The following is a 144,179-nucleotide window of genomic DNA, read 5'->3' as shown; positions in this document are numbered from 1 at the left end:
CCGCCCACAAGATGGGTATAGGGTGCATAATATAAGAACTAAACTAACTCCATTGATAGGGTTAGAGATTTGTTAAACATATAGTTCAGGGATTTATTGAACAATCAACCACATAAGGTGATTGTAGTGTTTTTAAAATGCTAGGCTAAGCTACATACGTAAATACATAAATACACAGATTTACGTATGCCCTACATAAAGTGTTCGATGTGTCTTTTACATAGTGTCATTAACGTGCATTTACAAAGGTGAAATTGAATTCTGAACACATACATACACATATATTTGTCTCTTTTACTCTGACAAGGTGAGATAACTGATAGAGAAACTAGTGTGCAATTAAGCACTTAATCACTGAAGGTGATTAAGGTGCTTTCACAAGCTCAGGTTATAGAGTTACATCACATACATTCATTGTATAATTGATACCAGGGCCGGATGAAGTGTTTGCTAGGGTGCTTAAAGAATGCAAAGAGGAGCTTTGTGACCCACTGTCAACCATATTTAATAAATCAATAGAGTCAGGCAGAGTGCCAGAGTTTTGGAAAGTTGCTAATGTGATACCAGTTTTTAAGAAAGGAGATAGATCACTTGCGTCTAACTATCGACCAATTAGCCTAACGTCTATTGTGGGAAAGTTACTCGAATCTATAATAGCAAATAAAATTCGTCTTCATCTTGAAAAACATAAATTAATAATTGAGTCGCAACATGGTTTTATAAATGGCCGTTCATGTTTAACAAATTTGTTATCTTTTTATTCTAGCATTGTTGAGGCAGTTGATAGTGGTAAGGATTGCGATGTTGTATACCTTGACTTTAGCAAAGCTTTTGATACAGTACCACATGAAAGACTGATTAAAAAAATAGAGTCTCATGGTATTGGGGGTGCTATATTAAGCTGGATTAGGGCATGGCTATACCAAAGGAAACAGAGAGTTAGTATAAATGGAATCAAGTCAGAGTGGGAAAATGTTGTAAGTGGAGTGCCTCAAGGCTCTGTCCTGGGACCTCTGTTGTTTATAATATATATAAATGATTTAGATTCAGGTTTGAGTAGCAACATTTGCAAATTTGCCGATGATACGAAAATCGGTAGGGAAATTAATTCGGAGGAGGACTCACTATCACTTCAAGTTGATCTAGATAGGGTTTTGAAATGGTCAAAGGATTGGCAGATGCAGTTTAATGCTGATAAATGTAAAGTTCTGAGGTTAGGTAATGATGATAGAGTTACAAGATACGAGCTAGATGGTGTTGTGATTGCGAAGTCGGATTGCGAAAGGGATCTGGGAGTTATGATTAGTAAGAATTTAAAACAAAAGGATCAATGCATAAATGTTCGTAATAAGGCAAATCGGACACTTGGATTTATTAATCGCAGCGTTAGTAACAAGACACCTGGTGTGGTTCTCAAGCTATATCTTGCTCTAGTTAGGCCCCATTTAGATTATGCAGTTCAGTTTTGGTCGCCATATTATAGAATGGATATAAATTCACTTGAACGTGTCCAGCGTAGGATGACTAAGTTAATTCCCCAAATTAGAAATCTTTCATATGAAGAAAGATTAACAAAGCTTAAGTTGCATTCACTGGAAAGGCGAAGAGTTAGGGGTGACATGATAGAGGTTTACAAGTGGATGAATGGACATAACCGGGGGGATATTAATAGGGTATTAAAAGTATCAACACAGGACAGAACACGAAACAATGGATATAAATTGGATAAGTTTAGATTTAGGAAAGACTTGGGTAAATACTGGTTCAGTAACAGGGTTGTTGATTTGTGGAACCAATTGCCGCGTAACATTGTGGAGGTGGGGTCCCTCGATTGTTTCAAGCACGGGTTGGACAAGTATATGAGTGGGATTGGGTGGTTATAGAATAGGAGCTGCCTCGTATGGGCCAATAGGCCTTCTGCAGTTACCTTTGTTCTTATGTTCTTATGTTCTTATGATACGTTACATCGTCAATCTAGGGTACAAGTTCAATATATCATCAAGTGTTCCAGTACTCAAATAGTAATTACACAGTTTAGCATAGCGCTTCATTCATGTATGTAAGAGAGAAGATTGTTCAAATATATTACATGCACATCCGGTACATCGTCCACCTTCTTCTACAGAACCGTCGGTATAGCACTGATACACATCGTTACCCATACTCTGAGTACTTTCAGTGATGCTTCACAGTGTTAACTGTTTTAATAATGTAGAGTGTACATTATCTTTCTTGGGTGCATTTACAAAATCAACTGCTAGATCCAAGTTATCCCATGGAGTAATTGGTTGATTAATCGTTAATTGAGTTGGGTACATATTTAATATTTTGATGGAGTTGGCTACCTTGTAGAACCAAAATGCATTCACGCCGAAAACTGTGCTAATAGACAAAATTATGGTAGAGATATGGGTCTATAATTATCTGAGTGTGCTTTGGGGATGGGAACAATGACACTGTCCAATCATCAGGTAATACTCCTTCACTTAAACTCATTCTGTACAACACTAAAAGTGGATTACCTGGTACTTGTGAGACTAATCTCAGTAAACTGTAAGTAATACCGTCCTCTTCAGGAGCAGTTGACTTATTTGATTGTGCTACACAGCCTTCCCGGCTTGGTGCCTTCTTTGGTAATTACTTATCAAAGGCAGCTCCATACGAGGAGCTGCCTCGTATGGGCCAATAAGTCTTTTGCAGTTACCTTCATTCTTATGTTCTTACTTACATTTACTGATCTTTATCATCATCATCATCATTTACAGAAAGAAATTAACATAAAAAGTAGTCATTTTAATACACAAAACAGAAGTAGATATTATGTAAATTATGATGCAGGATAGGATCACTATTAAGAACTTAATTATAAACCACAATATGTTTATATATATATCCTACTCACACTCATCCTAGCACAGTAATTTATTGTGCAACCCATACCCATCCTGTTACCAATAGTTTGTGCAACCCATGCTCATCCTGTTACCTTTAGTTTATTGTGAAACCCATACTCATCCTATGAATGGTAATTTATTATGCACCTCATACTCATCCTGTGAGTCATAGGACATTGTGGAACCCTTTCTCATCGTGTGAATCTTTGTTTACTTTGCTTTCCATACTCTGCTCTCCGATAGTTTCTTGTGCAACCCATACCCATGATGTGAGTGGTAGTTTATTGTGTACCCTATACTCATCCTGTGAGTATAGGGTACACAATGAGTTCATTTGTACTCCATACTCATCAAGAAGTGTATTTTACCAGCATTGTAATATAAATTAAGAATAAAGGCATAATCTTATTATGTACCCATAATAAAAATAAGAGCCATCACACTATAATTTTCATGACAAACGGCCTAGACTCCACTTCCGCCTTCGACAAGCTGCTGCCGGAGGTGGGTATAGTTTATTGTACACTCCCGCACCCCCAGTCCTGGGAAGAGGGGCATTCGAATGTGGACATATGAACCATTACCCCCAACCCTTCCCTCTTAATAATAATTGAAACACTACACTACACACTATATGTTCATTTAATATTTCAAGTATAAGACTCAAGATATATTTAGGATTTAACGATTTAACATTGTCTCAATCATACCTTTATTGCACTTTATCATCATTATTTACAGAAAGAAATTAACATAAAAATGTAGTTAATTTTAACATACAAAACCGAATTTGAACATTGTTAATTTTGATGCAGGATCACTATTAATAAGAAACTTAATTATAAACCACAATATGTTGTATATCATCAGAAATTTGGAAACATAATATATATATATATATATATATATATATATATATATATATATATATATATATATATATATATATATATATATATATATATATATATATATATATATATATATATATATATATATATATATAAATGGAAATTTAGCACATTTAAATAATGTTATTAAGCTTAAGAATAAATTACATAAAATTAACATAGTAAAATGACTGGGATACAGATGGATCAGTAATCACATTACAAGTCCAATTATTTCCTAACTGAAGTCTGTAACGCACTATCATGTCATATTTCATAATACAAATTAGGTAAGAGATATGCAATATCAACACAAAATCGTCAGCTACTATTTCCAAAACACATTTATTATATAGCATTAAACTGCTCTTTCACTTCGGGGGCGCTTACGCTGATATGGTTTTTTGGCAATTCCAAATGTTTTTGGGATTGAAAAAATTTTGTTTTTGTCATACATTTTAGTATTTTCATTATAAGGTTTTCTTGATATAAAGCACCATAAGTAATCTCTCTTTTCATCTTTAGTTTTTTGGTCCCAAACTTCCTTAGGAACCAGGTACTTATCTAAATTGGATGATATTATATAATTGCCTTCTCCGTGTAATGCTCTCCTCAGATCTAGCATTTGGAGCGTTGAAACATTGCAAATTTTTTCAATTAATTCTGGCAGTTTTTGGGGTTTCCAATCATAGTCAGTTTCAGGATATGGTTTAGTGACTCACAATTGTTATTAGTCCATAACGTGTCCATTTTGGCTTTTGCGTGAGGTACACACACATAATTCCATAAAGAAGATTTCAAACGACTATCAAAATAATCTTTGAACTTTGGGTATTTGTAAAAGTAAAATATGAGATTGTTGATTCCCCTTTCAAACTGATCCTCACAAACACTTCTAACTAACCCATTTGTACCAAATATTTTCTTTTGGATACGAATCCTATCGGTGTTCGTGCATCCAATATTATCCGTTAAATAGTGGCGAACATTTTCTTTCAGATGGTTACTACACAATAACAATGTTGCCTTCGGAAAACAACACATAAGTGCCTTTCTTAACGCGATTTCCTGATCACTACCAATCATTACATTCGAGTTGTTAATACAGTTATCGAGTGGTGATTATTATTAACGTGGTGATTTATATAGTCTGTAAACAAGTACTATATCTATAAAATATAAAACTTATTTTAATTATCCTGCACTTCAAGAGACCACAAGCATTCTTACTCTCATTTATTTTTGTAGCAGAAATGTTTTGTCTATATTTATTTTATGGAAATTAGTGGTGTTTGAGCAAGCTAATCAACGTCAAAAATGTTTACGTTGTTGTTCTTCATCTGTAGTACTGAGCTCTACACATATGGGTAGCTTTGCCGCAGGCTGTTTACTGCTCTGAGAAATAAACATAAATCATCATGCCTGGAGCCCGCGGTGCCCGGCGCCTTGCTGTGGGAAGTCAGAGATGTTTATGATTCTGGTCTAGGAATACCGTGGGATTTCACCAAAATGTGTTGTATACAATGAAATGATTATACATTGCTATGTTGTGAACATTGTATACAGTACCTCAAGATATAAATCCCAAACCACTTAACTAGCTACCAGATACCTAATTAATTCCCTACTCTCTGTAAATGTCTTCCTGGTGTGTGTGTGTGTGTGTGTGTGTGTGTGTGTGTGTGTGTGTGTGTGTGTGTGTGTGTGTGTGTGTGTGTGTGTGTGTGTGTGTGTGTGTGCGTGTGTGTGTGCGTGCGTGTGTGTGTGTGTGTGTGTGTGCGTGTGTGTGTGTGCGTGTGTGTGTGTGCGCGCGTGTGTGTGTGTGTGTGTGTGTGTGTGTGTGTGTGTGTGTGTGTGTGTGTGTGTGTGTGTGTGTGTGTGTGTGTGTGTGTGTGTGTGTGTGTATACACCCACATATGTGTTGTATGTGGATGCTGAAGTTCAGTCTCTTGTCTATGTATAGGTCAAGGAACTTTCCATAATCATTATTGCTAATGTTAACATTGTGTATCTGAAGTTGAATTTGGTTTCAGGATTTACTTTCGAACAAAAATAGTAGTTGGTCTTTTTTATGTTTGATGTGAGTTTGTTAGTTTACATCCATGAGTGGACTTTTTAAATCTATTATTTTCATTATTATATAGTGCGTTTGGGTTGGGGTCTGAATAGAGGAAGGTAGCATCGTCAGCACTTATGTTTACACTTATTGGAAGTATCTAAGTATCAACTAAAGTATCTTCACACTTGACTTAAACTTTAGTAGCTATTTTCTGGACCATTCCTCAAGTTTCGGAGGTCAACGAAGATGGAATTCACATGAAATGGCTTATGTTACCATCACTAATAATGTTGTGTTTTCTGTCTAGCTTCAGACACGGTTATGTTACAATTGTGTCTTAAAGAGTTGCGCGCAATTAAGCATGATAGAAATCACTTACAATTAATGCAGGATGGTAGAAAATCACTTACAATTAATGCATCAAGTTTGGAGACTTGAATTGAAATTGAAATTGAAATAAGTTTATTGAGGTAAAATACACACAAATGGATGAGGTAGCTCAAGCTATTCTCACCCCGTTCAGTATATCGTGTTAATACATACATAGACACACACACTTGTACACATTTTAGTGTAACAAGCAAGGCAAATAGTTCTGTCTGATGGGTAGAGGCAACTGCACTTGCAGCTGCACCCGTGTGGCGGTGTAGGAAACCATCAATGTATATGATTTGAGAGAGAGAGAGAGAGAGAGAATGATCTGTGGACAGAGCATCAATATGGCGTAAGGTATTGGGCTTTGCCTCAAGATGAAGCATAATAAAGAACCCGAATATCAGGAGAAAAAATTACATTAAAAACTGTCCACATGATACATATATATAATCATGTTTTAAACATTTTAATTGTATTATTTGCATATATATATATAATTAGGAAGTAATGTTTATCTGGGTAAGTTGTCAGCTTTTATGAACTAATAGCTAGTGCGGCTTGTATATGGGGTACATCCGGTCTCTTACCCTCGACTGCGGCGGTAACTTTATGGTCAGGAAGCCAAAAATATTTATAGTTCAAGTTCAAGTATGTTTATTGAGACAAGAAAAAAATACATCTCAAAGGGATAGAGTAACTTAGGCTATTTCTACCCCCTCTACTTCAAGTCCCTCAAGGGGCGCACAAATTCAGTAAGTACAAATAGACAATTAACATTACAAGAATCCCATTTAACATTGCAGGTTAATATAGTAAGTACAGCATACAATTGTTACACTCTTGGGGCAAAAGTTTTGTAGCTCCTAAGTATACTGTCTATCATACCATTATCACACATACAAACAATTTGATGTGGTACATTACTTATTTCCTTATTTCTATAGTTATCAATAAGTTGACACTATAATACATAATGTTCTAAGGTGTGGGCGTGCGGCATACTACATAATTTACACTCCTTATCTTTTTCACTGACATCAACTCCGTATTGCCAGATATATTTGTATCCTAATCTTAATCTCATGTAAACTGAATCCTTCCAAGTTGACTTTCCTTTATCATAGGTGAAGGACGAGTTTGTATTTATTACTGAATAATTCTTAAGTGTGTTACTACTATCCACTATTGCCATTCTTTTTATCATTTCTTCATCTTCATTTCCTCTTATTATTCCTCTTACATCTGTCTTCATTCTGAAATAAAAACCTTTGACGTTACTTTGCATATATGTACATTAATTATAAAATTGATTGGCTTGTGTGCAGGCCTTCACACTCCCTGAGCGAGCCATCAAGTAACTATAAAAAGGCATATATCTTCACTTTCACTTCAGTTATATTTATACCAAAGTATTAACATGCAGCTTATATGTCTTTCTGATGACATAAAAAACTTCGTTTTTTATAATATATAGATTCAATTAACATTGATTTTCAAAAGGTCATAGTTCCCATCGAAAGGGAGAGCGTCGGCCAAGAAGCCTTGTTTAAAATATGAATATTTTTCCTCTCTAATAAGGTATAATCTCTGTGATGCATTAACACAAACTATTTTATATCTGCCTTTCTGATAACATATATAAATATAATCTTTATTTGTGAATATTTGTTAATTAAGCAATATATCAGAGAGCGTGTAGGGTTCGGTGTTCTATGAACGAAAAGGACTGGAGTAGTTTAAATAGCGAACGCATACCAACGAATAACGCTAGTATCTATATAACAAATTTATTGTCATGTGGAATTGATTTAACTTCCAGACACTTTTTTTTAATAAATATTAAATATTTTGTGGCTGTTTATGAAAAATATTATTATAAATACACATTCTACTTGTTAATATTACCAATTAAATTTGCGACAATTTGAGCCATGAAATACGACGACTGGATCACTGTGTACAGGAGGCTGTTATGGCAGCAAACACTCTCCAGGCGACCATATATCTTGGATAAGTCGCTCCACACAATTGTCGCTTGGACCGTCGACTTCCTATGGCGTCACCTCTCACATATTTACGTCTCATTTCGTTATGAAATTAGATTATTTCAGAGAAAAAATAGGTTTGATCATGTTCTACGTGTAGCACCAACATTATAGTAAGTAAATATACCATATTTCTTCATTACTTACGTAATGCTAATACGTTTTGGGTAGTTTTGGCCTGATTTGGGATGATTGGGGTAATTCTATGGACCCCTAATATGTGAGTCTTCATATTTCCAAGCCGACTGAATCTCTTCCCACACTCTGGACACTTATGAGGTTTGTCACCAGAATGCACTAATATGTGAGTCTTCATATTTCCAAGCTGACTGAATCTCTTCCCACACTCTGGACACTGGTGAGTTTTCATCTTGTTAATGATATGTGCAGTTTGTGTGAAGGTTTTCTCCACCGGATGACAGCACGAGTTGTGATATTGGGAGACGGGTCACGGTGGAGCCTTAATGTTGACGGTTAGGCAAGTCTTGAGTGTTGTGTCTTAGAGTTAGACTTGATGTGAGCACTTGGCGGTCAATGGTGGTGCTTTTTCTTTATGATAGCTGCACTTTGTGTGAAGACTTTATGCTCATGTCTGGACACATAGGTAGTTGTTGCTAAAATGGTGTCGGACGCTTACATTCTCATCACTTAAGCGTTCCAATATTTGTTTTGGGTCCTCGCCTTATTTTTTATATTTCTTTCTCTCTATATAACTGGTTTTCTACATTTACCACATGTTTATCCTCGTTTTTTCCAATCAGATATTTTTCTTTCAATTATTTCTCTAAATATAGTAGCACATGATTAAATACTTTTTTAATAGTTCTAACAAGACACTCTGTACATTGACAACATCGCACACTAATATTTTTACCACTTCGGACACCGCTTTGGACGTTTCGCATATGTGTACGTGTTCCATATTAAAACAACAATATAATGCTATTAACAAATAAAATCTTCTATTAAACAGGCATATAGTTATTAAATGAAGTTTAGTGATGTAATAGACATAATCCGGAGTTAGTAATGACGCCGCCGGCCAGCGTAAACACAACACACCCCGATTGCCCACAAACACGATACAACGCACAAAACACAACACTTCTGTCAGTTTTTTTTTTTTGAGATATATACAAGAATTGTTACATTCTTGTACAGCCACTAGTACGCGTAGCGTTTCGGGCAGGTCCCTGGAATACGATCCCCGCCGCGAAGAATCGTTTTTTCATCCAAGTACACATTTTACTGTTGCGTTAAACAGAGGCTACAGCTAAGGATTTGCACCCAGTAAATCCTCCCCAGCCAGGATACGAACCCATGACATAGCGCTCGCGGAACGCAAGGCGAGTATCTTGTAACGGTTCTATTGTTACGTAAAGTATGGTGACAAATAAACACAGACACTAAGATACTATATATATATTTGGTCGAATATACAGAAGTACACAGGTGATATGTTGGTGTGAGTTGAGCGCACTGAGCGTTGGTACAGTATCTCGCAAGTGTCTGCTCTAGACCACACTTGAAAGTAGACTCTGGTTTAATGTTTGCTATCCTGCTGCTTATATGTCCGGGCAACTCCTCACCGTATTGCCCGGGCAACGCCTCACCTCATTCATCTCCAAAGGTTGACAGGAATATTAACAATGCATTTGGAGCGAGTATATTATTGGATAATCTACTCGCTACAGAACTCCCCCTCCCAGGGGATGAAAGGAAAAATACTTGATCAAGGAACTTAGCTGGTCAGTGAATTGTACGCCCTGCTCGCGTTACATAACCATCAAAGTTAACTTCCTCCTCTTCGCTGATGTCATCTAACTGGGGTCGTAGGGTGGGAGATCGCACAGGATCGTCCGTCGTCGTAGGATCAGGTTGTGGTGCGGCTGGTAACTGGGGTTGTAGGGTGGGAGGTCGTACAGGATCGTCGGTTGTCGTAGGTGGCGGTGCTGCTGGTAACTGTGGTTGAAAAGTGAACTTCGTAGTCGGCGGATGTGTCTCTGGATTTAGCAGTGTTGAGACGAAGCCTGGAGCAGAGCAGAGAGCTGAGTGAGGCCGGAGTCGTGGAGCTCTATGTGGGAGAGCGTGGCGGCTCGATTGAGAATTGTGAGTGTCTAAACTCGGGGAGCGAGAGCGTGGCGGCTCGATGCGGTCGTAGTCTGCTGTCTGCTCTGTGTCGAAGCTGTAGCGTCTTGGGTTGATTAGGACTGTACACGCCGAGTACTACATTGTTGACTGTGGAAATTGTAGTCTGGTACCAAAAGATGTAGGCAGTGTGTGGACAAGCTCGGTGTAGCAGGAGAGAAGAATGTGCATAATTGTTGCGTCCTTGGGTCGCTGGTGGAGCATTTAGATCCGGGGTGGATGGGCTCGGGCACCAGGACATTAGGAGGTAATGTAGGCACGTAGTTAGGACAACGAGGTAATCACATCTAGAGCTGAATTGTCCTGAAGGCGACGAAGTGTCGGAAACGCAAGCTGTAAGTCCTTTACTGCGCAAAGGGCTTGAGTCGGCAGAGTATCAAAATGCAGTGAACGTGTAGATGAATCTGACGAAAGAGCAGCTTTCGTGGGCGCCCCTGTAGAACAAGCAGTGCCCTGGCAGCGACGGAGAGTCGGCAGGGCAGGCTGTAGATCCCACATTATGTAGTTACTGATGAAGCTGCCAGATGAGTGAGTAGTGATCGTGGAGCAGCAAGCCGTAGTAGATGAAAATGCAGAGATGATCGCGATGAAAATCATAGCTGTCGCAAGGGTGTTGGCAACGTTCCACGACAGGTGGCTGCGGTCCACAGCAAGCAGCAGCAGTGGAGGTCCAGTGAGAGTCCATGTTGTAGTCCATCGTGGCTGGGTATCGTCGAAACTCTCTGGGGTCACCAATGTAACGGTTCTATTGTTACGTAAAGTATGGTGACAAATAAACACAGACACTAAGATACTATATATATATTTGGTCGAATATACAGAAGTACACAGGTGATACGTTGGTGTGAGTTGAGCGCACTGAGCGTTGGTACAGTATCTCGCAAGTGTCTGCTCTAGACCACACTTGAAAGTAGACTCTGGTTTAATGTTTGCTATCCTGCTGCTTATATGCCCGGGCAACTCCTCACCGTATTGCCCGGGCAACGCCTCACCTCATTCATCTCCAAAGGTTGACAGGAATATTAACAATGCATTTGGAGCGAGTATATTATTGGATAATCTACTCGCTACAGTCTTACCACTACACCACGGAGACTGGTTAAGTTTTTGGATAAACTCCTTTTATATTTATTATGTGATAGTTATACTTGTATAAAATGATAACTATTATAGGTAAGCGCCTAATATTTAATATTAATTAATAAAAAAGAAGTCAGAAGCCACACACCTGTCTGTAGATGTCTTTTGTGTAAAAGTATTTTGGGCGCTCATGTACTTGTGCGCTAGCTGGCGTTCACAATTGTTCTCGCCCACAAGCATTTATTTATTTATTTATTTATTTATTTATTTATTTATTTATTTATTTATTTATTTATTTATTTATTTATTTATTTATTCATTCATTTATTTATTTATTTATATATATACAAGAAGGTACATTGGGTTTGTGAGAATACATTGGATAGTACAGTATTTACACTCTTGTAAAGCCACTAGTACGCGCAGCGTTTCGGGCAGGTCCTTAATCTAGCAGATAATTTTAAGTAGGTAATTTCTATCAGAATTGATAAATGATAAAGATACATTGCAAGAGAAAAATGAGATGAGAGAGCTTAGTAAGTATATTAAAGCACATTGTTATATTAAAGCTCTGGTTGATTACATTGACAGCTTGATTAGTAATTTAAACAAGATTAATAGACACCATACAGCAGATTGACAGCGCATATAAGACAGCAATGATCACAATGGTGAAGATGTTCAAATTGGGAACATAAAGGTTGGGAGATTGGGTAGCAATAGATACAGTGCAATTTTAAGGCAAAAAGTGAAAAACTATGAAGATGAAATTAGGTACTTTTTAGTATTGATTTTGAATGATGTAAAAAGTTGGACAGATTTCAATTCAATAGGGAGTGAGTTCCATAAACTGAGTCCCTTTATTTGCATAGAGTGTTTACACAGATTAAGTTTAACTCTGGGATATCAAAGAGATATTTATTTCTGGTGTGGTGATAATGGGTCCTATTACATCTGTTCAGGAAGAGTTTCAGAGCAGGATTTGCATTTAAGAACAGGGTTTTGTAAATGTAGTTGACACAAGAGAATTTATGGAGTGAGATTATGTTTAGCATGTTTAGGGAGTTAAACAAGGGAGCTGAGTGTTGTCTGAAAGCAGAATTTGATATTATTCTGATAGCAGATTTTTGCTGGGTGATGATGGACTTGAGGTGGTTTGCAGTGGTTGAACCCCATGCACAGATACCATAGTTGAGATAGGGATAGATTAGTGCATAATATGGAGAGATGAGAGCAGAGCTAGGTACATAATATCTGATTTTGGAGAGTATACCAACTGTTTTAGAGACTTTCTTAGTTATGTGTTGTATGTGGGTACTGAAGTTGAGTCTCTTGTCTAGGAATAGGCCAAGAAACTTGACATCATTTTTATTGCTAATGTTTACATTGTCTATCTGAAGCTGAATTGCATTTGTACATTTGCTTCCAAATAGGATGTAGTAGGTCTTTTCTATGTTAAGTGTTAGTTTGTTGGTTGACATCCATAAGTGGACTTTTTTTAGTTCATTATTAACAACATCATTTAGTGTATGTGGGTTGGGGTTGGAGTAGATGAGGGTAGTATCATCAGCAAACAAAATAGGTTTCAGAATGTTAGAGACATTAGGCAGATCATTGATGTATATAAGAAATAGAAGAGGTCCCAAGATGCTGCCCTGTGGCACTCCAACGGTTATTGGTAGAATGGGAGAGGTTATATTATTGATGGCTACACATTGGTGTCTATCACTAAGATAGGATTGGATATAATCCAGTGCATGGCCTCGGATTCCATAATGATGGAGTTTACATAAGAGTTAATCATGATTAACAATATCAAAGGCCTTTGCAGGTCAATGAAGAGTCCAATCGGAATAGTATCATTGGTACTCTTTTGAGAGCGGAAGCCAAACTGACAGGGGCTAAGAATGTCGAATTTTACGAGATAGGAGTAGAGCTGTTTGTAGATAATTTTTTCAAATATTTTTGATAGTATGGGTAGGTTCGATATTGGTCTATAGTTATTTATGTCTGATGGATTACCTCCTTTATGAACTGGCGTTACTCTTGCTTTTTTAAGGATATCAGGGAAGGTATGACATTCAAGGGATTTGTTGAACAGCAGAGCTATAGGTGGCGCAAGGGCATGGGAGGCGCTCTTGTATACAATGGATGGGATTTCACTGATGTTCACAGCTTTGGTTTTTAGTTTGCATTAGTTTTAAGTTTTTGGTTTGCATTAGAATTAAACAAACGAATTTAAATAAATAAATAAATAAATAAATAAATAAATAAATAAATAAATAAATAAATAAATAAATAAATGTTTATTTAGGTAAGGTACATACATACAAGAGATTTTACAAAGAACGATGGATTTTTAGATAGGGCTAGTACATACAATGCCTAAAGCCAATATTACGCAAAGCGTTTCGGGCATGAAAAACTTAAATGACTAAAGCTTTATACTAATTGAGCATAAAGAATAAAATGAGTTGAGAACAAATAAAAAAAGAGATAAAAAGGGGGGAACATGGCTGAAAAAGCAGCACAAATACAATTAGGTCGACAAACAGCGTCGTTTAAAAAAAAACAGACATGGGTTGACAATAGAGGGGTAAGGTAGGTTACAAGGAATTTATTAGGTATAGCTTCGTTTTTATCTATTAAGGCAGCGTCTGGGATGCTCCCGGACGCAGGTTCGAATCCTCGTCACGGCCCTTGTGGATTTGTTCATTTGATGCATCACGTTAATGTGTTCTCTGTGTGTGAAGAAAACATATTGTATACCCACAAGTATTGTGAAATTAAACATATTAGAAATGTGCGCTTTCTCTTTTCTTTCTTTTCCATTTAACTACACTGAGCCACAGCAATGCGTGGCAGGTAGTAGTAGTAGTAGTAGTAGTAGGCATCCTGTGTAAAAACAGGTACCTGATGTCAGGTACCTGTTTTTACAAAGGTACCTGATGTCAGACATCTGTAGGAGCTGAAGGAGGCATTTGAGCAGAGTTCCGTGCTGCGTTTCACTTACGAGATGGAAAAGGATGGGAAGCTGCCCTTTCTAGATGTAACAGTCATGGAAAAGAGCGGAGGTTTCCACACTGCAGTCTACACTAAGGAAACGAACATAAGAATGTGCCTAAATGCCAACAGCGACTGCCCAGACAGGTACAAGAGGAGTGTTGTTAACGCATATGTCGACCGTGCTCTCAGCCACAGCTCAGAATGGAAGCAAGTCGACGAAGAACTCTGTAGGGTAAGGCAGGTCCTAGTCAACAATGGCTTCTCCAATGGTTTCGTCGAAGACATCATAAGAAGGAAAGTGAAACGCCATGCAACCTCTGAAAAGACAACTAACACAACACCTATACCCCCTATCAGACTATTTTACAGGAACTTCTTTTCCACAATTCATAAAACGGAGGAAAGGGTCCTGAAAGATATTGTTAATAGAAACGTTATCCCTACAGCCAAAAGTCAGAGGATACAACTGACGATTTACTATAAAACCAGAAAAACGGCCAGCCTACTCATGAGAAACTCTCCAGACACAAAACAGAACGCTTTAAAAGAGACTAACGTCGTCAATGCTTTCAAATGCCCTCTTGGGGACTGTAAGCTCCAAAAAACCCAGTATATAGGCAAGACAACAACATCTCTTTCTAGGCATTTAACGATGCATAAGCAACAGGGCTCCATTAAGGAACATATAAACTCTTCCCACAACCAAACCATCGCCAGAGAAATCCTAGTAAACAACACAGAAATCATCGATAGATACAGCGATAGCAGGCGGCTTGACGTTTGCGAGGCACTACACATCAAGAAGTCAACACCAGCAATCAACAGCCAATTAATGCACAACTATATTCTACCCACCTCAAGACTCCGCTCCAATATAGAAGCATCAAGAAATATGGACCAATAGGCTTTCTACAAACACTTCTATTCAATACCCATTGTTTCGTGTTCTGTCTTGTGTTGATGAAATTAATACCCTATTAATGCCACCTCACCCCATCCACCTCACTCAAATGTAGATATATATATATATATATATATATATATATATATATATATATATATATATATATATATATATATATATATATATATATATATATATATATATATATATATATATTTGTAACAAAATTTGTAACAAATTAGATGGCAAATTCCTTGGCATTCTCATTGACCACAAGCTGAATTTCCAGGGACACATTCTAAATATATCAAAAAAAGTTTCAAAAACTGTGGGCATTCTTTCTAAGATCAGATATTATGTACCACGCCCTGCTCTGGTGACTCTCTATTACTCCCTTATCTATCCTTATCTCAACTATGGTATTTGTGCTTGGGGTTCTACTACCCAAAATCACTTACGTCCTCTAATTACCCAACACAAAGCCGCTATTAGAACAATATCCAACTCTGGCCCCAGACATCACTCGGTACCCCTACTCAAATCTCTTAATATGTTAGATATTAAGTCACTGCACATTCTCTCATGTGTATTATACATATATAAAACGCTAAACTATAATGCCAATCCTGATCTTAAAAGCTTCATAGAAGGTTGTAACAGAACCCATGAGCACCACACCAGAAATAAATACAGTTTTGATATTCCTAGAGTACGTCTTAATCAAACTAGAAATGCTCTGCAAATCAAGGGGCCCAGAATGTGGAATGACCTTCCCAACCATGTTAAAGACTGTACCTCTCTCAACCAGTTTAAGATAAAAACTAAACACTACCTAATAAATTCCCTGTAATCTACCTCACTCCTCTATTGTCAACCCATGTCTGTTATTTTCTTTTTATTTTCTTTTTTTTTTCTTTTTTTTTTAATCAACACTGTTTGTCAACCTATTGTATTTGTGCTGCTTTTTCAGTCATGTTCCCCCTTTTTTTTTATCTTTATTTGTATTTGTTCTCAACATCTTTTATTCTTTATGCTCAATTAGTATTAAGTTCTTGATATTAATGTTTTTCTTGCCCGAAACGCATTGCGTAATAGTGGCTTTAGGCATTGTATGTACTAGCTCTATCTATATATCAATCCATTAATGTAACATCACTTGTATGTATATACCTTACCTGAATAAACATCTGAATCTGAATCTGAATCTGATATATATATATATATATATATATATATATATATACATACATATATATATATATATATATATATATATATATATATATATATATATATATATATATATATATATATATATATATGTATGTATGTATGTATGTATATATATATATATATATATAAGCCTATACTTGCATAAACCACAAGTGAAGATAAATAATCTTTGGACAACACCCACCAGTGGGACTCGAACCCAGAAAGCACAACTACCTTCCAGTAGCTGGCATAACTAGTATGCTTTAACCCACTACGCCATCAGACCTTACAAAAGAAGTAGATAGTTCGAGATATATATATCTCAAACATCTCCACCTCCCGAAGGCACCAGATGAGTGAGGGGTCAGTCTGCATTTTTCGTCAAGCCACTGTCAATGTGAGAGAATTCGAAAAATGCAGACTGACCCCTCACTCATCTTGGCCTTCGGGAGGTGGAGATGTTTGAGATATATATATCTCGAACTATCTACTTCTTTTGTAAGGTCTGATGGCGTAGTGGGTTAAAGCATACTAGTTATGCCAGCTACTGGAAGGTAGTTGTGCTTTCTGGGTTCGAGTCCCACTGGTGGGTGTTGTCCAAAGATCTTCACTTGTGGTTTATGCAAGTATAGGCTTATAAGCTGGACACGAGTTCTCTCACATTGACAGTGGCTTGACGAAAAATGCAGACTGACCCCTCACTCATCTGGTGCCTTCGGGAGGTGGAGATGTTTGAGATATATATATATCTCGAACTATCTACTTCTTTTGTAAGGTCTGATGGCGTAGTGGGTTAAAGCATACTAGTTATGCCAGCTACTGGAAGGTAGTTGTGCTTTCTGGGTTCGAGTCCCACTGGTGGGTGTTGTCCAAAGATTATTTATCTTCACTTGTGGTTTATGCAAGTATAGGCTTATAAGCTGGACACGAGTTCTCTCACATTGACAGTGGCTTGACGAAAAATGCAGACTGACCCCTCACTCATCTGGTGCCTTCGGGAGGTGGAGATGTTTGAGATATATATATATCTCGAACTATCTACTTCTTTTGTAAGGTCTGATGGCGTAGTGGGTTAAAGCATACTAGTTATGCCAGCTACTGGAAGGTAGTTGTGCTTTCTGGGTTCGAGTCCCACTGGTGGGTGTTGTCCAAAGATTATTTATCTTCACTTGTGGTTTATGCAAGTATAGGCTTATAAGCTGGACACGAGTTCTCTCACATTGACAGTGGCTTGACGAAAAATGCAGACTGACCCCTCACTCATCTGGTGCCTTCGGGAGGTGGAGATGTTTGAGATATATATATATCTCGAACTATCTACTTCTTTTGTAAGGTCTGATGGCGTAGTGGGTTAAAGCATACTAGTTATGCCAGCTACTGGAAGGTAGTTGTGCTTTCTGGGTTCGAGTCCCACTGGTGGGTGTTGTCCAAAGATTATTTATCTTCACTTGTGGTTTATGCAAGTATAGGCTTATAAGCTGGACACGAGTTCTCTCACATTGACAGTGGCTTGACGAAAAATGCAGACTGACCCCTCACTCATCTGGTGCCTTCGGGAGGTGGAGATGTTTGAGATATATATATCTCGAACTATCTACTTCTTTTGTAAGGTCTGATGGCGTAGTGGGTTAAAGCATACTAGTTATGCCAGCTACTGGAAGGTAGTTGTGCTTTCTGGGTTCGAGTCCCACTGGTGGGTGTTGTCCAAAGATTATTTATCTTCACTTGTGGTTTATGCAAGTATAGGCTTATAAGCTGGACACGAGTTCTCTCACATTGACAGTGGCTTGACGAAAAATGCAGACTGACCCCTCACTCATCTGGTGCCTTCGGGAGGTGGAGATGTTTGAGATATATATATATCTCGAACTATCTACTTCTTTTGTAAGGTCTGATGGCGTAGTGGGTTAAAGCATACTAGTTATGCCAGCTACTGGAAGGTAGTTGTGCTTTCTGGGTTCGAGTCCCACTGGTGGGTGTTGTCCAAAGATTATTTATCTTCACTTGTGGTTTATGCAAGTATAGGCTTATAAGCTGGACACGAGTTCTCTCACATTGACAGTGGCTTGACGAAAAATGCAGACTGACCCCTCACTCATCTGGTGCCTTCGGGAGGTGGAGATGTTTGAGATATATATATCTCGAACTATCTACTTCTTTTGTAAGGTCTGATGGCGTAGTGGGTTAAAGCATACTAGTTATGCCAGCTACTGGAAGGTAGTTGTGCTTTCTGGGTTCGAGTCCCACTGGTGGGTGTTGTCCAAAGATTATTTATCTTCACTTGTGGTTTATGCAAGTATAGGCTTATAAGCTGGACACGAGTTCTCTCACATTGACAGTGGCTTGACGAAAAATGCAGACTGACCCCTCACTCATCTGGTGCCTTCGGGAGGTGGAGATGTTTGAGATATATATATCTCGAACTATCTACTTCTTTTGTAAGGTCTGATGGCGTAGTGGGTTAAAGCATACTAGTTATGCCAGCTACTGGAAGGTAGTTGTGCTTTCTGGGTTCGAGTCCCACTGGTGGGTGTTGTCCAAAGATTATTTATCTTCACTTGTGGTTTATGCAAGTATAGGCTTATAAGCTGGACACGAGTTCTCTCACATTGACAGTGGCTTGACGAAAAATGCAGACTGACCCCTCACTCATCTGGTGCCTTCGGGAGGTGGAGATGTTTGAGATATATATATCTCGAACTATCTACTTCTTTTGTAAGGTCTGATGGCGTAGTGGGTTAAAGCATACTAGTTATGCCAGCTACTGGAAGGTAGTTGTGCTTTCTGGGTTCGAGTCCCACTGGTGGGTGTTGTCCAAAGATTATTTATCTTCACTTGTGGTTTATGCAAGTATAGGCTTATAAGCTGGACACGAGTTCTCTCACATTGACAGTGGCTTGACGAAAAATGCAGACTGACCCCTCACTCATCTGGTGCCTTCGGGAGGTGGAGATGTTTGAGATATATATATATCTCGAACAATCTACTTCTTTTGTAAGGTCTGATGGCGTAGTGGGTTAAAGCATACTAGTTATGCCAGCTACTGGAAGGTAGTTGTGCTTTCTGGGTTCGAGTCCCACTGGTGGGTGTTGTCCAAAGATTATTTATCTTCACTTGTGGTTTATGCAAGTATAGGCTTATAAGCTGGACACGAGTTCTCTCACATTGACAGTGGCTTGACGAAAAATGCAGACTGACCCCTCACTCATCTGGTGCCTTCGGGAGGTGGAGATGTTTGAGATATATATATATCTCGAACTATCTACTTCTTTTGTAAGGTCTGATGGCGTAGTGGGTTAAAGCATACTAGTTATGCCAGCTACTGGAAGGTAGTTGTGCTTTCTGGGTTCGAGTCCCACTGGTGGGTGTTGTCCAAAGATTATTTATCTTCACTTGTGGTTTATGCAAGTATAGGCTTATAAGCTTGACACGAGTTCTCTCACATTGACAGTGGCTTGACGAAAAATGCAGACTGACCCCTCACTCATCTGGTGCCTTCGGGAGGTGGAGATGTTTGAGATATATATATCTCGAACTATCTACTTCTTTTGTAAGGTCTGATGGCGTAGTGGGTTAAAGCATACTAGTTATGCCAGCTACTGGAAGGTAGTTGTGCTTTCTGGGTTCGAGTCCCACTGGTGGGTGTTGTCCAAAGATTATTTATCTTCACTTGTGGTTTATGCAAGTATAGGCTTATAAGCTGGACACGAGTTCTCTCACATTGACAGTGGCTTGACGAAAAATGCAGACTGACCCCTCACTCATCTGGTGCCTTCGGGAGGTGGAGATGTTTGAGATATATATATCTCGAACTATCTACTTCTTTTGTAAGGTCTGATGGCGTAGTGGGTTAAATCATACTAGTTATGCCAGCTACTGGAAGGTAGTTGTGCTTTCTGGGTTCGAGTCCCACTGGTGGGTGTTGTCCAAAGATTATTTATCTTCACTTGTGGTTTATGCAAGTATAGGCTTATAAGCTGGACACGAGTTCTCTCACATTGACAGTGGCTTGACGAAAAATGCAGACTGACCCCTCACTCATCTGGTGCCTTCGGGAGGTGGAGATGTTTGAGATATATATATCTCGAACTATCTACTTCTTTTGTAAGGTCTGATGGCGTAGTGGGTTAAAGCATACTAGTTATGCCAGCTACTGGAAGGTAGTTGTGCTTTCTGGGTTCGAGTCCCACTGGTGGGTGTTGTCCAAAGATTATTTATCTTCACTTGTGGTTTATGCAAGTATAGGCTTATAAGCTGGACACGAGTTCTCTCACATTGACAGTGGCTTGACGAAAAATGCAGACTGACCCCTCACTCATCTGGTGCCTTCGGGAGGTGGAGATGTTTGAGATATATATATCTCGAACTATCTACTTCTTTTGTAAGGTCTGATGGCGTAGTGGGTTAAAGCATACTAGTTATGCCAGCTACTGGAAGGTAGTTGTGCTTTCTGGGTTCGAGTCCCACTGGTGGGTGTTGTCCAAAGATTATTTATCTTCACTTGTGGTTTATGCAAGTATAGGCTTATAAGCTGGACACGAGTTCTCTCACATTGACAGTGGCTTGACGAAAAATGCAGACTGACCCCTCACTCATCTGGTGCCTTCGGGAGGTGGAGATGTTTGAGATATATATATCTCGAACTATCTACTTCTTTTGTAAGGTCTGATGGCGTAGTGGGTTAAAGCATACTAGTTATGCCAGCTACTGGAAGGTAGTTGTGCTTTCTGGGTTCGAGTCCCACTGGTGGGTGTTGTCCAAAGATTATTTATCTTCACTTGTGGTTTATGCAAGTATAGGCTTATAAGCTGGACACGAGTTCTCTCACATTGACAGTGGCTTGACGAAAAATGCAGACTGACCCCTCACTCATCTGGTGCCTTCGGGAGGTGGAGATGTTTGAGATATATATATATCTCGAACTATCTACTTCTTTTGTAAGGTCTGATGGCGTAGTGGGTTAAAGCATACTAGTTATGCCAGCTACTGGAAGGTAGTTGTGCTTTCTGGGTTCGAGTCCCACTGGTGGGTGTTGTCCAAAGATTATTTATCTTCACTTGTGGTTTATGCAAGTATAGGCTTATAAGCTGGACACGAGTTCTCTCACATTGACAGTGGCTTGACGAAAAATGCAGACTGACCCCTCACTCATCTGGTGCCTTCGGGAGGTGGAGATGTTTGAGATATATATATCTCGAACTATCTACTTCTTTTGTAAGGTCTGATGGCGTAGTGGGTTAAAGCATACTAGTTATGCCAGCTACTGGAAGGTAGTTGTGCTTTCTGGGTTCGAGTCCCACTGGTGGGTGTTGTCCAAAGATTATTTATCTTCACTTGTGGTTTATGCAAGTATAGGCTTATAAGCTGGACACGAGTTCTCTCACATTGACAGTGGCTTGACGAAAAATGCAGACTGACCCCTCACTCATCTGGTGCCTTCGGGAGGTGGAGATGTTTGAGATATATATATCTCGAACTATCTACTTCTTTTGTAAGGTCTGATGGCGTAGTGGGTTAAAGCATACTAGTTATGCCAGCTACTGGAAGGTAGTTGTGCTTTCTGGGTTCGAGTCCCACTGGTGGGTGTTGTCCAAAGATTATTTATCTTCACTTGTGGTTTATGCAAGTATAGGCTTATAAGCTGGACACGAGTTCTCTCACATTGACAGTGGCTTGACGAAAAATGCAGACTGACCCCTCACTCATCTGGTGCCTTCGGGAGGTGGAGATGTTTGAGATATATATATCTCGAACTATCTACTTCTTTTGTAAGGTCTGATGGCGTAGTGGGTTAAAGCATACTAGTTATGCCAGCTACTGGAAGGTAGTTGTGCTTTCTGGGTTCGAGTCCCACTGGTGGGTGTTGTCCAAAGATTATTTATCTTCACTTGTGGTTTATGCAAGTATAGGCTTATAAGCTGGACACGAGTTCTCTCACATTGACAGTGGCTTGACGAAAAATGCAGACTGACCCCTCACTCATCTGGTGCCTTCGGGAGGTGGAGATGTTTGAGATATATATATCTCGAACTATCTACTTCTTTTGTAAGGTCTGATGGCGTAGTGGGTTAAAGCATACTAGTTATGCCAGCTACTGGAAGGTAGTTGTGCTTTCTGGGTTCGAGTCCCACTGGTGGGTGTTGTCCAAAGATTATTTATCTTCACTTGTGGTTTATGCAAGTATAGGCTTATAAGCTGGACACGAGTTCTCTCACATTGACAGTGGCTTGACGAAAAATGCAGACTGACCCCTCACTCATCTGGTGCCTTCGGGAGGTGGAGATGTTTGAGATATATATATCTCGAACTATCTACTTCTTTTGTAAGGTCTGATGGCGTAGTGGGTTAAAGCATACTAGTTATGCCAGCTACTGGAAGGTAGTTGTGCTTTCTGGGTTCGAGTCCCACTGGTGGGTGTTGTCCAAAGATTATTTATCTTCACTTGTGGTTTATGCAAGTATAGGCTTATAAGCTGGACACGAGTTCTCTCACATTGACAGTGGCTTGACGAAAAATGCAGACTGACCCCTCACTCATCTGGTGCCTTCGGGAGGTGGAGATGTTTGAGATATATATATATCTCGAACTATCTACTTCTTTTGTAAGGTCTGATGGCGTAGTGGGTTAAAGCATACTAGTTATGCCAGCTACTGGAAGGTAGTTGTGCTTTCTGGGTTCGAGTCCCACTGGTGGGTGTTGTCCAAAGATTATTTATCTTCACTTGTGGTTTATGCAAGTATAGGCTTATAAGCTGGACACGAGTTCTCTCACATTGACAGTGGCTTGACGAAAAATGCAGACTGACCCCTCACTCATCTGGTGCCTTCGGGAGGTGGAGATGTTTGAGATATATATATCTCGAACTATCTACTTCTTTTGTAAGGTCTGATGGCGTAGTGGGTTAAAGCATACTAGTTATGCCAGCTACTGGAAGGTAGTTGTGCTTTCTGGGTTCGAGTCCCACTGGTGGGTGTTGTCCAAAGATTATTTATCTTCACTTGTGGTTTATGCAAGTATAGGCTTATAAGCTGGACACGAGTTCTCTCACATTGACAGTGGCTTGACGAAAAATGCAGACTGACCCCTCACTCATCTGGTGCCTTCGGGAGGTGGAGATGTTTGAGATATATATATCTCGAACTATCTACTTCTTTTGTAAGGTCTGATGGCGTAGTGGGTTAAAGCATACTAGTTATGCCAGCTACTGGAAGGTAGTTGTGCTTTCTGGGTTCGAGTCCCACTGGTGGGTGTTGTCCAAAGATTATTTATCTTCACTTGTGGTTTATGCAAGTATAGGCTTATAAGCTGGACACGAGTTCTCTCACATTGACAGTGGCTTGACGAAAAATGCAGACTGACCCCTCACTCATCTGGTGCCTTCGGGAGGTGGAGATGTTTGAGATATATATATCTCGAACTATCTACTTCTTTTGTAAGGTCTGATGGCGTAGTGGGTTAAAGCATACTAGTTATGCCAGCTACTGGAAGGTAGTTGTGCTTTCTGGGTTCGAGTCCCACTGGTGGGTGTTGTCCAAAGATTATTTATCTTCACTTGTGGTTTAGGCAAGTATAGGCTTATAAGCTGGACACGAGTTCTCTCACATTGACAGTGGCTTGACGAAAAATGCAGACTGACCCCTCACTCATCTGGTGCCTTCGGGAGGTGGAGATGTTTGAGATATATATATCTCGAACTATCTACTTCTTTTGTAAGGTCTGATGGCGTAGTGGGTTAAAGCATACTAGTTATGCCAGCTACTGGAAGGTAGTTGTGCTTTCTGGGTTCGAGTCCCACTGGTGGGTGTTGTCCAAAGATTATTTATCTTCACTTGTGGTTTATGCAAGTATAGGCTTATAAGCTGGACACGAGTTCTCTCACATTGACAGTGGCTTGACGAAAAATGCAGACTGACCCCTCACTCATCTGGTGCCTTCGGGAGGTGGAGATGTTTGAGATATATATATCTCGAACTATCTACTACCATTACCTTCCAGGGCCCTTCTTCAACTGCAACACTTGCAGTGCAAATCTCCAATCCCTGGGATCTCTTCACGATGTTCAAGGGAGCCATCATCTGTCGGGTCGTACACTGGTCCTTACTGAGAACCCACACGAGAACAAAAAATACCGCTAAGAAACATGGGGCCAATTGAGGGATAAGCTTCCCGAGCCTGTCATGTCCATAACCGGCTATATCCACTAGCCTGGTTTGGACCAAAGAGGGCACTAGACCTTTAGAACACACCTCACATACCTCTGACGTCTGGGGAATCTCTGGCCGGTTCAATGAACGCCGTACCTTGCCATACCGCAAGTACTCATCTGCCTTCGCTCCAGACTCGTTAGTATCCGTGGGTGCCTGCACACAAGGCCTCTCTTCTAGCTCAGGTACTTCTGCCATCGTAACCACACGTTCCTTGTCGAGAGAAGAATCAGGAGACTCTGCTAGAACTCTGTCGATCTGCGGGTGAGAGGACAAATTAAACCTGTTTGAATCCGGGTCTGCCTTTACCTGGATATTACCATTGCCTGTTACCTCAGACCGTGCTGTTCCGGTAGACTCGTCCGCAACCTTGGGAAGATTGATGCTCCAATCTGTCACCAAGTCGTTGGCTAGTACCACGTCAATCCCAGCCACAGGGAGGGTATCGACTACTGCCAACGCACATGTGCCGCTGAAGTAAGGCGAGTCGAGATGTACCGTCACTAAGGGGGCGATGTACTGCGTCCTTGGAAACCCAACCAGGACAACCTTTTGTCTCCCATCCACACTTACTCCCTCGGGTAACGAGCTCTTCACGATCAGGGACTGGGCTGCTCCACTATCTCTGAGCACTACAACTGATCTACCAGTATGATCACTCGATACATACCCGCCTGAAGTGTGAGGGGAAAACAATCTGGGTTCTTCCTGCGTCGTCGTCGACTGGCTTCCTGCTGGTGGTGTTACACAGCTCATCATCATCACTTCCCTACGTGCGCCACCACCTCTTCTGCCTCAGCACATAGCAGCTACATGCCCTTTCTGCCCACAAGTCCAGCACACCATATTCCTCCTCGGGCTCCGGTGTTTCGGACTGCTAGGACTTGTTCTTCGAGGGCTACTTGGGGGCGTCTTCTTAGCACTTTGTGGGATGGGTCGTTCCTCTTCGTCATGAGATCTGTCAAACCGGCGTTGGTAATGCCTTGGGACATACTTAGCAGAAGGCCTGTGCGTCAGGATGTATTCCTCGGCCATGGTGGCTGCCGCACTCAAGGTCTCCACCTGCTGCTCTTCTAAGTATGTCTTGAGGTCTCCAGACAAACAATCCTTGAAGTCCTCTAGCAGTATAAGCTGCTCGAGGTCTTCTTTGGTCTCCACCTTCCGAGAGGCACACCACTCCTGAAAAAGTCGCTCCTTGATGGTGGCGAATTCGGTGAAAGTGTGCTCTGAGGTCTTCTTCAGGTTTCGGAACTTCTGCCTGTATGCCTCAGGTACCAATTGGTACTCCATGAGCACAACCTTCTTCACCCTGTCGTAATCGCCGGAGTCGTCAAGGGATAACGTAGAGTAGGCGATTTGGGCCTTCCCAGTCAAGACTGACTGTATCATGATGGCCCAATTCTCCCTTGGCCACTCCAAAGAGGCAGCGACTTTCTCGAAGGCTGCAAAGAACTTCGAAACTTCCCTCTCATTGAATTTGGGGACCATTTTGATGTTTCTTACCGGATCGAAACCGCTGGTGTCCGTTGTTGGCCTCTGACCACCGCCTAATCGCAATACTTCTAGTTCATGTTGTCTCTGTCTTTCTTTTTCTTCTCTTTCTCGTTCTTCTCTCTCTCGTCTCTCTTCTCTTTCTCGTTCTTCTCTTTCTCGTTTCTCTTCTCTTTCTCGTTTCTCTTCTCTTTCTCGTTCTTCTCTCTCTCTTTCTCGTTCTAATTCTAAACGCCTCATCGCCAATTCTTCATCTTTCATCTCCATTTCTTTATTTTTCATCTCCACTTCTTTATCTTTTAATTCTCGTTCTAATTCTAACTTCTTCCATTCAATCTCTCGATTAATTTCCAAGGCGCGCATTTTGACAGTTAGCAAGCTTATATTCAGCTCACCTGCATCACTGCCAATGTCACTGCCTTTGTCTTCCTTTTCAGCGGAAGCGACTTCTTCATTTTCCTTAGTACCTAGTGCCTCACTTTCTTGCTTTTCTTCGGCCTTCAAATGCTGGTGAACCTTGGATAAGATCTCCACACGGGAATCACTGGCACGGATCTTTATCTCCAAGTAGGCACTAACTAGCACTAGTTCTGGTTTGCTCAGATACTTTAATCTGGCAAGACAGTCCTCTCTATTCAGAAAAGCCTGAACATCGTCCAGATCATCGATGGTAGCCTTTTTTGCCATTGTCACAGATGGAACACTTAGCACTTAACACACTGCTTACACGTTAGCACTTCACGCACCGAGCACTCTTCTACGCCAATATTGCACTTTATCGCACCTGGCGCCTCACTTGCCAATATTGCACGTAATTACTTCGGGCACCGCACTACCCAATATTGCACTGAATCACAGCGAACACTTTGCTCTACAGTATTGCACTGAATCACTGAGCACCGCACTATACGATATTGCACTTAATTGCTTAATCACAGCGAGCACCGCACTGCACAATATCGCACTTAGTCACTCTTGAGCACCGCACAGGATGTATAACATCACACACAGGGGGAATTATATACAGGGATTACGCCACTTCACCACCCCTGTCAAACATACTTAACAAGGGGACGGATCCCGCTGGGGATGCCAATTATGTTACGGCCCTCTCGGGACGCAACGGGGTTCTTACTCTGATGTTGTTAGAGGAAGTTGTATCCGACTCCAAGCCAGTAGTGGCTTTCAAGGAATGAGATCCGTGACGCAATAAACTTAACAGGGGAAGAGAAAGAAAGTTAAGAACTTAAGACTATAATTTTCACCATCACCAAATAAATAATATATAAAATAGTGCACAGGGGGAGGGGTATTAACACTGTACAAGGGAATTGTCTTCGTACTGAAGAATCGCACAATCGTCTTCTCCTGAAGACTCTGGTTAAACTCTCTCGGTGCTGAGTCCTCGGTGCTTTCGTGGCCACACAACGAATCCTCTGAGAAGTTGAGCCTACCCTGGCCACAGGTCAGCCAAAACACAGGTCCACTGGGGGCACCGCCGTGGAGGCCGTCAACCACACGTCCAGCTGGTCTGCTGGCAGGTTCCGGATCAGCAAGGCTGGTCAGGCCACTCCACGAACGATATAAGGGGAACGCCCTAGACAGGAGCCTCGTGTGACACCACAAATCGCTCTCCTGTCCTCAATACCCCAGTGGATGATCGTCTCCAACAGTCGGTCCCGGGTAATCCTTCTACTGCCACTCCACTGGCAGGGTAACACACCACAGTGTTCTTCCGGGGGGACGACTTCACAACTGCTGCAGCAAAGCACAAGGTATGGAGACGGCTGCCTTGGGTAGACTGACTCAACTTCCCTCACAGCAGTCCCAGGTCGACTCTGTAAGCAGACACGTCATCAATAACTGGGACACACTAAGGCACCTCACTTACAGGCTCAGACACAAACGCCCACCTATCCACTCCATAGATGGCGCTGGTGTCTGAGCACCACCTCACCAGAGGTCAGCAGCGGCTGTGTTGAGCGCTGAACCAGACTGGAAACTGGCCCTTGTGGCCAGTACTCGCCGTCCTCACCAGGTGTCGTCGTCCGTTTGGAGGGGGTTTCGGGAGCTGACCCACAGATGGCGCGGTCGTCACTGCTCCGGGCTCGGACGCTGGATCCGGGTTCATAACAACCTCCTCATCCACAAACTTGATGATGACACGGTGAGCAGTGACCAGCTCAACACCATATATGTCCCGAACTGGGACTCGAAGCATGTCACTCAATACCACGTCCACCAGCGGGTAACCAGCACGGCCAGTAAATTCCAATCCGATGGAGTTTAACCGCACGACAGCGGAAATAGGGCCGCCCATCGCTAAACACGCCACGTCCCTACCACCAGGAACAGCAGGGAGGGTAAAGACACCCACACCCCCTGCTGGCAAAAACGGCAACTACCCCAAACTACCGGAGCTGTCAAGCGACACGTCTTCACTCAACGGCAGCTCAGTAGCCACTCTTTTGATTTTAAACTAGTAAGTTTTGACGTGACTGGTTTATTCACTAGAGTACCTGTTGATGATTTGTTAGAATACCTACGTGAGGAACTGCCTAAATAAATTTGAGCTTGCAGACCAATAATGTGTTGGAACTTATCAAATTATGTATAAAAGACAATTATTTCAGTTTCAATGGAAAAATTTTCAAACAAACATTTGGAATGGCTATGGGCAATCCCCTTTCCCCAGTTTTGAGCAATTTGTATATGAAGTTCTTCGAAACAAAAATCTTATCCAGGATTATCCCCTCTAATGTAGTCTGGTTTAGGTATGTCGACGATATTTTGTGCTTATGGCCGAGTGACCAAGACCAAATTGTTTTTCTTAATGAACTTAATTCTTTGGTACCTTCAATAAAATTCACATGTGAAAATGAGAAGAATGGTACTCTTCCGTTTTTGGACATTATGATTCATAGAATCAATAGAAAGTTTAAATTTAATGTGTATAGAAATCCAACCAACGTGGAGTCGTTTGTTCATTATTATTCGAATCATCATAGTAAAGTTAAACAGGCAGTATATTCAGGAGCGTTTCTTCGAGCTTTGAGGGTATGCAGCCCTGAGTTTTTTGATGAAGAGATAGCTAAAATATATGAAATTGGGAAGAGTTTACAGTACCCTAAGATGTTTTTGGATTGTTCGTTTGGGAAAGCTAAACGTACGTTTTATAATAATGTCTCCAGAGCGAAGCCAGAAAATAGAAACTCATTGGTGGTACCTTAGGCGATGGGATTTGAGAAACTTTCCCCAGTTTTTAAGAACCTTAATATCAATTTGGTGTTCACTAATAATACGATCAAGTCTAATTTAATAAAAAAACTCCCCTGGTACAGCAGGTTGTGTGTATTCCATTCCCTGCAATGATTGTGAGTCTGTGTACCTTGGACAAACTGGAAAATCCTTACAATTACGTATGTCCCAACATGCTTATAATATAAGAACTGCCCAAACGTCTAATGCTTTGTATCTACATACAAGTTTGTGTGATCACAAACTTGTATGTATTAATTGGGATGGGGCGAAAAGTATTGTCAATTGCAATGGCTTTGTGGAACGGAATTTAGTTGAGTCTGCCCTAATTCGTCAATGTCCAAATCTTCTCAATGTTAGTACTGGTATGTTCAAACTTGACCCAGTTTTAAGTTACAATATTACACAACAGTTTAAGAAAAAACGCAGAATGGGAGGCTTACAATGTCTCATTACAATTTTATATTTATTTATTGTGTGTTCATGAGGCTTTTCTTTAATCTTTTATCCTTGTTCTCTGACGTCTTAATCCTCTTTGACCATTCTAAGCTAAGCTATTCCTGTTTCTGGTAATTCTTTTCCTAGAGATGGGTTGGTCATGTTCGAGGTGTTGGCCTGAATCCTCTCTCTCTTTCTCTAGTCAGTCTGGTGTTGAAAACGGTTTTAACAGGCCGAAACGTTCATCTCTCTTCCCCATTTCTTTGTGGTTTTCCCGCATACAAATGATCAGTGTTTAGTAATCGTCAATTGCATCAATGGCACCTAGGAGCCAGAACGCAATTCTCTGCCTACTATGCAAGGCCCGATTTGCCTAATAAGCCAAGTTTTCATAAATTATTTTTCGACTACCTAACCTACCTAACCTAACCAAACCAAACTTTTTCGGCTACCTAACCTATCCTAACCTATAAAGATAGGTTAGGTAGGGTTGGTTAGGTTCAATCATATATCTACGTTAATTTTAACTCCAATAAAAAAAATTGACCTTATTCATAATGAAATGGGTAGCTTTATCATTTCATAAGAAAAAATTTAGAGAAAATATATTAATTCAGGAAAACTTGGCTTATTAGGCAAATCGGGCCTTGCATAGCAGGCTGAGAAGTGCGTTCTGGCTACTAGGTACGACATATATATATATATATATATATATATATATATATATATATATATATATATATATATATATATATATATATATGTCGTACCTAATAGCCAGAACGCACTTCTCTGCCTACTATGCAAGGCTTGATTTGCCTAATAAGCCAAGTTTTCATGAATTAATTGTTTTTCGTCTACCTAACCTACCTAACCTAACCTAACGTTTTCGGCTACCTAACCTACCCTAACCTATAAAGATAGGTTAGGTTAGGTTAGGTAGGGTTGGTTAGGTTCGGTCATATATCTACGTTAATTTTACCTCCAATAAAAAAAAATTGACCTCATACTTAATGAAATGGGTAGCTTTATCATTTCATAAGTAAAAAATTAGAGAAAATATATTAATTCAGTAAAACTTGGCTTATTAGGCAAATCGGGCCCTGCATAGTAGGCCGAGAAGTGCGTTCTGGCTACTAGGTACGACATATATATATATATATATATATATATATATATATATATATATATATATATATATATATATATATATATATATATATATATATATATATATATATATATATATATATATATATATATATATATATATATATATATATATATATATATATAACTGAAAACTCACACCTCAGAAGTGACTCGAACCCATACTCCCAGGAGCCACGCAACTGGTATGTACAAGACGCCTTAATCCACTTGACCATCACGACCGGACATAATGAGGTGATAGCCGAGGCTATTTGAACCACCCCACCGCCGGCACTCGGATAGTAATCTTGGGCATAGCATTTTACCAAATCACCTCATTCTTTGGGGCACACGTGAGGAACACAAATGCGAACAAGCCTGAATGGTCCCCAGGACAATATGCAACTGAAAACTCACACCTCAGAAGTGACTCGAACCCATACTCCCAGGAGCCACGCAACTGGTATGTACAAGACGCCTTAATCCACTTGACCATCACGACCGGACATAATGAGGTGATAGCCGAGGCTATTTGAACCACCCCACCGCCGGCACTCGGATAGTAATCTTGGGCATAGCATTTTACCAAATCACCTCATTCTTTGGGGCACACGTGAGGAACACAAATGCGAACAAGCCTGAATGGTCCCCAGGACAATATGCAACTGAAAACTCACACCTCAGAAGTGACTCGAACCCATACTCCCAGGAGCCACGCAACTGGTATGTACAAGACGCCTTAATCCACTTGACCATCACGACCGGACATAATGAGGTGATAGCCGAGGCTATTTGAACCACCCCACCGCCGGCACTCGGATAGTAATCTTGGGCATAGCATTTTACCAAATCACCTCATTCTTTGGGGCACACGTGAGGAACACAAATGCGAACAAGCCTGAATGGTCCCCAGGACAATATGCAACTGAAAACTCACACCTCAGAAGTGACTCGAACCCATACTCCCAGGAGCCACGCAACTGGTATGTACAAGACGCTTTAATCCACTTGACCATCACGACCGGACATAATGAGGTGATAGCCGAGGCTATTTGAACCACCCCACCGCCGGCACTCGGATAGTAATCTTGGGCATAGCATTTTACCAAATCACCTCATTCTTTGGGGCACACGTGAGGAACACAAATGCGAACAAGCCTGAATGGTCCCCAGGACAATATGCAACTGAAAACTCACACCTCAGAAGTGACTCGAACCCACACTCCCAGGAGCCACGCAACTGGTATGTACAAGACGCCTTAATCCACTTGACCATCACGACCGGACATAATGAGGTGATAGCCGAGGCTATTTGAACCACCCCACCGCCGGCACTCGGATAGTAATCTTGGGCATAGCATTTTACCAAATCACCTCATTCTTTGGGGCACACGTGAGGAACACAAATGCGAACAAGCCTGAATGGTCCCCAGGACAATATGCAACTGAAAACTCACACCTCAGAAGTGACTCGAACCCATACTCCCAGGAGCCACGCAACTGGTATGTACAAGACGCCTTAATCCACTTGACCATCACGACCGGACATAATGAGGTGATAGCCGAGGCTATTTGAACCACCCCACCGCCGGCACTCGGATAGTAATCTTGGGCATAGCATTTTACCAAATCACCTCATTCTTTGGGGCACACGTGAGGAACACAAATGCGAACAAGCCTGAATGGTCCCCAGGACAATATGCAACTGAAAACTCACACCTCAGAAGTGACTCGAACCCATACTCCCAGGAGTCAGGCTTGTTCGCATTTGTGTTCCTCACGTGTGCCCCAAAGAATGAGGTGATTTGGTAAAATGCTATGCCCAAGATTACTATCCGAGTGCCGGCGGTGGGGTGGTTCAAATAGCCTCGGCTATCACCTCATTATGTCCGGTCGTGATGGTCAAGTGGATTAAGGCGTCTTGTACATACCAGTTGCGTGGCTCCTGGGAGTATGGGTTCGAGTCACTTCTGAGGTGTGAGTTTTCAGTTGCATATTGTCCTGGGGACCATTCAGGCTTGTTCGCATTTGTGTTCCTCACGTGTGCCCCAAAGATTGAGGTGATTTGGTAAAATGCTATGCCCAAGATTACTATCCGAGTGCCGGCGGTGGGGTGGTTCAAATAGCCTCGGCTATCACCTCATTATGTCCGGTCGTGATGGTCAAGTGGATTAAGGCGTCTTGTACATACCAGTTGCGTGGCTCCTGGGAGTATGGGTTCGAGTCACTTCTGAGGTGTGAGTTTTCAGTTGCATATTGTCCTGGGGACCATTCAGGCTTGTTCGCATTTGTGTTCCTCACGTGTGCCCCAAAGAATGAGGTGATTTGGTAAAATGCTATGCCCAAGATTACTATCCGAGTGCCGGCGGTGGGGTGGTTCAAATAGCCTCGGCTATCACCTCATTATGTCCGGTCGTGATGGTCAAGTGGATTAAGGCGTCTTGTACATACCAGTTGCGTGGCTCCTGGGAGTATGGGTTCGAGTCACTTCTGAGGTGTGAGTTTTCAGTTGCATATTGTCCTGGGGACCATTCAGGCTTGTTCGCATATATATATATATATATATATATATATATATATATATATATATATATATATATATATATATTATTAAATATGACCGAAAAAGTAAGATTAATAATTCTAACACGAATTTTCTCAATCTTTCGTACATTTCTTTTCACTGTTGGAGGTAAATCATAAATCAATTCTCCAAAATTCATTTTTATTTCTAGTCTGACGCGACACGAGCGCGTTTCGTAAAACTTATTACATTTTCAAAGACTTTAGTTTACAAATACACAACTGAATATAACTTACGCATCTCCGATTTTGTTTTTATATCTACATTTGAGAGAGGTGGATGGGGTGAGGTGGCATTAATAGGGTATTAATTTCATCAACACAAGACAGAACAAGAGGTGGCATTAATAGGGTATTAATTTCATCAACACAAGACAGAACACGAAACAATGGGTATTGAATAGAAGTGATTGTAGAAAGCCTATTGGTCCATATTTCTTGATGCTTCTATATTGGAGCGGAGTCTTGAGGTGGGTAGAATATAGTTGTGCATTAATTGGCTGTTGATTGCTTGTGTTGACTTCTTGATGTGTAGTGCCTCGCAAACGTCAAGCCGCCTGCTATCGCTGTATCTATCGATGATTTCTGTGTTGTTTACTAGGATTTCTCTGGCGATGGTTTGGTTGTGGGAAGAGATTATATGTTCCTTAATGGAGCCCTGTTGCTTATGCATCGTTAAACGCCTAGAAAGAGATGTTGTTGTCTTGCCTATATACTGGGGTTTTTGGAGCTTACAGTCCCCAAGAGGGCATTTGAAGGCATAGACGACGTTAGTCTCTTTTTTAAAGCGTTCTGTTTTGTGTCGAGAGTTTCTCATGAGTAGGCTGGCCGTTTTTCTGGTTTTATAGTAAATCGTCAGTTGTATCCTCTGATTTTTGTCTGTAGGGATAACGTTTCTATTAACAATATCTTTCAGGACCCTTTCCTCTGTTTTATGAGCTGTGGAAAAGAAGTTCCTGTAAAATAGTCTAATAGGGGGTATAGGTGCTGTGTTAGTTGTCTCTTCAGAGGTTGCATGGCGTTTCACTTTCCTTCTTATGATGTCTTCGACGAAACCATTGGAGAAGCCGTTGTTGACTAGGACCTGCCTTACCCTACAGAGTTCTTCGTCGACTTGCTTCCATTCTGAGCTGTGGCTGAGAGCACGGTCGACATAAGCGTTAACGACACTCCTCTTGTACCTGTCTGGGGAGTCACTGTTGGCATTGAGGCACATTCCTATGTTTGTTTCCTTGGTGTAGACTGCAGTGTGGAAACCTCCGCTCCTTTCCATAACTGTTACATCTAGATGTAACAGTTATGTTACATCTAGATGTAGATCTAGATGTAGATTATGTTACATCTAGATCTGTTACATCTAGATCTGTTACATCTAGATCTAGATGAGGATGGGAAGGGCAGCTTCCCATCCTTCTCCATCTTGTAAATAAAACACAACACAGAATCCCGCTCAAATGCCTTTTTCAGCTGCTGCAGATGTCTAACATCAGGTACCTGAGTAAAAATGTCGTCAACATACCTGCAGTATATGGCCGATTTCAAGTTCATGTAGACTAAGACCTTTTGTTCCATGGTACCCATGTAGAAGTTCGCAAACAGGAGATACAATTGACGATTTACTAGAAAACTAAAAAAACGGCCAACCTACTCATGAGAAACTCTGCAGACACAAAAACTGGGGACTGTAACCCTCTAAGAACTCAGTATATAGGCAAGACAACAACATCTCTTTCCAGGCGATTAACGATGCATAAGCAACAGGGCCCTATTAAGGAACATATTATCTCTTCCCACAGCCAGACCATCTCCAAAGAAGTCTTAACAAAAAACACAGAAATCATCGATAGATACAGCGATAGCAGGCGGCTTGATATCTGCGAGGCACTACACATCAAGAAGTCAACACCAGCAATCAACAGCCAATTAATGCACAACTATATTCTACCCACTTCAAGACTCCGACCAATATGGAAGCATCAAGAAATATGGGTCAATAGGCCCTTTGCAGTTACTTCCATTCTTCCCTTTAACTTACCAATATTATACACATTGTTTCGTGTTCTGTCTTGTGTTGAAAGTTCGTTTTCACCTCATCCAAAACTGTTATAACATATCACCTCACCCAAATGCAGGCATATAAAATGAAAGCTGTTTAAATTCTAGCACAGTAGAACTCTGTTTAGTGTTTGCAGGTTATTTTTGTGTGTGTGTAAACTAAAGTCTTTGAAAATGTAATAAGTTATTACGAAACGCGTTCAAGTGTCGCGTCAGAATATATATATATATACATAAATATATATATATATATATATATATATATATATATATATATATATATATATATATATATATATATATATATATATGTCGTACCTAGTAGCCAGAACATACTTTTCAGCCTACTATGCAAGGCCCGATTTGCCTAATAAGCCAAGTTTTCCTGAATTATTATATTTTCTCTAATTTTATTCTTATGAAATGATAAAGGATAAAGACCTCATACATTTCATTATGTATGAGGTCAATTTTTTTTATTGGAGTTAAAATTAACGTAGATATATGACCAAACCTAACCAACCCTACCTAACCTAACCTAACCTATCTTTATAGGTTAGGTTAGGTTAGGTAGCCGAGAAAGTTAGGTTAGGTTAGGTTAGGTTAGGTAGGTTAGGTCGTCGAAAAAACATTAATTCATGAAAACTTGGCTTATTAGGCATATCGGGCCTTGCATAGTAGGCTGAGAAGTGCGTTCTGGCTACTAGGTACGACATATATATATATATATATATATATATATATATATATATATATATATATATATATATATATATATATATATATATATATAAAGTTATCTAATAAATAATAAGTTAATCTAACAAATAAAGTTAGATAAATATACACATATACCAATAGAATAGGGGTAGTAGGAGAAGAAAATATTAAAGTGTTCCGTGAGGATCCACAAGGTCTTCTCTGAGTACTCTTTATTTTCTTCTCCGAGGCTATGGGTCCCTGCACTGCACCAGAGGTAAATATATATATATATATATATATATATATATATATATATATATATATATATATATATATATATATATATATATATATATATATATATATATATATATATATATATATATATAAACTGAAAACTCCACACCCATGGAGTGACTCGAACCCAGACAGCCAGGAGCTCTATGCAACTAACGTACATGGTACCTTAACCACTTGACCAACTGTGACCGTACAAAAGACGTTGGTAGCCTAGGCTATATCCCCAACGCCCCAACGGCACTAGGTGGTAAGCTTGGGCATAGTTATTTCATTGAATCACCTTACTTTGAGGGGCCACGTGAGCAACACAAAAGTGAACAAGCTTAAATGGTCCCCAAGCCAATATGCAACAAAAAACTCCACACCCCAGAAGTGATTCGAACCCAGACAGCCAGGAGCACTATGCATCTGGCGTACATGATATCATAACCACTTGTCCAATCGTAACCATACACCGAATTTTGTAGAAATTTCAAGCATAGAAAGCATATATAGCTAACACGAAGGACTCCTTCTTGATGAGACTCGCCAGCTAAATTTTTTGTTTATAATAAAATCGATTGTCTATGTTGTGTCGTAAAGAAAAATTGAGTTATATACAGTCAATGTAAAGCTACGATTGGTCGAGAGCGTCCCTTGCACGACGAAGTTTGCTGACGAAGATTTTCTTACTTAAATGCCTACCTGAATACTGACGTAGCCACTATGAAGATGCTAAATAAGAACGTTTGTAAGTACGTACGTAACTGCTTCGTGAATCTGGCTCCTGGTTACGGAAGGGTTCGTAGCTTGGCACCAGGCATGCGGGGATAGTCTTAACTCCCACCCGGATCATGGTGGGGTGCTCCTGACCCTAGAGTAGGGTAAGTCCTAACCTTTACCGGAGCATAGTGTGGTGCTGTGGCCCAGGGCGAAGTAAGTCTTAACCACTGCCTGGAGCATGCTATGATGCCCCTGGCCCCAGGGCGGGGTAAGCCTTAACCCACTGGCAGGAGTATGTGTAGTGCTCCTGGCCCAGGATGGGGTAAGACATAACCTAATCTCGGAGCATGGTATGGTGCTCCTGGTCCAGGGCGGGGCAAGTCTTAACCCCTGCCCGGAGCATGGTGTGGTGCTCCTGGCCCAGGGCGGGGTAAGTCTTATCCCCCGCCCGGAGCATGATGTGGTGCTCATGGCCCCAGGCAGGGAAAGTCTTAACCCCCACCCGGAGCATGGTGTGGTGCTCCTGGCCTGTGACGGACTTCTGCGCCATCTATGATCCAGGTTCCGAATTAAATAGTTGAACCTCCCATTAATATCAGTTTCCCATCTTCTAGTCTGCTGTTCTGGTAGGTGATGAGTTACTGGTGACAGAGAGGGCTAGTGGAGCGCTGTGGACTTCACTGTTGGGGTGTGCTAGCCAGAGAGGGCTAGTGGAGCGCTGTGGACTTCACTGTTAGGGTGTGCTAGCCAGAGGGCTAGTGGAGCGCCGTGGACTTCACTGTAAGTTTACTAGTCAGAAGAATAGTGGAGCTCTGAGGACTTGACCGTTTGGGTGTGCTAACCAGAGGGCTAGTAGAGCTCTGGAAGACTTCACTGTTTGAGCGTACTAGCGAGTAGGCTAGTGGGGCGCTTGAAGACATCGCTATAACTGCAGCTAGTGGGCTAGGGGCTAGTGTTGCGCTGAAGACCTCGCCAGAGGAATGTAAATAGTATCCGTCATCTTCGCAGCTAGCTAGCGTGAGAGATAACGATGCTGTGGATAATCACTAGTAGTGAATTGTATATAGTTGTGGTGGGAGATAATAAGAACGGTTAATTTTAAATGCAATATAATTTCTTACCTTAAAGATTACACAACATTTCCACAATGGGATCTCTGACCTTGAGAATGATCGTAGAGTTTATAAGAACCCGGTTACGGAAGGGTTCGTAACATGGCCCCAGGGCCGGGGAAGTCTTAACCCCTGCCCGGTGCATGGTGTGGTGCTGTGGTCCAGGGTGAGGTAAATCTTAACCACCTCCCGGAGCATTGTGTGGTGTTCCTGGCCCAGGGAGGGATAAGTCTTAACCCCCTGTTGGAAATCCTACACACATGTTAACATACTATAGTTAGCCATTTCCGAATATAAGGAAAATGGGAGATTCAGTGTCATCACAATAGACCCATATTCACAACACGTATATATTAAACTCCATTTATTCTTTTAAACTAAAGTCTAGTATTTAAACCTAATAAAACAGTATTCGCTAGTACATTATAATTAGCAATAAAAATACACTACAGACTTTCTTGCTATTGTTACATAAACCTAGTCCTTAAGACAGAGGAGGAACCAACAGAGTATTGGAACGCAACCTCAGGGAAGGAGGCTGGCAGTCACGCTCTGGCTCAGACACACAAACAAAACAAAGATGGCTCCTCACGACAAGCACAACTTGTCAATGGATCCACAACGATCCGACCAACCCTCAATAACAAAGAGAAGAGCAGCTTAGTTCCCGACTCCCATTACATCTTTTATTGGTAGTGATCACTATTAAATATAGGATAGGTAGTTGGTTAAGCTGCAGACGAAGCCCCACAACAAAGTGAGTAGTGTTTTACTCAGCACTACACACACACAAATAATTCATGTCAAACCTGTACTTTATATGTTAATGGAATCGTTATTAATCCCATTCTTTGGTAGGTAAGTTTGTGAGTTGAAGATAATGAGGTGAGCTGGGCAACATAACTTGTGATGTTCTTGCTTACCCTAGCTGTTCCACAGACGCCACCTGAGTGCCAGCCCCCATTTTACAACTGGACCACATGTAGCCACACTCTAACAGCTATCACACTGCCTAATCAGGCCATACCTACATCATGGCTAAGATCTCACATTTGTACTAACCCATGTTTACTATAAGATTGAGTAGTACTAACCATACTGTAGATTAATTACCACCATATATGGCATAATTTATATTATAATAAGGTAAATGTTTATAGCTTATTATATGACCACCCAATTGTTGTATAAGGTGTAAACGTCCCTCCAACTATGTGCAGGTAAATTCTGGCGGCTGAATCAAATATACAGTCCACTTAGAATCATAATCATCAATATTGAAGTGATAAAAAATATTTAATAAATGTTCACAAAGAATAAAAACAAATAATTGCTTGTTAGGATTATCCAACACCCCCACCCAGAGCACGGAGGGGTGCTCCTGGCCCAGGACGGGGTAACAACGACGACAACAACAAGCACTTCACTCTCGCAACACAACAACAACATCACTATAACAACACATCATCAACAAGAACATCAACAAGGGAACATCAACCACAACAACAACAACAACAAGAGCCAGCATGACAACATTTGAGTGAATTCCCATGAACAAAACAGGAAAATTTTTCCGAGATATTATCTTACACATCACCTCAGGTGGTGTTGTTGACCCTTGTGGACGCCTGCTGGTAGATACTGGGGGAGGGTGGGGAGGGCCGGCGGTGGGGAGGGCCGGCGGTGGGGAGGGTCGGCGGTGGGGAGGGTCGGCGGTGGGGGTGGGGGGGAGGGGGTAAACGAGAATACCGGCGGTGGAGAGGAGAGAGGGTGGAGAGGAGACAGGGTGGAGAGGAGACAGGGTGGAGAGGAGACAGGGTGGAGAGGAGACAGGGTGGAGAGGAGACAGGGTGGGGAGGAGACAGGGTGGAGAGGAGACAGGGTGGAGAGGAGACAGGGTGGAGAGGAGACAGGGTGGAGAGGAGACACAGAGGGAGGAGACAGGGTGGAGAGGAGACAGGGTGGAGAGGAGACAGGGTGGGGAGGAGACAGGGTGGGGAGGAGACAGGGTGGGGAGGAGACAGGGTGGGGAGGAGACAGGGTGGAGAGGAGACAGGGTGGAGAGGAGACAGGGTGGAGAGGAGACAGGGTGGAGAGGAGACAGGGTGGAGAGGAGAGAAGGTGAGATGAGACAGGGGTGGGAGGAGACAGGGGTGGGAGGAGACAAGGGTGGGAGGAGACAGGGGTGGGAGGAGACAGGGTGGGAGGAGACAGGGTGGGAGGAGTCTGGGTGGGAGATGTATATAAGAAATGCTGCCTAGTTTTTGGCCAAACCATCGTCAGCTGTTGCCTGCTGCTGCTGCTGCTGTCGGTCTCTGCTGCTGCTGCTGTCTGCTGCTTCTGCTGCTGCTGATGCTGTTGTCTGCTTGTCTTGTTCTCTCGTCGCTTCAGTTGTGAGGTAATTATACATGGCTTGTACACGATCAGTGGCCGGAGTATTTGGCCATATTCTCCCGCCCACCATATTCCACCACCACCATATTCTACCACCACCATATTCTACCACCACCATATTCCACCACCACCATATTCTACCACCACCATATTCTACCACCACCATATTCTACCACTACCATATTCCACCACCACCATATTCCACCACCACCATATTCCACCACCACCATATTCCACCACCACCATATTCTACCACTACCATATTCTACCACCACCATATTCCACCCCCATCATTTTCTACCACCATATTCTCCCGCCCACCATATTCCACCACCACCATATTCTACCACCACCATATTCTACCACCACCATATTCTACCACCATTATATTCTACCACCACCATATTCTACCACCACAATATTCTACACCCACAATATTCTACCACCACCATATTCTACCACCACCATATTCTACCACCACCATATTCTACCACCACCATATTCTACCACCACAATATTCTACACCCACAATATTCTACCACCACCGTATTCTACCACTACCATATTCTGCCACCACAATATTCTACCACCACAATATTCTACCACCACCATATTCTACCACCACCATATTCTACCACCACCATATTCTACCACCACCATATTCTACCACCATAATATTCTTCACCCACAATATTCTTCCACCATTATAATCTACCACCACCATATTTTACCACCACTGTATTCTACCACCACTGTATTCTACCACCACTGTATTCTACCACCACTGTATTCTACCACCACTGTATTCTACCACCACTGTATTCTGCCACCACAATATTCTACCACCACAATATTCTACCACCACAATATTCTACACCCACAATATTCTACCACCACAATATTCTACCACCACAATATTCTACCACCACCATATTCTACCACCACCATATTCTACCACCACCATATTCTACCACCACCATATTCTACCACCATAATATTCTTCACCCACAATATTCTACCACCATTATAATCTACCACCACCATATTCCACCCCCACCATATTCTACCACCACCATATTCTACCACCACAATATTCTACCACCACCATATTCTACCACCACCATATTCTACCACCATAATATTCTTCACCCACAATGTTCTACCACCATTATAATCTACCACCACCATATTCTGCCACCACCATATTCTACCACCACCATATTCTACCACCACAATATTCTACCACCACCATATTCTACCACCATAATATTCTTCACCCACAATATTCTACCACCATTATAATCTACCACCACCATATTCCACCCCCACCATAATCTACACCAACAATATTCTACCACCACAATATTCTACCACCACCATATTCTACCACCACCATATTCTACCACCATAATATTCTTCACCCACAATATTCTACCACCATTATAATCTACCACCACCATATTCTGCCACCACCATAGTCTACCACCACAATATTCTGCCACCACCATATTCTGCCACCACCATATTCAACCACCACCATATTCTACCACCACCATATTCTACCACCACCATATTCTACCACCACCATATTCTACCACCACCATATTCTACCACCACCATATTCTACCACCACCATATTCTACCACCACCATATTCTACCACCACCATATTCTACCACCACCATATTCTACCACCACCATAGTCTGCCACCACAATATTCTACCACCACCATATTCTACCACCACCATATTTTACCACCACCATATTCTACCACCACAATATTCTGCCACCACCATATTCTACCACCACCATATTCTACCACCACCATATTCTACCACCACCATATTCTACCACCACCATATTCTACCACCACAATATTCTACCACCACAATATTCTACCACCACCATATTCTACCACCACCATATTCTACCACCACCATATTCTACCGCCACCATATTCTACACCCACAATATTCTCCCACCACCATATTCTACCACCACCATATTCTACCACCACCATATTCTACCACCACCATATTCTACCACCACCATATTATTGGGAGCAGCGCCAAGTATTAAGTTGAACAGGAAATAGAGTTTAAAAATAATCAGCGCTGCAGGCTGTGGAGGCCAGGCTGTGGAGGCCAGGCTGTGGAGGCCAGGCTGGGGACGCCAGGATGGGGAAGCCAGGCTGTGGAGGCCAGGCTGTGGAGGCCAGGCTGTGGAGGCCAGGCTGGGGAGGCCAGGCTGGGGTGAACAGGCTGGGGACGCCAGGCTGTGGAGGCCAAGCTGGGGAGGCCAGGCTGGGGAGGCCAGGCTGGGGAGGCCAGGCTGGGGAGGCCAGGCTGGGGAGGAGAGGTTGGGGAGGCCAGGCTGGGGAGGCCAGGCTGGGGAGGCCAGGCTGGGGAGGCCAGGCTGGGGAGGACAGGCTGGGGAGGCCAGGCTGGGGAATCCAGGCTGGGGAGGCCAGGCTGGGGAGGCCAGGCTGGGGAGGCCAGGCTGGGGAGGACAGGCTGGGGAGGCCAGGCTGGGGAGGCCAGGCTGGGGAGGACAGGCTGGGGAGGACAGGCTGGGGAGGCCAGGCTGGGGAGGACAGGCTGGGGAGGAGAGGCTGTGGAGGCCAGGCTGGGGAGGCGAGGCTGGGGAGGAGAGGCTGGGGAGGCCAGGCTGGGGAGGCCAGGCTGGGGAAGCCAGGCTGGGGAGGCGAGGCTGGGGAGGCGAGGCTGGGGAGGCGAGGCTGGGGAGGCGAGGCTGGGGAGGACAGGCTGGGGAGGACAGGCTGGGGAGGACAGGCTGGGGAGGACAGGCTGGGGAGGAGAGGCTGTGGAGGCCAGGCTGTGGAGGCCAGGCTGGGGAGGCCAGGCTGGGGAGGCCAGGCTGGGGAGGCCAGGCTGGGGAGGCCAGGCTGGGGAAGCCAGGCTGGGGAGGCCAGGCTGGGGAGGCCAGGCTGGGGAGGCCAGGCTGGGGAGGCGAGGCTGGGGAGGCGAGGCTGGGGAGGACAGGCTGGGGAGGACAGGCTGGGGAGGACAGGCTGGGGAGGACAGGCTGTGGAGGCCAGTCTGGGGAGGCGAGGCTGGGGAGGAGAGGCTGGGGAGGCCAGGCTGGGGAGGCCAGGCTGGGGAGGACAGGCTGGGGAGGCCAGGCTGGGGAGGCCAGGCTGGGGAGGACAGGCTGGGGAGGCCAGGCTGGGGAGGCCAGGCTGGGGAGGACAGGCTGGGGAGGCCAGGCTGGGGAGGACAGGCTGGGGAGGACAGGCTGGGGAGGCCAGGCTGGGGAGGACAGGCTGGGGAGGAGAGGCTGTGCAGGCCAGGCTGGGGAGGCGAGGCTGGGGAGGCGAGGCTGGGGAGGAGAGGCTGGGGAGGCCAGGCTGGGGAGGCCAGGCTGGGGAGGCCAGGCTGGGGAGGAGAGGCTGGGGAGGCCAGGCGTGGGAGGCCAGGCTGGGGAGGCCAGGCTGGGGAGGACAGGCTGGGGAGGAGAGGCTGGGGAGGCCAGGCTGGGGAGGCCAGGCTGGGGAGGCGAGGCTGGGGAGGCCCCGTCAAGAAAAGGAAGGAGGGAATTAGATTCCCATTCAACCTTGAAATGGATGGAAGGAGCCAGATTGTTACGAGAGGAGAGAAAAGGCTGGAAAAGACTAAGGTCATGAGGCCATGAAGCAAAATGTTATCAACATAGCGAAGCCAGAGAGAGGGACGAGTATCAATAGAAGGAAGAAGAACAGTTTCAAAGTGTTCCACGTAGAGATTGGCAAGATCAGGGCAAAGAGAGGAACCCATATATGGTGTGTGTGTGTGAGTGTGTGTGTGTGTGTGTGTGAGTAGTGGGTGTGTGTGTGTGAGTAGTGGGTGAGTGTGTGGGTGGCTGTGGTAGGTACTTACCTAGTTGTGCTTGCAGGGGTTGAGCTCTGGCTCTTTTGTCTCGTGTCTCAACTGTCAGTCAACTAATGTACAGGTTCCTGAGTCTACGGAGCTCTATCATATCTACACTTGAAACTGTTTATATGGAGCCTCCACCATATCACTTCCTAATGCATTCCATTTGTCAACTACTCCGACACTGAAACAATTCTTTCTAATGTCTCTTTGGCTCATTTGGGCACTCAATTTCCACCTGTGTCCCCTAGTGCGTGTGCCTCTTGTGTTAAATAGTCTTTCTTTATCTACCCAATCAATTCCATTGAGAATCTTGTATGTGATGATCATGTCCCCCCCTAACTCTTCTGTCTCCCAGTGACGTGAGGTTCAATTCTCTCTAGGTGAGGTGAGGTCTGTCCTTGTAGCTTATACCCCCTCAGTTCGGGTACTTGTTTGGTGGCAAACCTTTGAACCTTTTCCAGTTTTGTCTTATCCTTGACTAGATATGAACTCCATGCTGGAGCCGCATACTCCAGGATTGTCTGACCTATGTGGTATACAAAGTTCTGAATGATTCCTAACACAAGTTTCTAAAGGCCGCTCTTATGTTAGCCAACATGGCATATGCCACTGATGTTATCCTCTTGATATGGGCTTCAGGGGACAGGTCTGGCGTGATATCAACCCCCAAGTCTTTCGCTCTCTCTATGACTCTTGAAGAATTTTATCTCCCAAATGATAACTTGTATCTGGTTTCCTGCTCCTTTCACCTATCTTCATTACATTATATTTGCTTGGGTTAAACTCTAACAACAATTTGTTTGACCATTCCTTCAGTTTGTCCAGGTCTTCTTGAAGCCTCAAGCCATTCTCCTCTGTCCTAATACTTCTCATAATTTTGGCGTCGTCAGAAAACATTGATGGGAATGAGTCTATACCCTTTGGGAGATCATTTACGTATATCAGAAACAGGATTGGTCCGAGTACAGAGCCCTGGGGACTCCACTGGTGACTTCACGCCAATCTGAGGTCTCACCGCTCACTGTATCTCTCTTCTTCCTATTACTTAGGTACTCCCTTATCCACTGGAGCGCCCTACCAGTTACTCCTGCCTGTTTCTCCAGCTTATGCATCAACCTCTTTTGGGGCACTGTGTCAGAGGCTTTCCGGCAGTCAAAGAAAATGCAGTCCGCCCATCCTTCTCTTTTTTGCTTAATCTTTGTCAACTGATCATAGAATTCTATTAAGCCTGTAAGGCAAGATTTACCCTCTCTGAACCCCTGTTGATGGGTTCTCACAAAGTCCCTTCTCTCCAGATGTGTTACTAGGTTTTTTCTCACGATCTTTTTTATCATCTTGCAATATATTCAAGTTAAGGACACTGGCCTGTAGTTCAGTGCCTCTTGTCTGTCACCCTTTTTAAATATTGGGACTACATTAGCCGTCTTCCATATTTCTGATAGGTGTCTCGTTTCCTGTGACCTACTATACACTATGACAAGTGGCAAGCAAGTAGCAATCTATGGCAAGTAGCAAGCAAAGGGCTTCTGCACACTCTTTCAATATCCATGGTGAGATTCCACATGCGACAAGAGCCTTTCTCACGCTCAGATCCAACAGATGCCTCTTGACCTCATCTCTTGTAATTCCGAACCCTTCTAAGGCCGCCCGGTTTACTGCACCTCTCCTAGAGCTGTGACCTCACCTCGTTCTATAGTGAGGACCTCCTGGAACCTCTTGTTGAGTTCTTCACACACCTTTTTGTTATTTTATGTGTACCTGTCCTCACCCGTTTAATCACCTGTTCCTTCACTGTTGTTTTCCTCCTGATGTGACTGTGGAGTATCTTTGGTTCGATCTGGGCTTTATTAGCTATATAATTTTCAAACTTTTTCTCAGCTTCTCTTCTCGCAGTAACGTTCCCGGTTCTCTGGTATCTCTCTGCCTTCTGTTGTTCTGTTATTTCGGAAATTCCTACATGCCCTTTTGTTCAGTTCCTTTGCTTCCATATATAGCCTATTAAACTATGGTTTATTTTTTTGCTTTTCGGTTTTTCCTTTTGGTGAGGGACAAACCTGTTTACTGCCTCCTGACACTTTTGGGTAGCACAGTCCATCATGTCTTGTACAGACTTAATTCTGAGTTCTGTGTCCCTTAGTATATCTCTTAGGAATTTTCTCATCTCATAATTTCCCTTTCGGTACGGCAGCCATTTTATTTCCTATTTTTTTTTTTTTTGGGGGGGGGGGGGAGGGCAGATAAATCCTAGCTCTACCAAGTATTCATATATTAATACACTGTGATCACTCATTCCCAAGGATGCTTCCAATTTAACTTCCCTTATATCCGTCTCATTTAGAGTAAATATCAGATCAAGCATGGCTGGTTCATCCTCTCCTCTCATTCTTGTCGGTCCCTTGATGTGTTGGCTTAGAAAGTTTCTTGTTGCCACGTCCAGCAGCTTAGCTCTCCATGTGTCTGGTCTTCCATGTGGGTCTCTGTTCTGTCAATCTATCTTCCCATGGTTGAAGTCTCCCTTGATTAGTAGTCTGGATACGTTCCTGATAGCGACAGAAGCTGCTCTCTCTATTATATTAATAGTGGCCATGTAGTTTCTACCATATTCCTGTCTGGGTCTTCTGTCGTTTGGTGGGGGGTTATATATGACTACTACTATAATTTTTGTTCCTCCAATTGCTATGGTACCTGTTATGCAGTCACTGAAATCTTCACAGCCCTGAATAACCATCTCCTCAAAACTTCAGTATTTTCTTATCAGCGGAGCTACACCACCTCCTCCTCCTCTTCCTTCTCTCTCTTTCCTCACTACATAGTAGTCCTGTGGTAACACTGCATTTGTTATGGTTTTCATCAGCTTTTCTTCTGTGAGTGCTATTATGTCTGGGTTTTCTTCTAGTGCCCATTCTCCAAGTTCGCTTGTTTTATTTGTAATCCCATATATGTCAGTGTACATTGCCTTGAAGCTCACTTCTGTTCATTCTCATGTTCCATTCTTGGTGAGCGTTCTGCTAATGGAGGAAGCTGTTCCATTGGTGTGAGGATTTATGAGGTGGTTAACAGGGTCTCAGAGGATACTGGGTGAGGGATGGGGGGTCAAGGGAAGGTGGGATAGGGAGGGAATGGGGTATGGAGGGAGAGGGGATATAGAGGATATGGAGTGAGGGGGAGGGGTGATAGGGAGGGTATGGGATGAAGGGGAAGCGGGGACAGGGAGGGGGACATGGTTGGAATGGGGTAGGGGTGACAGGGTCAGTTCGGGGTGAGAGGTCTCACATCACGGGTATTTGAGCTGGTTGTGGATTTTAAAACCCAAAAATGATCTCTGGTCATTGCACCAGACTGTTACTTGCATACAGGTGGACAGCGTTCTCAATCACTCCCCGACAGAAATAAACAGCCAACCTCGGCAGCCACTCTCCCGCTACCGTCGGTTGACCAGCAATGGACACTTAGGTGCTTGTAATTTACCTAGGAGAGTACTCTGTATGCATCTTGATCTTGGGGAGGGGTTCAGCGTCACCTACTTAGCGGTGTGGCTCCCAACCTGGCCTCGTTGTCTTGTGTACACACACCCTACTCGAGCTGTCGTGACTCCCCACTCTCTCCTTGTTTGGAATGATCTCCTAAATACCCCTTTTGTGAATTAGTGTCTACTATCACCCTATCTGCAGCCATGACCATCTTTCTTTCTCTCCCTTTCTGGGAAACCTCACCAGCACAAGGGCAAAAGCCACCTAACATTTATTATACAAAGAAAACGTACATAATTCATGACATATAAAATTGAACATCACCATACAACGGTCTAAGCTGCTACAACCCAGTAGCGCTCCAAATCATATCCTGGCTTCACCAGCTCTCCATAGCAAGTGGCTGCACAACTCTGGGCTTTCCACTTACTACTCCCTCACTGTTTGAGGCGGAAATCCTGTGACAACATTACCGTATCCACAACTCTAAAATTATATGAAACTCTGTTTGAGGCTGAAATACCTGAAACATCTATATAAGTACCCCCATCAAAAGAAGAAATCAATCTCTCGCCTTACTCTGCGTCTTACATGCCAATACGCACTCAAGCACTCCCTTATACAATCATGTGTCCACAATGGACCTCTGTTCTTCTCTTAGAGGCACTTTAATCAATGCATATATCTGGGTCCTCCAAAACATCAGGAAAGACACTTCTGCAGTTCTCCCAGTCTACTGCAAAACGAAGTCCTGCTCCAACATCAGTGATGCTTCTCCACTGATTCTATAAGGAAACGTGTAGCTTCCCTACACTGCTTGAAGTCAACTCCTCACTATGGAGTTCTGCTCTACCACAGAGTTCAGCATACACTTCTTCTCCGACCTCGAAGTTCCTCCATTAACTTCTTTTCCAACCTCGAAGTTCCTCCAATCACTTCTTCCCAAACATACCTGCAATCCTATTACCATGCCAAGAAAAATGTTTACCTGATAAAACATAAGTAATAAACCTATATCTTAGTACTAAAACTTGCCCTCTGACAACGCTTCGCGCTGTCCAACCGTGATGGGTGCTCCCCCATCCTGGTCGGATCCAAGTTGGAAACATGTCTTGACATGCCACGGAGTTTCCCTCCGGCCATGTCACTGGGGGTCGTTGCTCCTCAGTTGTTCACCAGACACGGGAGTGTGAGGGGTGCATCGCTCCTCCCGCCAGCATGTCCACTCAACTCCAACACCCTATATTTGCTAACTGGCTCAATAAAATTACCACCCAACATATATACATATGTTCACTATGATCGTTGGGCACATGATCAAACACTGATAGCTAATCTAACAACTGATTAAACAGGCTTAATGCAGGGATCTATGACGCAGGGTGCTCACTCCCTGGTGCTCAACATGACGCTCACACAGGCCGCCCACAAAAATCGCTATAAGACTGCTTCACAAGGCTTCTTCTAGTCCTGACTTGAGTACATTGAGTCGCCCAGCAGGCTCCACAACAGAAACGCCTGCTTACTTCCTTCGTCTTGAAGGAGCACACATAATTACAATTCCACAAAGGTCTAACTCCTGTTCTAACTCTTCTAACTCTTACCAATGCTCACTTCCAGGTCGCCTCTAATTTATCCAAATCACAGAGAAATGGTGTACTGTGTCCCCAACAGCTTCCTCACACTTGCGAGCAAGTAGCCTTCACTCCACCACTATCACAGGGAACTATTTTCTTCCTCCTTTCAGGAGATCAACAAAGTACAACCATCACTGACAACTGCTGTAGCTCAGGTGAGGTCACAGCGTCCTGCTAGCTTCATGTCATGTCACCAAAGTATCGACATCTCATTTCATGTTACTTATTATCAGATGCTCATCCTCTGCTAGTATTTTTAAATTATTCACTGGCATTTTTTTTCTTTTTTCTTTCTCTGACTTCTTAATCTCAGGTCCGGAAAGCAGAATAACTCTACTTGGGTAGACTTGCTCCACCATGCTACATGGGGTTATAATCGGGGGGAAGGGAGAGTTGACTGAGCATTTGAGTGGGGGCAGGGAGAGTGAGGGTAGGGAGGGTTTCTGTGTGGCAGAGGGTAGTGGTATTGCCCTCCCTCTGGTGTTGCTGGGATGCTGGTTGTGGGTTCCCCCCTTGCCTCTGCGAATATTGTGTTGGGGGCTGTGATTTCCTGGTTTTCTCCTCACACCCTGCACTTCATCCTTGCTTCTGTTGCCATGGCTCTCTCCTCCCTCGACCTGTCCCTCTGGAGGAATACTTATTTGTATTCTCCCACATAGTGTGGATGGCTCTTCCTTTCTAGAATATCCTCCTTCATGGTCTTGTTTGCAAACACTATCTTTATTAGGCAGTCTCTGTCCTTGTTGCACCAGCCCAACCTGAAAAACCTTCTCAATGTTTACTATTCAATTTTTTTCCTATGGGAGCCTTCCTGTTACACACACAAATCATAATAGTGTGATGCATAAAATGGACAAATCCACAAGGGCTGTGGTGAGGGTTTGCACCTACATCTCAGCAGATCTCAGATGCTGCCTTAATCGACTAGGCCATGACATGGTCAAAAGAATTGCAACCGGGAGTTCATTTTCCTTTTCATGGATCCTGCAGTCTCTCCACGACACAAACCCAGGGTTTTACACAATTCCCCCATGCACTCGGGCTCTGTCAGATCCTCTCAGACATAGGCTCGAACCCTCATAACGGCCCTTGTGGATTTGTTCACGAGCCTTCCTGTTCTCTGATGCTCAGAGCTACCACTGATCTTTTTCTTTCTAGCAGCTGACTGGTGCACCCTGCTGCTTCCTGCGAGGTAGCTGCTTGTGTGGCTACCTCCCTCACTGTGGCCATTGCTTCTGAGCTCTTTCCCAGAATTTCAGCAAATGTTTCACGTACAGAGGCATTCCTTTCAGATGAACCATTTCCATCATCCCTTTGGGTGATTATCTGAGGTTCAGTCTCCATATTGTTCTCACTGAGGGTTTTTATCTCCTTCTTTGCTGGGTCAACTCACTTTGCAGGTTGTTTATTTTATACTTCATTTCATGCATCTCCTTCCTGATTTCCTCCCAAACTTGGGAGAACATTTCCTTCATTAAGTCAATTTGACTTTTCCCAGTGCTCTTGATGTGTGTACTTACCTAGTTACTCACCTAGTTGTGTTTGTGAGGGGTTGAGCTCTGGCTCTTTGGTCCCGCTTCTCAACCATTAATTATCTGATGTACAGATTGCTGAGCCTACTGAGCGTCATCTTATCTACATTTGAAGCTGTATTTGGAGTCAGCCTCCACCACATCACTGCCTAATGTGCATTCCACCAGTTAACTACTCTGACACTGAAAAAGTTCTTTCTAATGTCCCTGTGGTTCATTTGGGTACTTAATCTCCACATATGTTCCCTTGTTCCTGTACCACCCATGTTAAAAAATTTATCCTTATCTACTCTGTCAATTCCTCAGAGAATTTTATCAGTAGTGATCATGTCTCCCCTTACTCTTCTGCCTTCCAGTGTCACCGTGTGTGTGTGTGTGTGTGTGTGTGTGTGTGTGTGTGTGTGTGTGTGTGTGTGTGTGTGTGTGTGTGTACTCACCTAGTTGTGTTTGCGGGGGTTGAGCTCTGGCTCTTTGGTCCCGCCTCTCAACCGTCAATCAACAGGTGTACAGATTCCTAAGCCTATCGGGCTCTGTCATATCTACACTTGAAACTGTGTATGGAGTCAGCCTCCACCACATCACCCCCTAATGCATTCCATTTGTCAACCACTCTGACACTAAAAAAGTTCTTTCTAATATCTCTGTGGCTCATTTGGGCACTCAGTTTCCACCTGTGTCCCCTTGTGCGTGTTCCCCTTGTGTTAAATAGACTGTCTTTATCTACCCTATCAATTCCCTTCAGAATCTTGAATATGGTGATCATGTCCCCCCTAACTCTTCTGTCTTCCAGCGAAGTGAGGTTTAATTCCCGTAGTCTCTCCTCGTAGCTCATACCTCTCAGCTCGGGTACTAGTCTGGTGGCAAACCTTTGAACCTTTTCCAGTTTAGTCTTATCCTTGACTAGATATGGACTCCATGCTGGGGCTGCATACTCCAGGATTGGCCTGACATATGTGGTATACAAAGTTCTGAATGATTCTTTACACAAGTTTCTGAATGCCGTTCGTATGTTGGCCAGCCTGGCATATGCCGCTGATGTTATCCGCTTGATATGTGCTTGATATGTGTGTGTGTGTGTGTGTGTGTGTGTGTGTGTGCAGTGGGTGAGTGTCTATAGTGGGTGAATGTATAGTGCCTCACCACCACACATCACCAACACCCATCACCAATCACCATTACCCATCACCACCGCCCATCACCACCACCCCCCACCACCACCCATCACCACCACCCATCACCACCACCCATCACCACCACCCCTCACCAACACCCATCACCAACACCCATCATCACTACGAAGCCTCATCAACACCGCCTATCACCCATTACCACCACCAATCATAACCACCACCCATCACCATCATTCATCACCACCATCACTCACCACCACCCCGCTCCCCCCCCCACCCTCCATCACCACCACCCATCACCAACAAAACTATTACACCACAACTCTCCTCACACGACTGCGAGCTTCTACTTATATAAATATTTAATTCATTACGATATTGGTATTTGTAATATAATGAAGTAGTTATCAGTGTTGGTGGAGCGCCGCTGCTACAGTCCTCTTCCCCACAGTATGAGGAAGCTGAGGTGTGCAGCAGTGTTGGTGGTGACGCTGGTGAGTGTGGTGAGGCCTCAGTGTATCTCCAACAATGACAAGCTGGTGGTGACCTCCCCACCTGACCTGGCCCACATCACCCCCTTCAGCTTGGACCTCTTCAAGCAGCTCTATCCACCCACCGCCACAGGAAACTTTTTCTTCTCGCCCTACAGCGTGTGGACCGCCCTGGTCCTGGCCTACTTTGGGTCTGCTGGCAGGACTCGTCAGCAGCTGCAGGACACCCTTCGTCTCAGAGACCCTTCAACCACTCTGGCTACCTACAGGGCCCTCGACCGTCTGTGAGTCCACTCACATTCCTTACTTGTCATCTTAATTATTATATGTATAATTGAATATTTGAGTCCTCTTTAACTTGTTATTTATGAGCGTTTATAAACGCATGTATTATATATAATAATTAAGATGCCCCTACAGAACCGCAGAGAGACAGAGCAACACGAGTGACTATGTGATAGACTTGGCCAACAAAGTGTATGTGAAGAGCGGCTTCCCTCTTCGGGACTGCATCAGAGATGTCCTTAAGAAAGAGGTGGAGAACATCGACTTCTCACAGGTCAGTCTATTTCTGCATATCACCTTCTGTCTATATTTATTTGTGAAATATTATAATTCACATGAAGCCTCCTGGTCTCGTTACCAGTGTGACAGCAGGGTAGAGTACTTCAAGAGTCCCTCAAGTCCTCGTTACCAGTGTGACAGCAGGGTAGAGCACTTCAGGAGTATCTCCTAGCCTCGTCAACAGTGTGACAACAGGGTAGAGTACTTCAGGAGTATCTCCTAGCCTCGTCAACAGTGTGACAGCAGGGTAGAGAACTTCTAGAGTGCAGACGAGGAGTCACAATAACGTGACTGAAATATGTTGACGAAACCCACACACTAGAAAGTGAAGGGACGACGACGTTTCGGCCCGTCCTGTACGGGCGCCAGAGAGCTGAGTGGATAGCGCTTCGGATTCATAGTCCTGAGGTTCCGGGTTCGATCCCCGATGGAGGCGGAGACAAATGGGCAAAAAGTTTCTTTCATCCTGATGCCCCTGTTACCTAGCAGTAAATAGGTACCTGGGCCCGTACCTGCTGGGTACGGGCCCAGGTACCCGCAGGGCCCCCATGCCCCCAGAAACAGCCTGTAGCAGCCCAGCTGCTACGGGCTGCTTCCTGGGGGGTATGTAACAAAAAGGAGGCCTGGTTGAGGACCGGGCCGCGGGGACGCTAAGCCCTGAAATCATCTCAAGATATCCTAGATATACCATTCTCAAGTCGATTGTGATGAGAGAAGGAGGCGAAGGCAATAAATTGGCAAGAGAGAGATAAGGAGAAGGAAATCATAGAGGAGGAAAAAGCAAGGCAAAAGGTACGAAAGGTAAAGTATAATAAAGGAATAAGAATAATTCTTAAAAAATAAAGGAATAAGAAATAATTCTTAAAAAATAAAGGAATAACAAATAATTAAAATATAATAAAGGAATAAAAAAAAGGATCGTTAGAGAAAACAAGGAAAAAAAAGAAAGAAGCAAACTAAGATAAATGTAAGGGTAAGCCTACATTAGGTCACGCTTGTTAGAAAGTTTAGAGCAGTTGAGTATATACTGTGAAAGGTGAGAGTCAACAGCAATAAAACCAGGACTCAAGTTCATGTTGGTTATGTTGTGTATCAGAGCCGATTCAACACGACGGCGTCTGTGTAGAGGCAGGAAAGATTATTTTGAAGGAAGACCAGTCAATGGAATGATTAGAATCCCAAACATGACAGAAGAGAGCATTGTTTGTGTCTGCAGACTTAACACTTCTTTGTGTTCTTTAAGTCTGTCATTAAGTGTACGGCCAGTTTCACCAAAGTATTGGAGAGGACAAGACGAACAGGAAATAGATTAGACACCAGCGGCATTAGAAGCAGGAGGAGCAGTGTGAACTAGATTGCTGCGAAGTGCGTTAGTTTGTCGAAAGGTGAGTTTTATGTCAAGAGGACGAAAGGTATTAGTAAACGTTTTGAGTTCAGATATGAAGGGAAGGCAGAGCACAGTCCTACTAGAGTTGGAAGCAGGTTTAGCATGAAAGAAATTTCGATTAGCTTGAGAGTAAGCACAGTATATAAAATACAAAGGGTAACCAAGGCGAGAGAATGATTTGTAGATAAAGGCAATTTCAGAATCAAGAAACTGAGGGTCGCTGATGCGTAGAGCGCGGAGGAAGAGAGAGACGAGGACACTTTTCTTAACAGAAGGAGGATGGTAGGAAAAGAAGTGAATGTACATGCCGCTATGCAGTGGTTTGCTGTAGACAGAGAAAGAGAACCCGGACACAGAGCTGTGAACGTGAACGTCAAGAAAAGGAAGGAGGGAATTAGATTCTTATTCAACTTTGATATGGATGGAAGGAGCCTGATTGTTAAGAGAGGAGAGGAAAGGCTGGAAAAGACTAAGGTCATGAGGTCATAAAGAAAAATGTCATCAACATAGCGAAGCCAGAGAGAGAGACGAGTATCAATAGAAGGAAGAAGTAAAAGAACAGTCTCGAAGTATTCCATGTAGAAATTGGCAAGAACAGGGGAGAGAGGGGAACCGATAGCGACACCTAGTTTGAGTGTAATATTTACCGTTGAAAGAGAAGGAGAGTCAATACAGAGTCTAATGAGTTTAAGGAAAACGTCAGTGGGAAGCGGGAGAGGAAGAAGGACCCCAGTAGCCTTCTGTCTAAGGAAAGAGAGAACGTCATCGAGGGGAACATTAGTGAACAGAGAGTCGACATCATGACTAAGCATCTTACAGGATGGCTACAGGCGCAGTCTTTCTATTAAGCCCTGAGAGTGACGAAGGTGGGGAGGGAAAAAAGTGCCAAGGTAAGGCGTCAGGGTTTTAGCGAGCCAGTAGGCAAGAGGATAGCCGACAGAGCCCCGTGAATAAATGATTGGACGAAGAGGAACACCAGGTTTATGAGTCTTAGATAGACCCTAAAAATAAGGAAGAGAAGGGCAGATGACACAAAAACGTTTATTGAGATCGAAGTCAGGAGGACAAAGACTAGAGAGCTGTCTTAGTTTGCGGTTAAAGGAAGCTTTAAGGCGATCCAAAGGGTTAGAAGTTTAGTGGGCATAAGTGCGGGAGTCAGAGAGCAGGACATCTGCTTTCTGGAGGTAGTCCTCACGGTCAAGGACAACCACCGAATTGCCTTTGTCGGAAGGAAGGATAAGAATAGGATTGTTAGATTTCAGGGAGGAAAAGGCAAGCTGGAAGCGACGAGGAAGGTGGTGATTTTTAGAAAACAAGCTGTCAAGTGGTGCCTCGTCACCTTTGTGACAGTAGGGTAGGGTTCTGCCAGAGTCTCTCAAGACCTCGTTACCAGTGTGACAGCAGGATAGAGTACTTCAAGAGTATCTCCTGGCCTCGATACCAGTGTGACAACAGGATAGAGTACTTCAAGAGTATCTCCTGGCCTCGTTACCAGTGTGACAGCAGGATAGAGTACTTCAAGAGTATCTCCTGGCCTCGATACCAGTGTGACAGCAGAATAGAGTACTTCTAAAATATCTCCTAAACTCGTCACCAGTGTGAGAGCAGGGTAGGATGCTTGATGGTGGGGGATGGTAGGGTGATGAGTGTGAGGGGGTGGGTAGGGTGATGCGGGTGAAGGGATGAGGGGACGGTAGAGTGTTGGGTGTGAGGGGTGGGAGGGTAGGGTGAGGGGGGGGAGGGGATGAGGGGACGGTAGGGTGTTGGATGTGAGGGGTGGGAGGGTAGGGTGAGGGGGGGGGAGGGGATGAGGGGACGGTAGGTTGTTGGGTGTGAGGGGTGGGAGGGTAGGGTGAGGGGGGGGAGGGGATGAGGGGACGGTAGGGTGTTGGGTGTGAGGGGTGGGAGGGTAGGGTGAGGGGTGGGAGGGTAGGGTGAGGGGGGGAGGGGATGAGGGGGACGGTAGGGTGTTGGGTTTGAGGGGGGGGAGGGTAGAGTGAGGGGGGAGGGGGAGGGTAGGATGATGAGGGTGCGGGAAAGGTAGGGCGATGAAGGTGACAGGGCAGGGTAGGGTGTTGGGTGTGATGGGGGAGGGGAGGATAGGGAGATAGTGTGAGATGGGGAGGGTAGGGTGGTAGTGTGAGGGGTAGGGTAGGGTTGTGGTGTGAGGCGGGAGGGTAGGGTGATTGTGTGAGGGTGAGGGTTGAGTGGTGGATGTGAGGGGGGGGAGGAGGGGAGGGTAGGGTGATGGTGTAAGGGGGAAGAGTAGGGTGATTGTGTGAGGGTGAGGGTAGGGTGATGGTGTGAGGGGAAGGGTGATGTTGTGAGGGGGAGGGTAGGTTGATCGGGGTGAGGGGAAAGGTAGGGTGATGGTGTGAGGGGGAGGGGAGGGTGATGTTGTGAGGGGGAGAGGGTAGGGTGATGGTGTGAGGGGGAAGGTAGGGTGATGGTGTGAGGGGGAGGGGAGGGTGATATTGTGAGGGGGAGAGGGTAGGGTGATGGTAAGAGGGGGGGTAGGGTGATTGTGTGAGGGGAAGGGTAGGTTGATGGGGGTGAGGGGGGAGGGTAGGGTGATGGTATGAGGGGGAGGGTAGGGTGATGGTATGAGGGGGGAGGGTAGGGTGATGGTATGAGGAGGGATGGTAGGGTGATGGTATGAGGGGGGAGGGTAGGGTGATGGTATGAGGAGGGATGGTAGGGTGATGGTATGAGGGGGAGGGTAGGGTAATGGTATGAGGGGGAGGGTAGGGTGATATTGTGAGGGGGAGAGGGTAGGGTGATGGTAAGAGGGGGGGTAGGGTGATTGTGTGAGGGGAAGGGTAGGTTGATGGGGGTGAGGGGGGAGGGTAGGGTGATGGTATGAGGGGGGAGGGTAGGGTGATGGTATGAGGGGGAGGGTAGGGTGATGGTATGAGGGGGGAGGGTAGGGTGATGGTATGAGGGGGGAGGGTAGGGTGATGGTATGAGGAGGGATGGTAGGGTGATGGTATGAGGGGGAGGGTAGGGTAATGGTATGAGGAGGAGGGTAGGGTTATGGTGATGGTCGTGTATCATCACCCCACCCGATGGTTGGGGAGACAAGGGTGATGACACACGACACCATGTTATGGTGTCTTGTGCACCATCACTAAGGTCTTGTCTGAACACCTGAGCTGTGGTCACCACCATGTTATGGTGTCTTGTGCACTATCACTAAGGTCTTGTCTGAACACCTGAGCTGTAGTCACCACCATGTTATGGTGTCTTGTGCACTATCACTAAGGACTTGTCTGAACACCTGAGCTGTGGTCACCACCATGTTATGGTGTCTTGTGCACTATCACTAAGGTCTTGTCTGAACACCTGAGCTGTGGTCACCATCATGTTATGGTGTCTTGTGCACTATCACTAAGGTCTTGTCTGAACACCTGAGCCGTGGTCACCACCATGTTATGGTGTCTTGTGCACTATCACTAAGGTCTTGTCTGAACACCTGAGCTGTGGTCACCACCATGTTATGGTGTCTTGTGCACCATCACTAAGGTCTTGTCTGAACACCTGAGCTGTGGTCACCACCATGTTATGGTGTCTTGTGCACCATCACTAAGGTCTTGTCTGAACACCTGAGCTGTGGTCACCACCATGTTATGGTGTCTTGTGCACTATCACTAAGGTCTTGTCTGAACACCTGAGCTGTGGTCACCACCATGTTATGGTGTCTTGTGCACCATCACTAAGGTCTTGTCTGAACACCTGAGCTGTGGTCACCACCATATTATGGTGTCTTGTGTACCATCACTAAGGTCTTGTCTGAACACCTGAGCTGTGGTCACCACCATGTTATGGTGTCTTGTGCACTATCACTAAGGTCTTGTCTGAACACCTGAGCTGTGGTCACCACCATGTTATGGTGTCTTGTGCACTATCACTAAGGTCTTGTCTGAACACCTGAGCTGTGGTCACCACCATGTTATGGTGTCTTGTGCACCATCACTAAGGTCTTGTCTGAACACCTGAGCTGTGGTGACCACCATGTTATGGTGTCTTGTGCACTATCACTAAGGTCTTGTCTGAACACCTGAGCTTAGATTCTCTACAACAGTTAACTTCCAGTCCTCTGAAATTGGATTCAGAAAACTTTTTTCTTAAAATCCAAAGAACTTCTTTATGTTACTTCTCTAACTCTCTCCCTTGAAAGGTCGGTAGAAACTATTGTCAGCTTATAATGTGATGGATTGAAGAGTCACGTAAAGGCACTGAGCTTAATCTTATCGTTATTTTGACAGGCGGATAAAGCAGCTGCGACAATCAACCAGTTTGTGAACAAAACAACGCGAGGCAAGATCCCAACTGTGGTGACAGAGAGCGACGTGGCACCGACACTGATGGCGTTGGTCAACGCCGTCTACTTCAAAGGTTTCTGGTTGAATCAATTCAACCTAACCCAAACAACCAAGCAGAAGTTCTTCACCACCCCGAGCCAACACAGCCTTGTTGACATGATGACCCAACTTGGAAAATTCAGATTTGGTAAGGTTATATATACATATGCATATGTAAATGCATATGTATATATATATATATATATATATATATATATATATATATATATATATATATGTATATATATATATATATGTATATATATATATATATGTCGTACCTAGTAGCCAGAACGCACTTCTATGCCTACTATTCAAGGCCCGATTTGCCTAATAAGCCAAGTTTTCATGAATTAACAGTTTTTCGACTACCTAACCTACCTAACCTAACCTAACTTTTTTCGGCTACCTAACCTAACCAAACCTATTAAGATAAGTTAGGTTAGGTTAGGTAGGGTTGGTTAGGTTCGGTCATATATCTACGTTATTTTTAACTCCAATAAAAAAGAATTTACCTCATTCGTAATGAAATGGGTAGCTCTATCATTTCATTAGAAAAAAATTAGAGAAAATATATTAATTCAGGAAAACTTGGCTTATTTGGCAAATCGGGCCTTGCATAGTAGGCTGAGAAGTGAGTTCTGGCTACTAGGTACGACATATATATATATATATTTATATATATATATATATATATATATATATATATATATATATATATATATATATATATATATATATATATATATATGTATATATATATATATGTATTGGTGTATACTGGCAGCAGGTTTTCTTTCAAACATGTTTCATTGAATATGACCGCATATTCTGTATTTATTATTTTCTGGTTTAGGGCTTCTATCCCTCTAACTATTTTCTTAGCATCAGGGCTTAATTGAAATAGGAGTTCTCCAAAACTCATTTTCGTACTTTTAAGGTGAAGAAAAGAAGTGATTTACTATAGAGTGTATTACACTTATTTGTATAATTTGCACGACGTTTCGAACCTCCATGGTTCATTCTCAAGTGAACAGATCTTACAATACTAGTTGATTTTATACCCGCATTAGGTCAGGTGATAATACAATGAAGGTGAAAACATGGGGGGATACATAAGGGATAAACATAGGGGCTGCAGAAGGCTTATTGGCCCATACGAGGCATCTCCTATCTAAACACAAAGATTAATCCAGTGTAATTGGCCTGTTATGTTGGACATTGTCTTCTGTGTTGTACATGCTTCTTCTCGAAGCATGTACAAAGGAAGCCTTTTTCATCAGTCCACAAGGAGACATGTATTTACAAATAGACGGAGTAGCAATGGGCTCCCCCTTAGGAGTTTTATTTGCTAATTTTTATATGGGAACCATCGAAGATAGGGTCTTCAGTAGCAGACAAAAACCAACTGTATACTGCCGTTATGTAGATGACATATTCGTAATAGTAAAAGACTCGGATGAACTAATTGACCTAAAAAGACACCTAGAGAGAGAGTCAGTACTCCGATTTACACATGAAAATAGTGAAAATAACAGTCTGCCATTCTTGGATGTACTAATAACAAAAACAGGAACCTCTTTAAGCACCAACGTATATACCAAGCCCACCAACATAGGATTATGCCTGAACGGTAGAAGTGAGTGCCCCCAAAGATACAAAGCCAGTGTTCTCAATGCTTATATTCGTCGAGCGCTTACCCACTGCTCTGAATGGAGCAACGTGAGTAGAGAGTTTGAAAGAGTAACTCAGGTATTGGTGAACAACGGATATAGCAACGCGGAAATAAACGCTGCTATAAGAAGATACTTGGACCGTTGGTATAATTCAGAACCTAGAACAGAAACCACAACACCCCCAATAAAATTATATTACAAATCAACCATGCACAGTGAACATATAAAAGAGGAAAGAATAATGAAAGAAATAATCCGTAAAGGAGTAAAAAGCACTACTCCTAACCAAAACATAAACCTGATAATATTCTACAAAACCAAGAAGACTTCCGAACTCCTTATCAAAAACAGCCCGAAGCCGACGGAGAACCCTCTACAGCAGTCAAGCGTTGTATACATGTACACTTGCCCCCACGAAGGATGTAACCTTCAATGTAAGTACATAGGTATGACGTCGACCAAGCTGACGAGGCGTTTGACATGCCATCTTCAATCTGGTGCCCCTAGGAATCACATGAGACAAGCCCATGACATTACTCTAACAAGAGAAATGTTGAACAAGAATACTTGCATAATAGACAAAACCCAAGATTCAAGAAGATTACAAATTCTTGAGGCAATTCACATAAGAATAGAGCGACCTACCATGAACACCCAAATCACGGAACTATTTACTCTACCCACCATGAGAGTAAGGACAAGACAAGAACATATCGATGCCAACACAGAAGACAATGTCCAACATAACAGGCCAATTACACTGGATTAATCTTAGTGTTTAGATAGGAGATGCCTCGTATGGGCCAATAAGCCTTCTGCAGCCCCTATGTTTATCCCTTATGTATCCCCCCATGTTTTCACCTTCATTGTATTATCACCTGACCTAATGCGGGTATAAAATCAACTAGTATTGTAAGATCTGTTCACTTGAGAATGAACCATGGAGGTTCGAAACGTCGTGCAAATTATACAAATAAGTGTAATACACTCTATAGTAAATCACTTCTTTTCTTCACCTTAAAAGTACGAAAATGAGTTTTGGAGAACTCCTATTTCAATTAAGCCCTGATGCTAAGAAAATAGTTAGAGGGATAGAAGCCCTAAACCAGAAAATAATAAATACAGAATATGCGGTCATATTCAATGAAATATATATGTATATATATATATATATATATATATATATATATATATATATATATATATATATATATATATATATATATATGTATTTATATATGTATATATATATAATTGTGAGGGTACCACCTCTGGTGCCAATGTGGGGACCCATAGCCTCGGAGAAGAAAATAAAAAGTATTCAGAGGAGACCTTGTGGTCTCCTTGTGGTCACTGAACACTAATATTATCTTCTCCTACCACCCCCATTCTTTTGTATGTACACATATATATTTGCTTTATTTGAACCTTGTTACAAAAAAGAAGGTACATATAGGTTACAAAGATGGTTATCATAGGTTGTCGAGTTCCTCCAGCTCCTCAGATGGCGGGCAGGAACCCTGGATGCAGTGCGCATTTCCCCTCTGTATCGCCAAGCTGAGGCGCTGGAAAAGAAAGCTGGCAGCTCTAGGGTCCCTTGTTGTTTCAATGAGCCTAGAACCCAGTTCCTTCAAAAAACTGGTAGCACTTTTACCCTAGGCGCCGAGTGTCTCAGAAGCAATGGGGACAAAATTGTAGTGGTGATCCAGTTACTATATTTACGGGATTTGGCTGCTTCCCTGTGGGTGGCAGCGCCACCTGGTTGTGCAACACTGAGGTTAATGTAGGTGTTAGCCAGAGTTGATACGCACGTGTAGTCCCATGCCAACTGCTTGCCATTCTTCCAGGGGTTCACTGTGATACCATCCGGGCGACCAATAAGAGCATCAGAGTTACGGGGCGTTAGGTAACGGGGCTCTCTTTCAGCTGGGCATCCAGCTGTGGTGAGGCTCCTCTTGATGATGTCGTTAACTTCACTGTGCCTCGAGTGCCATGCCCCTGTGCTTTGGCAGAGTAGGCCACGGTGACCGTACCTATCAGCCACCACCTCGCCGCAAATACACCTATATCTGGTGTGGATTGGGGCAGCAAGGCGGAGGGCCACAGCAATTCGGAGGGCTGAATTGTGCTCAAATAAATACATATATATATATATATATATATATATATATAATATATATATATATATATATATATATATATATATAATGTATATATATATATACATATATATATATATATATATATATATATATATATATATATATATATATATATATATATATATATATATATATATATATATATATAATATTTAGACAGTCCTGAGAGTAAACACTGGTTACAGTGGACTGTGGTTGCAGTAGACTAGTGTGACAGCCCTGAGAGTGAACACTGGTTACAGTGGACTGTGGTTGTAGGAGACAAGTGTGACAGTCCTGAGAGTGAACACTGGTTACAGTGGTCTGTGGTTGCAGGAGTCTCGAGTGAGCTGGGAGCGAAAGTGTTAGAGATGCCGTACAAGGGAAAGGCGGCGTCCATGTTGGTGTTGCTGCCTGACAACACCCCCGGCGGCGCCCCTGGCAAGACCTCCACGCCCCTGGACGCCATGCTGCGGCGCCTCTCCCACGACACCCTCCGCCACGCCCTCACCAACCTGGAAGAGGTGGAAGTAGATCTTCACTTCCCAAGGTTCAAACTGGAGCAGACAATCACTGAGGAACTTAAGGCGGTGAGTAGTCAGGATGTTTTACTTGCATCTCTATATAAATGTTGTCAGTGTTAAGGTAAACATTTATGGAATGTGAGTGTGAGTGTGACACAGACAAGGAGATGACACATTGTGTTTAGCAACGCAGACTCCTGAGGCGATAGTACTTTAAGTAACGTTTTGGTCGAGAGAACTAATGAGCAGCATTACACCAGGCTGTCTACTCTTAATTTAAGGAGTAAATAACAAATATAAGTAAAACCAAACCATAATTTTTATAGGCCTAATATTGCATATATATGTATGTATATATATATATATATATATATATATATATATATATATATATATATATATATATATATATATATATATATATATATATATATATATATGTACTGTATTAGGCCTAGGATTGCTGGTGGAGGTTAATATTGGTAAGGTCTTATACTAAGACATGAGCTGTCTTACCAGTAAGGGTTGAGGGGCCACAGGGCTATCAACACTACAGACCAGGCTTCGCGGGGCGGGTCTCGTCGACACTTAAAATACTTACCAAATTGTAAAGCTGTTTATCCAGACAATTCCTTCAAAAGGTCAGATGTAAGACAAACAAGGAGCAACGGGTTCAAGCTCAATAAGTCACATTGTGGAACACAAAACTGGAGATGCTTTTTGACCCTCAGGTAATAAATCCACGGAACCGCTTACCCGCCGAAGCCGTAAATCCCAAAACTCTTTTGAACTTTAAAATCCAGTTTGAAAAATCACCAGGACAATTGTGGGTTCCTTTGACAAGTCACCGGCTTCCTGTCCTCGTCGAGGCCACGAGAGTTTAGTGTTCCTCAAGTTAATTCAGGTAAAGTTAAGTTGCGGGTAAAGAAGTTTTAGGTGTGTCCAACTTCAATAATACAAAATTAACTTTCTGGTGGTCTATCACTACATATTGATACTTCCTGGTGGTCCAGCACTACTTATTGGTACTTCCTGGAGGTCTATAGTAGTAGGATTGACAGCTTAGCAATAATTTTTTATTTATTTATTTTTTTTTGGAAGATCATATCTGCGGACCATGGTATTGAGCGAACTCCCAAAAAATTCTCGTTGCCGACCACCAGATTGAATGAACTCCCAAAAGTCAGTGCTGCTGACCACTGTATTTAGCGAACTCCCAAAAAGTCATCGCTCTGTCACATAGTTTCAGGCTGATTTTTTTCAGAGTTCAATTTGAGACCAAATTTTTTCAAAGTCCATTTAAAGACCGAAATTTGTCAGCGACTAGTTTATGGCTGATTTTTTTCAGTTTTAATCCTCGCTGCAGTCTTAAAAGAGTTCTTACGGATATAATTAAACTCTACAGACTTGAGCAGATATTTCTTAAAAGTTCATCAGAAGTTAGTTCTTGGACCCGATTCTATATATTTATAAGTGTAGTTTTGCTATTAACCAATCAATTTCCCTGAAATTTAAAACATAATTATTTTAGACAGAAAATAATAAAATATATCATAATTCAACCCATCCTCTTGTTTAGACTGTAGTTATTGTAGCTATGTACACCATAGTATAAATATTGACGTGCTAAGCAATTATATAGTAGAATTTGGTACTATTCATTATATAGTTATAATAAAATTAAGCAATTTTTTAAAAATATTCCTGTGCGTAGTATAGCACACATATGTACTATATTAGGCCTCAGTTAGCGTGTATTAGTCCTAGGAATGTTTGATAAGGTGAGTTTAGGTTGTCTTAGCAACATAGATACAAAAACCTTTTCCGGTTCGTCCAAATTCAATAGAACAGATTTCTACTTTAGGTTTGCGTTGTAAGTCGATATATGTACTATGGTGCTCATCGTTACTATAAGTACTACTAAAACAGGAAGAGGGGCTGCATAATTAGACTGGAAAGATGTTTTGGCCAAGCTGATGGAACGAAGCTTTAATGTTAAAACATTAACATATTCTCTGTCACGAGTGTACAGGATTAAAAGACTCTGAGTCATCCTGACCCAAAACCTAACTTGTAATACATGTTACCTCAACATAGATGATATGAATAAAAGCCTAATAAATATTAAGAATACCTATAGAGACACTGACATATTTTACATGATCATACTATATTTACAATGACATACTTTACATGATCATAGTATACTTGTCGGAAAACCGATACCATTTACTAACTTTTAATACTTTATGCAGATAATATTGCTGCCTTTTTTGTAATAAACAAATTAACTCATAGAAGATGTAGCACAGATTATTTTCTTCAGTAGAAAACGGGGAATATAATTGCCACATGTCGCTATTAGTTTTACCCCCAAATAATGGGAAACATTCTTAATACATCAGTCTTTGGACTGTAAACATCATAAAAATATTTCCATTTAATCAACTTAATTATCAGTACCAAAATAGAGTAAATATGGGCCCTCTAAGCCTCGTGAAGACATCTAGACAAAACAGAGAAGGCATCAGTGGGAGAAGGCCACAGTGAATCACCATTTAAATCTAACAAGTCTCACCAGGGCAAATCGAGCTCCAATAAATTTTCCCTTGGAAAACTGTGTTATGGGTTGTAAAGTGCTCCCATTATCAACACGATCTTTGTCTACAGATCAGGGAGGTGTCCTTACCTGAAACCCATTTATTATCTTTACATTCCTGGCCAGTTATAAATAAAATAAATAAATAAATGTTTATTTAGGTAAGGTACATACATACAAGAAATATTTACAAAGATTGGTTGACTTATAGGTAGAGCTAGTACATACAATGCCTAAAGCCACTATTACGCAAAGCGTTTCGGGCATGAAAAACTTAAATGACAAGCTTAATACTAATTGAACACTTTATGTTAGGTAGATATAGGGTGGGTCGGTTAGAACACTAGTCGAGACAAAATAGGGTGAGCAATATTCTCAGATCTTTATTTAAAAAATTATAATAGTTCCCTGATATAACTGTCATATTAGGTTACTGCTATTATTTGTGAGTGCCCTATGACAGGTGTAATTGAAGAAGAAGAAGCACAGTTAACAACTACTTGGCACAACCAGTACATGTGTTGATGCCAGCCTCAACCACGAGGAGTGTTCATCCATATCCATATCTGCTTGTCTAGGTATCATCCATAAAGATAAGGCCTCCCACATTTAGTTACTAAAATATATAGTCGAATACTGTATTAAATGCACACTTTACATGACTATACTATACTTACACTGACATACTCTACATGACCATACTATACTTACACTGACACTTTACATGACCATATTATACTTAAACTGACACTGTACATGATCATACTATAGTTACACTGACACTGTACATGACCATACTATAGCTACACTGACACACTTTACATGACCATACTATACTTACACTGACACTGTACATGATCATACTATAGTTACACTGACACTGTACATGACCATACTATACTTACACTGACACACTTTACAAGACCATATTATAGTTACACTGACACACTTTACATGACCATACTATACTTACACTGACACTTTACATGACCATACTATACTTACACTGACACTTTACATGACCATACTATACTTACACTGACACTTTACATGATCATACTATAGTTACACTGACACACTTTACATGATCATACTATAGTTAAACTGACATTTTACATGTTCATACTATACTTACACTGACACACTTTACAGGACCATACTAAACTTACACTTACACTGTAAAGTGTAAGAATTTGGGTGTTCTCATGTCGGAAGACCTTACCTTTACAATAAATCACAATAAAGTAGCTGTCACAACTGCAAGAAAAATGACAGGTTGGGTAACAAGAACCTTTCACACTAGAGGTGCTATACCGATGATGATACTTTACAAGTCGTTAGTGCTCTCTAGAGTGAAGTACTTTTGCACAATGACAGCCCCTTTCAAACCTGGAGAAATTACTGACCTGGAGAGCATGCAGAGATTATTTACTGCTATAATCCACTCAGTAATACATCTAAACAATTGGGACCGACTAAAGAGCCTAAATCTGTATTCTCTTGAGCGCAGGCGGGTGAGATACATAATAATTTACACGTGGAAAATAGTAGAGGGGCTGGTCCCAAACCTGCACACAAAAATAACACCACATAAGACCAGGAGGCATGGCAGGATGTGCAGAATACTCCCGTTGAAGAGCAGAGGTGCAACAAATACTCTGAGGCAGAACTCAATCAACATCTGAGGCCCGAGACTGTTCAACACGCTTCCACTACACATAAGGGGCATAACTGACCGACCCTCACAGTGTTCAAGAGAGAACTAGATAAGCACCTCCAAAGAATACCTGGTCAACCAGACTGTGACTCATACGTCAGGCTGCGAGCAGCCGCGTCCAACAGACACTTTACATGACCATATTATACTTACACAGACATTTTACATGAGCATACTATACTTACATTGACATTCCATCTTTTAACTACCCGGACACTGGAAAAATTTCTTTCTAACGTCCCTGTGGCTCATTTGGGTACTCAGTCTCCATCTGTGTCCCCTTATTCGCGTACCACCCATGTTAAACAGTTTATCCTTATCTACCCTGTCAATTCCCCTGAGGATTTTGTAGGTTGTGATCATGTCTCCTTTTACTCCTCTGTCTTCCAGTGTCGTGAGGTGCATTTCCCGCAGCCTTTCCTCGTGACTCATGCCTCTTAGTTTTGGGACTAGTCTCGTGGCATACCTCTGAACTTTTTACAGCTTCGTCTTGTGCTTGTCAAGGTACGGGCTCCATACTGGGGCCGCATATACCAGGATTGGTCTTACATATGTGGTACACAAGATTCTGAATGATTCCTTACACAGGTTCCTGAAGGCTGTTCGAATGTTAGCCAGCCTCGCATATGCCGCAGACGTAATTCTTTTTATGTGGGCTTCAGGAGACAGGTTTTGTGTGATATCAACTCCTAGATCTTTCTCTCTGTCCGTTTCACGAAGCACTTTATCTCCTATTATGTATCCTGTGTCTGGCCTCCTGTTTCCACCGCCTAGTTGCATTACTTTGCATTTACTCGGGTTGAACTTTAGCAGCCATTTGTTGGAGAGTTCATTCAGTCTGTGTTGGTCATCTTGTAGTCTCCTACTATCATCCTCTGTTTCAATTCTCCTCATAATTTTTGCATCGTCAGCAAACATTGAGAGAAACGATTCTATACCCTCTGGGAGATCATTTACATATATCAGAAACAGTATAGGTCCATGGACTGACTCCTGCGGGACTCCACGTGTGACGTCTCGCCAATCTTAGACTTCGCCCCTCACAGTGACTCGTTGTCTTCTGTTGCTTAGGTACTCCCTTATCCAATGGAGTACCTTCCCTTTCACTCCAGCCTGCCTCTCCAGCTTTTTCACCAGCCTCTTGTGTGTCACTGTGTCAAAGGCATTCTGGCAATCCAAAAATATGCAGTCTGCCCACCCTTCTCTTTATTGCCTTATTTTTGTTTCCAGGTCGTAGAATTCCATTAACCCTGTGAGGTAGGACTTGCGATCCCTGAAACCATGTTGATGCTGTGTTACAAAGTTCTTTCGCTCCAGATGTTCCACTAGCTTTCTTCACGCATTCTTCCCCATCAGCATCCATGGTATGCAGGTTAGGGACACTGGCCTGTAGTTCAGTGCCTCCTGTCTATCCCCTTTCTTGTATATCGGGACTACATTAGCTGCTTTCACAATTTATGACAGTTCCCCCTGTTGCCAGTGATTTGCTATATACCATAGAGAGTGGCAGGCACAATGCTTCTGCTCCTTCCTTTAGTATCCAAGGGGAGATTCCATCTGGGCCTATAGCCTTTGTCACATCCATCTCTAGTAAACACTTCCTTACTTACCCACTGGTAATCTCAAACTTTTTCAGTGGTTCCTGGTTAACTATTCCCTCTCTTATCTCTGGAATTTCTCCTTACTCTAAAGTGAAGACCTCCTGGAATTTCTTATGTGTACATTCTTATGTGCACAATTTCTTATGTGTGCATATGTGTACATTGTTTGTGTGTGTGTGTGTGTGTGTGTGTGTGTGTGTGTGTGTGTGTGTGTGTGTGTGTGTGTGTGTGTGTGTGTGTGTGTGAGTGTGTGTGTGTGTGTGTGTGTACTCACTTATTTGCATTCTTTGAGTACATATAGGTGAGGGGTGTACAAATTTGAGTTTTTGGCTCTTCGGTCCCGACTCTCAACTGTATATCAACTGGTGTACAGATTCCTGAGCCTACTTGGCTCTATCATATCTGCATTTGAAACTGTGTATGGAGTCAGCCTCCACCACATCACTTCCTAGTGCATTCCATTTACTAACTTCCCTGACACTGAAAAAGTTCTTCCTAATGTCTCTGTGGCTCATTTGGGTACTCGCTTCAACTGTGTCTCCTTGAGCGTGTACCACCCATGTTAAATAATGCATCATTGTCAACCCTTTTTCTTCCCCTGAAAATTTTGTATGTTGGTGATCATGTCTCTCCAAACTGTCCTGTCTTCCAGCGACGTGAGGTGCAGTTCGTGATCTATCTGGTACAGCAAAGCTTGTGTATCTAACAGCACTGGAAACGTATCTAGGGGTACCGTAGAAGCATGCATGTATTTGATACACTAGAATGCTCCTATAGTAGACGCAATTGAAATATAAATGGAAAATCAAAACAAATGTACATTAATGTAATTATATATATATATATATATATATATATATAATATGTATATGTATATATATATGTATATATATATATATATATATGTATATATATATATATATATATATATATATATATATATATATATATATATATATATATATATATATATATGTCGTACCTAATAGCCAGAACGCACTTCTCAGCCTACTATGCAAGGCCCGATTTGCCTAATAAGCCAAATTTTCCTGAATTAATATATTTTCTCTAATTTTTTATTTATGAAATGATAAAGCTACCCATTTCATTATATATGAGGTCAATTTTTTTTTATTGGAGTTAAAATTAACATAGATATATGACCAAACCTAACCAACCCTACCTAACCTAACCTATCTTTATAGGTTAGGTTAGGTTAGGTTAGGTTAGGTTAGGTGACAGAAAAAGTTACCCTTCTGACATGTTCTTAGTGTTCACTACGCTTCCTATCTTCCTGACAGGCCCTAGAAGCTCTGGGGATCGAAGACCTGTTCTCGATCCGCAGTGATCTCACCAACTATGTCCGGGGAACCAACCTGAGTGTGAAGACCGTCATCCACAAGGCCGTGGTGGAGGTGAACGAGGAAGGCTCCGAGGCTGCTGCTTCCACACTCATCTTTATCGATCGGGGCCCTCAACCCAGAGTGTTCAGGTGTGACCGCCCCTTCGTCTTCTTCATCAGGGACAACCACACTAACACCATACTCTTCATGGGCGTCTACAGGAAGCCCTAACACCATACTCTTCATGGGCGTCTACAGGAAGCCCTAACACCATACTCTTCATGGGCGTCTACAGGAAGCCCTAACACCATACACTTCATGGGCGTCTACAGGAAGCCCTAACACCATACACTTCATGGGCGTCTACAGGAAGCCCTAACACCAAACTCTTCATGGGCGTCTACAGGAAGCCCTTGCACCATACTCTTTCTGGGGGTGTCTACAGGAAGCCTTAACTCGATACACTTCATGGGCGTCTACAGGAAGCCCTAACACCAAACTCTTCACGGGCGTCTACAGGAAGCCCTTGCACCATACTCTTTCTGGGGGTGTCTACAGGAAGCCCTAACTCGATACTCTTCCTGGTTGTCTACAGGAAGCCCTAACTTCAGAGACCTTAACTTTGATGTCAAGGAATTATGAACACCTCGCAAACTTAAGTTTCAGACGCGTATATGTTGCTTGAAGAAGTGAAGGATGACGTCTCTTCACAGCAACCGTCATAGACAACACATATATACACACACACACATGTATATACCTGTCTCACACATATTACTTACATTCACATTCTCGTAGGTGTATACTTTCTCTTTTTCTCATAATACATATATGCACATGTATACCTCCTCTTTCTACTACAACACTTACTTGTGTCAACACTTTCAAGTGTCAACACTCACTTATGTGAACTCTAGTTAGTGTAAACACTAGTTGTGACAAACATTAGTTAGTGTAAACACTAGCTGTGATAAAAACTAGCTGTGATAATCTCTAGTTAGTGTAAACACTAGTTGGTGCAAACACTAGTTAATGTAAACTCTAGTTAGTGTAAACACTAGCTGTGATAAACACTAGTTAGTGTAAACACTAGCTGTGATAAACACTAGTTAGTGAAAACACTAGCTGTGATAAACACTAGTGAAAACACTAATTGTGATAAACACTAGTTAGTGTAAACATTAGTTGTGACAAACATTAGTTAGTGTAAACAATAGCTGTGATAAACACTAGTTAGTGTAAACACTAGCTGTGATAACCTCTAGTTAGTGTAAACACTAGCTGTGATAAACACTAGTTAGTGTAAACAATAGCTCGAGTAAACACTCGTATGTGTAACAGTTAACCGCTGGAGAAGTTCATCTTAGTAAACGCTCACTTACTGTTGTCCTCGAGTTTCATGTTTAATAAAGTATTGTCACAAGTTATTGTTCGTATCTATATCATCTATACTATAAGAGATAATGTTTGTCTATTCAAAGTTGGCGGCAACAAGGTTGAGGCTACCGTCACCCAAATTAAATAACCCTCGCCCCGCGCTTGTTGAGCGATCTACCCTGGGTTTCTATCATGGCCGGGGAGGATTGACTGGGCGCCAGTCCTTAACTGTTGCTTCTGTTCACCCAGCAGTGAATGGGTACCTGGTTGTTAAACGACTTGGTGGGTCGTACTCCAGGGAACATTGGATTAAGGACCTGCCCGAAACGCTATGGTTGCTGGTGGCTGTACAATAGTAAAAGAACTCTTCTATATATAAATAAATAAGGATGAAATGATTGGTAGAAGGATGGATAGATGAATAAATAGATTTTTAAATGGATGGATAGATAGGTGGACAGACAGTTGGATAGATAGGTGGTAAATAGGCCGTTAGGTAGACGGACAGAAAGATCGATAGCTAGATGGATACACAGATGAGTGGATTGATAGATGAATAGATGTATAGATGATGGATGGATTGATAAATGTATAGATGGATGGATTGGTAGATGAATATATATAGTTAAGTATAGGTAGATGGATAGATAGATATATGGACAAATGGGAGACAGACAGACCCGGACAACGCTGGGTACCAACCTTATCTATACTAGAAGATACATTGTCTGTCGTCAAGTATGAGGCCAGACGTTTGGGGTCAGGTTCACCCAAATTGGCAGAGACAATGGTCTGGGGTTTGGGATGAACATAGGCTTGTCGGGGTCGCCATAATTAAGAAGAGAACAGCGATCCTGGGTCACATTTAGACCCCCACGACGATTCTTGGCACTGGCTGCCAGCTAACTCTGTAAATAGTTTGAAAATAATCAATTCAAATCAATTATTTTTACTTATTTTAGAAATATGCATCATTATTCACTGATTTTGGAAATATTTATTGAATATTTCTAATGTTCATTTAGAAATAAGTAATTCATTTCAGTAAGTAATTATCAAAAGATGGCAACAAGCTGAGGAGACAATGTAGCATCATCAAATGCTGGATATTCAAAAGGGGCTAAATATTACTTAGGATGCCAATACAAGAACAAAAGTGCATAAGGCAAATGATATCAAATGTGTCGGATTCACCAAGGATGCTATATAGGGACAGGTGACCGCGAGGGACAGTTGAGAAGCAAGAGGAAAGCACGTCCAGGAGGACAAGACATTCAACAAGGATAACCATGTCCATGACAGGAACAATGCAGTTTGGACAATAAGGAGCAGGGCGGCGCTTCTTTAAGTGCCCGTGAGTTAAACGTGTATGACCAATATGTAACCTTGCCAAAGCCGTTTCCCACCTCCGGTTACGGAAGTAGGAGGAAGGCCATGGCGGACACACTACCCTTAAGAGCACGCAGTTTGTTACCAGTAACAGAAGACCAACGACCCTGCCAACGGGCAAGGATTGAGAAATGAATAACTGGGTAGAAGTCAGAATAAGGAGCACCTTTACGGGAGATGGGACAATTGTGGATAGCTTCCTTAGTGGCAGCATCCACACGCTCATTTAAGGACACACCAATATGGCTGGGAACCTAGCAAAACTCCAGTCTTAAGATAGGTTAGGTTAGATTAGGTAGGGTTGGTTAGGTTCGGTCATATATCTACGGTAGTTTTAACTCAAATTTAAAAATAATTCATTCATATAAAATAAAATGGATAGCTTTATAATTTCATAAGAAAAAATATTGAAAAATATTTAAATTCAGGAAAACTTGGCTTACTAGGCAAATCGGGCCTAGAAGTAGGCGGAGTTCGACGTTCTGGCTATATATATATATATATATATATATATATATATATATATATATATATATATATATATAAATATATATATATATATATATATATATATATATATATATATATATATATATATATATGTATATATATATATATATATATATATGTATATATATATATATATATATATATGTATATATATATATATATATATATATGTATATATATATATATATATATATATATATATATATATATATATATATATATATATATATATATATATATATATATATATATATGTCGTACCTAGTAGCCAGAACGCACTACTCAGCCTACTATTCAAGGCCTGATTTGCCTAATAAGCCAAGTTTTCTTGAATTAATATATTTTCTCTAATCTTTTTCTTATGAAATGATAAAACTACCCATTTCATAATGTATGACGTCAATTTTTTTTTATTTTAGTTAAAATTAACGTAGATATAAGACCGAACCTAACCAACCCTACCTAACCTAACCTAACCTATCTTTATAGGTTAGGTTAGGTTAGGTAGCCAAAAAAGTTAGGTTAGGTTAGGTTAGGTAGGTTAGGTAGTCGAAAAACAATTATTTCATTAAAACTTGGCTTATTAGGCAAATCGGGCCTTGCATAGTAGGCTGAGAAGTGAGTTCTGGCTACTAGGTACGACATATATATATATATGTATATATATATATATATGTCGTACCTAATAGCCAGAACGCACTTCTCAGCCTACTATTCAAGGCCCGATTTGCCTAATAAGCCAAGTTTTCATGAATTAATGTTTTTTCATCTACCTAACCTACCTAACCTAACCTAACCTAGCTTTTTTTGGCTACCTAACCTAACCTTACCTATAAATATAGGTTAGGTTAGGTTAGGTAGGGTTGGTTAGGTTCGGTCATATATCTACGTTAATTTTAACTCCAATAAAAAGAAATTGACCTCATACATAGATAAAAGGATTGCTTTATCATTTCATAAGAAAAAAATTATAGTAAATATATTAATTCAGGAAAACTTGGCTTATTAGGCAAATCGGGCCTTGAATAGTAGGCTGAGAAGTGAGTTCTGGCTACTAGGTACGACATATATATATATATATATATATGTCGTACCTAGTAGCCAGAACTCACTTTTCAGCCTACAATGCAAGGCCCGATTTGCCTAATAAGCCAAGTTTTCATGAATTAATATATTTTCTCTAATTTTTTTCTTATGAAATGATAAAGCAACCCATTTCATTGTGTAAGAGGTCAATTTTTTTTTATTGGAGTTAAAATTAACGTAGATATATGACCGAACCTAACCAACCCTACCTAACCTAACCTAACCTATCTTTATAGGCTAGGTTAGGTTAGGTAGCCGAAAAAGTTAGGTTAGGTTAGGTTAGGTAGGTTAGGTAGTCGAAAAGCAATTAATTCATGAAAACTTAGCTTATTAGGCAAATCGGGCCTTGCATAGTAGGCTCAGAAGTGAGTTCTGGCTACTAGGTACGACATATATATATATATATATATATATATGTGTATAATATATATATATATATATATATATATATATATATATATATATATATATATATATATATGTGTGTATAATATATATATATATATATATATATATATATATATATATGTATATATATATATATATATATATATATATATATATATATATATGTATATATATATATATATATATATATATATATATATGTGTATATTATATATATATATATATATATATATATATATATATATATGTATATATATATATATATATATATATATGTATATATATATATATATATATATATATATATATATATATATATATATATGTATATATATATATATATATATATATATATATATATATATATATATATATATATATATATATATATATATATATATATATATATATATATATATACATATGGGGAAGAGAGAATAACTTTTCGGCCTGTTGAAGCTGTTGTCAACACCAGACTTACTAGAGAAAGAGAGAGAGGATACACGCCAACACCAGGAACCTGACCAACCCATCTCTAGGGAAAGAATTACCAGAAACAAGAATAGCTAAGCTTAGAATGGTGAAAGAGGATTAAGCTGTCAGAGAATAAGGATGAAAGATTAAAGAAAAGCCTCATGAACACACAATAAATGAATATAAAATTGTAATGAGACATTGTAAGCCTCCCTTTCAGAGTTTTTTCTTAAACTGTTGTGTAATATTGTAACTTAAAACTGGGTCAAGTTTGTACATACCAGTACTAACATTGAGAAGATTTGGACATTGACGAATTAGGGCAGACTCAACTAAATTCCTTTCCACAAAGCCATTGCAATTGGCAATGCTTTTCGCCCCATCTCAATTAATAGTGTGATCACACAAAATTGTATGTAGATACAAAGCATTAGACGTTTGGGCAGTTCTTATATTATAAGCATGTTGGGACATACGTAATTGTAAGGATTTTCCTGTTTTTCCAAGGTACACAGACACACAATCATTACAGGGAATCGAATACACACAACCTGCTGTCCCAGGGGAGTTTTTTTTTTATTAAATTACACTTGATCATATTTTTAGTGAACACCAAATTGATATTAAGGTTCTTAAAAACTGGGGAAAGTTTCTCAAATCCCATCGCATAATGTACCACCAATGAGTTTCTATTTTCTGGCTTCGCTTTGGAGACATTATTATAAAACGTACGTTTAGCTTTCCTAAACGAACAATCCAAAAACATCTTAGCGTACTGTAAACTCTTCCCAATTTCATATATTTTAGCTATCTCTTCATCAAAAAACTCAGGGCTGCATACCCTCAAAGCTCGAAGAAACATTCCTCAATATACTGCCTGTTTAACTTTACTATGATGATTCGAATAATAATGAACAAACGACTCCACGTTGGTAGGATTTCTATACACATTAAATTTGAACCTTCTATTGACTCTATGAATCATAATGTCCAAAAACGGAAGAGTACCATTCTTCTCATTTTCACATGTGAATTTTATTGAAGGTACCAAAGAATTAAGTTCATTAAGAAAAACAATTTGGTTTTGGTCACTCGGCCATAAACACAAAATATCGTCGACATACCTAAACCAGACTACATTAGAGGGGATAATCCTGGATAAGATTTTTGTTTCGAAGAACTTCATAAACAAATTGCTCAAAACTGGGGAAAGGGGATTGCCCATAGCCATTCCAAATGTTTGTTTGAAATTTTTTCCATTGAAACTGAAATAATTGTCTTTTATACATAATTTGATAAGTTCCAACACATTATTGGTCTGCAAGCTCAAATTATATTTAGGCAGTTCCTCACGTAGGTATTCTAACAAATCATCAACAGGTACTCTAGTGAATAAACCAGTCACGTAAAAACTTACTAGTTTAAAATCAAAAGAGTTGCTACTGAGCTGCCGTTGAGTGAAGACGTGTCGCTTGACAGCTCCGGTAGTTTGGGGTAGTTGCCGTTTTTGCCAGCAGGGGGTGTGGGTGTCTTTACCCTCCCTGCTGTTCCTGGTGGTAGGGACGTGGCGTGTTTTGCGATGGGCGGCCCTATTTCCGCTGTCGTGCGGTTAAACTCCATCGGATTGGAGTTTACTGGCCGTGCTGGTTACCCGCTGGTGGACGTAGTATTGAGTGACATGCTTCGAGTCTTAGTTCGGGACGTATATGGTGTTGAGCTGGTCACTGCTCACCGTGTCATCAAGTTTGTGGATGAGGAGGTGTACTGTGCTTTTCTACGGAGGTACGAGGGACGTACTTTGCAGCTGCAGGAAAGCTCTGGGTCTGTGACCATTTCGGACCGTAGTGGTGCTGTGACGTATGCCAGTGTTCATGGCGCCCCATGGAGTTTCCCGAGACTCTCCCCTGGCGATTCTTCCAGAGGTACGGCTCCGTCATCAGTGTACGGATGAACTCACTTTCGTCTGACACGTATTCGGGTGTGAGGACCAACATTCGGACCCTCGGGATGCGACTGAGGTCGGACATTCCGTCCTCTGTCCGGCTGTTGGGTTACTACGTGCAGGTGTTTTATGCCTGACAACCCCGTACTTGCTTCCAGTGTGGCTTGTTGGGGCATCAGGCTGCCGGGTGTACTGCTGATCCGGTCGCTCCCGTGAACTTGTTCCGTGAAGAGGATTTCCCGCCGCTCCCCTGGAGGAGGACTCTGGGGGTGAGGAGGTGAGCATCCCGTTCGCTGCAGAGGCTCCCCCGGCGTCGCCCGACGTTCCCCCGGTTGTTGCAGACCCTCCCCCGGATGTTGCGGTGCCGTCGGATGTTCCTCCTGACCATGTCTCTGGCCCTGCCGCTCCCGTGGCAGGGCCACGGGAGCGGCACGGCCAGGGCAGGGCCAACACGGGAAGCGGTGTTGTTTCCTGTCTGGACGGTAGAGCGACGGTCTCGCTTCATGCAGGTCGGCGTTCAATCCCCGACCGTCCAAGTGGTTGGGCACCATTCCTTCCCCCCCTTCCCATCCCAAATCCTTATCTTGACCCCTTCCAAGTGCTATATAGTCGTAATGACTTGGCGCTTTCCCCCCCTGATAGTTCCCTTCCCTTCGTGTGGACCTTCCTGGTAATCCCTGTGTAGCATCGCCGTCTGCTTCCTCGTCTTCGGTTGCGGGACCTGGCTCTGCGTCCGTACCTCGAGTCCGTGCTGTGCTGGGTGCTGAGGTGGCTGCGGGACCTCCTGCTGTGTTTCTCCTGTGGTCGAGGCTGCTGCCGTTCTGCGTCGGGCGTCGGTTCGTCCGGCTAGTGATGCCCGTGCTTCTGGATCTGCTTCCGGATCTGCTTCCGGCTCTGACGATATCCGGCCGAAGCCAAACGTTCCAGGCGTTCGTCTACTGCCTGGGCTAATGTTGGGGACTTCAGTGACTGTGGGTCTTCAGGTGTTGACGGCGCGGCTCCGGATGAGTCGTTGTCTCCACGGTTGGTGGTGGCGGAGGTACATGTGCCTGCTGGGGCTGGTGCCTGTGTCTCGGGTGTTCCTCCTGTTCCTTCCCTGCCCGGGGGCTCTCCGCAGTGGGGTGTGGTGTCTTCCGGTGCCGGGGGTGGTGAGGATGCTGGTGCTGGGCGTGGCCTGGTGGTGACTTTGAGAAAGGATGCGCGCCGCCTTGGTTCCCTGCAGTCGTCTGGTGGTGTGCCCGTGGCCGCTGGTGCCCCTGTGGTGGTGCCCTCTGTCCGGCCCTGTACTGTGGAGGACCTGGAGGCCTGGGTTGCCGAGTTCCTGCTGTCTGAGAAGCCGGAGGACTTTTCTGATGAGCGGGTTCCAGGTGTATGGGATAGGGTGGCGGTTACTCGCGTCTGGAGGGACACCATATGGGTTTCCTGTGTGCGGTTGTTTGATGCCGGGGTTCCAGTTCAAATGGCGCCCCTGGTGGTGGGTCAAGCCTCTTGGGGGAGGTGGCTGATTTGGGAGGCGTTTAATGTGCGGTATCCCCAGGTCATGTTCCTGGGCAAATATGTAAGCTGATTTTACTATGACATGTATCTTATCTTTCTGCATTGCTCACATGTGTTTTTATTCTTAGCTTGCTGTGTGCTGTGAGATTTTCTTGTTTTGTTTCATGATGTCCTTTATGTTGTGTTTTGTTCTCGGTCCTTCAGGTCGATGCGTGTTTGTTGTTGTGTATGTACCTATGTTTATTTTCTGTTTGCATGGGTTGCTTGTTTATTATTGTTGTTTATTTTGACCTCGCTCTTTGTTTGTTGCAGGGCGGTTGGTTTGGTGTGGGTGTTTTTCTTCGTCTTGTTTCTGTGCTGTACGTTTGCACTGGTGTTTTAATTATTACTTTACATGTTGTACTTGTTTATTATTTTGTTTTGTTTGTTGTGTATTGTGCTTGTCCTGTTATGTTTTCTGTTATGCATCTTGATGTTTGTTTTGTTTTATGATGTTTTCTTTTGAAATGTTACTGTACTTGCTTGTTTGACAATTGTTTTCTATTTTGTGTCTTCATGTCTGATGTGTTTTCCCTGCATTTATCGTGTTTGTATTTTGTTGTCCTGAGCTGTCGGCCATCTGGCCGGTGGTCTATTGTTTTGTTTTCTTATTTTATGTTTTCTGTGTTTTTTTCTCGTTTTTATTGTATTTAAATCGCATGCTTTGCATGTAAAAAAAAAAAAGTAAAAAAAAAAAGTTTAAAATCAAATTTCAAATTTAGTGTGGATAGCTTATTAATTAAGTCTACATTGTTAGTTATGTGCGAGTTAGAAAGAGTACCAACGATAGGGGACAAAACTTTAACCAACCACTTAGAAAGTTTATAAGCCGCCGAACCAATTGAACTAATAATCGGTCTAACTGGATTATAAGGTTTATGGGTTTTTATAAGACCATACATATAACGTAGAGAGGGAGATCAACTTGTTAGCCTAGAAATCAACTCTTTATCACCTTTGCACATAGTTTTGAGAGTTTTGTTAAAATGTGCGATCACTTTTTCAGTAGGATCTCTGTTAACCAATAGGTAAGTATCCCTATCTTCCAAATGTAATTCCATTTTTCGAACATAGTCATCCTTATTCATAATAACTACTGCATTTGACTTATCAGCCTTGGTAATATGTAATGAATGATCTTTTTTGAGAATTTTGAACGCATGAATAAATCGACTTGGACAGTTAGGTACAGAATTGTTAAGTAAAACACCATACATCATACCTTTGCACACATTAATATCTTCAACTGAGACATCACTATACTTTTCGAGATTACAGAAACCTTTGGCAATATCTACAAAATTAACTGTCCCGTTAGTCGTGGCAAAGCTCAGGCAATATCCTAATGCAGTAATCGTGTTGTTATCAAGTTGTCTATCCGAGAGGTTGATGACAAAATCACGGTTGGAGTGTTTACTCCAGTTACTTTGTTGAATAAGTCTTTTCAATTTTAAATCCAGTTTAGTACTCACCTTTCTGTAGGTAGACCTCAAAGTAGTGTAACAATAATCTATCAAACAGCGGTTCCATTCAGGCGGAATGGCTTGGAGAAAGGCATACTTACAGTTATCCACCACTTTAAAATATTCACGAACTTCTAATTTAAGTAAATCGATGTTTTTCATAAGCACTATGCGGGGAATCTCATCAAACGGCCGATCTAATAATTAAGAACGCTGTTGGGTAATAATGAACGGGGTAGCACTTGTTCACTGAGCCATTTTCGAAGAAAACGGTAGCGAAGTTTTAAGGAATCAGATTTCACTAAAGCAGAACGAAGTTTAGTAACAAAAGGCTTAAGAGAAGGGTAAAGAGAGAAGGAGAGAAAATGGCACGTGGTAACCATTGATGCAATTGACGATCATTAAATACTGATCATTTGTATGCGGAAAAACTACAAAGAAATGGGGAAGAGAGATGAACGTTTCGGCCTGTTAAAGCCGTTGTCAATACAAGACTGACTAGAGAAAGAGAGAGAGGATACAGGCCAACACCTGGAACCTGACCAACCCATCTCTAAGGAAAGAATTACCAGAAACAGGAATAGCTTAGCTTAGAATGGTCAAAGAGGATTAAGCATTCAGAGAATATGGATGAAAGATTAAAGAAAAGCCTCATGAACACACAATAAATGAATATAAAATTGTAATGAGACATTGTAAGCCTCCCTTTCAGAGTTTTTTTCTTAAACTGTTGTGTAATATTGTAACTTAAAACTGGGTCAAGTTTGTACATACCAGTACTAACATTGAGAAGATTTGGACATTGACGAATTAGGGCAGACTCAATTAAATTCCGTTCCACAAAGCCATTGCAATTGGCAATGCTTTTTGCCCCATCTCAATTAATAGTGTGATCACACAAACTTGTATGTAGATACAAAACATTAGACGTTTGGGCAGTTCTTATACTATAAGCATGTTGGGACATACGTAATTGTAAGGATTTCCCTGTTTGTCCAAGGTACACAGACTCACAATCATTGCAGGGAATCGAATACACACAACCTGCTTTTCCAGGGAAGTTTTTTTATTAAATTAGACTTAATCGTATTATTAGTGAACATCAAATTGATATTAAGGTTCTTAAAAACTGGGGAAAGTTTCTCAAATCCCATCGCATAAGGTACCACCAATGAGTTTCTATTTTCTGGCTTCGCTTTGGAGACATTATTATAAAACGTACGTTTAGCTTTCCCAAACGAACAATCCAAAAACATCTTAGAGCACTGTAAACTCTTCCCAATTTCATATATTTTAGCTTCATATATATATATTTCATATATATATATACTTCATATATATAAATATATATGAAATATATATTTCATATATATTTATTTTATACTACAGTCTCCGTGGTGTAGTGGTAAGACACTCGCCTGGCGTTCCGCGAACGCTATGTCATGGGTTCGTATCCTGGCCGGGGAGGATTTACTGGGCGCAATTCCTTAACTGTAGCCTCTGTTTAACGCAACAGTAAAATGTGTACTTGGATGAAAAAACGATTCTTCGCGACAGGGGATCGTATTCCAGGGACCTGCCCGAAACGCTACGCGTACTAGTGGCTGTACAAGAATGTAACAACTCTTGTATATATCTAAAAAAAAAAAAAAAAAAAAAAAAAAAAAAAAAAAAAAAAAAAAAAAAGCTATCTCTTCATCAAAAAACTCAGGGCTGCATACCCTCAAAGCTCCATGAAACATTCCTGAAAATACTGCCTGTTTAACTTTACTATGATGATTCGAATAATAATGAACAAACGACCCCACGTTGGTAGGTTTTCTATACACATTAAATTTGAACCTTCTATTGACTCTATGAATCATAATGTCCAAAAACGGAAGAGTACCATTCTCCTCGTTTCCACATGTGAATTTTATTGAAGGTACCAAAGAATCAAGTTCATTAAGAAAAACAATTTGGTCTTGGTCAGTCGGCCATAAGCACAAAATATCGTCGACATACCAAAACCAGACTACATTAGAGGGGATAATCCTGGATAAGATTTTTGTTTCGAGGTACTCCATATACAAATTGCTCAAAACTGAGCAATTTGTATACGTTTGATGAGATTCCCCGCATAGTGCTTATGAAAAACATCGATTTACTTAAATTAGAAGTTCGTGAATGTTTTAAAGTGGTGGATAACAGTAAGTATCCCTTTCTCCAAGCCATTCCGCCTGAATGGAACCGCTGTTTGATGGATTATTGTTACACTACTTTGAGGTCTACCTACAGAAAGGTGAGTACTAAACTGGATTTAAAATTGAAAAGACTTATTCAACAAAGTAACTGGAGTAAACACTCCAACCGTGATTTTGTCATCAACCTCTCGGATAGACAACTTGATAACAACACGATTACTGCATTAGGATATGGCCTGAGCTTTGCCACGTCTAACGGGACAGTTAATTTTGTAGATATTGTCAAATGTTTCTGTAATCTCGAAAAGTATAGTGATGTCTCAGTTGAAGATATTAATGTGTGCAAAGGTATGATGTATGGTGTTTTACTTAACAATTCTGTACCTAACTGTCCAAGTCGATTTATTCATGCTTTCAAAATTCTCAAAAAAAGATAATTCATTACATATTACCAAGGCTGATAAGTCAAATGCAGTAGTTATGAATAAGGATGACTATGGTCGAAAAATGGAATTACATTTGGAAGATAGGGATACTTACCTATTGGTTAACAGAGATCCTACTGAAAAAGTGATCGCACATTTTAACAAAACTCTCAAAACTTTGGGCAAAGGCGATAAAGAGTTGATTTCTAGGCTAACAAGTCGATCTCCCTCTCTCCTTTATACGTATGGTCTTATAAAAACCCATGAACCTTATAATCCAGTTAGACCGATTATTAGTTCAGTTGGTTCGGCGGCTTATAAACTTTCTAAGTGGTTGGTTAAAGTTTTGTCCCCTATCGTTGGTACTATTTCTAACTCGCACTTAACTAACAATGTAGACTTAATTAATAAGCTATCCACACTAAATTTGAATTTTGATTTTAAACTAGTAAGTTTTGACGTGACTGCTTTATTCAGTAAAGTACCTGTTGATTATTTGTTAGAATACCTACGTGAGGAACTGCCTAAATATAATTTGAGCTTGCAGACCAATAATATGTTGGAATTTATCAAATTATGTATAAAAGACAATTATTTCAGTTTCAATGGAAAATTTTTCAAACAAACATTTGGAATGGCTATGGGCAATCCCCTTTCCCAAGTTTTGAGCAATTTGTATGTGGAGTTCTTCGAAACAAAAATCTTATCCAGGATTATCCCTTCTAATGTAGTCTGGTTTAGGTATGTCGACGATATTTTGTGCTTATGGCCGAGTGACCAAGACCAAATTGTTCTTCTTAATGAACTTAATTCTTTGGTACCTTCAATTAAATTCACATGTGAAAATGAGGAGAATGGTACTCTTCCGTTTTTGTTCATTATGATTCATAGAGTCAATAGATTTTATTGATTTTAAACTAGTAAGTTTTGACGTGACTGCTTTATTCAGTAAAGTCTTATCCAGGATTAGGTATTTAATGTGTTTCAAATTTAATGTGTATAGAATACCTACCAACGTGGGGTCGTTTGTTTATTATTATTCGAATCATCCTAGTAACGTTAAACAGGCAGTATTTTCAGGAATGTTTCTTCGAGCTTTGTGGGTATGTAGCCCTGGACCTAGATTCAGGAAGCTCTGTGTATTTCTTCGTAAGTGGGTTTGCTACGAAGGTTCCTAAGTGCGCCCTAAGAAGATGCTTAGGTGCGATTCAATAAGGTATACTTAGGAAGAAAATTGTTGGTTCACCTGCGTGCCGATAGAGGTCACTACTGTGTTTCGTTTGGCCAATCAGAGAGCAGCAACATTCTTCATATTGAAGATTTAGCGCTGGCTTATCGGAGCTCTACTGCCGCCTATTTACGTCGAATTTTCTTATAAAATTAGTATATTTCGAAGTAAAACAATGTTTTTTCAACTTCTACAGCCAGCATCGACATTGTAGTAAACAAATATGTTACATTTGTTGTTTACCTACGTAATTCTAAGAGATACTGTGTAGCTGTCCTTGTTGCTCGGAAGATGCGCTGACAATTATTGTATATATTTACTGAATTTACCCAAGGGCCACTAACTATCTAGTGGCCTCGAAGAGGACAAAAAGCCGGCGGCTTGTTAAAGGGCCCGCCAATTGTCTTAATGATATTTTTTAGCTGGAATTTGGCATTTACGGCTTCAGCGGGTAGGCGGTTCCATGGGTTTATAGCCCTCTTGGTGGAAAAAAAACATCTGTTTTAAGTCCTACTTGAGAGAACATACTCTCCAACACTATATCTGTGATTGTCCTGTTATCAGTGACTTCATACCAAATGGTATGAGGTATTTTGAGCTCTGTAATTACTTCATACACTCAGGAATATTGGAAGATATTCTTGTGCTGCACCCAGATTTTGCCAGTGGAGGCTAATAGATCAGCATTAAGTATTTTGTTCTCTCCTAATTCCATGTATGACTGGCCATCCTGTGAGGTGAGGATGTTGGGTGAGCTGGTAGCTGGTTTTTGATCTACACTGTGTGGTCCTTTATACAGAATAGGAAAGCAGCACATTGCTATGTATACCTAAACATGTTTAAAAATACATTGTTTGAGAGGAGTTTTGTAGAAACTGGTAAGAGTAATTATAATATAATGTTTCCATGATTCAGTGCTTACCTCTTGTGAAAATTGCTTAGAGTTGTTTAGTCAGAGTTGATTTGTTTTTTGTATTGAGGCTGGTATTTTCTAAATTGATTCCATGTACAGTATGTCTAACCATCCTGTGAGATGGGAGTATTAGATAAACTTATAGCTAGTTTTTTATCTACACTGTGTAATATTCCATATAGAATAGGGTAGCAGCACATTGCTGTGTATACCTAATCTTCTTAATAAAAAAAATCAGTAATAAAGATTTTAAATTATAGTTTGTATTATTACAAATACAGTACTGTATTATCCTTATTAAATCATGTTGACCATGGATCATTAAGATCTCATGTTGATATGTAATACAAGTCATATTTCTTTTGAACTGCTAATCCATGCTAATCATTCATTAAATTGTGCATTATGTCTCAATTTTTCACTTCCTTGGATATACTGTACAGTACAAAAAGATAGGATAAAAATAAACCAGTAATATTTCTTTCATTATATTTTTCATTTAAATAACTGCATCAATATTTTTACAGCTGACAGGATTTGTTTTACCATACAGGTGCATTATTTGTTAAAAAAAATTCGGTTTATTGTTACACACAATGGTGCTACATAGCCTTCCCAGCTTGGTGCCTTCTTTTAATACTTACTGATTAAAAAATAAATAATAAATACATTTTATTCAGGAAAAGTACATACAGTTGATTTACAAACATAATGTTGGATTTATAGACAGAGCTAGTACATACAATACCTAAAGCCACTAATACTCATAGCATTTCGGGCAAGGTGTGGGGGAAAAAACACAGACTAAAACTTAGTAATCGGGATTAGGTATAAATTGTGTTGAAAGAAGGAATAAAAAATACAAAAAGGGGGGTTAGCATAGCATAACTAAGCAATTGCACATGTTGGTGAACAGCGTTGTTTAAAAAATAGCAAGACATGGGTTGACATTTAGGAGGTAAGTTAGGTTACATGGAGTTAATTAGGCAGTACTTGGTTTAACTCTTAAACTGGTTGAGAGAGGTACAGCCTTTGACATGATTCGGGAGGTCATTCCACATTCTGGGTCCCTTGATTTGTAGAGCACTTCTAGTTTGGTTACACACAGCCAAATTGAGTAACAGGAAGAGGTCTTGGACAAAAATTTGTTCCATGCTAAATGTAGAGGAATCAGCTGAGTATTCCTCAAATAAAATAAGTTGCCTCAGCTTATAAGGTAAATAAAATAAGCATTTCTCAAATAAGTAGCTGCCTCACCTCACTGCCTTACTGCTACATAGCCTTCCCGGCATGGTGCCTTCTTTTGATAATTACTTGTTCCACACCCAAATTGTATAACAGGAAGAGGTTTTGGACCCCTACTTCCCTCTCTCTTTTTTAATAATCTACAGTATATAGTCATAATTATAGCTTTAAGTATTCAATGAATAAAGTTTGTGACATTTTTACCCTTCTCCTTACCTAACATCATTTGTGCAGCATATTTTTATTTTATGTCTCACCCAGATTTAATTTCAAAATAAAACCAAACTAAATAAATTAGAAATGGGTATGTATAGCTAAGGTACACCCTTACTACTAGGTGAACAGGGGCATTTGGTGATAGTAAATGATCCCATCAGGCAGGGCTCATCACTTTCTCTCATATTTCATGTTCACCAGTGTTTATTTACTTAATAACTACTGGTATAATATCTTGCTATTATAAAACTAATTCTACTATCATCAAACACATATTTACTTCAAGTTTCAAGCAGAGAATGCATATATAACTAACACGAAGGACTCCTCTTCACTAGATTCACCAGCTATAATATTTTGGTCATGTTCCAATATCATAAATCGATCCCAGTGTTATGTAGTAGAGAAAAAATGACTTATATCCAGTTTACGTAAAGCTACGAGTGGTCGAAACCACACTTAAATCCCGGAATGAACTTACGAAGGTTTTTCCACTTAGGGTAGCTCTTTGAATACGGACCTAGCCGCCACGAAGGCGCTAAGAAGGAATTCGTTCTTAGCTAAGAGGAAAAACCTTCGTAAGTACCTTCCTGAATCCGGCCCCTGAGTTTTTTGTTGAAGAGATAGCTAAAATATATGAAATTGGAAGAGTTTACAGTACCCTAAGATGTTTTTGGATTGTTCGTTTAGGAAAGCTAAACGTACGTTTTATAATGTCTCCAGAGCGAAGCCAGAAAATAGAAACTCATTGGTGGTACCTTATGCGATGTTATTTGAGAAACTTTCCCCAGTTTTTAAGAACCTTAATATCAATTTGATGTTCACTAATAATACGATCAAGTCTAATTTAATAAAAAAAAAACTCCCCTGGTACAGCAAATTGTGTGTATTCGATTCCCTGCAATGATTGTGTGTCTGTGTACCTTTGACAAACAGGAAAATCCTTGCAATTACGTATGTCCCAACATGCTTATAGTATAAGAACTGCCCAAACGTCTAATGCTATGTATCTACATACAAGTTTGTGTGATCACACTATTAATTGAAATGGGGCGAAAAGCATTGCCAATTGAAATGGCTTTGTGGAACGGAATTTAATTGAGTCTGCACTAATTAGTCAATGTCCAAATCTTCTCAATGTTAGTACTGGTATGTACAAACTTGACCCAGTTTTAAGTTACAATATTACACAACAGTTTAAGAAAAAACTCTGAAAGGGAGGCTTACAATGTCCCATTACAATTTTATATTCATTTATTGTGCGTTCATGAGGCTTTTCTTTAATCTTTCATCCTTATTCTCTGACCGCTTAATCCTCTTTGACCATTCTAAGCTAAGCTATTCCTGTTTCTGGTAATTCTTTCCCTAGAGATGGGTTGGTCAGGTTCCAGGTGTTGGCCTGTATCCTCTCTTTTTCTCTAGTAAGTCTGGTGTTGACAACAGCTTCAACAGGCCGAAAAGTTATTCTCTCTTCCCCATATGTATATATACATATATATATTATGCATATATATATACATATATATATATATATATATATATATATATATATATATATATATATATATATATATATATATATATATATATATATATATATATATATATATATGTCGTACCTAGTAGCCTATATATATATATATATATATATATATATATATATATATATATATATATATTAGTATATTTTGGTAGCAGTCTTTCCTGTAGACATATATTATTAAATATGACCGAAAAAGTAAGATTAATAATTCTAACACGAATTTTCTCAATCTTTCGTACATTTCTTTTCACTGTTGGAGGTAAATCAAAAATCAATTCTCCAAAATTCATTTTTATTTCTAGTCTGACGCGACGCGAGCGCGTTTCGTAAAACTTATTACATTTTCATAGACTAGTTCACAAATACACAACTGAATAGAACTTACGCATCTCCGATTTTATATCTACATTTGAGTGAGGTGGAAGGGGTGATGTGGCATTAACACAAGACAGAACAAGAGGTGGCATTAATAGGGTATTAATTTCATCAACACAAGACAGAACAAGAGGTGGCATTAATAGGGTATTAATTTCATCAACACAAGACAGAACACGAAACAATGGGTATTGAATAGAAGTGTTTGTAGAGAGCCTATTGGTCCATATTTCTTGATGCTTCTATATTGGAGCGGAGTCTTGAGGTGGGTAGAATATAGTTGTGCAATAATTGGCTGTTGATTGCTGGTGTTGACTTCTTGATGTGTAGTGCCTCGCAAACGTCAAGCCGCCTGCTATCGCTGTATCTATCGATGATTTCTGTGTTGTTTACTAGGATTTCTCTGGCGATGGTTTGGTTGTGGGAAGAGATTATATGTTCCTTAATGGAGCCCTGTTGCTTATGCATCGTTAAACGCCTAGAAAGAGATGTTGTTGTCTTGCCTATATACTGGGTTTTTTGGAGCTTACAGTCCCCATGAGGGCATTTGAAGGCATAGACGACGTTAGTCTCTTTTAAAGCGTTCTGTTTTGTGTCTGGAGAGTTTCTCATGAGTAGGTTGGCCATTTTTCTGGTTTTATAGTAAATCGTTAGTTGTATCCTCTGATTTTTGTCTGTAGGGATAACGTTTCTATTAACAATATCTTTCAGGACCCTTTCCTCCGTTTTATGAGCTGTGGAAAAGAAGTTCCTGTAAAATAGTCTAATAGGGGGTATAGGTGTTGTGTTAGTTGTCTCTTCAGAGGTTGCATGGCTTTTCACTTTCCTTCTTATGATGTCTTCGACGAAACCATTGGAGAAGCCGTTATTGACTAGGACCTGCCTTACCCTACAGAGTTCTTCATCGACTTGCTTCCATTCTGAGCTGTGGCTGGGAGCACGGTCGACATATGCGTTAACAACACTCCTCTTGTACCTGTCTGGGCAGTCGCTGTTGGCATTTAGGCACATTCCTATGTTCGTTTCCTTAGTGTAGACTGCAGTGTGGAAACAGTCATGTATGGAAACATGACATGGATGTAACAGTCATGGAAAAGGGCGGAGGTTTCCACACTGCAGTCTACACTAAGGAAACGAACATAGGAATGTGCCTAAATGCCAACAGCGACTGCCCAGACAGGTACAAGAGGAGTGTTGTTAACGCATATGTCGACCGTGCTCCCAGCCACAGCTCAGAATGGAAGCAAGTCGATGAAGAACTCTGTAGGGTAAGGCAGGTCCTAGTCAATAACGGCTTCTCCAATGGTTTCGTCGAAGACATCATAAGAAGGAAAGTGAAAAGCCATGCAACCTCTGAAGAGACAACTAACACAACACCTATACCCCCTATTAGACTATTTTACAGGAACTTCTTTTCCACAGCTCATAAAACGGAGGAAAGGGTCCTGAAAGATATTGTTAATAGAAACGTTATCCCTACAGACAAAAATCAGAGGATACAACTAACGCAACTGGTATGTACAAGACGCCTTAATCCACTTGACCATCACGACCGGACAAAATGAGGTGATAGCCGAGGCTATATGAACCACCCCACCGCCGGCACTCGGATAGTAATCTTGGGCATAGCATTTTACCAAATCACCTCATTCTTTGGGGCACACGTGAGGAACACAAATAGCCTCGGCTATCACCTCATTTTGTCCGGTCGTGATGGTCAAGTGGATTAAGGCGTCTTGTACATACCAGTTGCGTTGCTCCTGGGAGTATGGGTTCGAGTCATTTCTGGGGTGTGAGTTTTCAGTTGCATATTGTCCTGGGGACCATTCAGGCTTGTTCGCATTTGTGTTCCTCACGTGTGCCCCAAAGAATGAGGTGATTTGGTAAAATGCTATGCCCAAGATTACTATCCGAGTGCCGGCGGTGGGGTGGTTCAAATAGCCTCGGCTATCACCTCATTTTGTCCGGTCGTGATGGTCAAGCGGATTAAGGCGTCTTGTACATACCAGTTGCGTTGCTCCTGGGAGTATGGGTTCGAGTCATTTCTGGGGTGTGAGTTTTCAGTTGCATATTGTCCTGGGGACCATTCAGGCTTGTTCGCATGTATATATATATATATATATATATATATATATATATATATATATATATATATATATATATATATATATATATATATATATATATATATATATATATTATTAAATATTCGTGTTAGAATTATTAATCTTACTTTTTCGGTCATATTTAATAATATATATATATATATATATATATATATATATATATATATATATATATATATATATATATATATATATATATATATATTATTAAATATGACCGAAAAAGTAAGATTAATAATTCTAACACGAATTATCTCAATCTTTCGTACATTTCTTTTCACTGTTGGAGGTAATTCAAAAATCAATTCTCCAAAATTCATTTTTATTTCTAGTCTGATGCGACACTTGAGTGCGTTTCGTAAAACTTATTACATTTTCAAAGACTTTAGTTAACATATATACAACTGAATAGAACTTACTGACTAGAATAGAACATCTCCGATTTTGTTTATATCTATATTTGAGTGAGGTGGATGGGGTGAGGTGGTATTTATTAAGGTATTAATTTCATCAACACAAGCCAGAACATGAAACAATGGGTATTGAATAGAAGTGATTGTAGAAAGCCTATTGGTCCATATTTCTTGATGCTTCTATATTGGAGCGGAGTCTTGAGGTGGGTAGAATATAGTTGTGCATTAATTGGCTGTTGATTGCTGGTGTTGACGTCTTGATGTGTAATGCCTCGCAAACGTCAAGCCGCCTGCTATCGCTGTATCTATCGATGATTTCTGTGTTGTTTACTAGGATTTCTCTGGCGATGGTTTGGTTGTGGGAAGAGATTATATGTTCCTTAATGGAGCCCTGTTGCTTATGCATCGTTAAACGCCTAGAAAGAGATGTTGTTGTCTTGCCTATATACTGGGTTTTTTGGAGCTTACAGTCCCCAAGAGGGCATTTGAAGGCATAAACGACGTTAGTCTCTTTTAAAGCGTTCTGTTTTGTGTCTGGAGAGTTTTCTCATGAGTAGGCTGGCCGTTTTTCTGGTTTTATAGTAAATCGTCAGTTGTATCCTCTGATTTTTGTCTGTAGGGATAACGTTTCTATTAACAATATCTTTCAGGACCCTTCCCTCCGTTTTATGAGCTGTGGAAAAGAAGTTCCTGTAAAATAGTCTAATAGGGGGTATAGGTGTTGTGTTGGTTGTCTCTTCAGAGGTTGCATGGCGTTTCACTTTCCTTCTTATGATGTCTTCGACGAAACCATTGGAGAAGCCGTTGTTGACTAGGACCTGCCTTACCCTACAGAGTTCATCGTCGACTTGCTTCCATTCTGAGCTGTGGCTGAGAGCACGGTCGACATATGCGTTAACAACACTCCTCTTGTACCTATCTGGGCAGTCGCTTTTGGCATTTAGGCACATTCCTATGTTCGTTTCCATAGTGTAGACTGCAGTGTGGAAACCTCCGCTCTTTTCCATGACTGTTACATCTAGAAAGGGCAGCTTCCCATCCTTTTCCATCTCGTAAGTGAAACGCAGCACGGAACTCTGCTCAAATGCCTCCTTCAGCTCCTGCAGATGTCTGACATCAGGTACCTGTGTAAAAATGTCGTCAACATACCTGCAGTATATGGCCGGTTTCAAGTTCATGTCGACTAAGACGTTTTGCTCGATGGTACCCATGTAGAAGTTTGCAAACAGGACACCTAGGGGAGAACTCATGGCGACCCCATCTACTTGCTTATACATGTGCCCATCCGGGCTCAAGAAGGGTGCCTCTATAGTACAAGCTTGGAGTAGTTTCCTTTGGATATTTTCTGGTATGTCAAGAGGAGTACAGGCTGGATCACGATACACTCTGTCGGCTATCATCCCGATTGTCTCGTCCACTGGTACGTTAGTGAACAGCGATTCTACGTCCAAACGTACCAGTGGACGAGACAATCGGGATGATAGCCGACAGAGTGTATCGTGATCCAGCCTGTACTCCTCAGTCCCAATTCTAATTCTACTAATTCAGTCCTTCGCGGTCACCTGTCCCTATATAACATCCTTGGTGAATCAGACACATTTGATATCATTTGCCTTATGCACTTTTGTTCTTGTATTGGCATCCTAAGTAATATTTAGCCCCTTTTGAATATCCAGCATTTGATGATGCTACATTGTCTCCTCAGCTTGTTGCCATCTTTTGATAATTACTTACTGAAATGAATTACTTATTTCTAAATGAACATTAGAAATATTCAAAAAATATTTCCAAAATCAGTGAATAATGATGCATATTTCTAAAATAAGTAAAAATAATTGATTTGAATTGATTATTTTCAAACTATTTATAGAGTTAGCTGGCAGCCAGTACCAAGAATCGTCGTGGGGGTCTGAATGTGACCCAGGATCGCTGTTCTCTTCTTAATTATGGCGACCCCGACAAGCCTATGTTCATCCCAAACCCCAGACCATTGTCTCTGCCAATTTGGGTGAACCTGACCCCAAACGTCTGGCCTCATACTTGACGACAGACAATGTATCTTCTAGTATAGATAAGGTTGGTACCCAGCGTTGTCCGGGTCTGTCTGTCTCCCATTTGTCCATATATCTATCTATCCATCTACCTCTACTTAACTATATATATTCATCTACCAATCCATCCATCTATACATTTATCAATCCATCCATCATCTATACATCTATTCATCTATCAATCCACTCGTCTGTGTATCCATCTAGCTATCGATCTTTCTGTCCGTCTACCTAACGGCCTATTTACCACCTATCTATCCAACTGTCTGTCCACCTATCTATCCATCCATTTAAAAATCTATTTATTCATCTATCCATCCTTCTACCAATCATGTCATCCTTATTTATTTATATATAGAAGAGTTCTTTTACTATTGTACAGCCACCAGCAACCATAGCGTTTCGGGCAGGTCCTTAATCCAATGTTCCCTGGAGTACGACCCACCAAGTCGTTTAACAACCAGGTACCCATTCACTGCTGGGTGAACAGAAGCTACAGTTAAGGACTGGCGCCCAGTCAATCCTCCCCGGCCATGATACAAACCCAGGGTAGATCGCTCGACAAGCGCGGGGCGAGGGTTGTAACACCGCGCCACGGGGATTTCGATCTATTTATCCATTTATCTACTCATTATCTGTGAATAGCTCTATCAATCTATTCATCCTTCTGTCCATCCATCTATTCATCTACCTATCCATCTATCTGTTAATCTGTCCATCACTTTGTCCATCTATCCATATATCTAGCTATAAATTCATACAGCTATCTGTCCATGCATCTGTGCAGCCATTTATCCTTCAATCTATATATATCCCTCTAGCTTTCTATCTGTTTTTCTATATATTCATCTATTCATAGATCTATCTATCTATCTATCTGTCTATCTATCTATCTATCTATCTATCTATCTATCTATCTATCTATCTATCTATCTGTCTGTCTGTCTCTGTCTTTCTTTGTGTCTGTCTCTGTCTCTTTATCTAACTCTAGCTGTGTGTGTCACTGTCTCTGTCCACCTGTCTGTCTCTTATAAACAATATAACTGTCTAATGTGTGGGAGTTCGAGAGCGAGAGGAGTTCAGTGGTGTGAAATACAAAACAATAATAGTTACTGCTTACTGTGCCACAGTGCCGTTGCTTGAGAAACCTTTGACGCTGTGTAAAGATCGTGTGTTTTATGCCAGTGAGGCCAAATTATTGACAGCACAAAATTCTCGTAATTTCCCCAAGATCAGTGAATAATGGTAAATATTACTTTAAGATTTTTTTGAGGACGAAAAGATTTTGTTTTTAAAATATAGATATGTAGATGTCCGCCAGTGCCCAAATCTATAGAGAAGGAGGAGGTGGCGTTAGCACGCTGTTCTCTTTTGACTTATGCGACCCCGACCAGCCTATGTTTATCCCTTACGCAAGACCATTCCCTCTGCAAATTTAATTTGGGTGACGGTAGCCTCAACCTTGTTACCGCCAACTTTGAACAGACAGACATTCTCTCTTATAGTATAGATGAAATAGATACGAACAATAACTTGTGACAATACTTTATTAAACATGAAACTCGAGGACAACAATAAGTGAACGTTAACTAAGATGAACTTCTTCAGCGGTTAACTGTTACACATACGAGTGTTTACTCGAGCTATTGTTTACACTAACTAGTGTTTATCACAGCTATTGTTTACACTAACTAGTGTTTATCACAGCTAGTGTTTACACTAACTAGTGTTTATCACAGCTATTGTTTACACTAACTAGTGTTTATCACAGCTAGTGTTTACACTAACTAGTGTTTATCACAGCTATTGTTTACACTTCCTAGTGTTTATCACAGCTAGTGTTTACACTAACTAGTGTTAATCACAGTTAATGTTTACACTAGTGTTTATCACAGTTAGTGTTTACACTAACTAGTGTTTATCACAGCTAATGTTTACTCTAACTAATGTTTATCACAGTTAGTGTTTACACTTCCTAGTGTTTATCACAGCTATTGTTTACACTTCCTAGTGTTTATCACAGCTAATGTTTACACTAACTAGTGTTTATCACAGTTAATGTTTACACTAGTGTTTATCACAGTTAGTGTTTACACTAACTAGTGTTTATCACAGCTATTGTTTACACTAACTAGTGTTTACTCGAGCTATTGTTTACACTAACTAGTGTTAATCACAGTTAGTGTTTACACTTCCTAGTGTTTATCACAGCTATTGTTTACACTTCCTAGTGTTTATCACAGCTTGTGTTTACACTAGTGTTTATCACAGCTAGTGTTTACACTAGTGTTTATCACAGCTTGTGTTTACACTGTGTTTATCACAGCTTGTGTTTACACTAACTAGTGTTTATCACAGCTTGTGTTTACACTAACTAGTGTTTATCACAGCTAGTGTTTACACTAACTAGAGTTTATCACAGCTAGTGTTTACAATAACCACTGTTTACAATAACTAGTGTTTATCACAGTTAGTGTTTACACTAACTAGCGTTTATCACAGTTAGTGTTTACACTAACAAGAGTTTATCACAGCTAGTGTTTACACTAACTAGTGTTCACATAAGTGAGTGTTGACACTTGAAAGTGTTGACACAAGTAAGTGTTGTAGTAGAGAGAGGATGTATACATGTGCATATATGTATTATGAGAGAAAGAGGAAGTATACACCTAAGAGAGTGTGAATGTGAGTAATATGTGTGAGGCAGGTATATACATGTGTGTGTGTGTATATATGTGTTGTCTATGACGGTTGCTGTGAAGAGACGTCATCCTTCACTTCTTCAAGCAACATATACTCGTCTGAAACTTAAGTTTGCGAGTTGTTCATAATTCCTTGACATCAAAGTTAAGGTCTCTGGAGTTAGGGCTTCCTGTAGACAACCAGGAAGAGTATCGAGTTAGGGCTTCCTGTAGACACCCCAGAAAGAGTATGGTGCAAGGGCTTCCTGTAGACGCCCGTGAAGAGTTTGGTGTTAGGGCTTCCTGTAGACGCCCGTGAAGAGTTTGGTGTTAGGGCTTTCTGTAGACGCCCATGAAGTGTATGGTGTTAGGGCTTCCTGTAGACGCCCATGAAGAGTATGGTGTTAGGGCTTCCTGTAGACGCCCATGAAGAGTATGGTGTTAGGGCTTCCTGTAGACACCCATGAAGAGTATGGTGTTAGTGTGGTTGTCCCTGATAAAAAAGACGAAGGGGCGGTCACATCTGAACACAAAAGAGGCCCGATCGATAAAGATGGCTGTGGCAGCAGCAGCCTCGGAGCCCTCCTCGTTCACCTCCACCACGGCCTTGTGGATGACGTCGACCACACTCAGTTTGGTGCCCCGAACATAGTTGGTGAGATCACTGCGGCTCGAGAACAGGTCTTCGATCCCCAGAGCTTCTAGGGCCTGTCAGGAAGATAGGAAGCGTGGTGAACACTAAGAACATGTCAGAAGGGTGGGGGAACACTAAGAACACGTCTGTGAGAAAGGTGGGTGAATACTAAGAACACGTCTGTGAGAAAGGTGGGTGAGCACTAAGAACACGTCTGTGAGAAAGATAAGTAGGTTCTTGAATACTAAGAACACGTCTGTGAGAAAGATATGTAGGTTCTTGAATACTAAGAACACGTCTGTGAGAAAGATAAGTAGGTTCTTGAATACTAAGAACACGTCTGTGAGAAAGGTGGGTGAACACTAAGAACACGTCTGTGAGAATGGTGAGTGAACACTAAGCACATGTCTGAGAAAGATAAGTAGGTTCTTGAACACTTAAGAACACGTCTGTGAGAAAGATAAGTAGGTTCTTGAACACTTAAGAACACGTCTGTGATGAAGATGAAAATGCTGTTGAACACTAAGAACTTGTCTGTGAGGAAGAAAAGAAAGTTCTTGAACACTAAGTACTAAGTTCTTCCTTACATGTCTGTAAGGAAGAACAGAAGATTATTAGGTACAAAGAACACGTCTTTGAAGAACACGAGAGGATTGGTGAACTCTAAGAAGTGGCTCAAACCAACAGTATGGAGCTGACAACATTTTTTCTGTAAGACTAATACAAAACATTTTTAACACAGTGTGTCACCAATCATGGTAGTGTTGTGTCCACTACACCAACAGTATACCACCACAGTCACCAGTCATGGTTGTGTTGTGTCCACTACACCAACAGTATACCACCACAGTCACCAGTCATGGTAGTGTTGTGTCCACTACACCAACAGTATACCACCACAGTCACCAGTCATGGTAGTTTCGCGTCCATTACACCAATAGTATACCACCAAAGTCACCAGTCATGGTAGTTTTATGTCCACTACACCAACAGTATACCACCACAGTATATCACCAGTCATGGTAGTGTTGTGTCCACTACACCAATTCAGACCCCTCAAACAAACTCAGTTTTCTTGATATAAGGGGTCTGAGTTGGTGTAGTCGGTTGAGACGTACCAGTTATAGCAGCTGCGCGAACACCTGTACTCTCTGGGTTCGATTCAACTACTGGGAGGGTGTCTATTTGTATACATATATATATATATATATATATATATATATATATATATATATATATATATATATATATATATATATATATATATATATATATGTCGTACCTAGTAGCCAGAACTCACTTCTCAGCCTACTATGCAAGGCCCGATTTGCCTAATAAGCCAAGTTTTCCTGAATCAATATATTTTCTCTATTTTTTTTCTTATGAAATGATAAAGCTACCCATTGCATTATGTATGAGGTCAATTTTTTTTTATTTGAGTTAAAATTAACGTAGATATATGACCGAACCTAACCAACCCTACCTAACCTAACCTAACTTATCTTTATTGGTTAGGTTAGGTTAGGAAACCGAAAAAGTTGGGTTAGGTTAGGTTAGGTAGGTTAGGTTGTCGAAAAACAATTAATTCATGAAAACTTGGCTTATTAGGCAAATCGGGCCTTGCATAGTAGGCTGAGAAGCGCACTTCTCAGCCTACTATGAAGCCTACTACCTGATACCCACACCCACGTACAGACTGGCGAAGCGACTCAACGGCCTGGTGACTCCTTATGTTCCTTGCGCCTTCAGCCTGAAGTCTCCAAAGGAATTTGTTGACTTACTGCGGGGCACACGGGCCACAGGGATAAGAGCCTCGTTGGACGTAGAATCGCTGTTTACCAACGTACCTGTGGACGAGACAATCGGGATGATAGCCGACAGAGTGTATCGTGATCCAGCCTGTACTCCTCTTGACATACCAGAAAATATTCTGAGGAAACTACTCCAAGCTTGTACTAAAGAGGCACCCTTCTTGAGCCCGGATGGGCACATGTATAAGCAAGTAGATGGGGTCGCCATGGGTTCTCCCCTAGGTGTCCTGTTTGCAAACTTCTACATGGGTACCATCGAGCAAAAAGTCTTAGTCGACATGAACTTGAAACCGGCCATATACTGCAGGTATGTTGACGACATTTTTACACAGGTGCTTGATGTCAGACATCTGCAGGAGCTGAAGGAGGCATTTGAGCAGAGTTCCGTGTTGCGTTTCACTTACGAGATGGAAAAGGATGGGAAGCTGCCCTTTCTAGATGTAACAGTCATGGAAAAGAGCGGAGGTTTCCACACTGCAGTCTACACTAAGGAAACGAACATAGGAATGTGCCTAAATGCCAACACCGACTGCCCAGACAGGTACAAGAGGAGTGTTGTTAACGCATATGTCGACCGTGCTCTCAGCCACAGCTCAGAATGGAAGCAAGTCGACGAAGAACTTTGTAGGGTAAGGCAGGTCCTAGTCAACAACGGCTTCTCCAATGGTTTCGTCGAAGACATCATAAGAAGGAAAGTGAAACGCCATGCAACCTCTGAAGAGACAACTAACACAACACCTATACCCCCTATTAGACTATTTTACAGGAACTTCTTTTCCACAGCTCATAAAACGGAGGAAAGGGTCCTGAAAGATATTGTTAATAGAAACGTTATCCCTACAGACAAAAATCAGAGGATACAACTGACGATTTACTATAAAACCAGAAAAACGGCCAGCCTACTCATGAGAAACTCTCCAGACACAAAACAGAACGCTTTAAAAGAGACTAAAGTCGTCTATGCCTTCAAATGCCCTCTTGGGGACTGTAAGCTCCAAAAAACCCAGTATATAGGCAAGACAACAACATCTCTTTCTAGGCGTTTAACGATGCATAAGCAACAGGGCTCCATTAAAGAACATATAATCTCTTCCCACAACCAAACCATCGCCAGAGAAATCCTAGTAAACAACACAGAAATCATCGATAGATACAGCGATAGCAGGCGGCTTGACGTTTGCGAGGCACTACACATCAAGAAGTCAACACCAGCAATCAACAGCCAATTAATGCACAACTATATTCTACCCACCTCAAGACTCCGCTCCAATATAAAAGCATCAAGAAATATGGACCAATAGGCTTTCTACAAACACTTCTATTCAATACTTATTGTTTCGTGTTCTGTCTTGTGTTGATGAAATTAATACCCTATTAATACCACCTCTTGTTCTGTCTTGTGTTGATGAAATTAATACCCTATTAATGCCACCTCTTGTTCTGTCTTGTGTTAATGCCACATCACCCCTTCCACCTCACTCAAATGTAGATATAAAATCGGAGATGCGTAAGTTCTATTCAGTTGTGTATTTGTGAACTAAAGTCTTTGAAAATGTAATAAGTTTTACGAAACGCGCTCGTGTCGCGTCAGACTAGAAATAAAAATGAATTTTGGAGAATTGATTTTTGATTTACCTCCAACAGTGAAAAGAAATGTACGAAAGATTGAGAAAATTCGTTAGAATTATTAATCTTACTTTTTCGGTCATATTTAATAATATATGTCTACAGGAAAGACTGCTACCAAAATATACTAATATATACATATATAAATATATATATAAATATATATATATATATATATATATATATATATATATATATATATATATATATAAATAATATATATATATATATATATATATATATATATATATATACATATATTATATATATATATATATATATATATATATATATATATATATATACATATATTATATATATATATATATATATATATATATATATATATATATATATATATATATATATATATATATATATATATATATATAAATATTGTGACGGTGTTCCCCCCCTTATATTTCTCCCACGCCTGCTGTAAGAGTCATGTCCACTTTACCCTTGCGTTCTCTACGTCGCAGGCATCAGTTTGATTTATGTGGGAGAATATAGTGTTCTCGAATTGCCGAGAAATTTGTAAATGAAGAGTATTTTGGCCTGTGGTTTAGGCCCTTTAGGAAGCCAATATGGCGCTGGCTACTCTGTTTTGCCGCCAAAACTGTGTGACGTCAGTGACACCAGATTGGTCACCGACAGCGATGTGGCACAGGGAGCCAATGAAAACCTCCCATGGCGAAAATGACGTCACGAAGGAAGGGGGGTCCGGTCAGTGCGCGACTCTGGCGCCATCAGTCTAAGACAGCACGTCAAGGAGGTCGGACGTGCGCTGGGGGGGTCCTGTCAGTTGGACAGTTTATCGCGTCTCCAGAGGATTTACACATCACCCGTGGTCTGCCAGCACCTGTGGGGTCTTCCTTTGTTCATGTGTTGGACCAGAGAAGGAATTGACAGAATATTGAGCAACAAGTGCTCCAGGAACAGGTGTTGTGCAGGTGAAGTGTAGGCAGCGACGTATGCGACGGCTGATAGCTTCACAGTGATGACGTAGTGGCTGGGCCAATCTTCCGTGAGGGAATCAGTCTGACACGACACGTCAAGGTGGGCGGATGTGTGAAGGTTGATCCTGTCAATCTGACAGTAATACGCCACTCCCGTGGATCTTACGCATCACCCGTAGTCTGCAAGTACGCCAGAGGTCTTCCTTCATTCCATGTGTGGACCGAAGAGGGAATTGACGGAATATTGAGCATCAAGTGCTCCAGGATCGGGTGCTGTGCAGGTGGAGTCTAGGCAGTATCGTCTGGGACGTCTGATAGCTTCACAGTGACGACGTAGCGGCTGGGCCAATCCACTGGGAAGCAGTGAAGAAGACACTAATCGGGAATCCGAACGACTGCAGACAAGACGTAGGCAGGCAGCCGTAGCTTGGAGGAGAAGTTGACGGCCGGGAGACCGACTCCAACCCTACAAGAAGTCGAGGAGGAGCACGGACCTACAGTGAAAAGGCACGGAGACGACGCGCTTATGGTGGGACGTTGATTGAGTTCCTGGAGGACACGACAGGGTGTGTGTGAGGGCGTTCCCTACACGAGGCAGGAGCCTGGACCAGGAGCTACAACTCAACTCTCACCGGAGGATAGGTGGAAGTAGGTGATTCTAGTTTCCCTCCCTATTCCCCTTTAGTCAGCTATATTATTTAGCCAGAGTATTTCGTATGTCGTGAGCAAGGCTCACCTATGTCACAGTAAGGCACCAGTGTGCAGAGTGGGACTATATAGAGTACTCACGAAATTTATTACTATTATTGGTGTGTGCAGGCACCCGGAGTAATTGATGAATTTACTGTGTTGATAATGTCTTTCATGAGACTTTAATATGATCAGTTATTGAGAGAGTATATATATATAAATATGCCAGTATTTGGAGTTAGGCTATGTGCCCAGTAACTATGTTATTACCATTATTGATGTCTATGATTCATCCATATATATATATAAGTCTATGCTTGTGTATTGAATAATCATTCATGTGTGCAGTGATTAATTGTGTTATCGCCCGCGAAAGGAATTACTGAGAACTCCAGTGATATATACTTGCATACGTTATCATTAAATGAAGGGCAGTGTGTAATACCATGATAGCGAATTATTGTGTCCATTAATATAGAAATGTTTGATTGAGCTCAAGATCAGTGCAGCGAAGTATTTACGTGCTATTGTCACAAATATTGTGTGTTCGAACTTCTAGTGATCTTTGAGAATTTAAAGAAACAGGCGCATCACGCCACCGGCAAACAAATACACGAACATTCGCGCGGTGGGAGTCGCCCAGCTGATTTTGACATTGATGTGAGGGGGAGCATTGCCAGCTTGGCGAGTTCATGATTATATGTAGGAACGAGCGACTTCCGTCTGAAACAGCTGTTTGCTTATTGATATAATCTTGTGATGTCTTTGAATGAGTTTTAAGTAAAATACAAAGTACATTGGTGTTTATATCATCCCCTCCATATTTCTTGTGGCTATATAATACCTGAAAGCAAATAGTGATAGAAGTAAATACCTGCCTGATATCAGACATATTGAGTGTGCTCTTGCCACTGTTACCACCATTCAACAAAACCACTGACGTGTTACTGGACACCGGAAACACCAGTTGGCGACCTTGTGGTTAGTAGTAGAGCCCATGCTGGGTCGGGCACACAATAGTTAAGAGAACAAGTTGTGTTCCCACTCTTTCTCGATCAGAGGCCGGTTGGGATTGACTGGGATACTTTCCTGGTGTACAGTGGCGCCACGAGGATAGAGTGAAGACCCGCAGGGCTACGGTGAGTGACCTTGAGTATACTGTTACTCGCCCCTCTCTTAATGAGGTGAACCCCGACAATATATAGATATAGATAGATAGATAGATAGATATAATTACATTAATGTACATTTGTTTTGATTATCCATTTTTATTTCAATTGTGTCTACTATAGGAGCATTCTAGTGTATCAAATACATGCATGCTTCTACGGTACCCCTAGATACGTTTCCAGTGCGGTTAGATACACAAGCTTTGCTGTACCAGATAGATCACAAACTGCACCTCACGTCGCTGGAAGACAGGACAGTTTGGAGAGACATGATCACCAACATACAAAATTTTCAGGGGAAGAAAAAGGGTTGACAATGATGCATTATTTAACATGGGTGGTACACGCTCAAGGAGACACAGTTGAAGCGAGTACCCAAATGAGCCACAGAGACATTAGGAAGAACTTTTTCAGTGTCAGGGAAGTTAGTAAATGGAATGCACTAGGAAGTGATGTGGTGGAGGCTGACTCCATACACAGTTTCAAATGCAGATATGATAGAGCCCAGTAGGCTCAGGAATCGGTACACCAGTTGATATACAGTTGAGAGGCGGGACCAAAGAGCCAAAAACTCAAATTTGTATACCCCTCACCTATTTGTACTCAAAGAATGCAAATAAGTTAGTACACACACACACACACACACACACACACACACACACACACACACACACACACACACACACACACACACACACACACACACAAAATTTACACATATGTACACATAAGAAATTGTGCACATAAGAATGTACACATAAGAAATTCCAGGAGGTCTTCACCTTAGAGTAAGGAGAAATTCCAGAGATAAGAGAGGGAATAGTTAACCAGGAACCACTAAAAAAGTTTGAGATTACCAGTGGATAAGTAAGGAAGTTTTTACTAGAGATGGATGTAACAAAGGCTATAGGCCCAGATGGAATCTCTCCTTGGATACTAAAGCAAGGAGCAGAAGCATTGTGCCTGCCACTCTCCATAGTGTATAGCAAATCTCTGGCAACAGGGGGAACTGCCATAAATTTGGAAAGCAGCTAATGTAGTCCCGATATACAAGAAAGGGGATAGACAGGAGGCACTGAACTGCAGGCCAGTGTCCCTAACCTGCATATCATGGATGCTGAAGGAGAAGAATGCGTGAAGAAAGCTAGTGGAACATCCGGAGCGAAAGAACTTTGTAACACAGCATCAACATGGGTTCAGGGATCGCAAGTCCTACCTCACAGGGTTAATGGAATTCTACGACCTGGCAACAAAAATAAGGCAAGAAAGAAAGGGGTGGGCAGACTGCATATTTTTGGATTGTCAGAATTCCTTTGACACAGTGCCACACAAGAGACTGGTGAAAAAGCTGGAGATGCAGGCTGGAGTGAAAGGGAAGGTACTCCATTGGATAAGGGAGTACCTAAGCAACAGAAGACAACGAGTCATTGTGAGGGGCGAAGTCTAAGATTGGCGAGACGTCACAAGTGGAGTCCCGCAGGAGTCAGTCCATGGACCTGTACTGTTTCTGATATATGTAAATGATCTCCCAGAGGGTATAGAATCGTTTCTCTCAATGTTTGCTGACGATGCAAAAATTATGAGGAGAATTGAAACAGAGGATGATAGTAGGAGACTACAAGATGACCAACACAGACTGAATGAATTCTCCAACAAATGGCTGCTAAAGTTCAACCCGAGTAAATGCAAAGTAATGCAACTAGGCGGTGGAAACAGGAGGCCAGACACATGATACAGAATAGGAGATAAAGTGCTTCGTGAAACGGACAGAGAGAAAGATCTAGGAGTTGATATCACACCAAACCTGTCTCCTGAAACCCACATAAAAAGAATTACGTCTGCGGCATATGCGAGGCTGGCTAACATCAGAACAGCGTTCAGGAACCTGTGTAAGGAATCATTCAGAATCTTGTGTACCACATATGTAAGACCAATCCTGGAGTATGCGGCCCCAGCATGGAGCCCGTACCTTGTCAAGCACAAGACGAAGCTGGAAAAAGTTCAGAGGTATGCCACTAGACTAGTCCCAAAACTAAGAGGCATGAGTTACGAGGAAAGGCTGCGGGAAATGCACCTCACGACACTGGAAGACAGAGGAGTAAAAGGAGACATGATCACAACCTACAAAATCCTCAGGGGAATTGACAGGGTAGATAAGGATAAACTGTTTAACATGGGTGGTACGCGAATAAGGGGACACAGATGGAGACTGAGTACCCAAATGAGCCACAGGGACGTTAGAAAGAAATTTTTCCAGTGTCCGGGTAGTTAACAGATGGAATGTCAATGTAAGTATAGTATGCTCATGTAAAATGTCTGTGTAAGTATAATATGGTCATGTAAAGTGTCAGTTGGACGCGGCTGCTCGCAGCCTGACGTATGAGTCACAGTCTGGTTGACCAGGTATTCTTTGGAGGTGTTTATCAAGTTCTCTCTTGAACACTGTGAGAGGTGGGTCAGTTATGCCCCTTATGTGCAGTGGAAGCGTGTTGAAGTCTCGGACCTCAGATGTTGATTGAGTTCTGCCTCAGAGTATATATTGCACCTCTGCTCTTCAACGGGAGTATTCTGCACATCCTGCCATGCCTCCTGGTCGTATGTGGTGTTATTTTTGTGTGCAGGTTTGGGACCAGCCCCTCTACTATTTTCCACGTGTAAATTATTATGTATCTCTCCCGCCTGCGCTCAATAGAATACAGATTTAGGCTCTAGTCGGTCCCAATTGTTTAGATGTTTTACTGAGTGGATTATAGCAGTAAATAATCTCTGCACGCTCTCCAGGTCAGCAATGTCTCCAGGTTTGAAAGGGGCTGTCATTGTGCAACAGTACTTCACTCTAGAGAGCACTAGCGTCTTGTAAAGTATCATCATCGGTATAGCACCTCTAGTGTGAAAGGTTCTTGTTACCCAACCTGTCATTTTTCTTGCAGTTGTGACAGCTACTTTATTGTGATTTATTGTAAAGGTAAGGTCTTCCGACATGAGAACACCCAAATTCTTACACTTTACAGTGTAAGTGTAAGTTTAGTATGGTCCTGTAAAGTGTGTCAGTGTAAGTACAGTATGGTCATGTAAAGTGTCAGTGTAAGTATAGTATGAACATGTAAAGTGTCAGTGTAAGTATAGTATGATCATGTAAAGTGTCAGTTTAACTATAGTATGATCATATAAAGTGTGTCAGTGTAACTATAGTATGATCATGTAAAGTGTGTCAGTGTAAGTATAGTATGGTCATGTAAATTGTCAGTGTAACTATAGTATGGTCATGTAAAGTGTGTCAGTGTAAGTATAGTATGCTCATGAAAAGTGTCAGTGTAGCTATAGTATGATCATGTAAAATGTCTGTGTAAGTATAATATGGTCATGTAAAGTGTGTCAGTGTAACTATAGTATGGTCATGTAGAGTATGTCAGTGTAAGTATAGTATAGTCATGTAAAGTGTGCATTTAATACAGTATTCGACTATATATTTTAGTAACTAAATGTGGGAGGCCTTATCTTTATGGATGATACCTAGACAAGCAGATATGGATATGGATGAACACTCCTCGTGGTTGAGGCTGGCATCAACACATGTACTGGTTGTGCCAAGTAGTTGTTAACTGTGCTTCTTCTTCTTCAATTACACCTGTCATAAGGCACTCACAAATAATAGCAGTAACCTAACATGACAGTTATATCAGGGAACTATTATAATTTTTTAAATAAAGATCTGAGAATATTGCTCACCCTATTTTGTCTCGACTAGTGTTCTAACCGAGTCACCCTATATCTACCTTACATAACTGGCCAGGAATGTAAAGATAATAAATGGGTTTCAGGTAAGGACACCTCCCTGATCTGTAGACAAAGATCGTGTTGATAATGGGAGCACTTTACAACCCATAACACAGTTTTCCAAGGGAAAATTTATTGGAGCTCGATTTGCCCTGGTGAGACTTGTTAGATTTAAATGGTGATTCACTGTGGCCTTCTCCCACTAATGCCTTCTCTGTTTTGTCTAGATGTCTTCACGAGGCTTAGAGGGCCCACATTTTCTCTATTTTGGTACTGATAATTAAGTTGATTAAATGGAAATATTTTTATGATGTTTACTGTACAAAGACTGATGTATTAAGAATGTTTCCCATTATTTGGTGGTAAAATTAATAGCGGCATGTGGCAATTATATTCCCCGTTTTCTACTGATGAAAATAATCTGTGCTACATCTTCTATGAGTTAATTTGTTTATTACAAAAAAAGGCAGCAATATTATCTGCATAATGTATTAAAAGTTAGTAAATGGTATCGGTTTTCCGACAAGTATACTATGATCATGTAAAGTATGTCATTGTAAATATAGTATGATCATGTAAAATATGTCAGTGTCTCTATAGGTATTCTTAATATTTATTAGGCTTTTATTCATATCATCTATATTGAGGTAACATGTATTACAAGTTAGGTTTTGGGTCAGGATGACTCAGAGTCTTTTAATCCTGTACACTCGTGACAGAGAATATGTTAATGTTTTAACATTAAAGCTTCGTTCCATCAGCTTGGCCAAAACATCTTTCCAGTCTAATTATGCAGCCCCTCTTCCTGTTTTAGTAGTACTTATAGTAACGATGAGCACCATAGTACATATATCGACTTACAACGCAAACCTAAAGTAGAAATCTGTTCTATTGAATTTGGACGAACCGGAAAAGGTTTTGTATTTATGTTGCTAAGACAACCTAAACTCACCTTATCAAACATTCCTAGGACTAATACACGCTAACTGAGGCCTAATATAGTACATATGTGTGCTATACTGGGCATAGGAATATTTTAAAAAATTGCTTAATTTTATTATAACTATATAATGAATAGTACCAAATTCTACTATATAATTGCTTAGCACGTCAATATTTATACTATGGTGTACATAGCTACAATAACTACTGTCTAAACAAGAGGATGGGTTGAATTATGATATATTTTATTATTTTCTGTCTAAAATAACTATGTTTTAAATTTCAGGGAAATTGATTGGTTAATAGCAAAACTACACTTATAAATATATAGAATCGGGTCCAAGAACTAACTTCTGATAACTTTTAAGAAATATCTGCTCAAGTCTGTAGAGTTTAATTATATCCGTAAGAACTCTTTTAAGACTGCAGCGAGGATTAAAACTGAAAGAAATCGGCCATAAACTAGTCGCTGACAAATTTCGGTCTTTAAATGGACTTTGAAAAAAATTGGTCTCAAATTAAACTCTGAAAAAAATCAGCCTGAAACTATGTGACAGAGCGATGACTTCTTTGGAGTTCGCTAAATACAGTGGTCAGCAGCACTGACTTTTGGGAGTTTATTCAATCTGGTGGTCGGCAACGAGAATTTTTTGGGAGTTCGCTCAATACCATGGTCCGCAGATATGATCTTCAAACAAAAAAAAAAATTATTCCTAAGCTGTCAATCCTACTACTATAGACCTCCAGGAAGTACCAATAAGTAGTGCTGGACCACCAGAAAGTATCAATATGTAGTGATAGACCACCAGAAAGTTAATTTTGTATTATTGAAGTTGGACACACCTAAAACTTTTTTACCCGCAACATAACTTTACCTGAATTTACTTGAGGAGCACTAACACTCTAGTGGCCTCGACGAGGACAGGAAGCCGGTGACTTGTCAAAGGAACCCACAATGGTCCTGGTGATTTTTCAAGATAGATTTTAAAGTTCCAAAGAGTTTTGAAATTTACGACTTCGGCGGGTAAGCGGTTCCGTGGATTTATTACCTGAGGGTCAAAAAGCATCTCCAGTTTTGTGTTCCACAATGTGACTTATTGAGCTTGAACCCGTTGCTCCTTGTTTGTCTTACATCTGACCTTTTGAAGGAATTGTCTGGATAAACAGCTTTACAATTTGTTAAGTATTTTAAGTGTCGACAAGACCCGCCCCGCGAAGCCTGGTCTGTAGTGTTGATAGCCCTGTGGCCCCTCAACCCTTATTGGTAAGACAGCTCATGTCTTAGTATAAGACCTTACCAATACTAACCTCCACCAGCAATCCTAGGCCTAATACAGTACACACACACACACATATATATATATATATATATATATATGCAATATTAGGCCTAGAAAAATTATTGTCTGGTTTTACTTATATTTATTATTTACTCCTTAAATTAATAGTAGACAGCCTGGTGTAATGGTGCTCATTAGTTCTCTCGACCAAAACGTTACTTAAAGTACTATCGCCTCAGGAATCTGCGTTGCTAGAAGCAATGTGTCATCTCCTTGTCTGTGTCACACTCACACTCACATTCCATAAATGTTTACCTTTACACTGACAACATTTATATAGAGATGCAAGTAAAACATCCGGACTACTCACCGCCTTAAGTTCCTCAGTGATTGTCTGCTCCAGTTTGAACCTTGGGAAGTGAAGTTTCACTTCCAGCTCTTCCAGGTTGGTGAGGGCGTGGTGGAGGGTGTCGTGGGAGAGGCGCCGCAGCATGGCGTCCAGGGGCGTGGCGGAGTTGCCAGGGGCGCCGCCGGGGGTGTTGTCAGGCAGCAACACCAACATGGACGCCGCCTTCCCCTTGTACGGCATCTCTAACACTTTCGCTCCCAGCTCACTCGAGAATCCTGCAACCACAGACCACTGTAACCAGTGTTCACTCTCAGGGCTGTCACACTAGTCTACTGTAACCACAGACCACTGTAACCAGTGTTCACTCTCAGGACTGTCTAAATATTATATATATATATATATATATATATATATATATATATATATATATATATATATATATATATATATATATATATATATATATATATATATATAAACCTAACTTTTTCGGCTACCTAACCTAACCTAACCTATAAAGATAGGTTAGGTTAGGTTAGGTAGGGTTGGTTAGGTTCGGTCATATATCTACGTTAATTTTATCTCCAATAAAAAAAATTGACCTCATACATTATGAAATGGGTAGCTTTATCATTTCATAAGAAAAAAATTAGAGAAAATATATTAATTCTGGAAAACTTGGCTTATTAGGCAAATCGGGCCTTGCATAGTAGGCTGAGAAGTGCGTTCTGGCTACTAGGTACGACATATATATATATATATATATATATATATATATATATATATATATATATATATATATATATATATATATATATATATATATGCGAACAAGCCTGAATGGTCCCCAGGACAATATGCAACTGAAAACTCACACCCCAGAAGTGACTCGAACCCATACTCCCAGAAGCAACGCAACTGGTATGTACAAGACGCCTTAATCCACTTGACCATCACGACCGGACATAATGAGGTGATAGCCGAGGCTATTTGAACCACCCCACCGCCGGCACTCGGATAGTAATCTTGGTCATAGCATTTTACCAAATCACCTCATTCTTTGGGGCACACGTGAGGAACACAAATGCAAACAAGCCTGAATGGTCCCCAGGACAATATGCAACTGAAAACTCACACCCCAGAAGTGACTCGAACCCATACTCCCAGAAGCAACGCAACTGGTATGTACAAGACGCCTTAATCCACTTGACCATCATGACCGGACATAATGAATGCCCAAAGAATGAGGTGATTTGGTAAAATGCTATGCCCAAGATTACTATCCGAGTGCCGGCGGTGGGGTGGTTCAAATAGCCTCGGCTATCACCTCATTATGTCCGGTCGTGATGGTCAAGTGGATTAAGGCGTCTTGTACATACCAGTTGCGTTGCTTCTGGGAGTATGGGTTCGAGTCACTTCTGGGGTGTGAGTTTTCAGTTGCATATTGTCCTGGGGACCATTCAGGCTTGTTCGCATTTGTGTTCCTCACATGTGCCCCAAAGAATGAGGTAATTTGGTAAAATGCTATGCCCAAGATTACTATCCGAGTGCCGGCGGTGGGGTGGTTCAAATAGCCTCGGCTATCACCTCATTATGTCCGGTCGTGATGGTCAAGTGGATTAAGGCGTCTTGTACATACCAGTTGCGTTGCTTCTGGGAGTATGGGTTCGAGTCACTTCTGGAGTGTGAGTTTTCAATATACATATATATATATGTGTGTATTTATTTGAGCACAATTCAGCCCTCCGAATTGCTGTGGCCCTTCGCCTTGCTGCCCCAATCCACACCAGATATAGGTGTATTTGCGGCGAGGTGGTGGCTGACAGGTACGGCCACCATGGCCTACTCTGCCAAAGCACAGGGGGATGGCACTCGAGGCACAGTGAAGTTAACGACATCATCAAGAGGAGCCTCACCACAGCTGGATGCCCAGCTGAAAGAGAGCCCCGTTACCTAACGCCCCGTAACTCTGATGCTCTTATTGGTCGCCCGGATAGTATCACAGTGAACCCCTGGAAGAATGGCAAGCAGTTGGTATGGGACTACACGTGCGTATCAACTCTGGCTAACACCTACATTAACTTCAGTGTTGCAGAACCAGGTGGCGCTGCCACCCACAGGGAAGCAGCCAAATCCCGTAAATATAGAGAACTGGATCACCACTACAATTTTGTCCCCATTGCTTCTGAGACACTCGGCGCCTAGGGTAAAAGTGCTACCAGTTTTTTGAAGGAACTGGGTTCTAGGCTCATTGAAAAAACAAGGGACCCTAGAGCTGCCAGCTTTCTTTTCCAGCGCCTCAGCGTGGCGATACAGAGGGGAAATGCGCACTGCATCCAGGGTTCCTGCCCGCCATCTGAGGAGCTGGAGGAACTCGACAACCTATGATAACCATCTTTGTAACCTATATGTAACTTCTTTTTTGTAACAAGGTTCAAATAAAGCAAATATATATGTGTACATACAAAAGAATGGGGGTGGTAGGAGAAGATAATATTAGTGTTCAGTGACCACAAGGAGACCACAAGGTCTCCTCTGAATACTTTTTATTTTCTTCTCCGAGGCTATGGGTCCCCACATTGGCACCAGAGGTGGTACCCTCACAAATATATATATATATATATATATATATATATATATATATATATATATATATATATATATATATATATATATATATATATATATATATATATATACATATATATATATATATATACATATGCATATGTATATATAACCTTACCAAATCTGAATTTTCCATGTTGGGTCATCATGTCAACAAGGCTGTGTTGGCTCGGGGTGGTGAAGAACTTCTGCTTGGTTGTTTGGGTTAGGTTGAATTGACTCAACCAGAAACCTTTGAAGTAGACGGCGTTGACCAACGCCATCAGTATCGGTGCCACGTCGCTCTCTGTCACCACAGTTGGGATCTTGCCTCGCGTTGTTTTGTTCACAAACTGGTTGATTGTCGCAGCTGCTTTATCCGCCTGTCAAAATAACGATAAGATTAAGCTCAGTGCCTTTACGTGACTCTTCAATCCATCACATTATAAGCTGACAATAGTTTCTACCGACCTTTCAAGGGGGAGAGTTAGAGAAGTAATATAAAGAAGTTCTTTGGATTTTAAGAAAAAAGTTTTCTGAATCCAATTTCAGAGGATTGGAAGTTAACTGTTGTAGAGAATCTAAGCTCAGGTGTTCAGACAAGACCTTAGTGATGGTGCACAAGACACCATAACATGGTGGTGACCACAGCTCAGGTGTTCAGACAAGACCTTAGTGATAGTGCACAAGACACCATAACATGGTGGTGACCACAGCTCAGGTGTTCAGACAAGACCTTAGTGATAGTGCACAAGACACCATAACATGGTGGTGACCACAGCTCAGGTGTTCAGACAAGACCTTAGTGATGGTGCACAAGACACCATAACATGGTGTCGTGTGTCACCATCACCCTTGTCTCCCCAACCATCGGGTGGGGTGATGATACACGACCATCACCATAACCCTACCCTCCTCCTCATACCATTACCCTACCCTCCCCCTCATACCATCACCCTACCATCCCTCCTCATACCATCACCCTACCCTCCTCCCTCATACCATCACCCTACCCTCCCCCCTCATACCATCACCCTACCCTCCCCCCTCATACCATCACCCTACCATCCCTCCTCATACCATCACCCTACCCTCCCCCCTCATACCATCACCCTACCCTCCCCCCTCATACCATCACCCTACCCTCCCCCCTCATACCATCACCCTACCCTCCCCCCTCATACCATCACCCTACCATCCCTCCTCATACCATCACCCTACCCTCTCCCCCTCACAACATCACCCTCCCCTCCCCCTCACACCACCACCCTACCCTACCCCTCACACTACCACCCTACCCTCCCCATCTCACACTATCTCCCTATCCTCCCCTCCCCCATCACACCCAACACCCTACCCTGCCCTGTCACCTTCATCGCCCTACCTTTCCCGCACCCTCATCATCCTACCCTCCCCCTCCCCCCTCACCCTACCCTCCCCCCCTCACACCCAACACCCTACCGTCCCCTCATCCCCTCACCCGCATCACCCTACCCACCCCTCACACTCATCACCCTACCATCCCCCACCATCAAGTATCCTACCCTGCTGTCACACTGGTAACGAGGCCAGGAGATACTCTTGAAGTACTCTATCCTGCTGTCACACTGGTAACGAGGCCAGGAGATACTCTTGAAGTACTCTATCCTGCTGTCACACTGGTATCGAGGCCAGGAGATACTCTTGAAGTACTCTATCCTGCTGTCACACTGGTAACGAGGCCAGGAGATACTCTTGAAGTACTCTATCCTGCTGTCACACTGGTAACGAGGCCAGGAGATACTCTTGAAGTACTCTATCCTGCTGTCACACTGGTAACGAGGTCTTGAGAGACTCTGGCAGAACCCTACCCTACTGTCACAAAGGTGACGAGGCACCACTTGACAGCTTGTTTTCTAAAAATCACCACCTTCCTCGTCGCTTCCAGCTTGCCTTTGCCTCCCTGAAATCTAACAATCCTATTCTTATCCTTCCCTCCGACAAAGGCAATTCGGTGGTTGTCCTTGACCGTGAGGACTACCTCCAGAAAGCAGATGTCCTGCTCTCTGACTCCCGCACTTATGCCCACTGACTTCTAACCCTTTGGATCGCCTTAAAGCTTCCTTTAACCGCAAACTAAGACAGCTCTCTAGTCTTTGTCCTCCTGACTTCGATCTCAATAAACGTTTTAGTGTCATCTGCCCTTCTCTTCCTTATTTTTAGGGTCTATCTAAGACTCATAAACCTGGTGTTCCTCTTCGTCCAATCATTTATTCACGGGGCTCTGTCGGCTATCCTCTTGCCTACTGGCTCGCTAAAACCTTGACGCTCGCTAAAACCTGGCTCGCTAAAACCTTGGCACTTTTTCTCCTGCCCACCTTCATCACGCTCAGGACTTAATAGAAAGACTGCGCCTGTAGCCATCCTGTAAGATGCTTAGTCATGATGTCGACTCTCTGTTCACTAATGTTCCCCTCGATGACGTTCTCTCTTTCCTTAGACAGAAGGCTACTGGGGTCCTTCTTCCTCTCCCGCTTCCCACTGACGTTTTCCTTAAACTCATTAGACTCTGTGTTGACTCTCCTTCTCTTTCAACGGTAAATATTACACTCAAACTTTCGGTGTCGCTATCGGTTCCCCTCTCTCCCCTGTTCTTGCCAATTTCTACATGGAATACTTCGAGACTGTTCTTTTACTTCTTCCTTCTATTGATACTCGTCTCTCTCTCTGGCTTCGCTATGTTGATGACATTTTTTCTTTATGACCTCATGACCTTAGTCTTTTCCAGCCTTTCCTCTCCTCTCTTAACAATCAGGCTCCTTCCATCCATTTCAAAGTTGAATGAGAATCTAATTCCCTCCTTCCTTTTCTTGACGTTCACGTTCACAGCTCTGTGTCCGGGTTCTCTTTCTCTGTCTACAGCAAACCACTGCATAGCGGCATGTACATTCACTTCTTTTCCTACCATCCTCCTTCTGTTAAGAAAAGTGTCCTCGTCTCTCTCTTCCTCCGCGCTCTACGCATCAGCGACCCTCAGTTTCTTGATTCTGAAATTGCCTTTATCTACAAATCATTCTCTCGCCTTGGTTACCCTTTGTATTTTATATACTGTGCTTACTCTCAAGCTAATCGAAATTTCTTTCATGCTAAACCTGCTTCCAACTCTAGTAGCACTGTGCTCTGCCTTCCCTTCATATCTGAACTCAAAACGTTTACTAATACCTTTCGTCCTCTTGACATAAAACTCACCTTTCGACAAACTAACACACTTCGCAGCAATCTAGTTCACACTGCTCCTCCTACTTCTAATGCCGCTGGTGTCTAATCTATTTCCTGTTCGTCTTGTCCTCTCCAATACTTAGGTGAAACTGGCCGTACACTTAATGACAGACTTAAAGAACACAAAGAAGTGTTAAGTCTGCAGACACAAACAATGCTCTCTTCTGTCATGTTTGGGATTCTAATCATTCCATTGACTGGTCTTCCTTCAAAATAATCTTTCCTGCCTCTACACAGACGCCGTCGTGTTGAATCGGCTCTGATACACAACATAACCAACATGAACTTGAGTCCTGGTTTTATTGCTGTTGACTCTCACCTTTCACAGTATATACTCAACTGCTCTAAACTTTCTAACAAGCGTGACCTAATGTAGGCTTACCCTTACATTTATCTTAGTTTGTTTCTTTCTTTTTTTTCCTTGTTTTCTCTAACGATCCTTTTTTTCATTCCTTTATTATATTTTAATTATTTGTTATTCCTTTATTTTTTAAGAATTATTTCTTATTCCTTTATTTTTTAAGAATTATTCTTATTCCTTTATTATACTTTACCTTTCGTACCTTTTGCCTTGCTTTTTCCTCCTCTATGATTTCCTTCTCCTTATCTCTCTCTTGCCAATTTATTGCCTTCGCCTCCTTCTCTCATCACAATCGACTTGAGAATGGTATATCTAGGATATCTTGAGATGATTTCAGGGCTTAGCGTCCCCGCGGCCCGGTCTTCAACCAGGCCTCCTTTTTGTTACATACCCCCCAGGAAGCAGCCCGTAGCAGCTGGGCTGCTACAGGCTGTTTCTGGGGGTATGGGGCCCCCTGCGGGTACCTGGGCCCGTACCCAGCAGGTACGGGCCCAGGTACCTATTTACTGCTAGGTAACAGGGGCATCAGGATGAAAGAAACTTTTTGCCCATTTGTCTCCGCCTCCATCGGGGATCGAACCCGGAACCTCAGGACTATGAATCCGAAGCGCTATCCACTCAGCTCTCTGGCGCCCGTACAGGACGGGCCGAAACGTCGTCGTCCCTTCACTTTCTAGTGTGTGGGTTTCGTCAACATATTTCAGTCACGTTATTGTGACTCCTCGTCTGCACTCTAGAAGTTCTCTACCCTGCTGTCACACTGTTGACGAGGCTAGGAGATACTCCTGAAGTGCTCTACCCTGCTGTCACACTGTTGACGAGGCATTGAGGGACTCTTGAAGTACTCTACCCTGCTGTCACACTGGTAACGAGGTCTTGAGGGACTCTTGAAGTACTCTACCCTGCTGTCACACTGGTAACGAGGTCTTGAGGGACTCTTGAAGTACTCTACCCTGCTGTCACACTGGTAACGAGGTCTTGAGGGACTCTTGAAGTACTCTACCCTGCTGTCACACTGATAACGAGGTCTTGAGGGACTCTTGAAGTACTCTACCCTGCTGTCACACTGGTAACGAGGTCTTGAGGGACTCTTGAAGTACTCTACCCTGCTGTCACACTGATAACGAGGTCTTGAGGGACTCTTGAAGTACTCTACCCTGCTGTCACACTGGTAACGAGGCCAGGAGGCTTCATGTGAATTATAATATTTCACAAATAAATATAGACAGAAGGTGATATGCAGAAATAGACTGACCTGTGAGAAGTCGATGTTCTCCACCTCTTTCTTAAGGACATCTCTGATGCAGTCCCGAAGAGGGAAGCCGCTCTTCACATACACTTTGTTGGCCAAGTCTATCACATAGTCACTCGTGTTGCTCTGTCTCTCTGCGGTTCTGTAGGGGCATCTTAATTATTATATATAATACATGCGTTTCTAAACGCTCATAAATAACAAGTTAAAGAGGACTCAAATATTTAATTATACATATAATAGTTAAGATGACAAGTGAGGAATGTGAGTGGACTCACAGACGGTCGAGGGCCCTGTAGGTAGCCAGAGTGGTTGAAGGGTCTCTGAGACGAAGGGTGTCCTGCAGCTGCTGACGAGTCCTGCCAGCAGACCCAAAGTAGGCCAGGACCAGGGCGGTCCACACGCTGTAGGGCGAGAAGAAAAAGTTTCCTGTGGCGGTGGGTGGATAGAGCTGCTTGAAGAGGTCCAAGCTGAAGGGGGTGATGTGGGCCAGGTCAGGTGGGGAGGTCACCACCAGCTTGTCATTGTTGGAGATACACTGAGGCCTCACCACACTCACCAGCGTCACCACCAACACTGCTGCACACCACAGCTTCCTCATACTGTGGGGGAGAGGACTGTAGCAGCGGCGCTCCACCAACACTGATAACTACTTTATTATATTACAAATACCAATATCGTAATGAATTAAATATTTATATAAGTAGAAGCTGGCAGTCGTGTGAGGAGAGTTGTGGTGTAATAGTTTTGTTGGTGATGGGTGGTGGTGATGGGGTGGGGGGGGGGGGGAGCGGGGTGGTGGTGAGTGATGGTGGTGATGAATGATGGTGATGGGTGGTGGTTATGATTGGTGGTGGTAATGGGTGATAGGCGGTGGTGATGGGTGTTGATGAGGCTTCGTAGTGATGATGGGTGTTGGTGATGGGTGTTGGTGAGGGGTGGTGGTGATGGGTGGTAGTGATGGGTAGTGGTGATGGGTGGTGGTGGGGGGTGGTGGTGATGGGCGGTGGTGATGGGTAATGGTGATTGGTGATGGGTGTTGGTGATGTGTGGTGGTGAGGCACTATACATTCACCCACTATAGACACTCACCCACTGCACACACACACACATATCAAGCACATATCAAGCGGATAACATCAGCGGCATATGCCAGGCTGGCCAACATACGAACGGCATTCAGAAACTTGTGTAAAGAATCATTCAGAACTTTGTATACCACATATGTCAGGCCAATCCTGGAGTATGCAGCCCCAGCATGGAGTCCATATCTAGTCAAGGATAAGACTAAACTGGAAAAGGTTCAAAGGTTTGCCACCAGACTAGTACCCGAGCTGAGAGGTATGAGCTACGAGGAGAGACTACGGGAATTAAACCTCACTTCGCTGGAAGACAGAAGAGTTAGGGGGGACATGATCACCATATTCAAGATTCTGAAGGGAATTGATAGGGTAGATAAAGACAGTCTATTTAACACAAGGGGAACACTCACAAGGGGACACAGGTGGAAACTGAGTGCCCAAATGAGCCACAGAGATATTAGAAAGAACTTTTTTAGTGTCAGAGTGGTTGACAAATAGAATGCATTAGGGGGTGATGTGGTGGAGGCTGACTCCATACACAGTTTCAAGTGTAGATATGACAGAGCCCGATAGGCTCAGGAATCTGTACACCTGTTGATTGACGGTTGAGAGGCGGGACCAAAGAGCCAGAGCTCAACCCCCGCAAACACAACTAGGCGAGTACAACTAGGTGAGTACACACACACACACACACACACACACACACACACACACACACACACACACACACACACACACACACACACACACACACACACACACACACACAGTGACACTGGAAGGCAGAAGAGTAAGGGGAGACATGATCACTACTGATAAAATTCTCTGAGGAATTGACAGAGTAGATAAGGATAAATTTTTTAACATGGGTGGTACAGGAACAAGGGAACATATGTGGAGACTAAGTACCCAAATGAACCACAGGGACATTAGAAAGAACTTTTTCAGTGTCAGAGTAGTTAACTGGTGGAATGCACATTAGGCAGTGATGTGGTGGAGGCAGACTCCATACACAGCTTCAAATGTAGATAAGATGACGCTCGGTAGGCTCAGGAATCTGTACATCAGATAATTAATGGTTGAGAAGCGGGACCAAAGAGCCAGAGCTCAACCCCTCACAAACACAACTAGGTGAGTAACTAGGTAAGTACACACATCAAGAGCACTGGGAAAAGTCAAATTGACTTAATGAAGGAAATGTTCTCCCAAGTTTGGGAGGAAATCAGGAAGGAGATGCATGAAATGAAATATAAAATAAACAACCTGCAAAGTGAGTTGACCCAGCAAAGAAGGAGATAAAAACCCTCAGTGAGAACAATATGGAGACTGAACCTCAGATAATCACCCAAAGGGATGATGGAAATGGTTCATCTGAAAGGAATGCCTCTGTACGTGAAACATTTGCTGAAATTCTGGGAAAGAGCTCAGAAGCAATGGCCACAGTGAGGGAGGTAGCCACACAAGCAGCTACCTCGCAGGAAGCAGCAGGGTGCACCAGTCAGCTGCTGGAAAGAAAAAGATCAGTGGTAGCTCTGAGCATCAGAGAACAGGAAGGCTCGTGAACAAATCCACAAGGGCCGTTATGAGGGTTCGAGCCTATGTCTGAGAGGATCTGACAGAGCCCGAGTGCATGGGGGAATTGTGTAAAACCCTGGGTTTGTGTCGTGGAGAGACTGCAGGATCCGTGAGAAGGAAAATGAACTCCCAGTTGCAATTCTTTTGACCATGTCATGGCCTAGTCGATTAAGGCAGCATCTGGGATCTGCTAAGATGTAGGTGCAAACCCTCATCACGGCCCTTGTGGATTTGTCCATTTTATGCATCACACTATTATGATTTGTGTGTGTAACAGGAAGGCTCCCATAGGAAAAAAATTGAATAGTAAACATTGAGAAGGTTTTTCAGGTTGGGCTGGTGCAACAAGGACAGAGACCACCTAATAAAGATAGTGTTTGCAAACAAGACCATGAAGGAGGATATTCTAGAAAGGAAGAGCCATCCGTACTATGTGGGAGAATACAAATAAGTATTCCTCCAGAGGGACAGGTCGAGGGAGGAGAGAGCCATGGCAACAGAAGCAAGGATGAAGTGCAGGGTGTGAGGAGAAAACCAGGAAATCACAGCCCCCAACACAATATTCGCAGAGGCAAGGGGGGAACCCACAACCAGCATCCCAGCAACACCAGAGGGAGGGCAATACCACTACCCTCTGCCACACAGAAACCCTCCCTACCCCTCACTCTCCCTGCCCCCACTCAAATGCTCAGTCAACTCTCCCTTCCCCCCGATTATAACCCCATGTAGCATGGTGGAGCAAGTCTACCCAAGTAGAGTTATTCTGCTTTCCGGACCTGAGATTAAGAAGTCAGAGAAAGAAAAAAGAAAAAAAAATGCCAGTGAATAATTTAAAAATACTAGCAGAGGATGAGCATCTGATAATAAGTAACATGAAAGTTGATACTTTGGTAACATGACATGAAGCTAGCAGGACGCTGTGACCTCACCTGAGCTACAGCAGTTGTCAGTGATGGTTGTACTTTGTTGATCTCCTGAAAGGAGGAAGAAAATAGTTCCCTGTGATAGTGGTGGAGTGAAGGCTACTTGCTCGCAAGTGTGAGGAAGCTGTTGGGGACACAGTACACCATTTCTCTGTGATTTGGATAAATTAGAGGCGACCTGGAAGTGAGCATTGGTTAGAGTTAGAAGAGTTAGAACAGGAGTTAGACCTTTGTGGAATTGTAATTATGTGTGCTCCTTCAAGAGGAAGGAAGTAAGCAGGCGTTTCTGTTGTGGAGCCTGCTGGGCGACTCAATGTACTCAAGTCAGGACTAGAAGAAGCCTTGTGAAGCAGTCTTATAGCGATTTTTGTGGGCGGCCTGTGTGAGCGTCATGTTGAGCACCAGGGAGTGAGCACCCTGTGTCATAGATCCCTGCATTAAGCCTGTTTAATCAGTTGTTAGATTAGCTATCAGTGTTTGATCATGTGCCCAACGATCATAGTGAACATATGTATATATGTTGGGTGGTAATTTTATTGAGCCAGTTAGCAAATATAGGGTGTTGGAGTTGAGTGGACATGCTGGCGGAAGGACCGATGCACCCCTCACACTCCCGTGTCTGGTGAACAACTGAGGAGCAACGACCCCCAGTGACATGGCCGGAGGGAAACTCCGCGGCATGTCAAGACATGTTTCCAACTTGGATCCGACCAGGATGGGGGAGCACCCATCATGGTTGGACAGCGCGGAGCGTTGTCAGAGAGCAAGTTTTAGTACTAAGATATAGGTTAATTACTTATGTTTTGTCAGGTAAACATTTTTCTTGGCATGGTAATAGGATTGCAGGTATGTTTGGGAAGAAGTGATTGGAGGAACTTCGAGGTTGGAAAAGAAGTTAATGGAGGAACTTCGAGGTCGGAGAAGAAGTGTATGCTGAACTCTGTGGTAGAGCAGAACTCCATAGTGAGGAGTTGACTTCAAGCAGTGTAGGGAAGCTACACGTTTCCTTATAGAATCAGTGGAGAAGCATCACTGATGTTGGAGCAGGACTTCGTTTTGCAGTAGACTGGGAGAACTGCAGAAGTGTCTTTCCTGATGTTTTGGAGGACCCAGATATATGCATTGATTAAGGTGCCTCTAAGAGAAGAACAGAGGTTCATTGTGGACACATGATTGTATAAGGGAGTGCTTGAGTGCGTATTGGCATGTAAGACGCAGAGTAAGGCGAGAGATTGATTTCTTCTTTTGATGGGGGTACTTATATAGATGTTTCAGGTATTTCAGCCTCAAACAGAGTTTCATATAATTTTAGAGTTGTGGATACAGTAATGTTGTCACAGGATTTCCGCCTCAAACAGTGAGCGAGTAGTAAGTGGAAAGCCAAGAGTTGTGCAGCCACTTGCTATGGAGAGCTGGTGAAGCCAGGATATGATTTGGAGCGCTACTGGGTTGTAGCAGCTTAGACCGTTGTATGGTGATGTTCAATTTTATGTCATGAATTATGTACATTTTCTTTGTATAATAAATGTTAGGTGGCTTTTGCCCTTGTGCTGGTGAGGTTTCCCAGAAAGGGAGAGAAAGAAAGATGGTCCTGGCTGCAGATAGGGTGATAGTAGACACTAATTCACAAAAGGGGTATTTAGGAGATCATTCCAAACAAGGAGAGAGTGGGGAGTCACGACAGCTCGAGTAGGGTGTGTGTACACAAGACAACGAGGCCAGTTTGGGAGCCACACCGCTAAATAGGTGACGCTGAACCCCTCCCCAAGATCAAGATGCATACAGAGTACTCTCCTAGGTAAATTACAAGCACCTAAGTGTCCATTGCTGGTCAACCGACGGTAGCGGGAGAGTGGCTGCCGAGGTTGGCTGTTTATTTCTGTCCGGGAGGTATTGAGAAAGCTGTCCACCTGTATGCAAGTAACAGTCTGGTGCAATGACCAGAGATCATTTTTGGGTTTTAAAATCCACAACCAGCTCAAATACCCGTGATGTGAGACCTCTCACCCCGAACTGACCCTGTCATCCCTACCCCATTCCAACCATGTCCCCCCTCCCACTTTCCCTCCCTGTCCCCGCTTCCCCTTCATCCCATACCCTCCCTATCACCCCTCCCCCTCACTCCATATCCTCTATATCCCCTCTCCCTCCTTACCCCATTCCCTCCCTCTCCCACCTTCCCTTGACCCCCCATCCCTCACCCAGTATCCTCTGAGGCCTTGTTAACAACCTCACAAATCCTCACACCAATGGAACAGCTTCCTCCATCAGCAGAACACTCACCAAGAATGGAACATGAGAATGAACAGAAGTGAGCTTCAAGGCAATGTACACTGACATAGATGGGATTACAAATAAAACAAGCGAACTTGGAGAATGGACACTAGAAGAAAACCCAGACATAATAGCACTCACAGAAGAAAAGCTGATGAAAACCATAACAAATGCAATGTTTCCACAGGACTATTATGTAGTGAGGAAAGAGAGAGAAGGAAGAGGAGGAGGTGGTGTAGCTCCGCTGATAAGAAAATACTGAAGTTTTGAGATGGTTATTCAGGGCTGTGAAGATTTCAGTGACTGCATAACAGGTACCATAGCAATTGGAGGAAAAAAAATTATAGTAGTAGTCATATATAACCCCCACCAAACGACAGAAGACCCGGACAGGAATATGGTAGAAACTACATGGCCACTATTAATATAATAGAGAGAGCAGCTTCTGTCGCTATCAGGAACGTATCCAGACTACTAATCAAGAGAGACTTCAACCATGGGAAGATTGATTGACAGAACAGAGACCCACATGGAAGACCAGACACATGGAGAGCTAAGCTGCTGGACGTGGCAACAAGAAACTTTCTAAGCCAACACATCAAGGGACCGACAAGAATGAGAGGAGAGGATGAACCAGCCTTGCTTGATCTGATATTTACTCTAAATGAGACGGATATAAGGGAAGTTAAGTTGGAAGCATCCTTGGGAATGAGTGATCACAGTGTATTAATATATGAGTACTTGGTAGAGCTAGGATTTATCTCCACCCCCCCTCCCCCCAAAAAAAAAGGAAATAAAATGGCTGCCGTACCGAAAGGGAAATTATGAGATGAGAAAATTCCTAAGGGATATACCAAGGGACACAGAACTCAGAATTAAGTCTGTACAAGACATGATGGACTGTGCTACCCAAAAGTGTCAGGAGGCAGTAAACAGGTTTGTCCCTCACCAAAAGGAAAAACCGAAAAGCAAAAAAATAAACCATAGTTTAATAGGCCATATATGGAAGCAAAGGAACTGAACAAAAGGGCATGTAGGAATTTCCGAAATAACAGAACAACAGAAGGCAGAGAGAGATACCAGAGAACCGGGAACGTTACTGCGAGAAGAGAAGCTGAGAAAAAGTTTGAAAATGATATAGCTAATAAAGCCCAGACCGAACCAAAGCTACTCCACAGTCACATCAGGAGGAAAACAACAGTGAAGGAACAGGTGATTAAACGGGTGAGGACAGGTACACATAAAATAACAAAAAGGTGTGTGAAGAACTCAACAAGAGGTTCCAGGAGGTCCTCACAATAGAGCGAGGTGAGGTCACTGCCCTAGGAGAGGTGCAGTAAACCGGGCGGCCTTAGAAGGGTTCGGAATTACAAGAGATGAGGTCAAGAGGCATCTGTTGGATCTGGGTGTGAGAAAGGCTCTTGTCGCATGTGGAATCTCACCATGGATATTGAAAGAGTGTGCAGAAGCAATTTGCTTGCTACTTGCCATAGATTGCTACTTGCTTGCCACTTGTCATAGTGTATAGTAGGTCACAGGAAACGAGAGACCTATCAGAAATATGGAAGACGGCTAATGTAGTCCCAATATTTAAAAAGGGTGACAGACAAGAGGCACTGAACTACAGGCCAGTGTCCTTAACTTGTATATAATGCAAGATGATAAAAAAGATCGTGAGAAAAAACCTAGTAACACATCTGGAGAGAAGGGACTTTGTGAGAACCCATCAACAGGGGTTCAGAGAGGGTAAATCTTGCCTTACAGGCTTAATAGAATTCTATGATCAGTTGACAAAGATTAAGCAAAAAAGAGAAGGATGAGCGGACTGCATTTTCTTTGACTGCCGGAAAGCCTCTGACACAGTGCCCCAAAAGAGGTTGATGCATAAGCTGGAGAAACAGGCAGGAGTAACTGGTAGGGCGCTCCAGTAGGTAAGGGAGTACCTAAGTAATAGGAAGAAGAGAGATACAGTGAGCGGTGAGACCTCAGATTGGCGTGAAGTCACCAGTGGAGTCCCCAGGGCTCTGTACTCGGGCCAATCCTGTTTCTGATATACGTAAATGATCTCCCAAAGGGTATAGACTCATTCCCATCAATGTTTTCTGACGACGCCAAAATTATGAGAAGTATTAGGACAGAGGAGAATGGCTTGAGGCTTCAAGAAGACCTGGACAAACTGAAGGAATGGTCAAATAAATTGTTGTTAGAGTTTAACCCAAGCAAATGTAATGTAATGAAGATAGGTGAAAGGAGCAGGAGACCAGATACAAGTTATCATTTGGGAGATAAAATTCTTCAAGAGTCATAGACAGAGCGAAAGACTTGGGGGTTGATATCACGCCAGACCTGTCCCCTGAAGCCCATATCAAGAGGATAACATCAGCGGCATATGCCATGTTAGCTAACATAAGAGCGGCCTTTAGATACTTGTGTTAGGAATCATTCAGAACTTTGTATACCACATAGGTCAGACAATCCTGGAGTATGCGGCTCCAGCATGGAGTTCATATCTAGTCAAGGATAAGACAAAACTGGAGAAGGTTCAAAGGTTTGCCACCAGACAAGTACCCGAACTGAGTGGGTATAAGCTACAAGGAGAGACTACGGGAATTAAACTTCACGTCACTGGGAGATAGAAGAGTTAGGGGGGACATGATCATCACATACAAGATTCTCAATGGAATTGATTGGGTAGATAAAGAAAGACTATTTAACACAAGAGGCACACGCACTAGGGGACACCGGTGGAAATTGAGTGCCCAAACGAGCCAAAGAGACATTAGAAAGAATTGTTTCAGTGTCGGAGTAGTTGACAAATGGAATGCATTAGGAAGTGATATGGTGGAGGCTCCATATAAACAGCTTCAAGTGTAGATATGATAGAGCTCCGTAGACTCAGGAACGTGTACATTAGTTGACTGACAGTTGAGACACGAGACAAAAGAGCCAGAGCTCAATCCCTGCAAGCACAACTAGGTAAGTACCTACCACAGTCACCCACACACTCACCCACTACTCACACACACACACACACACACACACACACACACACACACACACACACACACACACACACACCATATATGGGTTCCTCTCTTTGCCCTGATCTTGCCAATCTCTGCGTGGAACACTTTGAAACTGTTCTTCTTCCTTCTATTGATACTCGTCCCTCTCTCTGGCTTCGCTATGTTGATAACATTTTGCTTCATGGCCTCATGACCTTAGTCTTTTCCAGCCTTTTCTCTCCTCTCGTAACAATCTGGCTCCTTCCATCCATTTCAAAGTTGAATGGGAATCAAATTCCCTCCTTCCTTTTCTTGACGGGGCCTCCCCAGCCTCGCCTCCCCAGCCTGGCCTCCCCAGCCTCGCCTCCCCAGCCTCGCCTCCCCAGCCTCGCCTCCCCAGCCTGGCCTCCCCAGCCTGGCCTCCCCAGCCTGGCCTCCCCAGCCTCTCCTCCCCAGCCTGGCCTTGCCAGCCTCGCCTCCCCAGCCTCGCCTCCCCAGCCTGGCCTCCCCAGCCTCTCCTCCCCAGACTGTCCTCCCCAGCCTCGCCTCCCCAGCCTGGCCTTGCCAGCCTGGCCTCCCCAGCCTCGCCTCCCCAGCCTGGCCACCCCTGCCTCTCCTCCCCAGACTGTCCTCCCCTGCCTGGCCTAGCCAGCCTGTCCTCCCAAGCTTGGCCTCCCCAGCCTGTCTTCCCAAGCTTGGCCTCCCCAGCCTGGCCTCACCAGCCTGTCCTCCCCTGCCTGTCCTCCCCAGCCTCTCCTCCCAAGCCTGGCCTCCCCAGCCTGGCCTCCCCAGCCTGTCCTCCCCAGCCTGGCCTCCCCTGCCTGTCCTCCCCAGCCTGTCCTCCCCAGCGTGGCCTCCCCAGCCTGGCCTCCCCAGCCTGGCCTCCCCAGCCTGGCCTCCCCAGCCTGGCCTCCCCAGCCTGGCCTCCCCAGCCTCTCCTCCCAAGCCTGTCCTCCCCTGCCTGTCCTCCCCAGCCTGTCCTCCCCAGCGTGGCCTCCCCAGCCTGGCCTCCCCAGCCTGGCCTCCCCAGCCTGGCCTCCCCAGCCTGGCCTCCCCAGCCTCTCCTCCCAAGCCTGTCCTCCCCTGCCTGTCCTCCCCAGCCTGTCCTCCCCAGCGTGGCCTCCCCAGCCTGGCCTCCCCAGCCTGGCCTCCCCAGCCTGGCCTCCCCAGCCTGGCCTCCCCAGCCTGGCCTCCCCAGCCTGGCCTCCCCTGCCTGTCCTCCCCAGCCTGGCCTCCCCAGCCTGGCCTCTCCAGCCTGGCCTCCCCAGCCTCTCCTCCCAAGCCTGGCCTCCCCAGCCTGGCCTCCCCAGCCTCTCCTCCCCAGCCTGGCCTCCCCAGCCTCTCCTCCCAAGCCTGTCCTCCCCAGCCTGTCCTCCCCAGCCTGTCCTCCCCAGCCTGGCCTCCCCAGCCTGGCCTCCCCAGCCTGGCCTCCCCAGCCTGTCCTCCCCAGCCTGGCCTCCCCTGCCTGTCCTCCCCAGCCTGTCCTCCCCAGCGTGGCCTCCCCAGCCTGGCCTCCCCAGCCTGGCCTCCCCAGCCTGGCCTCCCCAGCCTCTCCTCCCAAGCCTGTCCTCCCCTGCCTGTCCTCCCCAGCCTGTCCTCCCCAGCGTGGCCTCCCCAGCCTGGCCTCCCCAGCCTGGCCTCCCCAGCCTGGCCTCCCCAGCCTCTCCTCCCAAGCCTGTCCTCCCCAGCCTGTCCTCCCCAGCCTGTCCTCCCCAGCCTGGCCTCCCCAGCCTGGCCTCCCCAGCCTGGCCTCCCCAGCCTGGCCTCCCCAGCCTCTCCTCCCAAGCCTGTCCTCCCCTGCCTGTCCTCCCCAGCCTGTCCTCCCCAGCGTGGCCTCCCCAGCCTGGCCTCCCCAGCCTGGCCTCCCCAGCCTGGCCTCCCAAGCCTGTCCTCCCCTGCCTGTCCTCCCCAGCCTGTCCTCCCCAGCCTGGCCTCACCAGCCTGGCCTCCCCAGCCTGTCCTCCCCAGCCTCTCCTCCCCAGCCTGTCCTCCCCAGCCTGTCCTCCCCAGCCTCTCCTCCCAAGCCTGGCCTCCCCAGCCTCTCCTCTCCAGCCTGTCCTCCCCAGCCTGTCCTCCCCAGCCTCTCCTCCCAAGCCTGGCCTCCCCAGCCTGGCCTCCCCAGCCTGTCCTCCCCAGCCTCTCCTCCCCAGCCTGTCCTCCCCAGCCTGTCCTCCCCAGCCTCTCCTCCCAAGCCTGGCCTCCCAAGCCTCTCCTCTCCAGCCTGTCCTCCCCAGCCTGTCCTCCCCAGCCTGTCCTCCCCAGCCTCTCCTCCCAAGCCTGGCCTCCCCAGCCTGGCCTCCCCAGCCTCTCCTCCCCAGCCTGGCCTCCCCAGCCTCTCCTCCCAAGTCTGCCCTCCCCAGCCTCTCCTCCCAAGCCTGGCCTCCCCAGCCTGGCCTCCCCAGCCTGGCCTCCCCAGCCTGGCCTCCCCAGCCTGGCCTCCCCAGCCTCTCCTCCCAAGCCTGTCCTCCCCTGCCTGTCCTCCCCAGCATGTCCTCCCCAGCCTGGCCTCCCCAGCCTGGCCATCCCCAGCCTGTCCTCCCCAGCCTGTCCTCCCCTGCCTGTCCTCCCCAGCCTGTCCTCCCCAGCCTGTCCTCCCCTGCCTGTCCTCCCCAGCATGTCCTCCCCAGCCTGGCCTCCCCAGCCTGGCCATCCCCAGCCTGGCCTCCCCAGCCTGTTTTCCCCTGCCTGTCCTCCCCAGCCTGTCCTCCCCAGCCTGTCCTCCCCTGCCTGTCCTCCCCAGCATGTCCTCCCCAGCCTGGCCTCCCCAGCCTGGCCATCCCCAGCCTGGCCTCCCCAGCCTGTTTTCCCCTGCCTGTCCTCCCCAGCCTGTCCTCCCCAGCCTGGCCTCCCCAGCCTGTTTTCCCCTGCCTGTCCTCCCCTGCCTGTCCTCCCCAGCCTGTCCTCCCCAGCCTGTCCTCCCCAGCCTGTCCTCCCCTGCCTGTCCTCCCCAGCATGTCCTCCCCAGCCTGGCCTCCCCAGCCTGTCCTCCCCAGCCTGTCCTCCCCAGCCTGTCCTCCCCAGCCTGTCCTCCCCAGCCTGTCCTCCCCAGCCTGTCCTCCCCTGCCTGTCCTCCCCAGCATGTCCTCTCCAGCCTGGCCTCCCCAGCCTGTCCTCCCCAGCCTGTCCTCCCCAGCCTGTCCTCCCCTGCCTGTCATCCCCAGCATGTCCTCCCCAGCCTGGCCTCCCCAGCCTCGCCTCCCCAGCCTGGCCTCCGCAGCCTGGCCACCCCTGCCTGTCCTCCCCAGCCTGTCCTCCCAAGCTTGGCCTCCCCAGCCTGTCCTCCCCAGCCTGTCCTCCCCAGCCTCTCCTCCCAAGCCTGTCCTCCCCAGCCTGGCCTCCCCAGCCTGGCCTCCCCAGCCTCTCCTCTCCAGCCTGGCCTCCCCAGCCTGTCCTCCCCAGCCTGTCCTCCCAAGCTTGGCCTCCCCAGCCTGGCCTCCCAAGCCTGTCCTCCCAAGTTTGGCCTCCCCAGCCTGTCCTCCCCAGCCTGTCCTCCCCAGCCTGTCCTCCCCAGCCTGGCCTCCCCAGCCTGGCCACCCCTGCCTGTCCTCCCAAGTTTGGCCTCCCCAGCCTGTCCTCCCAAGCTTGGCCTCCCCAGCCTGGCCTCCCCAGCCTGTCCTCCCAAGCCTGCCCTCCAAAGTCTGTCCTCCCCAGCGAGTTCTCCTCAGCCTGGACTCCACAGCCTGGTCTCCATAGCCTGGCCTCCACAGCCTGGCCTCCACAGCCTGGCCTCAACAGCCTGGCCTTCACAGCCTGGCCTCAACAGCCTGGCCTCAACAGCCTGGCCTCCACAGCCTGGCCTCAACAGCCTGGCCTCAACAGCCTGGCCTTCACAGCCTGGCCTCCACAGCCTGGCCTCAACAGCCTGGCCTTCACAGCCTGGCCTCAACAGCCTGGCCTCCACAGCCTGGCCTCAACATCCTGGCTTCCACAGCCTGGCCTCCACAGCCTGACCACCCCAGCCTGTTCACCCCAGCCAGGCCTCCACAGCCTGGCCTCCACAGCCTGGCCTCCACAGCCTGGCCTCAACAGCCTGGCCTTCACAGCCTGGCCTCAACAGCCTGGCCTCCACAGCCTGGCCTCAACAGCCTGTCCTCCACAGCCTGGCCTCAACAGCCTGGCTTCCACAGCCTGGCCTCCACAGCCTGACCACCCCAGCCTGGCCTCCACAGCCTGTTCACCCCAGCCTGGCCTCCACAGCCTGGCCTCCACAGCCTGGCCTTCACAGCCTGGCCTCAACAGCCTGGCCTCAACAGCCTGGCCTCCACAGCCTGGCCTCCACAGCCTGGCCTCCACAGCCTGGCCTCCACAGCCTGGCGTCCCCAGCCTGGCCTCCACAGCCTGGCCTCCACAGCCTGGCCTCCACAGCCTGGCCTCCACAGCCTGGCCTCCACAGCCTGGCCTCCACAGCCTGGCGTCTCCAGCCTGGCCTCCCCAGCCTGGCCTCCACAGCCTGGCCTCAACAGCCTGGCCTCCACAGCCTGGCCTCCACAGCCTGGCCTAAACAGCCTGGCTTCCACAGCCTGGCCTCCACAGCCTGGCCTCCACAGCCTGGCCTCCACAGCCTGTTCACCCCAGCCTGGCCTCCATAGCCTGTTCACCCCAGCCTGGCCTCCACAGCCTGTTCACCCCAGCCTGGCCTCCACAGCCTGGCCTCCACAGCCTGGCCTCCACAGCCTGCAGCGCTGATTATTTTTAAACACTATTTCCTGTTCAACTTAATACTTGGCGCTGCTCCCAATAATATGGTGGTGGTAGAATATTGTGGTGGTAGAATATTGTGGTGGTAGAATATTGTGGTGGTAGAATATTGTGGTGGTAGAATATGGTGGTGGTAGAATATGGTGGTGGTAGAATATGGTGGTGGTAGAATATGGTGGTGGTAGAATATGGTGGTGGTTGAATATTGTGGTGGTAGAATATTGTGGTGGTAGAATATGGTGGTGGTAGAATATGGTGGTGGTAGAATATGGTGGTGGTAGAATATTGTGGTGGTAGAATATGGTGGTGGTAGAATATGGTGGTGGTAGAATATGGTGGTGGTAGAATATGGTGGTGGTAGAATATGGTGGTGGTAGAATATGGTGGTGGTAGAATATGGTGGTGGTAGAATATTGTGGTGGTAGAATATGGTGGTGGTAGAATATGGTGGTGGTAGAATATGGTGGTGGTAGAATATGGTGGTGGTAGAATATGGTGGTGGTAGAATATGGTGGTGGTAGAATATTGTGGTGGTAGAATATGGTGGTGGTAGAATATGGTGGTGGTAGAATATGGTGGTGGTAGAATATGGTGGTGGTAGAATATGGTGGTGGTAGAATATGGTGAGTGCGGGGGGTAGAATATGGCCAAATACTCCGGCAACTGATCGTGTACAAGCCATGTATAATTACCTCACAACTGTAGCGACGAGAGAACCAGACAAGCAGACCACGGCAGCAGCAGAGACCGACAGCAGCAACAGCAGCAGACAACAGCAGACAACAGCGGCAGACAGCAGCAGCAGACAACAGCAGCAGCAGCAGCAGACAACAGCAGCAGCAGCAGCAGACAACAGCTGACGATGGTGTGGCCAACAGTGTCGGAAAAAACTAGGCAGCATTTCTTATATACACCTCACACCCTGTCTCCTCCCACCCCTGTCTCCTCCCACCCCTGTCTCCTCCCACCCTGTCTCCTCCCTCCCCTGTCTCCTCCCACCCCTGTCTCCTCCCACCCTGTCTCCTCCCTCCCCTGTCTCCTCCCACCCCTGTCTCCTCCCACCCCTGTCTCCTCCCACCCTGTCTCCTCCCACCCCTGTCTCCTCCCACCCTGTCTCCTCCCTCCCCTGTCTCCTCCCACCCCTGTCTCCTCCCACCCTGTCTCCTCCCTCCCCTGTCTCCTCCCACCCCTGTCTCCTCCCACCCCTGTCTCCTCCCACCCTGTCTCCTCCCACCCCTGTCTCCTCCCACCCTGTCTCCTCCCACCCTGTCTCCTCCCACCCCTGTCTCCTCCCACCCCTGTCTCCTCCCACCCCTGTCTCCTCCCACCCCTGTCTCCTCCCACCCTGTCTCCTCCCACCCCTGTCTCCTCCCACCCTGTCTCCTCCCACCCTGTCTCCTCCCACCCCTGTCTCCTCCCACCCTGTCTCCTCCCACCCCTGTCTCCTCTCACCCCTGTCTCCTCCCACCCCTGTTTCCTCCCACCCCTGTCTCCTCCCACCCTGTCTCCTCCCACCCCTGTCTCCTCCCACCCTGTCTCCTCCCACCCTGTCTCCTCCCACCCCTGTCTCCTCCCACCCCTGTCTCCTCCCACCCCTGTCTCCTCCCACCCCTGTCTCCTCCCACCCCTGTCTCCTCCCACCCTGTCTCCTCCCACCCCTGTCTCCTCCCACCCTGTCTCCTCCCACCCTGTCTCCTCCCACCCCTGTCTCCTCCCACCCCTGTCTCCTCCCACCCTGTCTCCTCCCACCCCTGTCTCCTCCCACCCTGTCTCCTCCCACCCTGTCTCCTCCCACCCTGTCTCCTCCCACCCTGTCTCCTCCCACCCCTGTCTCCTCCCACCCTGTCTCCTCCCACCCCTGTCTCCTCCCACCCTGTCTCCTCCCACCCCTGTCTCCTCCCACCCTGTCTCCTCCTACCCTGTCTCCTCCCACCCTGTCTCCTCCCCACCGCCGACCCTCCCCATCGCCGGCCTTCCCCACCGCCGACCCTCCCCACCGCCGGCCCTCCCCACCGCCGGCCCTCCCCACCCTCGACCCTGCCCACCGCGGGCCCTCCCCACCGCCGACCCTCCCCACCGCCGGCCCTCCCCACCGCCGACCCTCCCCACCGCCGGCCCTCCCCACCGCGGACCCTCCCCACCGCGGACCCTCCCCACCGCGGACCCTCCCCACCGCGGACCCTCCCCACCGCCGGCCCTCCCCACCGCCGGCCCTCCCCACCGCGGACCCTCCCCACCGCGGACCCTCCCCACCGCGGACCCTCCCCACCGCCGGCCCTCCCCACCGCCGGCCCTCCCCACCGCCGGCCCTCCCCACCGCCGGCCCTCCCCACCGCCGGCCCTCCCCACCGCCGGCCCTCCCCACCGCCGGCCCTCCCCACCGCCGGCCCTCCCCACCGCCGACCCTCCCCACCGCCGGCCCTCCCCACCGCCGGCCCTCCCCACCGCCGGCCCTCCCCACCGCCGGCCCTCCCCACCGCCGGCCCTCCCCACCGCCGGCACTCCCCACCGCCGGCCCTCCCCACCGCCGACCCTCCCCACCGCCGGCCCTCCCCACCGCCGACCCTCCCCACCGCCGACCCTCCCCACCGCCGACCCTCCCCACCGCCGGCCCTCCCCACCCTCCCCCAGTATCTACCAGCAGGCGTCCACAAGGGTCAACAACACCACCTGAGGTGATGTGTAAGATAATATCTCGGAAAATTTTCCCGTTTTGTTCATGGTAATCCACCTCAAATGTGTCGATGCACTTGTTGTTGTTGTTGTGGTTGATGTTCCCTTGTTGATGTTCTTGTTGATGATGTGTTGTTATAGTGATGTTGTTGTTGTTGATGTTGTGATGCGAGAGTGAAGTGCTTGTTGTTGTCGTCGTTGTTACCCCGTCCTGGGCCAGGAGCACCCCTCCGTGCTCTGGGTGGGGGTGTTGGATAATCCTAACAAGCAATTATTTGTTTTTATTCTTTGTGAACATTTATTTTCTATTTTTTATCACTTCAATATTGATGATTATGATTCTAAGTGGACTGTATATGTGATTCAGCCTGCCAGAATTTACCTGCACATAGTTGGAGGGACGTTTACACCTTATACAACAATTGGGGGTCATATAATAAGCTATAAACATTTACCTTATTATAATATAAATTATGCCATATATGGTGGTAATTAATCTACAGTATGGTTAGTACTACTCAATCTTATAGTAAACATGGGTTAGTACAAATGTGAGATCTTAGCCATGATGTAGGTATGGCCTGATTAGGCAGTGTGATAGCTGTTAGAGTGTGGCTACATGTGGTCCAGTTGTAAAATGGGGGCTGGCACTCAGGTGGCGTCTGTGGAACAGCTAGGGTAAGCAAGAACATCACAAGTTATGTTGCCCAGCTCACCTCATTATCTTCAACTCACAAACTTACCTACCAAAGAATGGGATTAATAACGGTTCCATTAACATATAAAGTACAGGTTTGACATGAATTATTTGTGTGTGTGTAGTGCTGAGTAAAACACTACTCACTTTGTTGTGGGGCTTCGTCTGCAGCTTAACCAACTACCTATCCTATATTTAATAGTGATCACTACCAATAAAAGATGTAATGGGAGTCGGGAACTAAGCTGCTCTTCTCTTTGTTATTGAGGGTTGGTCGGATCGTTGTGGATCCATTGACAAGTTGTGCTTGTCGTGAGGAGCCATCTTTGTTTTGTTTGTGTGTCTGAGCCAGAGCGTGACTGCCAGCCTCCTTCCCTGAGGTTGCGTTCCAAAGAACGCAGCCTCAAAGAACTCAGTATATAGACAAGACAACAACATCTCTTTCCAGGCGATTAACGATGCATAAGTAACAGGGCTCCATTAAGGAACATATAATCTCTTCCCACAACCAGATGATCACCAGAGAAGTCTTAACAAACACAGAAATCATCGATAGATACAGCGATAGCAGGCGGCTTGGCATCTGCGAGGCACTACACATCAAGAAGTCAACACCAGCAATCAACAGCCAATTAATGCACAACTATATTATACCCACTTCAAGACTCCGCACCAATATAGAAGCATCAAGAAATATGGGCCAATAGGCCCTTTGCAGTTACTTCCATCCTTCCCTTTAATTTACCCAATTTATACCCATTGCACCGTGTTCTGTCTTGTGTTGAAAGTTTTCTCTATCTTGTGTTGAAAGTTTTGTTCACCTCATTCAAAACTGTTGTAACATATCACCTCACCCAAATGCGGGTATATAAGATGAAAGCTGTTTAGATGATACCATAGTAGAACTTTGTTTAGTGTTTGCAGGTTATAGTTGTGTGTGTGTAAACTAAAGTCTTTGAAAATGTAATAAGTTATTACGAAATGCGTTCAAGTGTCGCATCAGACTAGAAATAAAAATTAACTTTGGAGAATTGATTTTTCAATTACCATTGACAGTAAAAAGAAACATAAGAAATATTGAGAAAATTCGTGTTAGAATTATTAATCTGAATTTTTCGGTCATATTTAATAACATTATATATATATATATATATATATATATATATATATATATATATATATATATATATATATATATATATATATATATATATATATGGAGGCCGCGGACATATATATATATATATATATATATATATATATATATATATATATATATATATATATATATATATATATATATATATATATATATATATATATATATATATATATATATATATTCTTGTCTTGTCCTTACTCTCATGGTGGGTAGACTCTACCCACCATGAGAGTAAGGACAAGACAAGAACATATCGATGCCAACACAGAACACAATGTCCAACATAACAGGCCAATTTCACTGGATTAATCTTTGTGTTTAGATAGGAGATGCCTCGTATGGGCCAATAAGCCTTCTGCAGCCTCTATGTTTCACCTCACATTTATCCCTTATGTATCCCCCCATGTTTTCACCTTCATTGTATTATCACCTGACCTAATGCGGGTATAAAATCAACTAGTATTGTAAGATCTGTTCACTTGAGAATGAACCATGGAGGTTCGAAACGTCGTGCAAATTATACCAATAAGTGTAATACACTCTATAGTAAATCACTTCTTTTCTTCACCTTAAAAGTACGAAAATGAGTTTTGGAGAACTCCTATTTCAATTAAGCCCTGATGCTAAGAAAATAGTTAGAGGGATAGAAGCCCTAAACCAGAAAATAATAAATACAGAATATGCGGTCATATTCAATGAAACATGTTTGAAAGAAAACCTGCTGCCAGTATACACCAATATATATATATATATATATATATATATATATATGTATATGTATATATATATATATATGTATATGTATATATATGTAATCACATGGGGTACCGTGGAGACCGGACGCACCGTGGAGCTCCGGGCTACCTTCATACTTTATCACAAAACAGTGAGGCCAAGCAGGTGAGGAGTTGGTCAGGACATATGTGAACATCATTAGAAGACATCTTCAGCGTGTGAAGTCCCTCCATCGTCCCAGTCAACGCGGTATTTTACAATTTTCTCCGGCTTTCTCCGACTTTCTAAGCTTGAACTCACCAGCAACAGTGTCAGTGAGGGAGGCCTCCCACCTTAACGGCCGGGGCGGGAGAGGAGGGAGGCGCGTACGTGAGGGAAAGTGAACCTTAGAGTAAGGCGTCACTAAGAACACCCGCTCACGCTCACCCGTCAAGCCGGAGAAGGGCTGGTAGTGGCCGCATTTCAAACTCCCCTCACCACCACACCACCTCCCTTGTGAGCTCAGTGAATGATAGTGAATAATTTCTCTGTTTAGTGTATACTTTGCGGCCCCGACATACAAAGTGAATACCATGTGTGTATAGTGTCATAGTGCCATAGTGATATATACATCTCAAAGTGCCAACTCCGATACTCAGTGCCATACACACCACAAAGTATCAACCCCAGTTTATAGTGTCATACACATAACACAGTGCCAACCCAATATTCTCAGTGTCATACATACCCTGGTGTACATATATATATATGAATGTATATTGTGTGTCAGGTGTATAGCCCACTCGATACTACGCCTCCCCCCCAAATCGACCTTATCCACCTCGCATCTCACTACCTGAGGTGACCCTCGCCCCACCGGCTCCCACACCCCGCCGCGGCCTGCACACCCCGCCGCGGCCTCCTCACCCAGTCGCGGCCTCCACACCCAGTCGCGGCCTCCACACCCCGCCGCGGCCTCCACACCCAGTCGCGGCCTCCACACCCCGCCGCGGCCTCCACACCCAGTCGCGGCCGCCACACCCAGCTGATGCCTCCACACCCAGTTGTTGGCAGTTTCTTGGCCATGACCCAGGATGTTTGCCCCCCTCTATAGAACAATGCACAGTTTAACTCTCCCAACCGAGTTGAAATGGAAGAGGTCCCAGCGGTCGGGCAAGACTGCACAAGCCTTGAGGTGCCAACAACTACTCCTAAAAGAGGTTTTTGCCGAGTATGCAACAAAAACACCGCCATAAACTCTAACGGTGGTGTTATCCGCTTTCACACCGTCAACGAGGTAAGATGCAGTGGTTCCCACCAGCTTCCAAAGGGAAGCAATGGCCAGCTGCCATTAACAGTTAGGGAAGAGACTCCCATTAACCTAATCTCATCTGAAAACCTCACCCAAGCGATCATAGCGACGTCTGCTAGAACATTACCACACATCCCAAAAGCAGTCCGCCCAAATGCAGCAACCAAACTCTGTAATCTTCTGAAAAGGGTCAATTATGCCACGGAAAACATTCAAGCGTGGCATAATGTCCTTTTGTTTGGCAATGTATGCCTCACCGTCCCTCCAAGGAGGGACAAATTATTGGCTTCCTCGGTCCTGAGGGCAATAAATGAATACCCAAGGGGGGGACAACCTAGTTCGCCTGCCTCTCCGAGCAAAACACACCCACCGCAGAAATGGTAACAACAACATACCAGGAACGTACAAAATTAGAGCACAAATCACCAACAAAATTGAAGAAGGAAATACCGCAAGTGCTATTAGAGTCCTCACCAGTGACGAGAAAATTGCTCCTCGAAACTCAGCCACAGCACGGGCCCTGCAAAGCAAGCACCCACCCAGAGCCCCTCAAGGCGACAACTTCGTTTCGCCATCAGCCGACACCATTTCAGACCCATTAACTGTTGGTGAATCTAAGGTCTACATAGCAGCCTTTTCTTTTCCACCTGGGTCAGCAGGCGGCTTTACAAGGTTAAAACCTCAACACATCAAGCAAATGTTAAATCCTGCGGTTGGTGATGCTGCACAAGATCTTCGTATGGAACTCACAAGGTTCGTCAACATGTGCCTGGCTGGTGATATACCTGAGGTCATCAAGCCCCTCTTTTTTGGTGCCTCCCTCTGTGCTCTAAAAAAAAAGGACGAAGGAATCAGGCCAATCGCTGTTGGCAACACTCTCGGACGCCTGATTGCCAAGGCTGCTACGAGGGTTGTCAGCCAGCAAGTGGTTGAATTGCTGAAACTAATTCAGCTAGGATTTGGAATCTCCCAAGGCTGTGAAGCGGGTCCCCATGCAGCACGAGCATACATCACCAACATTTCTGATGAAAAGGCCCTGCTCAAACTGGACTTTAAGAATGCCTTCAACATGGTCAGAAGAGATGCAGTACTTTCTGCCGTACATCGCCAATTCCGGCCCCTCTACCCGTTCATACTGTCGTGCTACAGTGGTGAGTCAAAACTGCTCTTTGGTGAACATGAAATCAGATTATGTGAAGGTGTTCAGCAAGGTGATCCTCTTGCTCCCCTTCTTTTCTGCTTAGTCTTAAAAGAAATCACCGAAAGCTTGTCTAGCGAGTTCAACATCTGGTTTTTGGATGATGGCACTATAGCTGGCACCGTAGACCACCTCTTGGCAGATATCAGGTATATAAGGGAGCAAGAAGTAAGCCTGGGTCTCGTCCTGAACCCCTTTCAAGTGTGAAGTAGTCTCCTCCAACCCAGACATCGTAGCTAGAATAAGGTCTGCCTTGCCTGGAGCCCATGTCATTAGGGCAACCCGTTCTCGCACTTGCTTATAGTCAATATTGGCTTATTTAATAAATGCATATGTGACATACTAATTGATTGTAAATATTTTAGTTTACCTTGAAAAGCTTCATAGAAAACACCGACCTTACCTAACCTTCTGAGTATGTTAAGATAAGCATCTTATTGCTTCTTAATTACAATTATTACTTAACCTATACCGTTGATAGGTTAAGTAATAAATGTAAATAAGAAGCAATAAGATGCTTATCTTAACATACTAAGAAGGTTAGGTGAGGTCGGTGTTTTCTATGAAGGTTTTCAAGGTAAACTAAAATATTTACAATTAGTATCTCACATATGCACTTATTAAATAAGCCAATATTGATATAAGCAAGTGCGAGAACGGGTTGCATTAGGGCCGAGAACAGCACCCTCCTTGGAGCCTCCCTCGGGTCTAACGCCATTGAGGAGATCCTTGACAAGAAAATCGCAGACCTTAGGAGGACGGAAGACAGAATAGGTGACATCGATGCCCACGATGCTTTTTATCTCCTCACCAAATACCTATTCCTTCCGAGGCTAACCTACTTTCTGAGGTGCGCCCCATCTTACGACAACCGAAAGCTTGAAGAGTATGACCTCTTACTGGAGACCATGTTGGAAAAAGTTGTTAACCTTCTCTTGTTAGGCTCGATGGCTTGGTTGTCCACACCACCACCCAAATTGCTGTCCCAGCCTTCCTGTCTTCCTCCTCTGCATCAGATGACCTGGTTAAGGAAATACTACCTGACACCCTGAGTGATGTAGCGGGGATACAGGACCCCCACTACACGGAATGCGACACAAAATGGGGTGCCATGGCAGACCCAGCACTCAGACCAGCCATGCCGAAAGCCAAGAAACAATCCAGTTGGGACAGCCCCATTGTAGACAAAGAAGCCACAGCTTTCTGGAGGCAGCAACAACCCCCAGTGATCGTGCACGCCTCACAGCTGTGCAGGCTCTCCATGCAGGGAACTTCCTTTTGGCAGTCCCCATGTCTGTGACAGGCACACGTCTTGATCCACAGGAGTTCCGTATTGCAGTCGCTCTCCGCCTTGCTGCTCCTATCCACACTGTTCATAGGTGTATTTGCGGCGAGGCAGATGCTGACGAATATGGATTGCATGGCCTGCACTGTGGAAAATCGGGTGGTTGGCACACTAGACACGACGAAGTCAATGACATCATTAAAAGAAGCCTTGCCTCTGCTCAGTGTCCAGCGGAGAGAGAGCCCCACAACCTACTGAACCGTGACTCTGTTAGCTTTGCCGGCCGACCAGACAGAATTACACTGCGTCCGTGGAAGGGTGGCAGGCAGTTGGAATGGGACTATACTTGCGTATCCACCCTGCCAACCACATACATCAACCTCTCTGCCGGCACAGCAGGAGCTGCGGCGACACACAGAGAAAGACAAAAGTCAGTCAAGTACAGGCAATTAGAACATCGGTACAACTTCGTTCCAAGAAGGTCTGAGACCCTAGGCCCATGGGGTGAGAGTGCAAGAAGGTTTCTTAAGGATCTTGGTTCCAAGCTCATTGACACCACAAGACACCCTAGAGTGGCAGGTTTTCTCTTTCAGCGCCTCAGTGTCGCGGTCCAGAGGGGAAATACCCGCTGCATCCTCGGTTCCTGCCCGGCATCGGACGAGTTCGAGGAAATTTACAGCCTCTAGGAAGCGAACTTTTTCTTGTGTCCTCTTAATGTTCATTTTTTGTATAAAATCAGATATGAAACTGTATAACCTTGCATAATAAAGTGTACACCATAATAAAAAAAGGGGGTGGTAGGAGAAGCAAACACTCTCTCGTATTCAGAGTTAAATGATAAGTTTTTCCCTGAATGCTATGTGTTCCCTTCTCTGAGGCTGTGGGTCCCTATAATTGTACCAGATGTGGTACCCCCCTATATATATATATATATATATATATATATATATATATATATATATATATATATATATATATATATATATATATATATATATATATATATATATGTCGTACCTAGTAGCCAGAACTCACTTCTCAGCCTACTATGCAAGGCCCAATTTGCCTATTAAGCCAAGTTTTCATGAATTAATTGTTTTTCGACTACCTAACCTACCTAACCTAACCTAACTTTTTCGGCTACCTAACCTAACCTAACCTATAGAGATAGGTTAGGCTAGGTTAGGTAGGGTTGGTTAGGTTCGGTCATATATCTACGTTAATTTTAACTCCAATAAAAAAAATTGACCTCATACATAATGAAATGGGTAGCTTTATCATTTCATAAGAAAAAAATTAGAGAAAATATATTAATTCAGGAAAACTTGGCTTATTAGGCAAATCGGGCCTTGCATAGTAGGCCAAAAAGTGCGTTCTGGCTACTAGGTACGACATATATATATATATATATATATATATATATATATATATATATATATATATATATATATATATATATATATATATATATATATATATATATATATATATATATATATATATATGTCGTACCTAGTAGCCAGAACGCACTTATCAGCCTACTATGCAAGGCCCGATTTGCCTAATAAGCCAAGTTTTCCTGAAATAATATATTTTCTCTAATTTTTTTCTTACGAAATGATAAAGCTACCCATTTCATTATATATGAGGTCAATTTTTTTTATTGGAGTTAAAATTAACGTAGATATATGACCGAACCTAACCAACCCTACCTAACCTAACCTAACCTATCTTTATAGGTTAGGTTAGGTTAGGTAGCAGAAAAAGTTAGGTTAGGTTAGGTAGGTTAGGCAGTCGAAAAACAATTAATTCATGAAAACTTGACTTATTAGGCAAATCGGGCCTTGCATAGTAGGCCGAGAAGTGCATTCTGGCTACTAGGTACGACATATACATATATATATATATATATATATATATATATATATATATATATATATATATATATATATATATATATATATATATATATATATATATATATATGTCGTACCTAGTAGCCAGAACGCACTTCTCAGCCTACTATGCATGGCCTGATTTGCCTAATAAGCCAAGTTTTCATGAAATAATGTATTTTCGACTACCTAACCTACCTAACCTAACCTAACCCAACGTTTTCGGCTACCTAACCTAACCTAACCTATAAAGATAAGTTAGGTTAGGTTAGGTAGGGATGGTTAGGTTTGGTCATATATCTACGTTAATTTTAACTCTAATAAAAAAAATTGAACTCATACATAATGAAATGGGTAGCTTTATCATTTCATAAGAAAAAAATTACAGAAGATATATTAATTCAGGAAAACTTGGCTTATTAGGCAAATCGGGCCTTGCATAGTAGGCTGAGAAGTGCGTTCTGGCTACTAGGTACGACATATATATATATATATATATATATATATATATATATATATATATATATATATATATATATATATATATATATGTCGTACCTAGTAGCCAGAACGCACTTCTCAGCCTACTATGCAAGGCCCGATTTGCCTAATAAGCCAAGTTTTCCTGAATTAATATATTTTCTCTAATTTTTTTCTTATGAAATGATAAAGCAACCCATTTCATTATGTATGAGGTCAATTTTTTTTATTGGAGTTAAAATTAATATAGATATATGACCGAACCTAACCAACCCTACCTAACCTAACCTAATCTATCTTTATACGTTAGGTTTGGTTAGGTAGCCGAAAATGTTAGGTTAGGTAGTCGAAAAAACATTAATTCATGAAAACTTGGCTTATTAGGCAAATCGGGCCTTGCATAGTAGGCTGAGAAGTGCGTTCTGGCTACTAGGTACGACATATATATATATATATATATATATATATATATATATATATATATATATATATATATATATATATATATATATATATATATGTCGTACCTAGTAGCCAGAACGCTACTGGGTACGACTGGGAATTAATATATCTATATTAATTTTAACTCCAATAAAAAAAAATTGACCTCATACATAATGAAATGGGTTGCTTTATCATTTCATAAGAAAAAAATTAGAGAAAATATATTAATTCAGGAAAACTTTTCTTATTAGGCAAATCGGGCCTTGCATAGTAGGCTGAGAAGTGCGTTCTGGCTACTAGGTACGACATATATATATATATATATATATATATATATATATATATATATATATATATATATATATATATATATATATATATATATATATATATATGTCGTACCTAGTAGCCAGAATGCACTTCTCGGCCTACTATGCAAGGCCCGATTTGCCTAATAAGCCAAGTTTTCCTGAAGTAATATATTTTCTCTAATGTTTTTCTTATGAAATGATAAAGCTACCCATTTCATTATATATGAGGTCAATTTTTTTTATTGGAGTTAAAATTAACGTAGATATATGACCGAACCTAACCAACCCTACCTAACCTAACCTAACCTATCTTTATAGGTTAGGTTAGGTTAGGTAGCCGAAAAAGTTAGGTTAGGTTAGGTTAGGTAGTCGAAAAACAATTAATTCATGAAAACATGGCTTATTAGGCAAATCGGGCCTTGCATAGTAGGCTGAGAAGTGAGTTCTGGCTAATAGGTACGACATATATATATATATATATATATATATATATATATATATATATATATATATATATATATATATATATACATATATATATATATATATGTATATATATATATATATATGTATATATATATATATATATATATATATATATATATATATATATATGTATATATATATATATATATATATATATATATATATATATATATATGTATATATATATATATATATATATATGTATATATATATATATATATATATATATATATATATATATATATATGTATATATATATATATATATATATATATATATATATATATATATATATATATATATATATATATGTATATATATATATATATATATATATATGTATATATATATATATATATATATATATATATATATATATATATATGTATATATATATATATATATATATATATGTATATATATATATGTATATATATATATATATATATATGAATATATATATATATATATATATATATATATATATATATATATATGTATATATATATGTCGTACCTAGTAGCCAGAACTCACTTCTCAGCCTACTATTCAAGGCCCGATTTGCCTAATAAGCCAAGTTTTCCCGAATTAATATATTTACTATAATTTTTTTC

At 43.0% G+C, this 144,179-nt stretch overlaps 3 protein-coding genes and 1 long non-coding RNA gene across 4 annotated transcripts; 1 reads left to right on the top strand and 3 right to left on the bottom strand.

Moving 5' to 3' along the window:
* Positions 1-5,436: 5,436 nt before the first annotated feature.
* Positions 5,437-8,404, bottom strand: LOC138364248 (uncharacterized). The gene is made up of 2 exons (XR_011228353.1): positions 8,124-8,404; positions 5,437-7,471 (listed from the first exon to the last, which is right to left on the bottom strand). It is a non-coding gene; the product is annotated as an uncharacterized lncRNA (long non-coding RNA).
* A 32,481-nt stretch (positions 8,405-40,885) lies between these two features.
* LOC138349847 (leukocyte elastase inhibitor-like) lies at positions 40,886-72,479 on the top strand. The gene is made up of 6 exons (XM_069323622.1): positions 40,886-41,011; positions 53,100-53,423; positions 53,560-53,698; positions 59,356-59,599; positions 63,605-63,858; positions 71,011-72,479. The coding sequence occupies exons 2-6, from the start codon at positions 53,101-53,103 to the stop codon at positions 71,281-71,283; spliced, it is 1,233 nt and encodes a 410-aa protein (XP_069179723.1). The 5' UTR covers positions 40,886-41,011; position 53,100; the 3' UTR covers positions 71,284-72,479.
* A 6,605-nt stretch (positions 72,480-79,084) lies between these two features.
* LOC138364334 (MARCKS-related protein-like) lies at positions 79,085-79,651 on the bottom strand. Its single transcript, XM_069323939.1, has one exon. The coding sequence runs from the start codon at positions 79,649-79,651 to the stop codon at positions 79,085-79,087; it is 567 nt and encodes a 188-aa protein (XP_069180040.1).
* Positions 79,652-95,484: 15,833 nt separating this feature from the next.
* Positions 95,485-131,775, bottom strand: LOC123757299 (leukocyte elastase inhibitor). The gene is made up of 6 exons (XM_069323621.1): positions 131,601-131,775; positions 117,630-117,953; positions 117,355-117,493; positions 112,620-112,863; positions 109,895-110,148; positions 95,485-97,344 (listed from the first exon to the last, which is right to left on the bottom strand). The coding sequence occupies exons 2-6, from the start codon at positions 117,950-117,952 to the stop codon at positions 97,078-97,080; spliced, it is 1,227 nt and encodes a 408-aa protein (XP_069179722.1). The 5' UTR covers position 117,953; positions 131,601-131,775; the 3' UTR covers positions 95,485-97,077.
* Between the last annotated feature and the right edge of the window lie 12,404 nt (positions 131,776-144,179).

The sequence above is a fragment of the Procambarus clarkii genome, chromosome 13 (assembly GCF_040958095.1).
Source record: "Procambarus clarkii isolate CNS0578487 chromosome 13, FALCON_Pclarkii_2.0, whole genome shotgun sequence".
In the NCBI taxonomy this organism is placed as follows: Eukaryota; Metazoa; Arthropoda; class Malacostraca; order Decapoda; family Cambaridae; genus Procambarus; species Procambarus clarkii.
Note: the sequence above shows the minus strand (reverse complement) of the source record. Positions and strands in the feature narration are given on the sequence as shown.

Excerpts from the sequence above, each read along its gene's own strand:
- LOC138349847 (XM_069323622.1), top strand. The coding sequence starts at position 53,101 with ATGAGGAAGCTGAGGTGTGCAGCAGTGTTGGTGGTGACGCTGGTGAGT. Across the intron at positions 53,699-59,355 it reads AGAACATCGACTTCTCACAG|GCGGATAAAGCAGCTGCGAC; the intron begins GTCAGTCTATTT and ends TTATTTTGACAG. Across the intron at positions 63,859-71,010 it reads TCACTGAGGAACTTAAGGCG|GCCCTAGAAGCTCTGGGGAT; the intron begins GTGAGTAGTCAG and ends TCTTCCTGACAG.
- LOC138364334 (XM_069323939.1), bottom strand. The coding sequence starts at position 79,651 with ATGGTGTCCCTCCAGACGCGAGTAACCGCCACCCTATCCCATACACCT.
- LOC123757299 (XM_069323621.1), bottom strand. The coding sequence starts at position 117,952 with ATGAGGAAGCTGTGGTGTGCAGCAGTGTTGGTGGTGACGCTGGTGAGT. Across the intron at positions 110,149-112,619 it reads ACATGGAAAATTCAGATTTG|GATTCTCGAGTGAGCTGGGA; the intron begins GTAAGGTTATAT and ends CTGTGGTTGCAG. Across the intron at positions 97,345-109,894 it reads TCACTGAGGAACTTAAGGCG|GCCCTAGAAGCTCTGGGGAT; the intron begins GTGAGTAGTCCG and ends TCTTCCTGACAG.